General features: G+C 40.0%; 1 protein-coding gene, 1 long non-coding RNA gene and 1 pseudogene across 7 annotated transcripts; 2 read left to right on the top strand and 1 right to left on the bottom strand.

The window, feature by feature from the left end:
• The first annotated feature begins 28,700 nt into the window (after positions 1-28,700).
• On the top strand, positions 28,701-30,630 carry LOC129656585 (NADH dehydrogenase [ubiquinone] 1 alpha subcomplex assembly factor 4-like; annotated as a pseudogene).
• A 29,157-nt stretch (positions 30,631-59,787) lies between these two features.
• On the bottom strand, positions 59,788-141,639 carry LOC129621276 (uncharacterized). 5 transcript variants are annotated; one of them, XR_008699174.1, is made up of 4 exons: positions 139,758-141,639; positions 129,587-129,675; positions 77,204-78,865; positions 59,788-60,547 (listed from the first exon to the last, which is right to left on the bottom strand). It is a non-coding gene; the product is annotated as an uncharacterized LOC129621276 (long non-coding RNA). The 5 variants fall into 5 exon arrangements; XR_008699175.1 differs by lacking the exon at positions 59,788-60,547 and adding an exon at positions 66,723-67,202; XR_008699173.1 differs by lacking the exons at positions 59,788-60,547; positions 77,204-78,865 and adding an exon at positions 96,559-97,289 and having other exon boundaries at positions 139,758-141,630.
• On the top strand, positions 99,338-107,589 carry TMEM254 (transmembrane protein 254). 2 transcript variants are annotated; one of them, XM_055537487.1, is made up of 4 exons: positions 99,338-99,492; positions 100,800-100,903; positions 101,083-101,142; positions 106,521-107,589. In XM_055537487.1, the coding sequence occupies exons 1-4, from the start codon at positions 99,385-99,387 to the stop codon at positions 106,639-106,641; spliced, it is 393 nt and encodes a 130-aa protein (XP_055393462.1). In that variant the 5' UTR covers positions 99,338-99,384; the 3' UTR covers positions 106,642-107,589. The 2 variants fall into 2 exon arrangements, with proteins under 2 accessions (XP_055393462.1, XP_055393469.1); XM_055537494.1 differs by lacking the exon at positions 99,338-99,492 and adding an exon at positions 99,578-99,851.
• Positions 141,640-144,179: the final 2,540 nt, after the last annotated feature.

Below are 144,179 nucleotides of genomic sequence, written 5' to 3'. Positions count from 1 at the left end.
CAGTTTTTTCCTCCTGTCTCCCCTCTTGACTTTGAGCTTCTTCAAGTACTCCTTATTAGAAAGTATCAGTCTGTTTGCAGCTCTTTCAGCTATAATCCACTATTGTTATACTGAAGCTCTGTTGACCTGATGGTAAGATGAATGGGGGGTATCCTATTATCTAATTAAATCTTTATTTTGTGTATGTGGCCTTCACAGGCATTTCTTCATTATAGTCCTCTAGCCCTTAGGTGAGGTTGGGATGCTAGCGTCTGGAGTGAGAGACGGGATAAAGTTCTGGTAAAGTCTTTTACCCTGGGGTGTAGACCTATGTATGGAGAAGATTCTGGGTGTATATAACCTTGATTATTCTTCCTTTTCCTCTTCCAGGGCCAGGAGGGGATCTTTCTCTGGTCTTTACTCTGAAAACCTGACATGTTTCATTGAGGTAAAGCCCATGACTATGCAAGGTCTTGCCTAAGACTACATATGGCATGGAGGAGTTTCTTACTCTCATTTTAGTTCACACATGGCTCCAGAATTTCCTCAACATTACTGTGTAAATTAAACTATAAAGTGGTTCCTAACAAGTTTATAATTCCAGTAATAAATATGCCCCACAGATTGTCTTTCAAGATCCTGGGATACCCGTGTCTGTGCATACTCAGTTCTCTGATGGGTACAAGAAAAGTTGCTGATTTTCAGTCTGACCACCTTTTTTGTCCTTGTGGGTACATGCAAGTTCTTCATGTGGTGGTATTGAAATTAGCAGTCTTCTGTTTCTCCAAGTATTTTGTCTGACTTAGTATTGTTCCTCTCCTCTGTGACCCCAATGACATGAATATTAGACTTATGATAATTTCCCACATGTCTCTTAGGCTCTGTTCAAGTCTTTTTTAACTGTCAGTAAACCATCTGCAGGTTAACTTCTTTCCTCTGTCATTTCCATTCATTTCCTCCAGTGAGTATTTTATTTCTGTTATTGCATATTTTCCCCTGGATTCAAGATATTAGGTCATAAGTAATACTAGTTTACATTTCAGAAAGTTTACATCAACCTATATTCCTGAAGTGTATGAGGATTTCTATATCCACATATGTCTACCAACACAGGGTACTATAGATTTCTAGCTTTTGCAGATCTAACTATCATGTTTGTACTTTTTCTTTCTTTTTGCCCTTCTCAAATTAAGGTATAATATATATAAAATGATTATAACTGTACAGTTTGTTTTGGCAAACAGATACATTTATATAACATTTTTAATCACCTTAGAAAGTTGCCTTAACCTTTTCTAGTTAATTCCCCACTCAAGGCAACTGCTGTTATGATTTTTTTTAATTTGCATAGAGTTGATTTACAATGTTGTTAGTTTTAGGTATACAGCAAAGTGAATGAGTTATACATATATCAACTTTTTAAAAGATTCTTTTCCCATATAGGTCATTACAGAGCATTGAGTAGAGTTCCCTGTGCTATATGGTAGGTCTTTGCTGTTGCTGTTTAGTTGCTAAGTTGTGTCTGACTCTTTGCGACCCCATGGACTATAGCCTGCCAGGCTCTTCTGTCCATGACATTTTTCAGGCAAGCATACTGGAGTGGGTCGCCATTTCCTTCTCCAGGGGGGTCTTCCCAACCCAGGGATCAAACCTGCAGCTCCTTCCATGTCTCCTGTTTTGCAGACGGATTCTTTACCATTGAGCCAAATCTATGGGGTGCACAGTAGGTTTTTACTAGTTATCTATTTTACACATAGTAATGTATATATGTCAATCCCAATCTTCCAATTTATCACTCCCTCTACCTTCTCCCCTGGTAACCATAGGTTTAGTCTCTACATCTGTGACTCTATTTCTGTTTTGAAATAAGTTCATTTATACCATTTAAAATTTTTTGTACCTTTTTTTTTTTATTCCACATATCAGTGGTATCATGATATGTCTTTCTCTGACTTATTTGACTTAGAATGATAATATCTAGGTCCATCCATGTTGCTGCAAATGGCATTATTTCATTTGATTTTTATGGCCAACTAGTATTTCATTGTATTTATTACTATAACTTCATTGGACTGATGTTGAGGCTGAAACTCCAGTACTTTGGCCACCTGATGCAAAGACATGACTCATTGGAAAATACTCTGATGCTGGGAAAGATTGAGGGCAGGAGGAGAAGGGGACAACAGAGGATGAGATGGTTGGATGGAATCATTGACTCGATGGACAAGGGTTTGGGTGGACTCTGGGAGTTGGTGATGGACAGGGAGGCCTGGCATGCTGCAGTTCATGGGGTCGCAAAGAGTCAGACATGACTGAGCGGCTGAACTGATAACTTCTTTATAAACTCCCCTATCGATGGACATTTAAGTGCTTCCATTTCTTGGCTACTGTAAATAATGCTGCAATGAGCACTAGAGTGCATGTGCCTTTTTGAATTATGGTTTTCTCCAGATATATGCCCTGGGATGGGGTTGCTGGATCATAGGGTGGTTCTACACTCAGTTTTCTAAGGGTCTTCCATACTGTTATTCATAATTGTTGTACCAATTTACCTTCCCACTGACAGTGTAGGAAGGTTCCTTTTTCTCCACACCCTTTCCAATATTTATTGTTTGTGGATTTTTTTGATGATGGCCATTCTAACCAGTGTGAAGTGATATCGCATTGCATTTCTCTAATAGTGATGTTGAGCCATCTTTTCAAGTGCCTCTGGCCATCCGTATGTCTTCCTCAGAAAATTGTCTGTTTAGGTCTTTGACATAAATCTTAGCAATATGTTTTTTGATCCACATCCTAGAGCAGGGTTTCCCAACCTCTGGGATCTAATCCCTGATGATCTGAGGTAAAGCTAATGTAATAGAAATAAAGTACACAATACAGGAAGAGCACTTGAATCATCCCAAAACAATCTCTCCACTGTAGTCTGTGGCAAAATTGTTTTCCACAAAACCAGTCCCTGGTGCCAGAAAGCTTGGACATAGCTATCCTAGAGTGAGGGAAATAAAAACAACAAACATAGAGAATGAACACGTGGTTGCCAGGGTGCAGAGGGTAGGGGAGGGAAGGATTGGGAGTTTGGGATTAATAGATGCAAAGTATTATATATAGGATGGATGAACAACAAGGTCTTACTGTATAGCACAGGGAATTATATTCAATATCCTGTGATAAACTATAAAGGCAAAGAATATGAAAAAGTGTGTATATACACACACATATATATATAACTGAGAAATTTATACAACATTGTAAATCAACTATACCTCAATAAAAATTTTAAAAGAAAAAAATAAAAAAAAAATAAACAAATGGAACCTAACCAAACTCAAAAACTTTTGCATAGCAAATGAAACTATAAACAAAAGGACAACTCACAGAATGGAAAAAGTATTTGCAAATAAAGTGACCAACCAACAAGGAATTAATCTCCAAAATTTATAAACAGCTCATGCAGCTTAATATTAAAAAAATAATAACTCAATCAAAGAAATAGGCAGAAGAAGACTTAAATAGACATTTCTGCAAAGAATACATACAGACAGCCAAGAGGCACCTGAAAAAATGTTCAACATCACTAGAATGCAAATCAAAACTACACTGAGAACCAGCCAGAATGACCATCAAAAAGTCCACAAACAAATGGTGGAAAGGGTGTGGAGAAAAGAGAACCCTCCTACACTATTGGTGGGAATATAAATTGGTACAATCATTATGGAGAACAGAATGGAGGTTCCTTAAAAAAAATACAGAGCTACCATGTGATCCAGCAATCTCACTCCTGGCATATACCCAAAGGAAAACATGGTTTGAAAGGATACATGGGCCCAATGTTCATTGCAAGCACAGTTTACAATAGCCAAGAGATGGAAGCAACCCGAATGTCTATTCAGATGAATGGATAAAGAAGATGTGGTGTGTATCAGACAAAGCCAAATATCATATGATATCATTTAAGTGCAGCATCTAAAAAAAAATGATGCCAAATATTTATAAAACAGAAACAGACTAACAGAATGAACTTATGGTTACTTGGGGGAAGGATGGGAAGAGAAACAGACTGGCAGTTTGGAATGACATGTGCACATTGCCATATTTAAAATAGATAACCAACCATATAGGTTTCCCTGGTGCCTCAGTGCTAAAGAAACCACCTGCCAATGCAGGAGATGCCAGTTCAATGCCTGGGTCGGGAAGATCCCCTGGAGAAGGAAATGGCAACCCATTCCGGTATTCTTGCCCAGGAAATCCCATGGATGGAAGAGCCTGGTGGGCTATAGTTCACAGGGTCGCAAAAAGTAAGACAAGACTTAGCAACTAAACAACCACCACCACCAACTGTATAGCATAGTTTAATATTCTGTAATAACCTATGTGAAAAAAGAATAGATACATGTGTATGTATAACTGACTTAATTTTTATACCTGAAACAACAGTGTTAATCAACTCTAATATAAAATAAAAATGTTAAGAAAATCAAAATTGTAAGAATTTATGTGTATTTCTAAATTCTAACGTGGCATTTACTACATATGCTTTATTATAGAACTACTTTTATTTTCTTGCTGCATTTAAAAATTTTAGACAGTGTACTTTTCCTAAATACATCAGTGTGCATGTCATTAGCTAGACTCGTTATATTTAGTTTTTAATGAAATTTGCATAAATAAAAATGCATATCTTATAAAACTTCTCGAGTTTTTAACAAATGTCTGCTGCTGCTGCTGCTAAGTCACTTCAGTTGTGTCCGACTCTGTGCGACCGCATAGACAGCAGCCTACCAGGCTCCCCCATCCCTGGGATTCTCCAGGCAAGAACACTGGAGTGGGTTGCCATTTCCTTCTCCAATGCATGAAAGTGAAAGTGAAGTCGCTCAGTCGTGTCTGACTCTTAGCGACCCCACGGACTGCAGCCTACCAGGCTCCTCTGTCTATGGGATTTGCCAGGCAAGAGTACTGGGGTGGTTTGCCATTGCCTTCTCCTTAACAAAGTCTACACCTGTGTAAAACCACATATTACAATACACAATATAACCATTACTTAAGAATTTCAACTTGGTCCTTCTCACTTTTTCATTTTATTTATTCTACTCTGATAGAACACAACTGGTTTATCAACCATTCTATTGATGAATATCTGGTTTATATTCAAAATCCAGGTTTTGCCTACCATGAATAAAGCTACTGTGCCCAAGTATTTTTCTGACATAGGTATTCACTAAGAAAAATGAAAACCTAAGAGTGAAAACTATATACATCATATAGTATATACATGTATTATAACTTTTATAAGAACCTGCTAGACCATTTTCCAAAATGATTGAACTATCTTACCACCAAAATACATAAGGGTTGTGATCATCTCAACAGGTACAGAAAAGGCTTGATAAAAACCAATACCCTTTCATGATTAAAAAAAAAAAAAATTCAACTATTTTGAAATTGAAAGAAACTTCCTCTATCTGATAAAGAATATTTATAAAAGAAATCACATCAACTATCATACTTAATCATGAAATATGGAAAGCTTTCCCCATATCAGAAATATGATGCAGCTGATTTTAATTCCTCTATTCAACACTGTCCTGGGTGTTCTAACCAGATCATTTAGGCATGAAATAGAAATAAAAGCATTCAGACTGGAAAGAATTAAAACTGTCATCTCTACAAATGATATTCTCTAATGTACAGAAAATCCTAAGGAATAAAAAAATATAATAGATTAGTTCAGCGAGGTCTCAGGATACAAGATCACTATATAAACATCAGCTGTATTTCTGTAAGCTAGCAATAAATACTCTGAAAATAAAACCAAGCAATAATCTTATTTACAATAGGATCAAAATAATTAAAATGCTTGGGAAAATCTATCAGTAATTATGATCAGAGAAGGCAATGGCACCCCACTCCAGTACTCTTGCCTGGAAAATCCCATGGATGGAGGAGCCTGGTGGGCTGCAGTCCATGGGGTCGCGAAGAGTCGGACACGACTGAGCAACTTCACTTTCACTTTTCACTTTCATGCATTGGAGAAGGAAATGGCAACCCACTCCAGTGTTCTTGCCTGGAGAATCCCGGGACGGGGGAGCCTGGTGGGCTGCCGTCTATGGAGTCGCACAGAGTCAGACACGACTGAAGTGACTTAGCAGTAGCAACAGCATTATGATAGATATTAATAGATACTAATACATGTGTGTGCACTTATATGTCTGTCCATACATGTATTTCCAAGCTTTGTCCAATGAGAGGGCCTAGAAGAAATAGCCCTGCACTAATAAGTGTTTATCTAGCAGTAGATATTGCTTTCTAAATACATCCTCTACTAAAGGGAAACTTAATCTCTGAATAAGTAGATAGTTCCAAGGGGTAGCACAAGGAAAACATGAGGTCAACCTGAAAAATCTTACTATGTTAGGAAGGACAATTTTCAAGACTGGATTAACATCACCAGTGTTAGGATTGGTCAACACCATGTACCTAACTGATGTGATGCAGTAAGAAGAATAAAACATAATTTCTGCCTCATTATGAATATGTGGAATGGACATCCTACTGGATGAATGCCTGTAACCTTTAAAGCTGTAATGGCAATCAATGATAAAGGATGTTTTCCAGCTAGAAAGTTACTCAGGAGACATGACAACCAAATGCAATACATGATCTTGTTGTGGAACTTAGACAACGAAGTAAATACACTGTGAAACATCTGGAAAATTTTGAATAGAGCATATAGATTGGATGATAGAACATGAATGTTGATTTTTTGACTGGTTGAATTACGATTGTGTATGAATTTTTTTTTTGGAGACATACACTCGAATTTATGGGTTATGTGGTATTATGTCTGCAACTTGCTATCAAGAATCAGTAAAAATGCTAACATACACACACAATTTAAGAGAGAATAGTGATGGAATGTTTTAAAATGTTAAAACTGGAGAGTAAAACTGTCACTCTTTGCAGATATAATCCTATACTAGAAAATCCTACAGACACTACCAGGAAACTGATAGACCTCATCAATGAATTGGTAAGCTGTTGGATACAAAATGCACAGAAATCTGTTGCATTTCTATACACAAACAACGAAAAATCAGAAAGAGAAGGAAACAATTCCATTTACCACATCAAAAAAAAAAAAATACCTAGGAATAAACCTATCTAAGGTTTATTTGAGATGACCATACTCACCTAGACAGTCTACAGATTCAGTGCAATCCCTATCAAATCACCAGTGGCATTTTTCATAGAACTGGAACAAAACTTTAAAATTTGTATGGAGGGCAGTCCTAAGATGGTGGAGGAATAGGATGGGGAGACCACTTTCTCCCCCACAAATTCATCAAAAGAACATTTGAACACTGAGCAAATTCCACAAAACAACTTCTGAATGCTGGCAGAGGACATCAGATACCCAGAAAGGCAGCCCATTGTCTTCAAAAGGAGGTAGGACAAAATATAAAAGATAAAAAGAGAGACAAAAGAGATAGGGATGGAGATCCGTCCTGGGAAGGGAGTCTTTAAAAAGAGATGTTTCCAAACACCAGGAAACACTCTCCCTGGAGGGTCTGTGGTGAGCCTTGGAATCTCAGAGGGCAACATAACCAGGAGGAAAAATAATTAATTAATTAATTAAAACCCACAGATTACATGCCTAAGGGCAACTCCCAGCGGAGAAGCAGCCCAGACGCTCAAATCTGCCACTAGCAAGCGGGGACTGGACAGGGAGGTGCCGGCTGCATTGCTTAGGGTAAGGACTGGGCCTGAATGCCCCGAGGGCAATCTGAGGGAACTAACATGAGATAGCAGCCCAGACTGTGGGATAGCCAGAGAGAGAGAAAAAAAAAAAAAAAGAGAGAGAGAGAGAACTATCCGAGGAAAAGCCCTAACCTAAGACACTGCCAGGCCCACTCACAGAACAAAGGACTGAGCAGAGCTAGCCAGCTGCGGACCGGCCCATCCCGCCCAGAGACAGGCATCAAGGGCAGCCAGAGCCCGAAAGGGGGAAATCCCGGCCCCAGAGAGGCATCCTCTACCAAACTGCAAGCAGGCTTCATTGCTAACCAAGACTTGTTGGGACTCTGTAAAGTCAACATCCGCCAGGAGGGTCGCAGCCAGAGATCAGCTCCCCAGAAGAGAGACACGGCACACCTGAGAAGGCGCACCCATTATCCACCCAGAAAACCCAAGTGGCTGGGACAGGCGAGGCAATAAGACGCAGCCTCCAACTGGGGGCGACTGCACTCGCCAAGCACCTGGTCACCTGAGCTGCTCGGACCTGGGAAGGCCACAAAACGAAAGCCCAACCAAGTCTGCGCCTTTGTGGAATACCCGAGAACCTGAACCTGAGAGGCTTAGACCTGGGAAGTGCACGCAACCCAGGGCCTGCCTTAGTTCCCGGCAGAACAACCTAGAGCCTGAGCAGTGTAGACTGGGAAAGCACACACCCCATGAGCAGGGGCAAACCCAGTGTGGCCAAGACACTGCAAGCACTCCCCACACATGCCAGTGATATTTGTTTGCAGTGTTCCTCCCTCCCCACAGCACGACTAAACAAGTAAGCCTAAAAAAAGTGACCATCACCGCCCCCTAGTGTCAGGGTGGAAACTAGACACTGAAGAGACCAGCAAAGAGAAGAAGCTAAAATAAACAGGGAACCACCTTGGAAGTGACAGGTACAATATATTAAAACCCTGTAGTTAGCACCAACTACATAGGAAGGAGCCTATAGATCTTGAGAAGTATAAGCTGGATCAAGGAACTATCTGAAAACGAACTGACCCCACACTGTCCGCAACATCTCCAGAGAAAGTCCTAGATATATTTTTTACTATTATCATTTGTTTTAATTAAACATTTTTTTAAATTTTAAGTCCTCTATTACTCCTTTAATTTTAATTTTTATAACCTATTACCTTGCCAAAAAAAGACCCTATTTTTAAAGCAAATTTCATATATATTTATTTTATAATTTTTGTGACTTAGTTTTGTTTTTTTAATATTGTGTTTTTGAAAAGCTAACCTGTACTCTAGATTTTTAATCTTTGCTTGTTAGTATTTGTTATCAATTTTGTTCCTTTAAGAACCCAATCTTCAGGACCCATTTTTACTTGGGAGTGAGATTACTGGCTTGATTGCTCTCTTCCACTTTTGACTCTCCTTTTCCTCCACCAGGTCGCCTCTATCTCCTCCTTCCCCCTTCTCTACACAACTCTGTGGATCTCGTTGTGTTCCAGGCTGTGGAGAACACTTAGGGAACTGATTACTGGCTGGATCTGTATCTCTCCTTCTGATTCCCCCTTTTATCCTCCTGGCCACCTCTGTCTCCTTTGTCCCTCTTCCTTCTCTGTGTAACTCCATGAACATCTCTGAGGGATCCAGACTGTGGAGAGCACATAGGGAAGTGATTACTGGCTAGCTTGCTCTCTCCCCCTTTTTATTCCCCCTATTCTCCTCCTGGTTACCTCTATCTCCCTCCCCCCTCTTCTTTTCTCTATGTAACTCTGTGTACCTCTCCAGGTGTCCCTCACTGTGGAGAAACTTTTCATCATTAACTTAGATGTTTTATCATTGGTGCTGTATAGATGGAGAAGTCTTGAGGCTACTGTAAGAATATGACAGAAAACCAGAGGCAGGAGGATTAAGTCCAAATCCTGAGAACACCAGAGAACTCCTGACTCCAGGGAACATTAATCAATAGGAGCTCATCAAAACCTCCATACCTACACTGAAACCAAGCACCACCAAAGGACCAACAACTTCCAGAGCAAGACATACCACGCAAATTCTCCAGCAACACAGGAACATAGCCCTGAGCTTCAATATATAGGCTCCCCAAAGTCACACCAAACCCACTGACATCTCAAAACTCACTACTGGACACTTCACTGCATTCCAGAGAGAAGAAATCCAGCTCCACCCACCAGACACTGACACAAGCTTCCCTAACCAGGAAACCTTGACAAGCCACCCATCCAACCCCACCCACAGTGAGGAACCTCCACAATAAAGAGGAACCACAAACTGCCAGAATACAGAAAGGCCACCCCAAACACAGCAATATAAACAAGATGAAGAGACAGAGGAATATGCAGCAGGTAAAGAACAGGATAAATGCCCACCAAACCAAACAAAAGAGAAAGAGATAGGGAATCTACCTGATAGAGGATTCCAAATAATGATAGAGAAAATGTTCCAAAATCTTGAAAACAAAATAGAGTTACAGATATATAGCCTGGAGATAAGGATTGAGAAGATGCAAGAAATGTTTAACAAGGACCTAGAAGAAATTTTAAAAAGTCAATATATAATGAATAATGCAATAAATGATATCAAAAACACTCTGGAGGGAACCAACAGTAGAATACAGAGGTAGAAGATAGGATAACTGAGGTAGAGCATAGAATGGTAGAAATAAATGAAACAGAGAGGAAAAAAGAATTAAAAGAAATGAGGACAACCTCAGAGACCTCTGGGACAATGTTATTTGCCCCAACATTAAAATCACAGGAGTCACAGAAGAACAAGACAAAAAGAAAGACCATGAGAAAATACTTGAGGAGATAATAGTTGAAAACTTCCCTAAAATGGGGAAGGAAATAGTCACCCAAGTCCAAGAATCCCAGAGAGTACAAAACAGGATAAACCCAAGGTGAAATACCCCAGACACATATCAATCAAATTAACAAAGATCAAACACAAAGAACAAATATTAAAAGCAGCAAGGGAAAAACAACAAATATCACACAAGGGGATTCCCATAAGGATAACAGCTGATCTTTCAATAGAAACTCTTCAGGCCAGGAAGGAATGGCAGGACATACTTAAAGTGATGAAAGAAAATAACCTACAGCCCACATTACTGTACCCAGCAAGGATCTCATTCAAATATGAAGGAGAAATCAAAAGCTTTACAGACAAGCAAAAGCTGAGAGAATTCTGCACCACCAAACCAGCTCTCCAACAAATGCTAACGGATCTTCTCTAGACAGGAAACAGAGAAAGGGTGTATAAACTCGAACCCAAAACAATAAAGTAAATGGCAATGGGATCATACTGATCAATAATTACATTAAATGTAAATGGGTTGAATGCCCCAACCAAAAGACAAAGACTGGCTGAATGGATACAAAAACAAGACCCCTATATATGTTGTCTACAAGAGACCAACCTCAAAACAAGGGACACATACAGACTGAAAGGGAAGGGCTGGAAAAAGATATTCCATGCAAATAGAGACCAAAAGAAAGCAGGAGTAGCAATACTTAGATAAAATAGACTTTAAAACAAGGCTGTGAAAAGAGACAAAGAAGAACACTACATAATGATTAAAGGATCCATCCAAGAAGAAGATATAACAATTATAAATATATATGTACCCAACATAGGAGCACCGCAGTATGTAAGACAAATGCTAACAAGTATAAAAGGGGAAATTAACAATAACACAATAATCGTGGGAGACTTTAATACCCCACTCACACCTATGGATAGATCAACTAAATAGAAAATTAACACGGAAACACAGACTTTAAATGATACAATAGACCAGTTAGACCTAATTGATATCTATAGGACATTTCACCCCAAAATAATGAATTTCACCTTTTTCTCAAGTGCACACAGAACCTTCTCCAGGATAGATCACATCCTGGGCCATAATTCTAGCTTTGGTAAATTTAAAAAAATGAAATCATTTCAAGCATCTTTTCTGACCACAATGCAGTAAGATTAGATCTCAATTACAGGAGAAAAACTATTAAAAATTCCAACATATGGAGGCTGATCAACATGCTGCTGAATAACCAACAAATCACAGAAGAAATCAAAAAAGAAATCAAAATATGCATAGAAATGAATGAAAATGAAAACACAACAACCCAAAACCTATGGGACACTGTACAAGCAGTGCTAAGAGGAAGGTTCATATCAATACAGGTTTACCTCAAGAAACAAGAAACAAGTCAAATAACCTAACTGTACACCTAAAGCAACTAGAAAAGGAAGAAATGAAGAACCCTGGGGTTAATAGAAGGAAAGAAATCTTTAAAATTAGGGCAGAAATAAATGCAAAAGAAACAAAAGAGACCATAGCAAAAATCAACAATGCCAAAAGCTGGTTCTTTGAAAGAATAATTAAAATTGACAAACCATTAGCCAGACTCATCAAGAAACAAAGGGAGAAGAATCAAATCAACAAAATTAGAAATGAAAATGGAGAGATCACAATAGACAACACAGAAATACAAAGGATCATAAGAGACTACTATCAGCAATTATATGCCAATAAAATGGACAACTTGGAAGAAATGGACAAATTCTTAAAAAAGTACAACTTTCCAAAACTGAACCAGGAAGAAATAGAAAATCTTAACAGATCCATCATAAGCACGGAAATTGACTATAATCAGAAATCTTCCAGCAAACAATAGCCCAGGTCCAGACGGCTTCACAGCTGAATTCTACCAAAAATTTAGAGAAGAGCTAACACCTATCCTACTCAAACTCTTCCAGAAAATTGCAGAGGAAGGTAAACTTCCAAACTCATTCTATGAGGCCACCATCACCCTAATACCAAAACCTGACAAAGATGCCACAAAAAAAGAAAACTACAGGCCAATATCACTGATGAACATATATACAAAAGTCCTTAACAAAATTCTAGCAAACACAATCCAACAACATATTAAAAAGATCATACATCATGACCAAGTGGGCTTTATCCCAGGGATGCAAGGATTCTTCAATATCTACAAATCAATCAATGTAATACACCACACTAACAAATTGAAAGATAAAAATCATATGATTATCTCAATAGATGCAGAGAAAGCCTTTGACAAAATTCAACATCCATTTATGATAAAAAAAAAAAAAACCCTCCAGAAAGCAGGAATAGAAGGAACATACCTCAACATAATAAAAGCTATATATGACAAACCCACAGCAAACATTATCCTCAATGGTGAAAAATTGAAAGCATTTCCCCTAAAGTCAGGAACAAGACAAGGGTGCCCACTTTCACCACTACTATTCAACAGAGTTTTGGAAGTTTTGGCCACAGCAATCAGAGCAGAAAAAGAAATAAAAGGAATCCAAATTGGAAAAGAAGAAGTAAAACTCTCACTGTTTGCAGATAACGTGATCCTCTACATAGAAAACCCTAAAGACTCTACCAGAAGATTACTAGAGCTAATCAATGAATATAGTAAAGTTGCAGGATATAAAATCAACACACAGAAATCCCTTGCATTCCTATACACTAATAATGAGGAAATAGAAAGGAAATTAAGGAAACAATTCCATTCACCATTGCAACGGAAAGAATAAAATACTTAGGGATATATCTACCTAAAGAAACAAAAGACCTATATATAGAAAACTATAAATCACTGGTGAAAGAAATCAAAGAAGATACAAATAGATGGAGAAATATACCATGTCCATGGATTGGAAGAATCAATATAGTGAAAATGAGTATGCTACCCAAAGCAATCTATAGATTCAATGCAATCCCTATCAAGCTACCAATGGTATTTTTCACAGAGCTAGAACAAATAATTTCACAATTTGTATGGAAACACAAAAAACCTCAAATAGCCAAAGCAATCTTGAGAAAGAAGAATGGAACTGGAGGAATCAACCTACCTGACTTCAGGCTCTACTACAAAGCCGCAGTCATCAAGACAGTGTGGTACTGGCACAAAAACAGAAATATAGATCAATGGAACAAAACAGAAAGCCCAGACATAAATCCATCTATGAACACCTTATCTTTGACAAAGAAGGTAAGAATATACAATGGGGAAAAGACAAGCTTTTTAACAAGTGATGCTGGGAAAACTGGTCAACCACTGGTAAAAGAATGAAACTAGAACACTTTCTAACACCATACACAAAAATAAACTCAAAATGGATTAAAGATCTAAACGTAAGAACAGAAAATATAAAACTCCTAGAGGAAAACATAGGCAAAACACTCTCTGACATAAAGCACAGCAGGATCCTCTATGACCCACCTCCCAGAATATTGGAAATAAAAGCAAAAATAAACAAATGGGACCTAATTAAAATCAAAAGCTTTTTCACAACAAAGGAAACTATAAGCAAGGTGAAAAGACAGCCTTCAGATTGGGAGAAAATAATAGCAAATGAAGCAACTGACAAATGACTAATCTCAAAAATATACAAGCAACTCCTGCAGTTCAATTCCAGAAAAATAAATGACCCAATCAAAAAATGGGCCAAGAACTAAATAGACATTTCTCCAAATAAGACATACAGATGGCTAACAAACACATGAAAAGATGCTCAACATCACTCATTATCAGAGAAATGCAAATCAAAACCACAATGAGGTACCATTTCATGCCAGTCAGAATGGCTGTGATCCAAAAGTCTACAAGCAATAAATGCTGGAAAGGGTGTGGAGAAAAGGGAACCCTCTGACACTCTTGGTGGGAATGCAAACTAGTACAGCCACTATGGAGAACAGTGTGGAGATTCCTTTAAAAAATGGAAATAGGACTGCCATATGACCCAGCAATCCGCATACACACCGAGGAAACCAGAATTGAAAGACACACGTATACCCCAATGTTCATCGCAGCACTGTTTATAATAGCCAGGACATGGAAGCAACCTAGATGCCCATCAGCAGATGAATGGATAAGAAAGCAGTGGTACATATACACAATGGAATATTACTCAACCATTAAAAAGAATACATTTGAATCAGTTTTAATGAGGTGGATGAAACTTGAGCCTATGTACAGAGTGAAGTAAGAAAGAAAAACACCAATACAGTATACTAACGCATATATATGGACTTTAGAAAGATGGTAACAATAACCCTATACGCGAGACAGCAAAAGAGACACAGATGTATAGAACAGTATTTTGGACTCTGTGGGAGAGGGCGAGGGTGGGATGATTTGGGAGCATGGCATGGAAATATATATATTATCATATGTGAAACGAATTGCCAGTCCAGGTTTGATGCATGATACAGGGTGCTCAGGGCTGGTGCACTGGGATGATCCAGATGGATGGGATGAGGAAGGAGGTGGGAGGGTTTCAGGATGGGAAACACAGGTACAACCATGGCAGATTCATATCAATGTATGGCAAAACCAATACAATATTGTAAAGTAATTAGCCTCCAATTAAAATAAATAAATTTATATTAAAAAAGAAAATGTATATGGAGATGCAAAGGAAAAGCCATTGACATAAAAAAATTAATAACAAAAAATTAAAAAATTAAATTTGTGTGGAAACATAAAAGACCCTGAATAGCCAAAACAATCTTGAGGAACAAGAATAAAGTTGGAGGAATCATGCTCCCTGACTTCAGACCTAGTACAAAGTTAGAGTATAAACGACAGTATGGTACTGATTCAAAAAGACACACATAGATCAATGGAAAAGGAGAGAAATCCCAGAAATAAACCCACAAGCTTATGGTCAATTGATCTACAAAAAGAGAGGCAAGAATATATAATGGAGAAAAGACAGTCTGTTCAATAAGTAGTGCTGAGAAAACTAAACAGCTGTATGTAAAAGAATGAAAATAGAACATCCTCTAATACCATATACAAAAACAAACAAACAAACAAACAAATTCAACATGGATTAAAGACCAAAGGTAAGACCAGATGCTACAAAGCTCCTAGAGGAAACCATAGGCAGAACATTCTCTGACATAAATCGCAGCAATATTTTTTTGTTGTTGTCTGTCTCCTACAGTAATAGAAATAAAAACAAACAAACGGGACATAATTAAACTCAAAAGCTTTTGCACAGCAAAGGAAACCATAAGCAAAACAAAAAGACAATCTACAGAAAGGGAGAAAATATTTGCAAATGATTCAACTCATAAGGGATTAATTTCCAAAATATACAAAACAGCTCGTGCATATCAAAGCCCAAACAACCCAATCAAAAAATAGGCAGAAGGGGCTTCCCTGGTGGTCAAGTGGTTAAGAATCTGCCTGCCAATGCCGAGGACATGGGTTTGATTCCTGGTCCAGGAAGATTCCAAATGCCACAGAGCGACTAAGCCCCTGTGCCGCAACTACTGATCCAGCACTCTACAGCCCGCGAACTGCAACTACTAAAGCCCATTCATGTTCTGCAAGAAAAGAAGCCACCACAACGAGAAGCTTGAACTCCGCAACTAGAGAAAACCCGTGCACGGTAACACAGATCCAGTGCAACCAGGAAAAAAAAAAGGGGGGGGGGGCAGAACACCCAAACTGACATTTCTCCAAAGAAGACATACAGATAACCAAGAGGCACATGAAAAAATGCTCAACATCGCTTATTATTAGAGAAATGCAAATCAAAATGACAATGAGATATCACTTCACACCAGTCAAAAGGGCCATGATCAAAAAATCCACGAATTATAAATGCTGGTAAGGATGTGAAGAAAAAGGAACCCTTCTATACTGATGGTGGGAATGTAAATTGGTACAGCCACTATGGAGAACAGTATGAAGGTTCCTTAAAAAACTAAAAGTAGAGCTACCATATGATCCTGCAATCCTACTCCTGAGCATATTACCTGGAGAAAACTATAATTCAAAAAGATACATGCACCCCAATGCTCATTGCAGCACTATTTACAATAGCCAAGACACGGAAGTAACCTAAATATACATCAACAGATGAATGGGTAAACAGGAGGTGGTGTATTTATACAATGGAATACTATGCCCATAAAAAAAATGAAATAATGCCATTTGCAGCAACATGAATGGACCTAGAGATTATCATACTAAGCCAGACAAAGAAATATCATATGATATCACTTATATAGAATCTCTTTTTAAAATGATGCAAATGAAGCTATTTACAAAACAAAGATATACCTACTGATTTAGAAAACAAATTTATGGTTACCAGGGTGATAGTGAGGAAGGGGGATAGTAGAGGAGGTGGGATAGAGAGGGAGGAGAGAATAAATTAGCAGTTTGGGATTAACACATACATACTATGACTGAGTGAACTGAACTAATGTATAAAATAGATAAATAAGGACTTACTGTATAGTACAGGAACCATATTTAGTATCTTGTAATAACCTGTAATGGAAAAGAATTTTTAAAAGAACATATGTATGTATCATTTTGATAATATGATATGATATTATGATGTAGTTGTGACATGATACAGTTTTTGTCATAACTATCATTTTGCTGTACACCTGAAACTAACACAATATTGTAAACTATACTTCAGTTTAAAAAAAAAAGTTTTAAAAAGTTAACAGGGGACTAGGTAAAGTGGGCAAATTTAAAGTTATTCTGAAAAAAGATGTTAAGTACAATGACAAAACTAAAATATTTAGGTATAAATCCAGAACTGATATCCTCTATACTGAAAACTAGCTCACATCACTTAGTGAGATTAAGGAAGATTTAAATAAGCCATAGATATAACTCAGTATTGAAATTTTCAGTATTGGCAATAGTTGAAAGTTTATGAAAGCTATCAAACAGCCTGTTTTTATTGATATGGCCTGTACCTCTTTCTATATTTCATTATTTTCTGTTAAATTATTAATTTAACAGAAGTTAATTAAGCTGGTAATTAAATTACTTATAATATGCTATGTGGTAAGGTTAAAAAACTTTACATTTTAAATTGAACACAAAAACTAACGATTCAGCAGTTTAAGGTAGTTGTTCGTTGACATAAAATAATGCCAATTTTAATTATCTCATTTATTGGCTTCAAAGAGTCTACCCAGATAATATTGCTTATACCATTCCAAAACTTTACCTTCAATTCTGTTGGAGTGAAAAACCTCCTGAAAACATCTCTACAGTAATTATATAGAGACATTAGAGAATGAGTGTGTCTATTAATATTCTGTGTGCTGAATTTTCCCTTACCATGATTAAGAAGAATTTTGTTCCTCGTGGACTCCTTAAATGCAACATAAAGATTCTGAATATCATTCATTACTTACCTACTTTTGAAGCCACTTTCTTCTCACTGGAAGAGTGCAGAACACTGAAAATCTTACTGTCATTATTGATCAGCAAGCACCAAAGGGCAGAGCATTGAGTTAGAGGATGAGAAAAACACACTGATGTCCTGTTGATTAAAATCTTTGTGATGTGAAAAGGGAATATGCATGATGATGAATGAATTAATTAAATAAGACAAAACATGTTACCAAATAAAGGACTGTTAGAGTGACTCTGGGCAGATTTTATGCATTTTCTTGTTTTTGTGTCAAACCTGAACTTTCTTCTGGTGTTGGTGTAGAAAAGTCACCGTGTAAATATTGGCCCAAACCATAAGGAACACAAAGAGAAGGTCATTAGTAAGAATAACACTTATAAATGCAACACAAGACCCAAATATTGTACAGTATTTCAGAGGAAATCCATGCCCAATAAAAGTAACATTTTTTGATGGTGTACTACCTCTTATGATCTGGATGTTGAGCAAGAGGTTAAAAGAAGAGGAAAGAAGATAAAATTAAACTGGACGCTTTGGGTTTGAGCCATGGCAGGATGCAGACAGAGGCTGGGACTGATGGTGATAGCCTGAAAGATGCTCAGGAGACTCACAGAGCTGAGAGAAAATCCACGTGCAACTCTGTAAATGACTATTAACACTTTACATTGAATGTCATCTAGAATATGCTTAATTCCAAAATAAAACATAACTTCTGGAATGCCTCTACAAATTATGATAACCATAAAACAAAAAGTCAAATGGATGAGAGTATTATCCATGACCTTCTTTTGACTTATTTCAAAGTGAATGTAAGCATATGCCATGAGCAACAAGTTCCCTAAAACTCCAATGAAGGTTTGGGAGAGGAACAAATTTCCAAGGATCACATTGTATGAAAACATTTTTTGGTGTCTTTCTTAGGATTAAGAACAATGCTCAAATACCTGGAAGTAGAATTGAATACAGGTTATAAGTTGACAAAATCAGTTGACATACAGAAAATAAAATAGTGGAAAACTGTATAAGGGATAAAGAAAAAACTACCCTAGATCTTGAAACACTGTGTGGTACATAAGGTAACATTCCTTTATGGCATTTATGAGATTGATAGAGGAATAGATAATAAGATAATAAGAAATAACTAGATCTATAAATATTATACAATTTTATTTGCTCCCTTAAGAAAGCAGAAGAGAGAAAATGAAACATTTGTAATCAATGCATGAGTAAAAATAGTATTAAGTATGTTCTCCTTAAGAGTTATTAAAATTGCATAAATCTGAGAAAAAATAATTATGTGATACTTTAAAATATACACAATCCTACTCATATAGACATAAACACATTTAATACTTTACTAAAGCTATTTTATTGGAGAAGGAAATGGCAACCCACTCCAACATCCTTGCCTGGAAAATCTCATGGACAGAAGAGCCTGGTGGGCTGCATGCAGTCCATGGGGTCGCAAAGAGTTGGGCACGACTGGGCGACTAACACTTACTTACTTACTTAAAGCATTTTTATAATTTTTTAAAGAACTGATAACATACATAGAATGTTATATCATGTTTACAATTGATAACAAGCATTTTCTATGTAAATAGAATGCTTTGTAAACATGATTTTAAATCTATTTTTTAAAATATATTTCCCAGTTTCTAAAAACATCTTCAAATTTATTTCAAAATTTCCTCAACTAGAAATACTGCTGTATTCTTCAGCTACCAAGCTTTATGTATAACTGGCTGCTGCTGCTGCTGCTAAGTCACTTCAGTCGTGTCCGACTCTATGCAACCCCATAGACGACAACCCACCAGGCTCCCCCGTCCCTGGGGTTCTCCAGGCAAGAACACAGGAGTGGGTTGCCATTTCCTTCTCCAATGCATGAAAGTGAAAGGTGAAAGTGAAGTCGCTCAGTCATGTCCAACTCTTAGCGACCCCATGGACTGCAGCCTACCAGGCTCCACCATCCATGGGCTTTTCCACGCACAAGTACTGGAGTGGGGTGCCATTGCCTTCTCCGTATAACTGGCAATAGTTGCCAAATTATCTCCAGAAAGTTATACCCGAATAAATTCATCTTCAACAAAGTATCTAATAACCAAACTGACATAGAATTATTTTTGATAATCTTTGCCATTGTTGGAGAAAAATATGGCTTTGCTGTTGTAATTTGATTTTGTATTAGCTTGAACTATTAAAAACAAACTTGATGATTTGCCTTGCATCTTGTCAATTCAAAGTATCTGAAAGGATTTGCATATTTGTATAACCAATATTATATTTTGCGTATTTATTTTGCCATTAAATTTTATTCATATATTTTTTCTAATTTATTGAATCTGATTTACTGTACACAAAATTAGTTGTCCTTCAGCATTTGTTGATTTTAAAATAAAGTTACCAGCTAACTTCTGAGATTTATTTCTAAGATTTCTATCAAATATTTAGTAACAATTAACTTGATTTTAATCTGGAATTATTAGTGTGTATATATGTTAGTATATAAATATAGGTATACATATACACATAAATGATGCAAATATTTATGTATATATATATGTACATATGTGTGTGTGTTCATATAATATCCCCTACCAAGACCAATAGTTGTACAATGGAAAATCAAAAAGCGGGAGATATAGACAACATTTGCAATGCATCTAACCAAAAATGTCTTAATTCTTATCTCCTCCATATGCTAATTCCTTCTTAAAACCTATAAGAAAAAGACAGGGTACCCACAAGTCAATTCGACAATTTATGGAAAAATAATTCACAGAAGGGGATACCCAGTGATCAGACTTTGAAAATATACTTCAGTAGCAATTACAAAATTGCATATTAGAAGAACAAGACACTATTGTACTTCATCATGCTGACAAAAACATCAGTCTCATAATCTCAAAAGCTAGTGAGGATGTGGGAAAATAGAAACTGTCACAAGCCATTAGCAGTACTGTAAACAAGTATGCTAATTCTAAGGTACAGTTTGGAAATGTTTAGTGAATTTAATATGCTTTTAATATATTAGTGAATTTAATATGATGTACCATTTGATACATCAATTTCATGCCTGAGTATATATTCAGTATAAATAGCTTTATAAGATGATACAACTACTCACCAATTCAGATACAGATGGATATAAATGTGATGACTGCAAATGAAACAATAATATGCATAAGGTACTAAGAATGATTTAGATTTAAATCATTAAAATATAAAGATCTGAAAAGATAGAACTGAATGTTGCTGCTGCTGCTGCTGCTGAGTCACTTCAGTTGTGTCCAACTCTGTGCAACCCCATAGACGGCAGCCCACCAGGCTCCCCCATCCCTGGGATTCTCCAGGCAAGAACACTGGAGTGGGTTGCCATTTCCTTCTCCAATGCATGAAAGTGAAAAGTGAAAGTGAAGGCGCTCAGTCGTGTCTGACCCTCAGCGACCCCATGGACTGCAGCCTACCAGGATCCTCCATCCATGGGATTTTCCAGGCAAGAGTACTGGACTGGGGTGCCATTTCCTTCTCCATAGAACTGAATAAACAGTCAAAATCAGACCAAGGGATATCACACAAAATTTGTGCATATTAAATAGAAATCTTAAAGACTATATAAGAGAAAATTTTGAGGAATGAGTTTAAGGGAACTGATTATGTATTAATATGTAGATGTCTGCACAAACTTCTAGACTGATGAAAGTAGTGTCCTTAAAAGTGGGGCATATGATGGTGAACCCAATACAAAGGAGACAGATACATCGCTTTACCTACAACTGTCCAGCATGGCACTATTCAATAATATATATTTAAGTTACTCATGATAAGTCATGTCTGACTCTTTGTGACCCCATGGACTATAGCCCACCAGGCTCCCCTGTCCATGGGATTTCCCAGGCAGGAATACTGGACTGGGTTGCCACTTTCTACACCAGGGGATCTTCCTGAACCAGGGATAGAACCCACATCTCCAGCATTGGCAGGCAGATTCTTTACAACAGGGTATGGGGGGATAAATTAGAAGTTTGGGACTAATACATACACACTACCACATAAAACAGATAACAAGGGCCTACCATATAGCACAGGGAACTATAATTCAACATCTTGTAATCATCTAAAAGACAATGAACTTCTTATTGCCAAATTCAGACTTCAGTTGAAGAAAGTCAGGAAAACCACTAGGCCATTCAGGTATGACCTAAATCAACTCCCTTATGATATACAGTGAAAGTGACAAATAAAGTCAAGGGATTAGATCTGATAGACAGAGTGCCTGAAGAACTATGGATGGAGCTGTGTAACATTGTATAGGAGGCACTTATCAAAACCATACCCAAGAAAAAAAATGCAAAAATGCAAAATGGTTGTCCAAGGAGGCCTTACAAGTAGCTGAGAAAAGAAGAGAAGCAAAAGGCAAAGGAGAAAAGGAAAGATATACCCATTTGAATGCAGAGTTCCAAAGAACAGCAGAAGAGATAAGAGATATAAGAAAGCCTTCCTAAGTCAACAATACAAAGAAATAGAGGAACAAAATAGAATGAAAAAGACTATAGATCTCTTCAAGAAAATCGGAGATACCAAGGGAACATTTCATGCAAAGATGGGCACAGTAAAGGACAGAAACGGTATGGACCAAACAGAAGCAGAAGATATTAAGAAGAGGTGGCAACAATACAGAGAAGAACTATACAAACAATGATCTTAACGACACAGATAACCACAGTGGTGTGATCACACACCTAAAGCCAGATATCTTTGAGAGTGAACTCAAAGGTGATCCAAAGTGATCCTTAGGAAGGATCACAATGAACAAAGCTGCTGGAGGTGATGGAATTCCAGCTGAGTTATTTCAAATCCTAAAAAACTGATGCTGTGAAAGTGCTGCACTCAATATGCTAGCAAATTTGGAAAACTCAGCAGTGGCCACAGGATGGGAAAGGTCAGTTTTCATTCCAATCCCAAAGAAAGGCAGTGCCAAGAATGTTCAAACTACTGCACAAAACTCATTTCACATGCCAGCAAGTTCAGTTCAGTTCAGTCGCTCAGTCATGTCCGACTCTTTGTGACCCCATGAATCACAGCACGCCAGGCCTCCCTGTCCATCACTAACTCCTGTCCATCGAGTCAGTGATGCCATCCAGCCATCTCATCCTCTGTCGTCCCCTTCTCCTCCTGCCCCCAATCCCTCCCAGCATCAGAGTCTTTTCCAATGAGTCAACTTCTCACATGAGGTGGCCAAAGTACTGGAGTTTCAGCTTTAGCATCATTCCTTCCAAAGAAATCCCAGGGCTGAGCTCCTTTAGAATGGACTGGTTGGATCTCCTTGCAGTCCAGCAAAGTAATGCTCAATATTCGCCAAGCTAGGCTTCAACAGTATGTGAACTTCCAGATGTTCAAGCTGGATTTAGAAAGGTAAAAGCACCAGAGATCAAATTGCCAACATCCACTGGATCATCGAAAAAGCAAGAGAGTTCCAGAAAAATATCTACTCCTGCTTCATTCCCTATGCTAAAGCCTTTGACTGTGTGGATCACAACAAACTGTGGCAAATTCTTAAAGAGATGGGAATACCAGACCACCTTACCTGCCTCCTGAGAAAACTGTATGCAGGTCAAGAAGCAACAGTTAGAACTGGACATGGAACAACAGACTGGTTCCAAATTGGGAAAGGAATAACGTCAAGGCTGTATATTGTCACCCTGCTTATTTAACTTACATGCAGAGTTCATCACGCAAAAGCCAGGCTTAAGGAAGCACAAGCTGGAATCAAGATTGCCAGGAAAAATATCAATAACTTCAGATATGCAGATTACCCCACCCTTATGGCAGAAAGCAGAGGAACTAAAGAGCCTCTTGAAGAAAGTAAAAGGGGAGAGTGAAAAGCTGGCTTAAAATTCAACATTCAAAAAATGAAGATTGGGGCATCCGGTCCCATCACTTCATGGCAAATAGATGAGGAAACAATGGAAACAGTGACAGACCTTATTATCTTGGGCTCCAAAATCACTGCAGATGGTGACTGCAGCCTTGAAATTAAAAGGTGCTTGCTCCCTGGAAGAAAAGCTATGACCAATCTAGACAGCATATTAAAAAGCAGACATTATTTTGCTGACAAAGCTCTGTCTAATCAAAGCTATGGTTTTTCCAGTAGTCATGTATGGGTATTAGAGTTGGACCATAAAGAAGGCTGAGCACTGAAGAATTGATGATTTTGAACTGTGGTGCTGGAGAAGACTCCTGAGAGTCCCTTGGACCGCAAGGAGATCAAACCAGTCAATCCTAAAGGAAATGAATCCTGAATATTCATGGGAAGGACTGATGCCAAAACCCAATACTTTGGCCACCTGATGCGAAGGGCTGACTCATTAGAAAAAGACCCTGATGCTGGGAAAGACTGAAGGCAGAAGGAGAAGGGCAAGACAGAGGATGAGATAGTTGAATGGCATCACCAACTCAATGGACGTGAGTTTGAGCAAGCTCCAGGAGAATGTGAAGGACAGGAAAGCCTGGTGTGCTGCAGACCATGGGATCACAAAAAGTCAGACACAATTGAGTTACTGAAAAACAATAAATAACCTAAAATAGAAAAGAATGTGAAAAAGATTAGATTTTAATACACATGTATAACTGAATCACTCTGCTGTACAACTGAAAGCAACAACATTGTAAGTCAACTATCCTTCAATTTAAAAAAATAGGAAAAAGTAAATGGAAAGATAATTAAGTAATTTAACTATGTATTTTGACTCAATATATCCAAATATTTCAACATATAAAAATATTGAGATTTTTAGATTCTTTTTCAATTTCAAGTTTTCAAAATTCAGCAAGTGTTTTATATTTAAAGCACATATTGGTTTGAATTAGCCACACTTCAGGTACACATTGGCTCAGTTCAGTTGCTCAGTCGTGTCCAACTCTTTGCGACCCCATGAATCACAGCACGCCAGGCCTCCCTGTCCATCACCAACTCCCAGAGTTCACCCAAACTCATGTGCATCGACTCAGTGATGCCATCCAGCCATCTCATCCTCTGTCATCTCCTTCTCCTCTGCCCCAATCCCTCCCAGCATCAGGGTCTTTTCCAATGAGTCAACTCTTCGCATGAGGTGGACAAAGTATTGGAGTTTCAGCTTTAGCATAAGTCCTTCCAATGAACACCCAGGACTGATCTTTAGAATGGACTGGTTGGATCTCCTTGCAGTCCAAGGGACTCTCAAGAGGCTTCTCCAACACCACAGTTCAAAAGCATCAATTCTTCGGCACTCAGCTTTCTTCACAGTCCAGCTCTCACATCCATACATGACCACTTGACTAGACGGACCTTTGTTGGCAAAGAAATATCTCTGCTTTTCAATATGCTATCTAGGTTGGTCATAACTTTGCTTCCAAGGAGTAAGCGTCTTTTAATTTATGGCTGCAAATCACCATCTGCAGTGATGTTGGAGCCCCCAAAAATAAAGTCTGACACTGTTTCCACTATTTCCCCACCTATTTCCCATGAAGTGATGGGACCAGATGCCATGATCTTAGTTTTCTGAATGTTGAGCTTTAAGCCAACCTTTTCACTACCCTCTTTCACTTTCATCAAGAGGATCTTTAGTTCTTCACTTTCTGCCATAAGGGTGGTGTCATCTGCATATCTGAGGTTATTGATATTTCTCCCGGCAATCTTGATTCCAGCTTGTGCTTCTTCCAGCCCAGCATTTCTCATGATGTACTCTGCGTATAAGTTGAATAAACAGGGTGACAATATACAGCCTTGACGTACTCCTTTTCCTATTTGGAACAGTCTGTTGTTCCATGTCCAGTTCTAACTGTTGCTTCCTGACCTGCATATAGGTTTCTCAAGAGGCAGGTCAGGTGGTCTGATATTCCCATCTCTTTCAGAATTTTCCACAGTTTTTTGTGATCCACACAGTCAAAGGCTTTGGCATAGTCAATAAAGCAGAATAAAATTAAATATTATAATTTTATAATATATAATAAAAAATTAGAGATACCAAGGGAACATTTCATGCAAAGATGGGCTCGATAAAGGACAGAAATGGTATGGACCTAACAGAAGCAGAAGATACTAAGAAGAGGTGGCAAGAATACACAGAAGAACTGTACAAAAAAGATCTTCATGACTCAGATAATCACAATGGTGTGATCACTGACCTAGAGCCAGACATCCTGGAATGTAAAGTCAAGTGGGCCTTAGGAAGCATCACTACAAACAAAGCTAGTGGAGGTGATGGAATTCCAGTTGAGTTATTTCAAATCCTGAAAGATGATGCTATGAAAGTGCTGCACTCAATATGCCAGCAAATTTGGAAAACTCAGCAGTGGCCAGAGAACTGGAAAAGGTTAGTTTTCATTCCAATCCCAAAGAAAGGCAATGCCAAAGAATGCTCAAACTACCGCACAATTGCGCTCATCTCGCACGCTAGTAAAATAATGCTCAAAATTCTCCAAGCCAGACTTCAGCAATAGGCAAACCATGAATTTCCAGATGTTCAATCTGGTTTTAGAAAAGGCAGAGGAACCAGATATCAAATTGCCAACATGGACTATTACTTAACTATAAAAAGAAATGCATTTGAGTGAGCTCTAATGAGGTGGATGAACCTGGAGCCTATTATACAGAGTGAAGTAAGTCAAAGAGAAAGACAAATAGTATATATTAATGCATATATAGAGAATTTAGAAAGACAGTACCAACGATCCTACAAGCAGGGCAGCAAAGGGGACATAGATGTAAAGAACGGACTTTTGGACTCAGTGGGAGAAGGCGAGGGTGTGATGTTTTGAGAGAATAGCATTGAAACACGTACATTACCATATGTAAAACAGATAACCAGTGTGAGTTCGATGCATAAAGCAGGACAGCACCCAAAGCCAGTGCTCTGGGACAACCTAGAGGGATGGGGTGGGGAGGGAGGTGGGAGAGGGGTTCAAGATTTGGGGGACACATGTATACCTGTGGCAAATTCATGCTGATGTATGGCAAAAACTGTCACGATATTGTAAAGTAATTACCCTTCAACTGAAATAAATAAAAATTTTTTTAAAGAAAATCTATCCTAGATAGCGGGGGAAAAAAAAAAAAAAAAAAAAAAAAAACAAGAAATGCCAAAGAGAATTAAAATGAGTTATGAATAAAGGGTATAAAACAATGAGAATGTTAATAACAGACCCTTGTGGGCCAGGCACACTTCTAAATAATTTACCTGTAACAGTTTATTTAATCTTCACAACAACTTTATGGGAGAGTTAGTTTTTATTCCTATTTTACAGATGAGAACACTGAAGCACAGAGAGTACAAAAACCTTGCCCAAGGTCATACATCTAGTAAGTGAGAGAGCTGAGATTTGACCCAGAAAACCTGACTCTAGATAAGCTCTTCTAATATTGTGCTATGACACCTTAAGAAAAGAGAATGGAATACAATTAGAAAAGTTTTAAAATAATGCAAAGATATGGGCGAGAAAGGGGAGCATGAAAGAGACTAGGAAAGGATATACAATGTGGCAAAATTAAAAAAACAAAACGATGATGAGAAAAAAAGAAAAAACAGAAGACAGATCAATTATAACTGACAGAAAAAGTTGATGACATACATAGAAAAAACAGTAGGAAAACATGACAATAAGTATCAGAGGAGAAAAGAGAAAAATTTCAGAAGAATCTGTCTCTGTCATTCCCTGCAGGAGCTGAAGCAGAAGTGATTTACCTGTGTAGGTGGGACATGAATGGGGGCTAGTGTGGGGCACATCAGCCTCATGCTTATAAGGAACAAATGGTGTTCTCATTTCCCATTTGAGATGCAGTTATTATGTTATCTGCACTGGCCATGACAGGCACTAGGGTGAAACTCTGAGGTGGTGTTAAAAAAAATAGACAAATTAAATTTGATTGCCAGGTGGCTCTAGAGGTAAAGAACCCACCTGCCAATGCAGATACATAAGAGATGCAAGCACATGCCTTTTATTACTGCCCAGTTAAAAGCCTCAAATCCCAATAAACTCTCTATTTTTACTTCATAGATACTGAATACCAAGCTTATTTGGACATAGGTAGTTCTACCTACATGTATCAGAAAGGATAAAAGTTAACAATCTAGTTAGCCATACCAACAACTAATAGATAGTCCATAAAATCACATGCAATAAAATAACAATAGGAAGGAAAGACATTAATGAAAAGAAACACAAGTTTCTTAAGTGTAAAATTCGGTCTATTGAGATTAAACATATATCTTCACAAAATTAAGCATGAAATATCTGACACTCCAGTTTAATACCCCAAACTACTCTTCTCTGTACCCTAAAGTGCCAACTTTAAGCCTCTCAGGAGAGAAGCCATTTATAGGACTCATGAACTCCATCTTTCATTCCAAAGATCCAGCCTCTTTTACGGCTGACCAAATTATCACTTGAAAACAGCCTCACAGCCATTTATTCCTGCAATCGTGGCTATAACTTAAGCTCTCACAAAGCCTGGAAAATAAAAATGTTTATTTGGATTATAAAAACAAACAGAGCAAAAAGGCTGATGGAAACTCACTGCTTGAAGTGCTGGTCAAGTACATAATGGAGAAAGCCACCTGGTTTCCAGTGATCTTGGTGACTACATGGGCAATTCCTGGAAGCAAAGGACTTAGCAACAAGCAAAGCAAGCAAAGGACTTGCCCACTTAATTCTTAAATACTTTCCTATTTTAGCCCTTTATTAAATATTTAGGACTTTCAGACAATCAGATGAAGCAAGATGAAGTTGAATTTTTAGATGGAAGTATAGCTGGCTTAAAACTCAACATTCAAAAAACTAAGATTGTGGCATCTTAGTCCCATCACTTCATGGCAAATAAAAGCAGGGAAAGTAGAAGCAGTGACAGACTTTATTTTCTTGGGCTCCAAAATCACTGCGGACGGAGACTGCAGCCATGAAATTAAAAGACTTGTTCCTTGAAACAAAAGCTATGACAAGAAAGCAAAGACATTACTTTGCCAACAAAGGTCCATCTGGTCAAAGCTATGGTTTTTCCAGTAATCACGTATGGATGTGAGAGCTGGGCTATAAAGAAAGCTGAGCACTGATGAATTGAGGCTTTTGAACTGTGGTGTTGGAGAACACTCTTGAGAGTCCCAAGAGATCTCCTTGACTGGAGATCAAACCAGTCAATCCAAAAGGAGATCAATCCTGAATATTCATTGGAAGGACTGATGCTGAAGCTGAAGCTCCAATACTTTGGCTACCTGATGGGAAGAACTGACTCATTAGAAGAGACCCTGATGCTGGGAAAGAGTGAAGGCATGAAGAGAAGGGGATGACAGAGGATGAGATGGTTGAATGGCATCAACAACTCTGAAAGAACCAAGAGAAAATGATTCATCACCTCCAAGAGAGGCTCGACAAGGTTATTAGTGGATTTCTAAGCAGAAACCTTGCAGTCAGAAAGAAGTCAGTTGATATATTCAAAATTCTGAAAGTAAAAAAAGAACTACCAACCATTTGTAATAAGGGCAGAGTGTCTCATCTAGTAACAAGCTGTTTGTCAGCAGAATGATAAGTGACAGATTTAAGGGAAAGAGGATTCAGTTCAATTGGACAGAAGTTTATAATCCTTGGTGACTTAGTCAACACTAGGCACAGAAGTAGAAAACAAAATCCCTTTTCTCAAGGAACCTACAATGTTTTAGAGAAATTTAATCTTATGTAAGACAATGAAACAATATGAGGAAATAACTGTAATGCCATAACAGGCATTGTGATAACCGATTCTGTGACTTTTCATGAATAAGGAATGCTTGTGAAATTTGTGGAACTTGAAATATTGGTAGAATTGTGCCAAAAGGAATGAAGGTGACATTTCTAGATCTCAACCTTGTTACATGAAGAACGCTGTGAATAACTAAAAGTTTCCAAATCAACTTGGTTAGAAAGAGTCTAGCCTATTACCTTCATGGATCACAGCCTTGTCATAGCAAAGGAGCTTGTGTAACTCAATGAAGCTATAAGCCAAGCAGTGCAAGGTCGCTCAAAACAGATGGGTCACGTTTTCATGCTCCCTCGTGGGTCGACCCCAGACGTGCACGTGCTCCGGTATGTCCCGGAGGTCGCCTGCGCGGTGTTCAGCCACGTGTGGTATAACTTAGGGCAGCATGTTGTGAAGAAATGGGGGCTGAGTGGCTCACGCCATCAGGAATTTCAACCTAGTGAACCGAGCAGAACAGGGAGGAATGAAGCCCTCCCCCGCTTCCTGGCACCCCTCCACCGTGAACCTCCTGTGAGAGCAGATGAGCAACCACCCAGAAATTAAGGGACAAATTGACAGAAAAGATGACAAACTGCTGTCATTACTAAAAGATGTGTATGTTGATTCCCAAGATCCCTTGTCTTCTTTAGGATGCCGGCACACGTCAGAAGCCTAAGGAGTTCAGGTTGCTGAAAGAACATCAGTTTGACATGATAAACGTTAAGAACATTCCCAAAGGCAAAATTTCCATTGTTAGAGTCATTGATACTTCTCAGTAATCATAAACTTTATCCATAAACATGGACTGCTGAGAAAATAGCTGAAGAATACCATCTAGAACACTAGATGTAAATTCCCTTCTCAAATATTTTGTTTATTTTGAAGTCAAAATCTTCCCCCCTGAAGGCAAGAAAGCAATACAATTAAAATGAAGAATCTTTACAGGACTGTTCCTGTTTGCATCCCCGTTCCCTGTTTATTTTCCTCATTTGTAGCATATTAAATTATATAAATTACCAAAAAAAAAAAAAAAAAGAAAAGAAAGAAAGATGGGTCATAGTTCTGGCAAAATGTGGTGCACTAGAGTAGGAAATGGCAACTCATTCCAGTAGTTTTGCTTGGAGAACCCCATGGACAATTGTGCTCATTTCACATGCTAGCAAGGTAATGCTCAAAATCTTAAAGCTAGGCTTCAGTTCTGAACCAAGAACTTCCAGATGTACAAGCTGGGTTTTGAATAGGCAGAGGAACCAGAGATCAAACTGCCAGCATTCTATATATAACAAAGAAAGCAAGAGAATTCCAGAAAAAAAAACATCTACTTCTGCTTCATTGATTATGCTAAAGCCTTTGACTATGTGGATCACAACAAACAGAAAAATTCTTAAAGGGATGGGAATACCAGACCACCTAACCTGCCTCCTGAGAAACTTGTATGCAGGACAAGAAGCAACAGCTTGTGAAATTTGTGGGACTTGAAATATTGGTAGAATTGTGCCAAAAGAAATGAACGTAAAATTTCTAGATCTCAAATTTGCTACCTCAAGAACACTGTGAATAATTAAAGTTTCAAAATCAGCTTGGTTTAGAAAGAGTCTGGCCTATTCCCTTCATACATCACAGCCTTGTCGTGGCAGAGGGGCTTATATAACTCAATGAACCAGACATGAAATAACTGACTGCTTCCAAATTAGGAAAGGAGTACATAAGGCTGTATATTGCCACACTGCTTATTTAACTTTATGCAGAGTCTATCATGCAAAATGCTGGGCTGGATGAATCACAAAGCTGAAATCAAGACTGCCAGGAGAAATACCAACATCAGATATGCGGACAATAACCACTATAATGGAAAGAAGTGAAAAAGAACTAGCGAGACTGTGGATAAGGACGAAATAGGAGAGTGAAAAAGCTGGCTTGAAACTCAACATTAAAAAAAAACAAAGATTATAGCATCTGGTCCCATCACTTCATGGCAAATAGAGAGGAGAAAAGTGGAAGCAGTGACAGATTTTCTTTTCTTGGGCTCCAAAATCATTGCAGATGGTGACTGCAGCCATGAAATTAAAAGACACTTGCTCCCTAGAAGGAAAACTATGACAAACCTAGATAGTGTATTAAAAAGCAGAGACATCATTTCGCTGACAAAGGTCCCCAGAGTCAAAGCTATGGCTTTTCCAGTAGTCATGTACATATGTGAGAGTTGGACCATAAAGAAGGCTGAGCACCAAAGAATTGATGCTTTCTAATTATGTGCTGGAGAAGACTCTTGAGAATCCCTTGCACAGCAAGATCAAGCCAATCAACCCTAAAGGAAATCAACCCTGAATATTCATTGAAGGACTATTGCTGAAGCTCTAATACTTTGGCCACCTGATGCAAAGAGATGACTCATTGGAAAAGACCCTGATGCTGAAAAGATTAAAGCCAAAAGGAAAAGGGGTTGGCAGAGGATGAGATGGTTAGATAGCATCACCAACTCAATGAACATGAATTTGAGCAAACTCTGGGAGATAATGGAAGACAGAGGACCCTGCTGTGCTGCAGTCCACGGGGTCAAAGAGTCAGACACAGCTTAGTGACTGAAAAACAAAACAAACAAAAAAACAAACCAAGAATACCATACCCAGCCACAGTGTCCTTTAAAAATGAAGGAGAAATACTTTCACAGATAAACAAAAGCTGAGGGAGTTCACACTGCTCGGCCTTTTTATAAGAAATGCTAAAAGGAGTTCTTTCATTAAAATGAAATAATTACTAGATATAACATGAAACCCATGAAGCAATAAAGCTCAATGATAAGGGGAAATATATAGGCAAATCTAAAATACTGAAATATTTCAATGGTACTATATAAGTTACTTTTAGTTCTGGTACAGAATTTAAGAGACTAAAGCATAAAAAATGTAAAATATGTTGATGAATATACAATCCAAAAGGATGTAACTTGTGACTTCAATAACATGAGGTGTTGGAGGAAGAGGTAAAACAGAAGTTTTTGTATGAGACTGAAGTTTTTATCAGCTTAAAATAGATTATATTGCACATAAACCCCATAGTAACCATAAAAAAACTGACTATGAAAAATACTCAAAAGAAAATGAGAACTGAGTCAAAGCATGTCCGTACAAAAAAAATTACAAAACACAAAGGAAAAACAGCAAAAGGGTGGGAGGGAAGCTACAAGAAAACAGTGAATTCTTCTGTATCAATAGTTACTTTAAATGTAAGTAAATTAAACTTCTCATCAAAAGACATACTGTAATCAAACAGATTAAATTAAAAAAAAAAAAGCTCCAGTAATATAGTGTATTCAAAAGACTGGCCTAAGATGGTAACCTAAGACAGTAGCCATATGTATGCTAGACAAAATACACATAAACTGAAAAACTGTCACAAGAAACATATAAGGATATTATATAAAGACAAAGGATATATTCACTAGGAAAATATATCAATTACCAAGTATATATGCCCTGAACATCAAAGCACCCCAAATACGTGAAGTACCTAATGTGAAGAGCCAACTCATTGGAAAAGACTCTGATGCTGGGAAAGATTGAGAGCAGGAGGAGAAGGGGGTGACAGAGGATGATATGATTGGATGGCATCATCAACTCAATGGACATGAGTTTGAGCAAACTCCAGGAGCAAAGTTAATGAAGTTAGTGAAGGACAGGGAAGCTTAGCACACTGCAGTCCATGGGATTGCAGAGAGTCAGATATGACTGAGCAACTGAACAACAACAAAGGGAGAAATTTGTAGCAAAACATAATGTTTAGAGAATTTAGTACAGTGTTTTCAACAGTGGATAGAGAAATCAAACAAGATCAGTAAGGAAACAGGATTTGAACAACACTATATACCAAATAAATATAACATCACCTAACAGCAGAAAAATTGTCCTCGTCTCAAATATACAGTGAACATTCTCCAGGATACATTACATGTTAGGTTACAAAACAAATACAAATTTAAGAAGACTGAAATCATACCAAGTATTAATATCCTTTCAGACCAAAATGGAATGAAACTTGAATTCAAAAGTGAAAAGGAAAGTAGAAAATCCACAAAAGGGAGGCTAAATGACATAGTTGATACACAATGTTCTATAAGTTACAGGTATACAATATAGTGAGTGATTCACAATTTTTAAAGGTTATGCTCCATTTATAGTTATTATAAAATATTGGCTATATCCCATGTTGTACAATATATCCTTGTAATTTATTTTAGTCATAATGGTTTGTACCTCTCCTTTCTTGCCTCTCCCCATTGGTAACAACTAATTTGTTCTATATATCCATGAGTCTGTTTTTCATTATATTCACTAGCTTGCTGTATTTTCTAGATTCCATATATAAGTGATATCATGCCGAGTTTAACTTTCTCTGCCTGATTTATTTCACTTAGCATAATAGCATCCAAATCCATTCATGTTGCTGCAAATGACTAAATTTCATTCTCTTTTATGACTGAACAGTATTCCATTGCATATATATGCCACATCTCCTATATTCATTCATCTGTTCATAAACACTTAGCTTGCTTCCATATATTGGCTATTTGAAATAATGCTGCTACAAACATTGGGATGCATTTATCTTTTCAAATTAGTGTTTATTTTTCTTCTGGACATGTTCCAGAAGTGGAATTGATGGATCATATGTTAATTCAATTTTTAGTTTTTGGCTTTTTTTTTTTTTTTCCAGAAACCTCCATAATGTTTTTCACAGTGGCTGCACCAACTGACATTCCCACCAACCGTATACATTATCACCAGTATTTGTCATTTGTGTACTTTTTCATAATAGCCATTCTGACAGGTGGGCTTCCAGGTGGTGCTAGTGGTAAAGGACCCACCTGCAAATGGGAGACGTGGGTTTGATCCTTCGATCAGGAAGATCCCCTGGAGAAGGACATGGCAACCCTCTCCAGTATTCTTGCCTGGAGAATCCCATGGACAGAGGAGCCTGAAGGGCTACAGTTCATAGGGTCACACAGAGTAGGACACAACTGAAGCAACTTAGCATGCACATTCTGACAGGTGCTAATACCTCATTGTGGTTTAGACTTACATTTTCCTGATGTTTACCAATCAAGCAAGACATTTTGAACAACCAATGCATCAAAGAAGAAATCAAGAAATGGAAAACACTTTATACAAAGAAAATGAAAACACCACATACTAAAATTTATTGGATACATCATAGTTAAGAAAGAAGTTTATAATAAACACCCATATTAAAAAGGAAAAAATAACTCAAATAAGCAACCCAAGATTACATCTCAAGGAACTAGAAAAAAGAAAAAATACAAAGCCAAAAGTTGCAGAAGAAAATAACGAAGATTACATCAGAATTAAGTATAACAGAGCATAAACGTATGAAAAAAAAACCATCATAACTAAAGTTATTTTGTTTAAAGATCAACAAAATTGACAAGCTGTTAGCTATTCTAAAAAAAATACAATTCTAAAAGATTATAATTCTGAAATAACTATATATTACAGGAAAAAGTAAATGAATAAATTTATATTTGTGGAAGCAAGGCAAGGAAAGGAAATCACAAATATAAATACTAATGGTGAGAAAGAACACTATGTGGTGAATTTTAATTGTAAATAAAAAAAGCAAGAGAGTTCCAGGAAAACATCCATTTCTGCTTTATTGACTATGCCAAAACCTTGACTATGTGGATCACAACAAACAGTGGAAAAATCTTCAAGAGATGGAAATACCAGACCACCTGACCTGCCTCCTGAGAAATCTGTATGCAGGTCAAGAAGCAACAGTTAGAACTGGACATGCAACAATAGACTGGTTCCAAATCGGGGAAGGAGTACGTCAGGGCTGTATACTGTCACTCTGCTTATTTAACTGATATGTAGAGTACATCATACGAAATGCCGGGCTGGATGAAGCACAAGCTGGAATCAAGATTGCCAGGAGAAATACCAATAACCTCAGATATGCAGATGACACCACCCTTATGGCAGAAAGTGAAGAAGAACTAAAGAGCCTCTTAGTGAAAGTGAAAAAGGAGAGTGAAAAATGTGGCTTAAAACTGAACATTCAGAAAACTAGATCATGGCATCTTGTCCCATCACTTCATGGCAAATAGATGGGGAAACAATGGAAACAGTGACAGATTTTATTTTGGGGGCTCCAAAATCACTGCAGATGGTGACTGCAGCCATGAAATTAAAAGACGCTTGCTCCTTGGAAGAAAAGCTACAACCAACCTAGACAGCATATTAAAAAGCAGAGACATTACTTTACCAACAAAGGTCCGTCTAGTCAAAGCTATGGTTTTTCCAGCAGCCATGTATGGATGTGCGAGTTGGGCTATAAAGAAAGCTAAGCACCAAAGAATTGAGGCTTTTGAACTGTGGTGTTAGAGAAGGCTCTTGAGAGTCTCTTGGACAGCAAGGAGATCTAACCATTCCATCCTAAAGGAAGTCAGTCCTGAATATTCACTGGAAGGATTGATGTTGAAGCTGAAACTCCAATACTTTGGCCACCTGATGCAAAGAACTGACTCATTAGAAGAGACCCTGATGCTGGGAAAGATTGAAGGCAGGAGAAAAGGACGACAGAGGATGAGATGGTTGAATGGCATCACCGATTCAATGGACATGAGTTTGAGTAAGCTTCCGGAGTTGGTAATAGACAGGGAGGCCTGGCGTGCTGCAGTCCATGGGGTCACAAGGAGTTGGACATGACTGAGTGACTGAACTGAACTAATAATCTTCTTACTTTTATTCAGAGATAAGTTTACCAAGATGATAGACTAGGAATCTCTGGTTTCTGTTCTCTCATAGCAACATTGAAAAGAAAACCAACTAGAGTCTTGATTCAATAACTTTATAAAAGCTCTCAGAAACAAAGATCTCCAGCAAAAAAAACAAATATGCAATCAAAGAAAAAACACATTCAAAATGTTAGGAAATTTCATAGTATTTTGGCATCTACACTTAGATTGCTGAGGCATCCATTTTACACTTCAGAGAGAGTTCTCTCTAATAAACACATTGCTGGCCTTGTGACTAGCTAAAGACTAGCCCTCTTCCCTCAGGCTTCTTCTAGAGACCTTGGTTGGGTTCCATAAGTGACCATTGGAGCCCCTGGGTTTGCTTGATTTTTAATATTTCTTTCCATCCTTTGAATTCAACAAGAAATAATGAGCCTACAAAACCCTAGGCCCTCACCCTGAACCCCAATAAAAGCAGAACCTCAGGCCTAGGCTTGTGCATGTGTATTCTCTCTCTCTCTCTGTGCACCCCACTGCCCCCACCTACACCTTGCTGTTTTGGCATCATGTTAATTTTCAGGTCCTGTTGATAATAGGCTTTTCTTTTTTTCTAAGTTTCCTAATGAATATTGCTTAAAAAGCATCTTGCAATTGTAATAACGATCACAAGGACAGGTCTAAACACAACAGTGGTTACCGATAGGCTGCAACTGGCACAAAACAAAAGGCTTCTTATGAAATGGTTTTGGAAAAGCAGTGTATTTAAGGGCAAAAGAGTGAAGTTGGGTCCCTAACCATGTGTAAACATTCACTCAAAATGGATCACAGATTTAAATTTAAGAGTTAAAAGCATAAATTACTAGATGAAATATAGGGTGAAAGATTCAGGACACTGAATTGGCAATGATTTATGGATACGAAGCCAAAAGCACAGGAAACAAAAGAAAAAAATCAATACATTGGATTTTATTCAAATGAAAAACTTTTTTGCATTAACAACACTACCAACAGAGTACAAAGGCAATACATGGAATAGGAGAAAGTATTACAAAATCAAATAATTGACAAAGTATTAATATCCAGAATATATAAACAACTACAACTCAGATAGGCTCTGAGTATTAACCAGGTGAAACTTAGACCAGCCCCCTGGACTTCCCACAGATGTTTTATATCATTGAAAATGAGATCTACTCTAATCCCTCTGGTTAGAAGGAAGAAACTGGGCTGCTCTCTCCAAGGGTAGCATGCTGAGAAGGTGTGATAAGGAAAATAAAAACACCTACAACTCAACCCAAAAAACCAACCTTATTTTTAAGTGGGCAAAGAACTTTAGTAGAACTTTCTTTAAATATGTACAAATGACAAAAAGAATATGAAAAAGTGATCAACATCACTTACTCATCATTACAGAAATGCAAATAAAAACAGCAATGAGTTCTCACTTGCCATGCATTCAGATAATGAATATGGGGAAAAAACGACAAGTGTTGATGAGGATATGAAGAAATTGGAAACTTAAGCATGGTTGGTGGGAAGAGAACATGTTGGAACCTCTCTGGAAAATGCTGTAGCAGTTCATCAAAAAATAAATATAGAATTAAAATACAATCCAGCAGGTCTATTTCTGAGTATATCAAAAGGATTAAAAATAGGGACTTGAAATAATATTTGTACACCTATGACTAGAGCAGCAATATTCATAATAACCAGCAGATCAGAGCAACCCTCATTTCCACTGAAGGATGAACGCATAAATGAAATCTTGCATAAACATACAATGGAATATTATTCAAATTTTAAAATGAAGAAAATTTTTCTTCTAGGTCCTACTATCTAGCACAGAGAATTACATTCAATATCCTGTGATAAACCATAATGAAAAAGAATATATATGTACAACTGAGTCACTGCTGCACGGTAGAAATTAAACACGACGTTGTAAATCAACTATACTTCAATAATATCTTTAAAAAGAAAATTTTTCTATTGTTTTATTTATATTTATTAAGATATACTTGACAAAACTGTATACATTTATAAGTGATAATTTCACATAGGTATATATTGTGAAATGATCATCACAAAATAATTAACACATCCATTGCTGCAGTTATTTTTGTGAGTGTGTACTGTAAGGACGCTTATGATTTCTCTTAGAAAATTTCAAAAATACAATGCAGTTTTATTAGCTATAGTTACTCTGTTGTATATTACAGCAGAAATTATTTATGTATAACTGAAAATGTGTACCCTTTGACCAGCATCTCATTTCCCCTATCCTCTAAGCCCCTGGCAACCATCATTCTTCTAATTCCATAAATTTAACATTTTTTTCTTTTTAGGTTCCATATATACATGATATCACACCATATTTGCCTTCCTCTATCTGATTTAAGCATACAGCCTTGCAGCTTCATCCATGTTGTTGCAATAGAGGGATTTCCTTAAATTTTAAAGATAAATTATACACACACACACACATACACAAAAGGGAATATCACATCTTCTTTACTCATGGACACTTAGGTTGTTTCCATGTCTTTGCTATTATTGATGCTGTAATGAAAATTGGGGAGCAGATCTCTCTCTGAGATAGTGATTTCACTTCCCTTAGGATAGATACACAAAAATGTTCAGATCAAATTTTTAATTTTCTGTAGAACCTCCATACTGTTTTCTATTATGACCATACCAACCTACATTCCCACCTTCTGCATACAAAGGTCCCCTTTTCTCCACATACTCATCAAGATTTATTATCTCCTGTATGTTTTTTATACTAGCCATCCTAACACCTGTGAGGTAATATCTCATTGTGGTTTTGATTTGAATTTCCTTGATGATTCGCAATGTTGCACATCTTTTCACATACTCTTGGTTACTTCTTGTCTTCTTTGGAGAAATGTTTATTCGGGTCATTTGCTCCTTTTTTATTTAAGTTACTCTTTTCTTTCATTATTACAACTATTTATTAGGTTTTTTTTTTTTCATTCTCCACCAAATTTTTATTTGGACATGTCTATCAGCTGCCCATGAAAAAGTCATCAATGCAATTTTGTCTTTGTCTTTTAAAGTTGATGGCAGTAGCATCTTTGTTGGTTAATAATTTTTAATAAAATAAGACTTTCCAAAATAAAGTTGAAAATCTTTTTTTTTTAGTTTTTAAAATTATTTTTCTGTGTATTTGTATTTTTATTGTTTTTTATTTAAATTTATTTATTTTAATTGGAGGCTAATTACTTTACAGTATTGTATTGGTTCTGCCACACATCAACATGAATCCGCCATGGGCATACACGTGTTCCCCACCCTGAACCCCCCTCCCACCTATTTATTAGGTTTTTAACAGAATTTGTTGCATGCAGCTAAAGCTGCTCAATGCAACTAAATACAATAGGAGTTGAATAATGTACAAAAACAAATAATTTGTTTCATAAAACTTTAGCAAAATCCGTACTTTAATAATACTGTATCACATGTTAATTTCCTTTTTTTTTTTTTTTACAACATAATATTTCTTTATATTCTCAGAATTGGATTAGAAGTTTCAAACCTCAAATTTTGTATTAAAAAAAATCACTTAGATAATAAATTTTCTAGACTTTTAGCAGTAATACTAGATGCCAAAATACATGGAACTACATCAAAGTTTTGAGTGAATATAGTTTTGAGTACCACCACCATACTGTTTTGATGACTACAGTCCTCGTAGTATATGTTGAAATTAGGCACTGTGGTGCCTCCAGATTTCTTTTTCTTGTGCAAGATTGCTTTGACTATTCAGAGTATTTTATGGTTCTACATTTATTTTAGGATTTTTTCCCTATTTCTAGGAATTACATCATTGGAATTTTAATAGGAATTTCATCGACTCTGTAGATGGCTTTGGGTAGTATGAAACATTTTAGCAACATTAATTCTTCTAATTTATGAACATGGAATATCTCTGGATTTATTTGTAACTTCAATTTTTCACTATTTTTAAGTTTTCAGTGTATAGGTCTTTTACCTCTTTGGTTAAATTTATTCCTAAGTATTTTATTCTTTTTTCTGATGCTATTATAATGAGATCATTTATTTCTTTTCCAGATAATTCCTTGTTATAGAAATGCATTCAATATAATGATTTTGTATCCTGAAATTTCACTGAGATTTGAAGGGTTTTTTCCTCCTCCTAGAAAATAAGTCATTTTCTCTGTAAACGTTGATATAACGTTGCTCGTGTAACAGTGTGGGCTTTTCTCTCTTGTAAGTGATGAGAAATGTTTTTGAACACTGGAGCATCTGCAGAACCATTTTCAGTTGAGATATAATTGACATGCATACCACATGTAGATGTATAACACAATGATTTGATATGTGTATGTACTGCAAAATTATCACCACAATTAATCTAATTAACATCCACTGCCACACATATATTTTTTCCTCTTGTGAAGATAACTTTTGAGATCTACTTTTGAATGTACTGATCATTTTTTTGAGTCTTTAGGGTTTCCTATATAGAGGATCATAACATCTGCAAATAGAAAAGTTTACTTACTCCCTCCCATGTTAGATACCTTTTATTTCTTTTACTTACCTAATTTCTTTGGCTAAAATTTCCAGTACTATGTTGAATAGGGTTGGTGAGAAAGTGATCATTCTTGTCTTGTTTCTGACCTTAGAGGAAAAGTTTTCAGTCTTTCACTCTTAGGTATAATATAACCTATGGACTTGTCATATATAGCATTTATTATGTTGAGGTGCATTCCTTCTACACCTAATTTGTTGCATCTTTACATGAAATAATGTATTTTGTCAAATGCAACATTTGTCAAATTTTTGTCAATGATTTGAGATGATTTGACTTTATTCTATTAAGGAAGCATATCACCTTTATTGATATGTGCATGTTGACTCATCCTTACATCCCAAGGACAAATTCTAATTGATCATGTTGTATGATCCTTTTCATATGCTGTTGAATTTGGTTTGCTGGTATTTTGTTGTTGAGCAACACAATATTGTGACACTTACCCCCCAGGAGTGCAGTCAAGTTCCCACAATAAATATCACAGAAAAATTTCCATGTGCCTCTGCCAGGAGGATGGCAAAAGAAAACAATTCAAAATACATCAGAGCATTGTCTTATTCTTAACAAGGCCTACAATCAGAAGAAAATAGTTAATCAGATCCAGATCCTAGCCAGCTGGGTTACTATCAGAACTTAAGTGACCTGGGAGATACAAATCCCTAACTAAAGCCAGCTCTAGCCTTCCACGTGGGAGAAGGAAAATACCAACTCAAGCCCACTCTACCCATCCTCTTCTACAAAAGATGAACAAAAGAAACTGAGAAATTGTGAAACTCACAGTCCAGAGGCATAGGCTAATAACTAGAAGATTGAGACCTAATCACAGGATGACAAAACGCATCCTCTACCTCCATACCTTATTGTTGCTGCTAGTCACTCAGTCGTGTCCGACTCCTTGCGGCCCCATGTACTGTGGCCTGCCAGGCTCCTTTGTCCATGGGATTTCCCAGGCAAGAGCACTGGTGTGGATTGCCATTCCCTTTTCCAGTGATCTCCCCAACCCAGGGGTCAAACTGTATCTCCTGCATGGGCAGGCAGATTCTTTACCACTAAGCCACCTGGGAAGCCCCCCATACCTTATTACCACATTCAGTTCAGTTCAGTCACTCAGTCGTGTCCGACTCTTTGCGACCCCATGAATTGCAGCATGCCAGGCCTCCCTGTCCATCACCATCTCCCAGAGTTCACTCAAACTCACGTCCATCGAGTCAGTGATGCCACCCAGTCATCTCATCCTCTACCGTCTCCCTTTCCTCCTGCCCCCAATCCCTCCCAGCATCAGGGTCTTTTCCAATGAGTCAACTCTTCACATGAGGTGACCAAAGTACTGGAGTTTCAGCTTTAGCATCGTTCCTTCCAAAGAACACCCAGGGCTGATCTCCTTTAGAATGGACTTGTTGGATCTCCTTGCAGTCCAAGGGACTCTCAAGAGTCTTCTCCAACACCACAGTTCAAAAGCATCAATTCTTCAGCGCTCAGATTTCTTCACAGTCCAACTCTCGCATCCATACATGACCACTGGAAAAACCATAGCCTTGACTAGATGGACTTTTGTTGGCAAAGTAATATCTCTGCTTTTGAATATGCTATCTAGGTTGGTCATAGCTTTTCTTCCAAGGAGTAAGCGTCTTTTAATTTTATGACTGCAGTCACCATTTGCAGTGATTTTGGAGCCCAAAAAAATAAAGTCTGACACTGTTTCCAAGGTTTCCCCATCTATTTCCCATGTAGTGATGGGACCAGATGCCATGATCTTCATTTTCTGAATGTTGAGCTTTAAGCCAACTTTTTCACTCTCCTCTTTCACTTTCACTAAGAGGCTCTTTAGTTCTTCTTCACTTTCTGCCATAAGGGTGGTGTCATCTGCATATCTGAGGTTATTGATATGTCTCTCAACAATCTTGATTCCAGCTTGTACTTTATCCAGCCCAGCATTTCTCATGATGTACTCTGCATAGAAGTTAAATAAGCAGGGTGACAATATACAGCCTTGACATACTCCTTTTCCTATTTGGAACCAGTCTGTTGTTCCATGTCCAGTTCTAACTATTGCTTCCTGACCTGAATATAGGTTTCTCAAGAGGCAAGTCAAATGATCTGGTATTCCCATCTCTTTCGGAGTTTTCCACAGTTTATTGTGATCCACACAGTCAAAGGCTTTGGCATAGTACCAAAGGTTTATCTAGTCAAAGCTATGGTTGTTCCAGTAGTCATGTATGGTTGTAAGAGTAGGACCATAAAGAAAGCAGACCCTCAAAGAATTGATGCTTTTGAACTGTGGTGTTGGAGAAGACTATTGAGAGTCCCTTGGACTGCAAGGAGGTCCAACCAGTCCATCCTAAAGGAGATCAGTCCTGGGTATTCATTGGTAGGACTGATTTTGAAGCTGCAACTCCAGTACTTTGGCCACCTGATGCGAAGAGCTGACTCATTTGAAAAGACCCTTATGCTGGGAAAGACTGAGGGCAGGAGGAGAAGGGGATGACAGAGGATGAGATGGTTGGATGGCATCACCAACTCAATGGACATGGGTTTGGGTGGACTCCAGGAGTTGGTGATGGACAGGGAGGCCTGGCATGCTGCAGTTCATGGGGTCGCAAAGAGTCGGACACGACTGAGTGACTGAACTGAACTGATGCCTACAAAGTTGATAACCTAGATGAAATGGACAAATTTCTTTAAAGACACAATCTTCCAAAACTCACACAAGAAACAACAGATGAAAAACAGAAGAGGATGTCAGCAGAGAGGTCCTGTGTTCCTCTCTCCCAACAACAACAAGAAAAAATCAGTAACTATAGATCAAAGAAAATAGTTCAGAGAAAGTGCTAAACTACAATGTAGCAGCATCAAAATCAATGTACAGCTCAAAAATTGAGGAAGGTCATGTGGAAAAGCATAAGAATCTTATTACTTTGTCTCATTCATTTCCCAAGAGCATCATGGCACCACAAGGGATCCCCTCAGAGGAATTTCACATCAAGGAAAAGGAGATCAGAAAGTCCCCAAAGAGCACAGGGAGATACTGAATTACAAGATATTCAATATCTTATAATAACCTATAATGGAAAAGGATCTGGAATATATATATATAACTGAGTCACTTTGCTGTACACCTGAAACTAGCACAATATTGTAAATCAACTATATGTCAAAAAAAAAAAGAGCTCAGAAATAAACACAGGCACCCACCTACTGTCAATTAATCTACCACAAAGGAGGCAAGAATATATTATACAATGGGGAAATGACAGTCTCTTCAGTAAGTGATGCTGGGAAAACTGGACAGCTACATGTAAATATATGAAGATATTCTCACATTATATACAAAAATAAACTCAAAATCAAAGACCTCAGTGTAAGACATGAAACCATAAAACTCCTAGAGGAAAGCATATTTAAAAGCTTGAAGCTCCCAACACTGTTAATCAGCTAAACCCCAATACAAAATAAAAAGTTAAAAAAAAAAAAAGCTTGACACAACTGACAAAGGATTAATCTCCAAAATATACAGGCAGCTCATGCAGGCTCAATATAAAAAAAAAAAAAAAAAAACCCCAAGACATGTAAACCAACAAAACAACAAGGCAACCTACTGAATGAAAGAAGGTACTTGCAAACAATATGCCCCAGTAAGGGGTTAATATCCAAAATAGATAAAGAATTGACACAACTTAGTATCAGAATAAACAGAACCAACTTGATTTTAAAAATGGGCAGAAGGCCTGAATAGGCATTTTTCTGAAGAAAACATACAGATGGCACATGAAAAGATGTTTAAACTGAACTCTGTAACAACCCAGATGGGTGAGAGGGAGGTTTCAAGTAGAAGAAGACATACTTATACTTATGGCTGATTCATGTTGATTTTTGGAAGAAACCAAAAGAATACTGTAAAGCAATTATCCTTCAATTAAAAATAAATTTTAGTTTCTTTAGGTATATATATTCCTAAGTATTTTATTCTTTTCATTGCAATGGTGAATGGGACTGTTTCCTTAATTTCCCTTTCTATTTTCTCATTATTAGTGTGTAGGAATGCAAGGGATTTCTGTGTGTTCATTTTATATCCTGCAACTTTACTATATTCATTGATTAGCTCTAATAATTTTCTGGTGGAGTCTTTAGGGTTTTCTATGTAGAGGATCATGTTATCTGCAAACAGTGAGAGTTTTACTTCTTTTCCAATCTGGATTCCTTTTATTTCTTTTTCTGCTCTGATTGCTGTGGCCAAAACTATGTTGAATAGTAATGGTGGGAGTGGGCACCCTTGTCTTGTTCCTGACTTTAGGGGAAATGCTTTTAATTTTTCACCATCGAGTATAATGTTTGCTGTGGGTTTGTCATACATAGCTTTTATTATGTTGAGGTATGTTCCTTCTATTCCTGCTTCCTGGGGAGTTTTTATCATAAATGGATGTTGAATTTTGTCAAAGGCTTTCTCTGCACCTATTGAGATAATCATATGGCTTTCATTTTTCAATTTGTTGATGTGGTGTATTACATTGATTGATTTGTGGATATTGAAGAATCCTTGCATCCCTGGGATAAAGCCCACTTGGTCATGATGTATGATCTTTTTAATGTGTTGTTGGATTCTGATTGCTAGAATTTTATTAAGGATTTTTGCATCTATGTTCATCAGTGATATTGGCCTGTAGTTTTCTTTTTTTGTGGCATCTTTGTCAGGTTTTGGTATTAGGGTGATGGTGGCCTCATAGAATGAGTTTGGAAGTTTACCTTCCTCTGCAATTTTCTGGAAGAGTTTTAGCAGGATAGGTGTTAGCTCTTCTCTAAATTTTTGGTAGAATTCAGCTGTGAAGCCGTCTGGACCTGGGCTTTTGTTTGCTGGAAGATTTCTGATTACAGTTTCAATTTCCGTGCTTGTGATGGGTCTGTTAAGATTTTCTATTTCTTCCTGGTCTAGTTTTGGAAAGTTGTACTTTTCTAAGAATTTGTCCATTTCTTCCATGTTGTCCATTTTATTGGCATATAATTGCTGATAGTAGTCTCTTATGATCCTTTGTATTTCTGTGCTGTCTGTTGTGATCTCTCCATTTTCATTTCTAATTTTATTGATTTGATTTTTCTCCCTTTGTTTCTTGAAAAAGACCTATATATAGAAAACTATAAAACACTGGTGAAAGAAACCAAAGAGGACACTAATAGATGGAGAAATATACCAAGCTCATGGATTGGAAAAATCAATATAGTGAAAATGAGTATACTACCCAAAGCAATCTATAGTTTCAATGCAATCCCTGTCAAGCTACCAATGGTATTTTTCACAGAGCTAGAACAAATAATTTCACAATTTGTATGGAAATACAAAAAAACCTCGAATAGCCAAAGCAATCTTGAGGAAGAATGAACTGAGGAATCAACCTGCCTGACTTCAGGCTCTACTACAAAGCCACAGTTATCAAGACAGTATGGTACTGGCACAAAGACAGAAATATAGATCAATGGAACAAAATAGAAAGCCCAGAGGTAAATCCACGCACATATGGACACCTTATCTTTGACAAAGGAGGCAAGATTATATAATGGAGAAAAGACAATCACTTTAACAAGTGATATTGGGAAAACTGGTCAACCACTTGTAAAAGAATGAAACTAGAACACTTTCTAACACCATACACAAAAATAAACTCAAAATGGATTAAAGATCTAAACATAAGACCAGAAACTATAAAACTCTTAGAGGAGAACATAGGCAAAACACTCTCCGACATATATCACAGCAGGATCCTCTATGACCCAGCTCCCAGAATATTGGAAATAAAAGCAATAATAAACAAATGGGATCTAATTAAAACTAAGCTTCTGCACAGCAAAAGAAACTATCAGTTCAGTTCAGGTGCTCAGTCGTGTCCGACTCTTTGTGACCCCATGAATCGCAGCACGCCAGGCCTCCCTGTACATCATAAACTCCCAGAGTTCACTCAGACTCACGTCCATCAAGTCAGTGATGCCATCCAGGATGTCATCTCATCCTCTGTCGTCCCCTTCTCCTCCTGCCCCCAATCCCTCCCAGCATCACAGTCTTTTCCAATGAGTCAGCTCTTCGCATGAAGTGGCCAAAGTATGGAGTTTCAGCTTCAGCTTCATTCCCTCCAAAGAAATCCCAGGGCTGATCTCCTTCAGAATGGACTGGTTGGATCTCCTTGCAGTCCAAGGGACTCTCAAGAGTCTTCTCCAACACCACAGTTCAAAAGCATCAATTCTTCGGCACTCAGCCTTCTTCACAGTCCAACTCTCACATCCATACATGACCACAGGAAAAACCATAGCCTTGACTAGACGAACCTTTGTTGGCTAAGTAATGTCTCTGTTGTTGAATATGCTATCTAGGTTGGTCATAACTTTCCTTCCAAGGAGTAAGCGTCTTTTAATTTCATGGCTGCAGTCACAATCTGCAGTGATTTTGGACCCCCCAAAAAATAAAGTCTGACACTGTTTCCACTGTTTCCCCATCTATTTCCCATGAAGTGATGGGACCGGATGCCATGATCTTCATTTTCTGAATGTTGAGCTTTAAGCCAACTTTTTCACTCTCCTCTTTCACTTTCATCAAGAGGCTTTTGAGTTCCTCTTCACTTTCTGCCATAAGGGTGGTGTCATCTGCATATCTGAGGTTATTGAGATTTCTCCCAGCAATCTTGATTCCAGCTTGTGTTTCTTCCAGTCCAGCGTTTCTCATGATGTACTCTGCATATAAGTTAAATAAACAGGGTGACAATATACAGCCTTGACGAACTCCTTTTCCTATTTGGAACCAGTCTGTTGTTCCATGTCCAGTTCTAACTTTTGCTTCCTGACCTGCATACAAATTTCTCAAGAGGCAGATCAGGTGGTCTGGTATTCCCATCTCTATCACAGTAATCCAAGTCTATGCCCCAACCAGTAGCACTGAAGAAGCTGAAGTTGAACGGTTCTATGAAGACCTACAAGACCTTTTAGAACTAACACCCAAAAATGATGTCCTTTTCATTATAGGGGACTGGAATGCAAAAGTAGGAAGTCAAGAAACACCTGGAGTAACAGGCAAATTTGGCCTTGAAATACGGAATGAAGCAGGGCAAAGACTAATAGAGTTTTGCCAAGAAAATGCACTGGTCATAACAAACACCCTCTTCCAACAACACAAGAGAAGACTCTATACATGGACATCACCAGATGGTCAACACCGAAATCAGATTGATTATATTCTTTGCAGCCAAAGATGGAGAAGCTCTATACAGTCAGCAAAAACAAGACCAGGAGCTGACTGTGGCTCAGACCATGAACTCCTTATTGCCAAATTCAGACTTAAATTGAAGAAAGCAGGGAAAACCACTAGACCATTCAGGGATGACCTAAATCAAATCCCTTGTGATTATACAGTGGAAGTGAGAAATAGATTTAAGGGCCTAGATCTGATAGATAGAGTGCCTGATGAGCTATGGAATGAGGTTCGTGACATTGTACAGGAGACAGAGATCAAGACCATTCCCATGGAAAAGAAATGCAAAAAAGCAAAATGGCTGTCTGGGGAGGCCTTACAAATAGCTGTGAAAAGAAGAGAAGTGAAAAGCAAAGGAGAAAAAGAAAGATATAAACATCTGAATGCAGAGTTCCAAAGAATAGCAAGAAGAGATAAGAAAGCCTTCTTCAGCGATCAATGCAAAGAAATAGAGGAAAACACCAGAATGGGAAAGTCTAGGGATCTCTTTAAGAAAATCAGAGATACCAAAGGAACATTTCATGCAAAGATGGTCTCGATAAAGGACAGAAATGATATGGACCTAACAGAAGCAGAAGATATTAAGAGGAGATGGCAAGAATACACAGAAGAACTGTACAAAAAAGATCTTCACGACCCAGATAATCATGATGGTGTGATCACTGACCTAGAGCCAGACATCCTGGAATGTGAAGTCAAGTGGGCCTTAGAAAGCATCACTACAAACAAAGCTAGTGGAGGTGATGCGATTCCAGTTGAGCTAGTCCAAATCCTGAAAGATGATGCTGTGAAAGTGCTGCACTCAATATGCCAGCAAATTTGGAAAACTCAGCAGTGGCCACAGGACTGGAAAACGTCAGTTTTCATTCCAATCCCAAAGAAAGGCAATGCCAAAGAATGCTCAAACTACCGCACAATTGCACTCATCTCACACGCTAGTAAAGTAATGCTCAAAATTCTCCAAGCCAGGCTTCAGCAATATGTGAACCGTGAACTTCCTGATGTTCAATCTGGTTTTGGAAAAGGCAGAGGAACCAGAGATTAAATTGCCAACATCCGCTGGATCATCAAAAAAGCAAGAGAGTTCCAGAAAAGCATCTATTTCTTCTTTATTGACTATGCCAAAGCCTTTGACTGTGTGGATCACAATAAACTGTGGAAAATTCTGAAAACTATCATAAGATCCAGCAATTCCACCCCAGGGCATTTAACTGAAGAAAATAAAAACACTAATTTGAAAAGATACCTGAGCTGTAATGTTCACAGTAGCATTATTTAAAATAGCCAAGATATGGAAGTCACCTAAGTGTCCACCAACAGATGAATAAAGATGTAGTATATATTTACAATGGAATATCAGTTAGCCTAAAAATAAATGAAGTTTTCTCATTTGCAACAACATGAATGGACCCGAAGGATATAAGGCTTAATGAAATTATTTAGTCAAAGACAAATACAGTATTTTTCACTTACATGTGAATATAACAAATAAAACAAGTGAACAAATATAATAAAACAAAAAAACTCACAGATTCAGAGAACAAACTAGTGGTTACCAGAGGGGAGGGGATGGGTACAGGGGCAAAACAGTAGTAGTTTATAACCTAAGACTTACAAACTACTAGATATAAAATACAGGGATGTAATGTACAGCACAAGGAATAAGGTCAATTTTATAATAACTCTGTATGAAGTACATTCTATAAAAATACCTAGTTACTATGTTGTACACCTGAAACAAATATATCATGTCAACTATACTTCCATTTAAAAAAAAGTCAAATCTATACTTCAGAAAATACACTGAACAAATTAGAAATACATGGAATCCTTGGCAGAAATTGATAATATGTAATATAACATCCTATAGTGGATGTGAATCAGGAAATGTAGACAGTGGTACCAGTTCCCACTATTCTGATGCTGTATTACTGCTATACTCAGTCAATGTGGAAAAGTCAGAAAAAAGAATAAGGATTGTATAGAAATAAAAACACCATCACACCACCTCACACCAGTCATGACGGCCATCATTAAAAAGTTTTCAAATAATAAATGTTGAAGAGGGTGTAAAGAAAAGGGAACCCTCTTACACTGTTGGTTAGAATGTTAATTGGTGCAACCTCTATGGAAAAGACTATGGAAGTACCTCAAAAGGCAGAATTGTCATATGATCCAGCAATCCCACTCCTGGGCATGTGTACAGACAAAACCATAATTTTTAAAAGATACATGAATCCCTGCGTTCATAGCAGCACCATTTACAGCAGCCAAGACATGGAGACAACCTAAATGCCCATTGACAGATGGATGGGTTGTAGGAGACAGGAAGAATAAAAGAAAAGCAGGCCCCGGCAAGGGCCGCAGAAGAAATGTATAATTATTGATAAACTGGATGCTATAAGGCATGAGACTCTTGGAACAAGTCCAGAGGGAACAGTTCATAATCTTGAAAACAAGATACCATCCTGAGGGCAGAAAACTGACCCCAGACTGTTTCTCAGCTGGCGTCTCAAAACCACCTGTTTCATGTATCTGGTGGAAAATCTATAGATAAGAATATTAGTCTTAGTTACTGATTTGTTATTGATTACTGTTTCTTAATTACTCAATGGTTAATGATCATTTTGTTCTTTGGCCCTGAAGGCCGCATGAATTATAGTTTCACTCCCCGCATATTCTTTCACTCATGGCTGAAAGTCTAATAAAGCTGGCTTGGATTCAGTTTCAGCACCTTCACCTTGCAGCGGTGTTGGTCCCCGGATCCTCGCTTTTCTCTGGATTCTTGTGTCTCCTTTTTCATTCTCTCACAGTATCGCACTTTTGGAAACCCTGCTTTTCGAGCCGGTCTCGACACTGGATAAAGATGATATGGTACATATATACAATAGAATACTACTCGACCATAAAAAAGAATGAAATAATGCCATTTGCAGAAACACAGATTGACCTAGAGATTATCACACCAAGTGAAGTAAATCGAAAAGAGAAAGACAAAAACCACATGATATCAGTTGTGCATGGAATCTAAAACACAACACAAATGAGCGTATCTATGAAATAGAAACAAACTCACATACATAGAGGACAGACTTGTGGCTGCTAAAGGAGGGGGAAGGCCTGGGATCTGAGATAGGCAGATGCAAACTAGTATATATAGGATGGATAAACAAGGTCCTACTATACGGCACAGGGAACCATATTCAATATCCTGTGACAAACCATAAAGGAAAAGAACATGAAAAAGAAATATGCATATTATAAAAGAACATATATACACACATATATGTAACAGTCACTTTGCTGTACAGCAGAAATTAACACAACATTCTAAAATAACTATAGTTCAATGAAATTTTTTTAAAAAGAAAATATACCAATTAGATCAAAAAAAAAAAAAGAAAAATGTCATCATGGACAGATGAGGTAATTTTGTACATATGCAATCCAATAAGATGCTCGTTTATTCACATTTATATAAGCTGTTTCATAATAAAGAAGGTATTTTTTTATACCTTTGCTTTTCCTCTTGCCCAAATGCAACTGTCCAGTGAATATAAACCCAGTCTACATCTAAAAAATGGTTGTTGTGTATACATGTATTTGTACCCAAGAATAATTACTACTTTATCTTATTTTCATAATTATCATACTATGAAACTAATTAGGCAACTTGATGTTTCACTGAACGTGATTCTGTATCCTGAAGCTCAAAATTATGAAAACCATTTTAAAGTTGGAGGTTCACAGACACCAGGCCTTTCCTCAAAATCTCAGGTTAACAAGACGACATGTAGATGCTCAACTGGGCACTCTCAGATCTGGTGACATCTCCCTGCTCTACATCCACAGGTGACTTGGTCACAATGCTCTGGAGTCCCAGGCAGCAGCTCTCAGTGAAGAGGGGATGCTGTGGGTTGCAAAGCTGATCCAGCATCCTCCTGGAGCTCTTTTTATAGAGGATAAGAGCTGGGCCTACAGCTCCACTGGAAGTTTCTGCATTAATTGGGGAAATCTCAGCGAGGGGGTGCTACCTTCTAGATGTATGCAGACTAACTGAGGTTGCTGGTTTTTCAGTCAGGGCTGCAGTGAAACCGGCTGCAGGGAAATGTACGGCTGCTGCCCTGGCCCCACGGAGTCAGTTTTGCAACAGCAGCCTCACAGGCCTCTGATCCAAAGGCTACTGCAGTTCTGACCTTCACGTTGCTTTTGTTTGTTTGGGCTTCAGCAGCTACTATATGAGGCTTGTCCTGCTGCTACTGTGTTTGTTGATTTTTTGTTCCACTCTCCAGCCCAGCTTTCTATGCTTTGCTATAAGCTGCCTGTTCTTGTTTAGTTGCTAAGTCAGGTCTGACTCTTGTAACCCCCATGGACTGTAGCCTGCCAGGCTCCTCTGTCCATGGGATTTTCCAGGCAAGAATGCTGGAGCAGGTTGCCATTTTCTACTCCAGGGATCTTCAGCTCTTGGAGCTTTCCTGAAGACAGTATTTGTAGGCTCTGGAGAGGTCTGTGCCTTTAGCTGCTGTATACATAACTATCAGATGATCTACAGCTTTTATTTTGGAATCTTAGGATCATTTCTTGGTGCTATATTCTGTGAAGCTTCATGTCTGTTGTTTTCTAGTTGCTCTATATAGAGGGAGACATGGCCATCTGCTGAAAGTGAGGGTATAGGAGGTGGGGTTGAGATGGGTTGAAGACAAGGTTGAATGAAGTCTGTTAGATAAGGATGGAGATCATGGATTTTAGTAGCAGTTCAGAAGTGGGATTCATCTCCTGTCATCGGAGAGTTCAGTTGTTCCAAATTTTCACTGTCATAAACAGAAGAGAAGAAATGAATTCACTAAAAATGAACTTGAGTTCTTTTGTATGTGATTTCTTTTTCTTAAATTTTTATTTCATATTGGAGTTGTTCAGTCACTCAGTCACGTCTGACTCTTTGTGACCCTATGGACTGCAGCACGCCAGGTTTCCCTATCCCTCACCATCTCCCAGAGCTTGCTCAGACTCATACCTATTGAGTTTGTGATGCCATTCAACCATCTCATCCTCTGTCGTCCCCTTTACCTGCCTTCAATCTTTCCCAGCATCAGTTCAGTTCAATTCAGTTCAGTCACTCAGTTGTGTCTGACTCTTTGCAAGCCCATGAACCACAGCACGCCAGGCCTCCCTGTCCATTAACAATTCCCAGAGCTTACCCAAACTCATGTCCATTTAGTCGGTGATGCCATCCAACCATCTCATCCTCTGTCGTCCCCTTCTCCTCCTGCCCTCAATCTTTCCCAGCATCAGGGTCTTTTCTTTTTCTTTTCTTTTTTTTTTTTTTTTTTGGGGGGGGCAAGGTCTTCGCATTTTTTTTTATTTTATTTTTAAACTTTACATAATTGTATTAGTTTTGCCAAATATCAAAATGAATCCGCCACAGGCATACATGTGTTTCCCCACCCTGAACCCTCCTCCATCCTCCCTCCCCATACCATCCCTCTGGGTCGTCCCAGTGCACCAGCCCCAAGCATCCAGTATCGTGCATCGAACCTGGACTGGCAACTCGTTTCATACATGATATTATACTTATTTCAATGCCATTGTCCCAAATCTTCCCACTCTCTCCCTCTCCCACAGAGTCCATAAGACTGTTCTATACATCTGTGTCTCTTTTGCTGTCTCGTACACAGGGTTATTGTTACCATCTTCCTAAATTCCATATATATGCGTTAGTATACTGTATTGGTGTTTTTCTTTCTGGCTTACTTCACTCTGTATAATAGGCTCCAGTTTCATCCACCTCATTAGAACTGATTCAAATGTATTCTTTTTAATGGCTGAGTAATACTCCATTGTGTATATGTACCACTGCTTTCTTATCCATTCATCTGCTGATGGACATCTAGGTTGCTTCCATGTCCTGGCTATTATAAACAGTGCTGCGATGAACATTGGGGTACACGTGTCTCTTTCCCTTCTGGTTTCCTCAGTGTGTATGCCCAGCAGTGGGATTGCTGGATCATAAGGCGGTTCTATTTCCAGTTTTTTAAGAAATCTCCACACTGTTCTCCATAGTGGCTGTACTAGTTTGCATTCCCACCAACAGTGTCAGAGGGTTCCCTTTTCTCCACACCCTCTCCAGCATTTATTACTTGTAGACTTTTGGATCGCAGCCATTCTGACTGGTGTGAAATGGTACCTCATAGTGGTTTTGATTTGCATTTCTCTGATAATGAGTGATGTTGAGCATCTTTTCATGTGTTTGTTAGCCATCTGTATGTCTTCTTTGGAGAAATGTCTATTTAGTTCTTTGGCCCATTTTTTGATTGGGTCATTTATTTTTCTGGAGTTGAGCTGTAGGAGTTGCTTGTATATTTTTGAGATTAGTTGTTTGTCAGTTGCTTCATTTCCTATTATTTTCTCCCATTCTGAAGGCTGTCTTTTCACCTTGCTAATAGTTTCCTTTGATGTGCAGAAGCTTTTAAGGTTTATTAGGTCCCATTTGTTTATTTTTGCTTTTATTTCCAATATTCTGGGAGGTGGGTCATAGAGGATCCTGCTGTGATGTATGTCAGAGAGTGTTTTGCCTATGTTCTCCTCTAGGGTCTTTTCAAATGGGTCAGCTCTTCGCATCAGGTGGCCAAAGTACTGGAGTTTCAGCTTCAACATCAGTCCTTCCAATGAATGTTCAGGACTGATTTCCTTTAGAATGGACTAGTTTGATCTCCTTGCAGTTCAAGGGACTCTCAAGAGTCTCCTCCAACACCACAGTTTAAAAGCATCAATTCTTCGGCGCTCAGCTTTCTTTATAGTCCAACTCTCACATCCATACATGACCACTGGAAAAACCATAGCCTTGACTAGACAGACCTTTGTTGGCAAAGTACTGTCTCTGCTTTTTGATATGCTGTCTAGGTTGGTCATAACTTGCCTTCCAAAGAGCAAGCATTTTTTAATTTCATGGCTGCAGTCACCATCTGCAGTGATTTCGAAGTCCAAGAAAACAAAATTTGTCACTGCTTCCATTGTTTCCCCACCTATTTGTCATGCCAATTAATAATGTGATAGTTTCAGGTGAACAGCAAAAGGACTGAGCCATATATTTACACGTATCCATTCTCCCCCAAACTCCCCTGCCATCCAGGCTGCCACATAACATTGAATAGAGTTCCCTGTGCTATACAAGTAGGTCCTTGTTGGTTATCCATTTTAAATATAACTGTGTACAGGTCAATTCCAAACTCCCCAACCATCCTTTTCCCTCATCCTTCCCCACTGACAAACATAAATTTGTTCTTAGTCTGTGAGTTTGTTTCTGTTTGGTAATAAGTTCATGTGTATCTTTTTTTTTTTTAGATTCCACATACAAGGGATGTCATATGATATCGCTCCTCCTCTGACTTACTTCACTCAGTACGACACTCTCTGGGTCCACTGGAACCACATTCTTGGTCCCAGCAGTGGACCTTTGTAAACCCTTCATCGCGAACCTACTGCATTTGGGAATTTGGTTGTTCTGAAGCTTCTTGCTGTATATCTTGCCCAAGAGGCACTGGCAGTGACCTGACCACTATTTGCTGAGGTACATGCTTAAGTTGAGAACAGACAGGCTCTCCATTAGTTTGAGAACACCCATCCAGCCAGTGTGACTGAAGAGTGGGCATCTGCCAGCCTAAATCCCCATGATTCAGATGCATTAGAAGCTGATCCTGGAACTGCAGTTTCTCTTGGTAACTGAGGCTACTATAGAGAACATAAGCAACCATTCTGCTGCTGTCCTTGAGATACTGAGTAATGACAACAGGCCTTCTGTTCCTGTTGCTGCTGCCTCTCCCTGAACGCCACAAACATGGTGTAGAATGAAGGGCCTTGTATGCTGGCTTTCCCCTCTCTCAGGCCAGCCCCTCTCAAAACATGCTCGGAAGACTTAGGGGGATGGAGATAACTAATGAGAAACTACTGCACAGCACAGGGAAGTCTACTCAGTGCTCTGCAGTGACCTAAATTGGAAGGAAATCCAAAAACAAGGGGACGTATATGTGGCTGATTCACTTTGCTGTACAGCAGAAATTGACACAGTAGTGTAAAGCAACGATACTCTAATAAAAAATCTTTAAAAAAAGAAAGATACTGATTTGTAGCTGGCAACTAGCTAGGCAGAACCAAGTTTACTTCCCATGTCACCTTGATACTCCAAAGCACAGCGTGGCTCCTTTTCAGTGCCTGGGACCAGGGTCACCTAAGCCATTCTGTTGACTGGGAACTCCCTGTGTCTCCAGAGAAGGACAGCCAGTTCTACCCAGCAGAGCCTCCTGGGTGGAACAGAAGGTCTGTTAAGTGATGTAGTTGGGAGATTCTACCTGGGGATCCTGGAGGCTTAAATGTGAATGACCTTGGACAAGGAACTCACACAGTTTAATTGCAGCAAACATTCTGTGACTCTTTAGGTGGTAGCTGGGCATTTGTGTTCTGGAACCAGTTCGGAAGAGAATAGTATTTTACCAAATTTACTTATCTGGCTAAATTCTACAATGTATTTCCTTAATGTAGAAGATGATTTTGCAGTTAAGGTTAAGCATTATCACTGACTTTCCTCCTGGCCTTGAGTAAGACAAAAAATAAAAGTCATCTTTCCCGAGGCTGCACATGTGATCATGGAAGTCATGCCTTACACAGTTCCAAAATCCCACCCCCTCCACAGTCATGTATAAAGCAGTCCTTTCATACATGCAAATATAGGCCTTTCAAAATCTCCCTTCAACCTATCTGCAATCCTCTGTATTTAGATAGAACTGACTCCCAGCTGTTCTCCAAACTCAGTAAAATTTCCCCACAACTTCATTTTACTCAGGTTGCCACACCAGAATGAATCCACGACTCATTGTATTCTAAATTATGTTCTTAAATCCATTGCTTTCAAAGGCTACATACAAACAAGCAAGAAATTGAGTCATAATTTTACTGTTTATTTTAGCTGTGAGCCTATTTCATTTAACACCCCAGGTCTCCATTCTTTATGCTCTCTGCTCTCTAAAATGAGGATAATCATACAAGCCAACCATAATCACTAGGACTTTGTGGGAGGTGGAAAGATAAAATTCTCTTTTGGACGATCCATCCCAACCAGCCGTGGTTGTCATAAGGCAGGAAGAGTCATGCAGTACAGACCATATTGTCGGGGGGCCTTTTGTCATTTGCTAACTCCTGGAACTGCACCCCGTTCCCACTGTCTCCAGGTCAGAACTGCTTTAGGCTACTAGCAGCACTGAAACTGCAAGGATTTCTCATACACTCATGATGAGTGCTCAAAACTCTGTGCACAATGAACCTGACACTTCCAAACACACTCAATTTTCTCCTTACAACTCCACAACATTGGTAATTTTACAAAAAACCAAATCGCAGGAGTCAATTTATCAAATGTTACACAGCCAATCAGAAAGTCAATCTCATGAGGACCCAACTGAAAACCCAAGTGCTTACCTTCTCTAGTCTTCTGTGATCCTCCCCCAATCATGCTTGTTTTCTGCTTACATCTGCGCATTTTCTCTAAACACATGCAGCTCAATTCAACAGCCACATCTGTGAACATCCTGTAATAGCCTATCCCTCTAATAAGTATGGAGGATTAAAAAAAAATGATTAACAAAGCAGTTTTACCTTGAGAAATCCAAATGGTCATACAGCTTCCCTGGTAGGTCAGATGGTAAAGAATCTGCCTGCAATGCAGGAGACCCAGGTTCAATCCCTGGGTCAGGAAGATCCCCTGGAGAAGGGAATGGCTACCCACTCCAGTATTCTTGCCTGGAGAATTCCATGGACAGATTATGGGCTCGCAAAGGGTCAGACACAATTGAGTGACTAACACTTTCACTTCATTTTCAAGAATAATTAAGTATTGGACCATTCTCAGTTATTTCCTGATCATTATCTTACTCAGATTTCCTACTTATTTGTATAAATTATAGAAAATACACTGAGAAAAATGAAAATTAAAAATACAATACTAAATCTTGTTTTCCTTGAAATGTTTCCAGTTCATAAAACGTTTATAATATGATTATATCATTACATACATAGTATGGTTATACTTTTATCCTCCAAAGCTACTCTCTCATTCTTTTTAATTTTTTATTTTTTAAAGTATGAAAGTATAAAGTACACATTTACAGGAGAGTTGGAAAATACAGAACAAAGTTACATATAGTTCTACTATATATTACAATTATTTTTAAGTAGATAAATTAAAATTTTTACACGGAGTTTCAACATCAAACTCTCAAAAATAAGCAGAATGAATAGACAGAAAAGTGGAAGGAGAATAGACCTGAAAACCATTGCATTTCTTATTTCCACTGACAACTTCTCCCTGTTGTCAAGAAACCAGTCCAATGACCTACAAACAAAGAAATATGGAAATTCTTCACTGTATACAAAAAGTTCAACTCTAGTGAAATTACATGTGGCTATTGCCAATCATTTCAAAAAACAATCACATCAGAGTTCTCCAAATAAATGGTTATGAAGCACCTACTAAAGCTGTGAAGCATTGTGCCAAATGGTGAGACATTATCAAACCTAGTCCTTTCTCTTGCACTTCAGACTTCTGTACCCAGCTGTTTACTTTCAATATCCTCTGGGAGGTCTAATTGGCATACTAAACTTAATACTGTCAAAGTAAAACTCCTAATGTCTGGTATAAAATGACTCCATTCCCAGGTCTCCCTATCTTAACAGCAAGTCCAATCTTCCACTTGCTTAAGCCAAAACCTCAGAACACTTTTTGTTGGATATGCAGTGAGGGGATGCACAGGTCTCTCAGCAAACTATCAGCTCCACCTTTAAAATGACAGACTTTCAGTTCTCTATACTTCCACACCCAGCACCCTAGTCTAAACCATGAGTGTTCCTATCCCAGATAATTATAATAGATTCTTAACTGATTTCTGCTTCCAGACTTGCCTCATAATAGTCTATTCTCCCATAAAATTCACACATATTTCTACCAAGATTAAGATGAACAAGGAAAGTAATCAGATATCAACACTTTGTTCTACCTGATAAAATATTCAGTTCAGTTCAGTTCAGTTCAGTCACTCAGTCGTGTCCGACTCTTTGTGACCCCAAGAATCGCAGCACGCCAGGCCTCCCTATCCATCACCAACTCCCGGAGTTCACTCAAACTCACGTCCATCTAGTCGGTGATGCCATCCAGCCGTCTCATCCTCTGCCGTCCCCCTTTCCTCCTGCCCCCAATCCCTCCCAGCATCAGGGTCTTTTCCAATGAGTCAACTCTTCGCATGAGGTGGCCAAAGTACTGGAGTTTCAGCTTTAGCATCATTTCTTCCAAAGAACTCCCAGGACTGATCTCCTTTAGAATGGACTGGTTGGATCTCCTTGCAGTCCAAGGGACTCTCAAGAGTCTTCTCCAACACCACAGTTCAAAAGCATCAATTCTTTGGCACCCAGCTTTCTTCACGGTCCAACTCTCACATCCATACATGACCACAGGAAAAACTGTAGCCTTGACTAGATTGACCTTTGTTGGCAAAGTAATGTCTCTGTTTTTGAATATGCTATCTAGGTTGGTCATAACTTTCCTTCCAAGGAGCAAGCGTCTTTTAATTTCATGGCTGCAGTCACCATCTGCAGTGATTTTGGAGCCCCCAAAAATAAAATCTGATACTGTTTCCACTGTTTCCCCATCTATTTCCCATGAAGTGATGGGACCAGATGCCATGATCTTAGTTTTCTGAATGTTGAGCTTTAAGCCAACTTTTTCACTCTCCTTTTTCACTTTCATCTAGAGGCTTTTTAGTTCCTCTTCACTTTCTGCTATAAGGGTGGTGTCATCTGCATATCTGAGGTTATTGATATTTCTCCGTGCAATCTTGATTCCAGCTTGTGCTTCTTCCAGTCCAGCGTTTCTCATGATGTACTCTGCATATAAGTACGTAAGCAGGGTGACAATACACAGCCTTGATGAACTCCTTTTCCTATTTGGAAGCAGTCTGTTGTTCCATGTCCAGTTCTAACTGTTGCTCCCTGACCTGCATATAGGTTTCTCAAGAGGCAGGTCAGGTGGTCTGGTATTCCCATCTCTTTCAGAATTTTCCACAGTTTATTGTGATCCACACAGTCAAAGGCTTTGGCATAGTTAATAAAGCAGAAATAGATGTTTTTTTGGAACTCTCTTGCTTTTTCGATGATCCAGCAGACGTTGGCAATTTGATCTCTGGTTCCTCTGCCTTTTCTGCCTTTTCTAAAATATTAAGCTTCCATAATTCTTTAAATTTTCCATACTGTCTATAAAAAAAATACATCCAGATGCATCAAGAAAGAGGACCCAAATTAATAAAATTAGAAATAAAGGAGAACTTAACAATCAACACCAGAGAAGTACAAAAGATCATAAAACACTACTTGCTCTTGTTGTTTAGTCACTAAGTCATGTCTTACTCTTTTGTGACCCCCATGGACTGTGGCCCATCAGGGTCCTTTGTCCATGGGATTTCCCAGACAAGAATAATGGAGTATGTTGTCATTTCCTTCTCTGAGTGATCTTCCCAACCTAGGGATGGAACCCATGTCGCCTACATTGCAGGCAGATTCTTTACTACTGATCCACCAGGGAAGCCAAAGAGACTACTACAAATAAATATATCAACAAGATGGACAATCTAGAAGAAATAAACAAATTCGTAGAAAAGTACAAATTCACAAGACAAATTCTTAGAAAGGTACAACCTCTCAAGAATGAATCAGGAAGAAATAGAAAATATGAACAGATCAATTACTAGTATGAAATTGAATCAGTAGCTTTACAACTCCCAACAAACAAAAGTCCAGGACCAAGGGGTGGGATGGGGAGGAGGATGGGGAGGGGGATGGGGAGGGAGATGGGAGGGAGGTTAAGAGGGAGGGGACATATGTACACCTATGGCTGATTCGTGTTGATGTTTGGCAGAAAGCAACAAAATTTGTAAGCAATTATCCTTCAATTAAAAAATACATTAAAAAAATTTTTTTAAGTCCAAGACCAGATGACTTCACATGTGACTCCTACTTACCAACCATTTAGAGAAGAGTTAAGATATACCCTTCTGAAACTATTCCAAAAAATTACAGAGGAAAGAACACTTCTGAACTTATTCTATGAGGGCAACTTATCATTGCCCTGATATCAAAACCAGACAAAGATATCACAAAATAGAAAATTACAGGCCAGTATCACTGATGAACATAGATGCAAAAAGCCTCAAGAAAATACTAGCAAACCAAATCCAACAATACTTTAAAAGGATCAAACACCATGATCAAGTGGGATTTATCCTAGGGATGCAAGGATTTTTCAATATATGCAAATCAATTGCTAATATGCTGTTTCACATTGAAGAATAAAAACCATATGATCATCTCAACAGATTCAGAGAAAGCTTATGATAAAATTGAGCATCCATTTATGATAAACTCTTCAGAAACCAGGAATAGAGGGATAGAGGTAACATACTCAGCATAATAAAGATCGTATATGATGAACAAACAACTGATATCATATTCAAATGTGAAAAGCTGAAAGCATTTCCTCTAAGATCAGAAACAAGACAAGGAGCCCATTCTCACCACTTTGTTTGACAATTAGTAAGGTCCATTTATTTTTATAATCTGTAAAACTGAATAATGTTTTTATTATGTTCAGGAAATATCTCAGAGTCCAGGGAAAATAACAGAGCTTGCAGAATTGAAACAAGTGAAATAGAAAGAGATACACTTACAAAGGCATTGCCAGAAGTGGGAAAGGTTTTTTTAATAAAATAACAATAATAAAATGGTCTAATCAATGGAAAATTTGAAGATTATTGTCAGTAGGAAACAACGGATGAAGTTAGGGGCATATCAGTTAAAAGTAGTCAGAGGCAATTAACACAGTCTTAAATACAGCAAGTTGTAACAGTCTAATTTTCACAGACAGAGAATTTTGAAGGAGTTAACTGCTTGCAAAAAATGTCAACTAATGTGAGAGTTGAATAATAAAAAACGTACAGTTTACTCATCATTGAGGAAAATAAGTCAATAGGATAATATATTCTTTTCTCCTTTGTTGTTAGAGGATCTTAATGAAAAATGCATGATGAAAATAGACAAAATCAATGTCTAATACCTTTGTAAGGGCTCTATCTTGGGTATGTTTCTCAATGAGGACTAGACTTGCATCAGAAATAACCTGAGAAATCTGACCTCTGACCATCAAATCAAGCTCTTTGAAATCACAAGGGAGTCTGCATTTTCAGTAATCACCCATGGTAATTTCAAGGTTCACTGAAGTCTGAGAACATTGAATGTCAACTGTGGGTTAAAATCCAAAGATAAACAAAGGTTTCACACTCCTCTTTAAAAGAAAAGGGCTTCTTTCTTTAACTGAAAATTGTTTTAATAGTAAACTTTAAATTTACTATAGAGATGGGCTAATGCCACTCTCACCACTTTATTCAACATAGTTCTGGCAGTCCTTCCTAGCCACAGCAATCAGGGAAGTAAAGGAAAGAAAAGAAATCCAAATGGGAAAAGGAAAACTAGAACCATCACTTTTTGCAGATGACACGATACTATGCATAGAAAATCCTAAAGCTGCTATCAGCAAACTACTAGAGCTCAAGGGATTTGGTAAAGTTGCAGGATGTAAAGTTAATATACAGGAATCTGTTGTATTTCTATACACTGACAATGAAATATCAGAAAGAAATTAAGGAAACAATCCCATTTACCATTGCATCAAAAAGTAATACCTAGGAGTAAACCTACCTAAGGAGGCAAAACCTGTACTCCTAAAACTATAAGATGCTGATGAAAGGAAGACCACACAAACAGATGGAAAAATATATCGTGCTGTAGGATTAGAAGAATCAATATTGCTAAAAATGTACCGTACTACCAATGCAATCTACAGATTCAATACAATCTTTATCAAAATTTACTAAGACTTTTTTCAAAGAACTATATTAGTTTTTAATTTGTGTATGCTAAGTCGCTTCAGTCATGTCCAACTCTGTGCAACCCCAGACTCCTCTGTCCCTGAGATTTCCCAGGCAAGAATACTGGAGTGGGTTGCCATGCCCTTCTCCAGGGGATCTTCCCGACCCAGGGATTGAACCTGCATTTCTTACATCTCCTGCATTGGCATGTGGTGGCAGGTGGGTTCTTTACCACTAGTGCCACCAAGGAAGCCCAGTTTTTAATCTGTATGGAAACAAAAGACCCTGAATAGTCAAAACAATCTTGAAAAAGAAGAATAGACCTAGAGGAATCAGAATCCCTGACTTCAGACTATACGACAAAGCTACAGTAATCAGAACAGTATGATACTGGTACAAAAACAGACACATGGATCAATGGAACAGGATAGGTAGCCCAGAAATAAACCCATGCACTTATGGTCAATTAATCTATAACAAAGGAGGCAAAAATATACAATGGAGAAAAGGCAGTCTTCAATAAGTGGTGCGGGGAAAACTGAATAGCTGTAAAAGATGCAATTAGCACATTCTCTAACACCATTTACAAAAATAAACTCAAAATAGATGAAAGACCTACATGTAGGACCAGATACTCTTAGAGGAAAATGTGGGTACAACACTCTAACATAAATTGCAGCAATATCTTTTGTCTCTGTCTTTTAAAGGCGATAAAAGCAAAAATAAATGAGACCTAATTAAATTTTAAAACTTTTGCACAGCAACGGAAACAATCAACAAAACAGATTGAAAGTACAACTTACTGAATGGAAGAATATATCTGCAAATGGTCTGACTGATAAGGGATTAATATCTCACTCACATTTGCAAACAGCTCAAGGCAATGGCAACCCACTCCAGTACTCTAGCCTGGAAAAATCCCATGGATGGAGGAGCCTGGTAGGCTGCAGTCCATGGGGTCGCTAAGAGTCGGGCACGACTGAGCGACTTCACTTTCACTTTCCACTTTCATGCATTGGAGAAGGAAATAGCAACCCACTCCAGTATTCTTGCCTGGAGAATCCCAGGGACAGAGGAGCCTAGTGGGCTGCCGTCTATGGGGTTGCACAGAGTTGGACATGACTGAAGCGACTTATCAGCAACAGCAGCAGCAAGCAAATTAACATTTAAAAACTCAGTTTAAAAAAATAGCCGGACAAACTGCATAGACATTTTTCCAAAGAAGAAATGCAGATGGCCAACAGACATATGAAAAATGCTCAACATCACTATCAGGTAAATGCTAATCAAAACAATAATAAAATATCACCTCATACCTGTCAGAATGGCTAGCATCAAAAAGAACACAACAAATACCGGGTAAAGATGTGGAGAAAAGAGAACCCTCAAATACCATTGGTGGGAATGTAAACTGATGCAGCCACTGTGGAAAACAACAGAAGTTTCTTAAAATGAAAACTAGAACTACCATGTGATTCAACAATTCTACTCCTGGGTATATATCTAAAAAACCCAAAGCACTCATTTGAAATTTGGAAAACTCAGCAGTGGCCACAGGACTGGAAAAGGTCAGTTTTCATTCCAATCCCAAAGAAAGGCAATGCCAAAGAATGCTCAAACTACCACGCAATTGCACTTATCTAACGACTGAGTGACTTCACTTTCACTTTTCACTTTCATGCATTGGAGAAGGAAATGGCAACCCACTCCAGTGTTCTTGCCTGGAGAATCCCTGGGATGGGGGAGCCTGGTGGGCTGCCATCTATGGGGTTGCACAGAGTCGTACACGACTGAAGCAACTTAGCAGCAGCAGCAACAGCAGTTAGTAAAACAAAGAATGAGATGCACAGATACAGAGAACAAACTTGTTGTTATTGGTTGGGGGAGGAGGAGCAATATAGGAATAGAGGAGTGGAAGGTATAAACTACTGGGTATAAAATAGGACCAAGGATGTATTGTACAACATAAGGAATATAGTCAATATTTTGCAATAACTGTAAATGAGAGTAACCTTTTAAAATTATATAATAGGCTTTTAAAAATAATTGCACAACAGCAACAAACACATGAATGCATAGCTTTCACTCTTTCACTTATACCAATTACATATACTTTGCAATAGTAATAGTAGTTGTTCTGCCAGTTATTTTTGAGATGTAAAGCCAGGGTAAGAATTGTCTTCAAATATCTGATGGGGATGTATAATTAATCCTTAATAAATTTAATTTTTTCCTTCTCTTATTTTGTTTCATTTCATTATAACCACCTTCTTTAATTGGAGGTCATGAAAAATGTATTAATGGAAAGAAAAAAGCAATAGGAAATATTGGTAATATCTAGAAAAAGATGTTTCGGTTTGGTTCAGTTGCTCAGTCATGTCCGACTCTTCCCAACCCCATGGACTGCAACACATCAGGCTTCCCTGTCCATTACCAACTCCTGGAGTTTACTCAAACTCATGTCCATTGAGTCAGTGATGCCATCCAACCATCTCATCCACTGTCATCCCCTTCTCCTCCCACCTTCAATTTTTCCCAGCATCAGGGTCTTCCCAAATGAGTCAGCTCTTTGCATAAGGTGGCCAAAGTATTGGAGTTCTAGCTTCAATATCAGTTCTTCCAATGAATATTCAGGATTCATGTCTTTAGGATGGACTGGTTAGATCTCCTTTCTGTCCATGGGACTCTCAAGAGTCTTCTCCAGCACCACAGTTCAAAAGCATCAATTCTTCGGCACTCAGCTTTCTTTGTAGTCCAACTCTCACATCCATATATGACTACTGGAAAAACCATAGCTTTTACTAGCCGTACCTTTGTTGGCAAAGTAACATCTCTGCTTTTTAATATGCTATCTAGGTTGGTCATAGCATTTCTTTCAAGGAGCAAGTGTCTTTTAATTTCACAGCTGCAGTCACCATCTGCAGTGATTTTGGAGCCCCAAAAAATAAAGTCTGTCACTGTTTCTATTGTTTCCCCACCTATTTGCCATGAAGTGATGGGACCAGATGCCATGATCTTAGTTTTCTGAATGTTGAGCTTTAAGCCAACTTTTTCACTTTTTTTTTTATCAAAAAGCTCTTTAGTTCTTCTTCACTTTCTGCCATAAGGGTGGTATCATCTGCATATCTGAGGTTACTGATATTTCTCCCAGCAATCTTGATTCCAGCTTGTGCTTTATCCAGCCCAGCATTTCGCATGATGTACTCTGCATATAAGTTAAATAAGCAGGGTGACAAAATACAGTCTCGACATACTCCTTTTCCTATTTGGAACCAGTCTGTTGTTCCATGTTGCTTCTTGACCTGCATACAGGTTTCTCAAGAGGCAGGTCAGGTGGTCTGGTATTCCCATCTCTTTCAGAATTTTCCACAGTTTGTTGTGATCCACACAGTCAAAGGCTTTGGCATAGTCAATAAAACAAAAATAGATGTTCTTCTGGAACTCTCTTGCTTTTTCAATGATCCAACAGATGTTGGCAATTCGATCTCTGGTTCCTCTGCCTTTTCTAAATCCAGCTTGTACATCTGTAAGTTCACAGTTCACGTACTGTTGAAGCCTGGCTTGGGGAATTTTGAGCATTACTTTGCTAGCATATGACACCTAGTAGTAGTAGGCCAATATAATGGGGGAGGTGGAGGGAAATATCTTACTTTTGCTTTACTTTCCACCTCCCAAATTGCCATTAAGATTGAAAATCTTTTAATATTCCTTGGCCATTCAAGTTTTCTTTTGAATAATTTCCATTTCTTATCTTTTACTCATTTGCCTATTATATATATTGAAGAATTCCTTCTTTCAGGTCTTTCAACTTTATTTATTGTGCCTTTCATAAGAAGGAAGTTGTTTTTTTTTTCCTAAGAGTGGAGTTTTAAATTGAAATGCAGTTATTAAATTTTTTATCTTTCTCTCTGTGGCATACAATTTTAATATCTTGCTAGGAAGTCTCTTTTCCCATCTTTATCATTATCTCTTTCATCCTTATCGTTCCTCTTATAAAAAGAAAAAGATGGTTAACCACTCATAAAAGATTTTTTAAAGTGGAGCCCTATCTCATACCTATCTACAATAAGACTAACAATGAGTTAAAGGCCTATCTTTTTTTTTTTAATTTTTTTAATTTTATTTTATTTTTAAACTTTACAAGATTGTATTAGTTTTGCCAAATATCAAAATGAATCCACCACAGGTATACATGTGTTCCCCATCCTGAACCCTTCTCCCTCCTCCCTCACCATACCATCCCTCTGGGTCGTCCCAGTGCACTCGCCCCAAGCATCCAGTATCGTGCATCGAACCTGGACTGGCAACTCATTTCATACATGATAATTTACATGTTTCAATGCCATTCTCCCAAATCTTCCCACCCTCTCCCTCTCCCACAGAGTCCATAAGACTGTTCTACAAAAAATGAGATTTATGACCTTCAGGGCAGGAAGTGATTTCATAAGTCTAAAAAAGGCACCACTATATAAGACAAATACTGATGAAAAGTTGCTTAACCTCAAATACCAGTTCAATATCCATCTGATAATCAACGATTTAAATGTATGGGGGTAAAATAGAGGAATGATAAAGATGAAAGGAAATAGGAAACTAGCATCCAGGTTGATGTTAATTGTTAGAACCTCTTTGGAAGTAACTTTCCTGGGCTTCCCAGATGGTGCTAGAGGTAAAGAATCTGGCTGCCAATGCTAGAGACACAAGAGACTTGGGTTCAGTCCCTGGGTCAGGAAGATCCCCTGGAAAAGGAAATGGCAATCCACTCCAGTATTCTTGCCTGGAAAATGCCATGGACAGAGGAGCCTGGTGGGCTACAGTCATGGGGCCGCAAAGAGTCAGATACAGACTGAGTGGCTGAACACAATGGTGAATCACAAGCAGGCTGTCACAATGACACCATCGTGTAGGTTCAAGGAACAAAGTTTGGGGACTTCCCAGGTGATGCAGTGGTAAAGAGTCTGCCTACCAATGCAGGAGATGCAAGAGATGTATGTTCAATTCCTGGGTCAGGAAAATCCCCTTGAGAAGGAAATGGCAAGCCACTCCAGCTTTCTTGCCTGGAGAATCCCATGAACAGAGGAGCCTGGTGGACTGCAGTTCATGAGGTTGCAAAGGGGACATGACTGAGCACATTGAATATTTGAGCAATTTTATTATACACAATCAAATTCAAAATGTAGCATACCCTTTACAGCAATTAAAGGGATATGAAAGCAGTAGAAAAGTTTTATAATGAGTTTATATGGATGATATATACAATAAAATAGAACAGGATTCATCTGTATGCTGTCTTCAAGAGACATATTTTAGATTTAAGGACACACATAGGCTGAAAGTGAAATGACAGAAAAAGATGTTTCATGGTAAATGGTAAGCAAAAGAGAGCAAATGTGGCTATACTAGTCAAATAAAATATACTTTAAGTCAAAAACTGTTGTAAGAGAAAAAGAAGGATACTATACAATGATAAAAGGGTTATAAAGGAATTATGATATATGCGGATTTCCCTGGTGGCTCAGATGGTAAAGCGTCTGCCTACAATGCGGGAGACCCAGGTGCGATCCCTGGGTCAGGAAGATCCTCTAGAGAAGGAAATGGCTTCCACTCCAATACTCTTGCCTGGAAAATCCCATGGATGGAGGAGCCTGGTAGGCTACAGTCCATGGGGCCACAAAGAATCACAAAGAACTAATCAAGGAGATAATACTTTTAAATATTTACACACCAACCATCAGAGTTCCCAACTATATGAAGCAAATATTGACAGAACTGAAAGGAAAAGAGGTAACAACATAATAGTAGTAGATTTCAGTGCCCCACTTTCAATAATGGATTAAAAAAAAACCACAAGATCAGTTAGGAAATACAGGACCTGAATAACACTATAGACTAACTGAAGAGACATATACAAAATATTCGGCCTAATAGTAGAACATACACTCAAGTGTACATGAATAGATCACATGTTAGGCCACAAGTCTTAAACTCAAGAATCCTGAAATTATACAAACCGTATTTTCCAATCACAATGGAATAAAACAAGAAATCAAAAGCAGAAAGAAAACTGGAAAGTCCACAGTCTGTGGAAATCCATCAACACACTCTTAAACCAATGGGTCAAAGAAGTTACAAGGGAAATTAGAAAATACCTTAAGATAAATTAAAATGAAAAATGTTAACACAAAAATTATGAGATGCAGTGAAAACGGTGCTAAAGAAAGGTCTGTAGGTATAAATGAGCATATATTTTAAAATCTTAAATCAACAATCTAACTTTATACTTCAAAAGACTAGAAGAAGTAAACCCAAACTTAGAAGATGAAAGGATATAACAAAGATTACAGCAGAGACATAAACAAAATAGAGAATTTTTAAAAATTGAAAAGATCAACAAATACAGTATAACTCAATACCCACAGGGGATTAGTTCCAGGACCCACACGTGTATCAAAATCCAAGGAGGCTCAAGGATTTTGTATAAAATGGCATAATACAGTTGACCCTACATATCCATGGGTTTCACATGATATAAAACCCATGAATATGCAGGGCCAACTGTATATTTACTGAAAAAAAGCTGCATATAAGTGGACCCACACAGTTCAAAAATATATTATTCAAGGGTTAACTGCTGTTGTTTTTTTTTAAAGGAATAAAAATCAACAAATCCTTGACAAGATTAAAAAAAGATTCAAATAAAAATCAGAAATGAAAACCTTACAACTAAGGCCATAGAAATAAAAATGATTACAAGTAAATTCAATGAACAACTGTACATTGAATTGTTGGATCCAATTTGTATCCAACAAATTGGATAACCTAGAAGAATGGACACATTTCTGGAAACATATAACCAACTAAGACTGAATTATGAAGAAAATCTGAACAGACCAATAACAAGTAAGGAAATTGAACCAGTAATCAAAAATCTCCCAATAAAAGTCCAGTATCAGATGGCTTCGTTGGAGAATTCTACCAAATATTTTGAAAATTAATAGCAATTCTTTTCAAACTCTTCCTCAAAAAAAATAAATAAATAAAAATAAAAAAGAAAGAACATTTCTAAACTTACTTTAGAGGCTAGATTATCCTGAAACCAAAACCAGCCCAGCCCCCACCCTAAAAAAACCCATTAAGAAAACTACACAACATCCCTTATGAATATGGATGTAACATCCTTAACAAAATACTAGCAAACCAAATTCAATGGTATATTAAACAGTTTTACATCATGACCAAGTGGGATTTATAGTTGGAAGACAAGACAGTTGTATACACCACCACCTCCCATCAATGTAATCACATTAACAGAAAGAACAAAAACCATACCATCATCTAAACTGATTAAGAAAAAGCATTTGACAAATTTCAACATCCATTCATCATAAAAGCACTCAAACTATGAATAGAAGGAAACTACCTCCACATAATAAAAAGCAATATATGAAAAACCCACAACAAACATAATACTCAATAAAGACTGAAAGCTTTTCTTCTAAGATTAGGAACAAGGCAAGGATGACTGACTGCTTTCGCCATTTCTATTCAGCATACTTCCAGCCAGAGCAATTAAGTTAGAAAAATATATTTTAAAGGCATCCACATCAGAAAGGAAGAAGTAGAATTATCTCTGTTTATAGATGGCATGATATTTCATGTAGAATACATTAAGTCCTCAACATACAAATACATACCCACACACAGTGTTAGAACTAATTAACTAATTCAAATTTATAAAAATGAACACACACAAAATATCAATGCACAAAAATCAGCTGTATTTTTACACACTAACAATGAACAGCCCAAAAAGGAAATCTTTTAAAATCTCATTTCCAATAGCATCAAAAGAATAACTTTTGATGAATATTGAAATAAATTATGAATAACTAAGGAGGTATACATTGAAAATTACAAAACATTGCTGAAGGAAATCAAAGAAGGCACAAGTAGAAAGATACATGTGTTTGTGGGTTAGAAGACCAAATACTGGTAGGATGCCCATACAACCCAAAGTGATCTACAGAGTCAACACAATCCCTACTAAAATCCCAATGGCATTTTTTTTACAGATAAAGAAAAATTCACTTGGAATCTCAAAAAACCCTAAGTAGCCAAAACAGCCTTGAAAAAGAAGAACTTGGATATATCTTACACTTTCTGATTTCAAAATTACAAAGCTACAGTATCAAACATTATGGTGTTGGCATAAAAATAGACAGACACTGGAACAGAATAGAGAAGCGCAGAAATAAACCCTCCATATATGTTCACATAATTTTTGGCAAGGGAACCAAGACCATTCAATGGAGAAAGATTCGTCTTCTCAGTAAATGGTGCTGGGAAAGCTGGATATCCCCATACAAATGACAGAAGTTAGACACTTACATCATACACAAAAACCAACTCAGAAAACAGATCCAAGAAGTAAATGTAAGAACTATAAAATTTCCAGGAGAAAAATGACAAAATCCTCATGACATCAGATTTGGCAAGACATAACACCAAAACCACCGGCAACAGGAGAAAAAATAAGTTGAACTATATCAAAATTTAAAACTGTGCATCAAAAAACAATCAGATTGAAAAGAAAATCTAAGGAATAGGAGAAAATATCTGCATATCTGATAAGCAATTAATATTCAGAATATATAAAGCTCCTACAACTCAACATTAAAACAACCTGATTTTTTAAATGGGCAAAGGACTTGAATAAATATTTCTCCAAAGAAGACAGACATGTTTGTTAAGCACATGAAACAATGTTTAATATTAGTAAGCATTAGGGAAATGCAAATCAAAATCATCTTGAGATATCACCTTGCACTTTTAGGATGACTACTATCAAAAAAGAAAGAATATAACTGTAGTGTTGGCAAGGAGATGGATAAACCAGAAACTGTGTGAACTATCATTGGAACGCTAAAAAAGTTGCAGCCACTATGAAAAACAATACGGCAGTTTCTCAAAAATTAAAAACAGAATTACAGTACAACTTTGCAATCCCATTTTGGGATCTGCACGCCTATGTGCATAGCTGCATTATTCACAACAGCCGACATATGGAAGCAAACCAAGAATCCATTCACAGATGAATGGACAATGTGGTATACACATAAAATGAAATATTATCCAGCCTTAAAAAGAAAATATTCTAACATATGCTACAACATGGCTGAACCTTGAGGACATTATGCTAAGTGAAATAAGCTAGTCACAGAAATAAAATATGTTTTGATTCAACTTGAACGGGGTATCTAGAGTGGTCAGATTTTTAGAGACAAAGTAGAATGCCGATTGCCAGGAACTGAGGGGAGAGAAGAATACGGAATTATTGTTTACTGAATAATATAAAGTTCAGTTTTTCAAGAGAAGGGTTCTATAGGTGGATGGTGATAATGGTAACACATCACTGTGAACATACTTAATGCCACTGAACTGCACATTTAATGGTTATGATGGTAAATTCTGTTATGTATTTTACCACAAAAAAGGAATCCAAGAAAACATTCCAGAAATAGAAGGCCTGAATCAAGACTCTGAAGGGTACTGGAAAAAATTAACTCCGGATGATTAACACCAAGACATATCCTACTAAAACTATTAGACTGTAAAGATAAAAATTCCTCAGTACCCCCAGGAAAAAAGAAATAATTTATAAGAACAAAGGAATTATATAGAATATTGGATTTGTCAAAAACATACAAATGAAGACAATGTTAGTGCAGGATTCTCAAGCAACTTAAGAATATATGAACTAAAGATATTATATTGAACCAAGGGGGAACTGGCCTCCTTCCTTAGCTCAGGCTCTGGGAGGTACAGCACAGAGCACTGCCCATCTGGCCTGAAGCTTAGATTTGAACTCCAGGCTCTGTCTCTTTCTGCTCATGTCCTTGGGCAGGGCACTTACTGTCTTCCAACTTCTGTTACACGTCCCAGGATTAAAGAGGTAAATTATAACTACCACCCTACACAGGACTTACGACATTTGGAGCAAATAATTTATGGCATCTGTCTCCCGGGGATGAAAGGACATTCTCATGGTCACAAGAAGACAGACAAGTTTTGTCCCAGGGAAGCAGATTTTAGAAAACTGGGCCTTCTTTCCCTAATTATCTTTTCACCCTTTCTGTTGATTGTGGGATTGGGCTCAACCCAGATGAGATTAAAAACATTTCCTGCAACATCTCTTTACAAACCCGAGGGTTAATTAACCTCGGGTTTGCGCAGAGATCACTCCACACTATCCTCATTTCCTAAATCTTCATTGAGGAAACATTTATGGGGAATGGGAAGGAAATTACCATTATTTGTGTTCAAGAAATTCTTTGACCACTGTCTGGATTTTTTTTTTTTTCCATATAGTAACTAATCTTCATACTGCAGCAAGATGAGGTGTCTGAGTATAATTAGAGACTATTAGCTCTTCTCAGTCCTGAACATTCATTGGAAGGACTGATGCCGAAGCTGAAACTCCAATACTTTGGCCACCTGATGGGAAGAACTGACTCATTGGAAAAGACCCTGATGCTGGGAAAGATTGAAGGCAGGAGGAGAAGAGGTCGACAGAGGATGAGCTGGTTGGATGGCATCACCAACTTGATGGACATGAGTTTGAGCAAGCTCCAGGAGTTGGTGATGAACAGGGAAGCCTGGCATGATACAGTCCATGGGGTCACAAAGTTGGCCATCACTGAGCAACTGTACTGAAGCTATTCTCACTGGGCAATCCCCTCACTGCAGACTGAGACTCCAAATCTGAAAGACAGAGACTCCAAATCTCTGTTTGCTCTTCATGAAGAAGTCTGAATTCCAGGGAATTCCAGGCTGATTTTTCCCATTAAGCAATCTTTAGTCTTTGTCAATTACTCTAGGATTGTTTCAGAGCAAGTCAGGGAAGCCTGGGCCTTTTTCTACTTTACTAAGTTGATATGGAGAGATCCAGCAGGATCAAGTCTCTGCCATCTCCCAGGTTTGAAAAGCTCCAAATTATTTCTAAACTTCACAGAATATCAAATCATTTGTGAACTGAGGAAAAAAAAAATCCAAGTCACTTCAATTCTTCCATGATAGCTCTTTCGGTTCTGGGAAGTTTTAAACAAACAAACCAAAAAAAAAAAAAACAAAAAACACCTTTTTATTCTGTTAAATTTTAAACTACACGAAAGAGACAAGATGAAAATAATTAACCTGATGACCCTATCACTCAAACCTGATATACAACAACACTTGGCAATTTCTCATCATCCACCCATTCCATTCCATTCATTTCAACAACTGCCCAACCCATTATTCTGAAGTGAATCTCAGACATATTTCACTCAAAAATACTTCCATGCATCTCTAAAATATAGAAATATTTTTAACCAGTTCCATATTGTTAAATATTTAGGTTTATTCTACTTTTTCTTTTTTCCAGTTTTACTGAGCTATAGTTGACAAGAAACCCCTTTCAACTCTAACCAAAAGTTCATCTTTAAATCCCCGAGCCTCTCAGAAAGTCCACCTGCCAAACTCCACTGAACAAAACCACAGTTACACCAGTGACACGAGCTGTCTCCATCTTTTTAAAAATCTACATTTTTAAAAGATGAAAGCTCAGACTGCTGCAAAACACTAGCACACTGGGTAGGCTGCCTCCCATCAAAGGAACTCACCACTGGAACTCATATTGAATCTCCAATCCAGGATCTTTGGGGGTGAAAAAGTGTGAGCAGCACCAACGGACTCCTGAGGTGCGCAGCATTGGTGAACCTGAGACGCAGCCCCAGATGTGGCTCCACCCCAGATACGCTTCTCAATCTCTTTAGGGAAAACTCCGTTTCTAATCATTAAGAACCAACTGAATCTAATTTTCTTATTTAATCCCCATAATACCTTTTAAAAGTAGGCACTATTTTATCCTCATTTAGATTTGAGAACACTGGAGGCAGAGACGTTTAAGCCAAAGTGAGCCTCTGACCAAGTTAGTGTGACCTCTGACCTCATACTTGTCTCTAGCACCCTATTATGTTATAGACTACAGACCATGTGAGAACAGTTTTGTCAGGCTCACAGATGATCCATATTGCTTGATATATCATTGTCTAAGCGATACTCACGTAGAAGGCAATGGCAACCCACTCCAGTACTCTTGCCTGGAAAATCCCATGGACGGGGGAGCCTGGTGGGCTGCATGCAGTCCATGGGGTCGCTAAGAGTTGGACATGACTGAGCGACTTCACTTTCACGCATTGGAGAAGGAAATGGCAACCCACTCCAATGTTCTTACCTGGAGAATCCCAGGGATGGCAGAGCCCAGTGGGCTGCCGTCTATGGGGTCACACCCAGTCGGACATGACTGAAGCGACTTAGCAGCAGCAGCAAGCAATACTCAGATTGGAAGCCCAAAAGGCCAGAAACAAATATTGAATAAGGTTTATAGACACTTCCCTTGTGGCTCAGCTGGTAAAGAATCTGCCTGCAACGCAGGAGACCTGGGTTCGATCCCTGGGTCGGGAAGATCCCCTGGAGAAGGGAAAGGCTACCCACTCCAGTATTCTGGCCTGGAGAATTCCATATAGTCCATGGGGTCGCAAAGAGTCAGACACCACTGAGCGACCTTTACTTTCATTTCACTATAGACACTACACTTACTAATTCATCTTATTCTTAAAACAATGCTTTGAGATAACCAAACCCTTCATTTTACAGATGAGGAAACTTCAGACCTTTGGGTTTTCTTTCCAAATGTGTGGGAGAAGGTTATTTTATACCCTACACATGTAAAACAAACATGCTCATAGCTATATCAGATTAATTCATCTGAATTGAGAAGGGTTCCCATGTTCCCCTTTCTATTTAAATAAATGGTTACAAATTTATGTGGCAAACCCAAAGAATAGATCTTTCACACATTACCTTACTTAAAATTTTGTAGTGGTCCTATGCAGATATATAGCATTTCTACCCATCAACTCTGAGAAGAGGAAAATTCCTAGAGGAATGCAAGGCCGATAAAAGTAAGGTTTTGTTTGTTTTTTTAAGTAAGCAAGTTAACACCTAAGATGCAGGTGGAGGGAGAGCCTATGTTTCTGATTTGATTCCAAAATAATTCATGTCTCACCAACCAAAATGAAAAAGCAGCACAAGGAACAGACTTGATGGGCAGATGAAATCCTGGGAGGTCAGATTAGTGACTTAGGACTATAGTGGGGTCCTATGCTGTTTGCTTGGGGTCAGAGGCTTTGATAGCCCACCCAACCAGTCCGTTTGGGTGGTACCAGGGGCTTTGAGGTAGTTGACGAGAAGATTTGGGGAACCGAAAGTACTGGAGAAGTTTGGAGACCCAAAGAGCCGAGCAAACCAAAATAAGGTCGGACCTAACTGGATTTCTCTTTTTCCCCCCAATAATTTAAAGTTCAGATCAAAAATTTTTTGTTGTTGTTTTATTTTTCTCTCAGTACCTGGAATTCACACTCAGTGGCAACGTTTCCTGTGCCTCCTCCATAAACCTGCTTCCAAAAACCAGTTTTACCAGACGCCTTCACTTCCTTGCTTTACATTTTTTTTCCCCTCAACTCCAGTCAGTCCTGCCTCTCTTCTCACTCCATTTTTCAGAAGTTGCCGGCAAAAACCAACACATTAGCCCCTCGAATACCCAAGCTGATGGTTAATCTCCCCGCCTAAGTGGAGAGAGGATCCTGGCAGGCTCCAGTCCACGGGGTCCCAAGAGTTGTTCACGACTCAGAGACTGAACCACCACTACCATCTAAGTCATCAAACACTGTTGGCCAATTTTTTTCATTATTCTTAACTTCTCTTACTTCAAATCCTCTAATTTAACTTTGGCTTCAAGGATTCCTACTGAAACCTTTGTAGTTCTTAAAAAAGGCCTCATAACAGTAAGAGCTCAACACATAGCAGGTTGTGTAAAAGCTGTGCCCAGCACGAGTAGTCTCTGCTCTCAGAAAACCAACATTTAGGTTGAACTTTTAAGAGTGCTTACCTGATCACGTTCAAGGAAAAGTCAGAACATTCTAGAATGTCTAACAGGAGGTTTCATGACCTGTCCATGACTCCGTGGCATCCTGCAAACTCTCAGCTCCAACCAGGCTGAGCCATTTCCAGGCACTGAGATACCCACTGCCCTCCTTGCCTATATATGTGCCTCAGGTGCTATGAGGAAGAGTTCCAGGTGACTTCAGAAGAAAATCACCAAAGGCAAATTGATCAACATGCCAATTTGACTAAAATGATCATCTGGTGAAGAAGAAAAGGAGAAAGGCAGCATTAACAACAGTTTAAGATGTTTAAACTCTTAAACAATGAGTTTAAGAATGTGGTGCTCTGTAGTTTTGTTTCCCTAAAGTGTTTTTTTCCAGGGTGCACACCTCACCCCCCACCACACTCCAAATTTGGGGATTTCCTCTACTTTGGGGAGCTAAAGAATTGTTTTACTCATTTTCTCCATTGTTTTTGAGATGTGAAAGGTTAAAATTAAATGCCCAAAATATGGTTAGTCCCCGGTTTGCCTACTTCAAAAACTTAACATTTTTCCTTCTACATGGAGTTTTCAAACAGAACACTGCATTCATTAATTTATTCAATAAATACTACTGAGATCTGACTATTGTGTTTGTTATATCCAAATCTGGGTCTCTTTTTTCTTTTATTTTTACAGAGATGTTGCATTTGCCTCTAGATGATACTTTTTTTTTCTCTTTCTCAGTGTATGTATTCAAAGGGAAATTTTTCAGCAATTTCAATTTCTCTCATCCCTTATCCTATTTGAAATATTGGTTATTCATGATGAAAGTTGACCTCTATCAAACTGTATACCATGTGCAGCAATATTCCACAGAAAGGAGTAAAATTTTTCACACAGACATGAGGCTGCCTGGGAGGGTTAACCACAAGGTCACAAGCCTATTGGAGTCAACTGAGAACAGGCTAAAGGCCCCAAGGGAGCCTCCAAACCAGCCCTGGAAGTCTACATCTGAATTTGTGAGGGCCATATCTAATCCTAACAGATACAATGTACTATCTGAGAAACTGACTTTAAAACCCTTAAAAATTCTAAAAGTCAACAAACAAGAAATGCAATATTAAAAGACTCACAGAATAGTATAAACAGAAAAGTTACTCTTTGACCAAAAGTAAACAAACTCTGACAGAGCTATCTAATATCCCTATTGAAGCATTAAAGCATCATATATTTGGTGTATTTGGCAAACTGATGATTCACAAGGTTGGCTTTGAGCACACTGGGTTTTGTTGAGATGATTTCAAGTAAACTGCCCATTGAATGTGGAGAAGGTGATGGCACCCCACTCCGGTACTCTTGCCTGGAAAATCCCATGGATGGAGGAGCCCAGTAGGCTGCAGTCCATGGGGTCGCTCAGAGTCAGACAGGACTGAGCGGCTTCACTTTCACTTTTCACCTTCATGCATTGGAGAAGGAAATGGCAACCCACTCCAGTATTCTTGCCTGGAGAATCCCAGGGACAGGGGAGCCTGGTGGGCTGCCGTCTATGGGGTCGCAAAGAGTCGGACACAACTGAAGCGACTTAGCAGCAGCAGCAGCAGCCCATTGAATGAACTGTATTTTCTCAAACTGAATTCTAGCCATTTTCTTGCTTCTTCCTCTCATATAGGAGCACTTGGTTCACTGAATAAAAGAAAAACAATAGCTAACATTTATTGAATTTTTGCCTTATGCTACCTCTAAATTGGGCTTCCCAGGTGGCACTAGTGGTAAAGAACCTGCAGGCCAATGCAGGCACGTATAAGAGACATGTGTTTGATCCGTGGGTCAGGAGGATCCCCTGGAGGAGGGCATGGCAACCCACTCCAGTACTCTTGCATGGAGAATCCCATGGACAGAGGAGCCTTGTGGGCTACAGTCCACAGGAGCAAGGAGTTGGACACACCTAAAGCAACTTAATTGGAGAAGGAAATGGCAACCCACTCCAGTGTTCTTGCCTGGAGAATCCCATGGATGGAGAAGCCTGGTAGGCTGCAGTCCATGGGGTCACCCAGAGTCGGACATGACTGAAGCGACTTAGCAGCAGCAGCTAGCAAAGCAACTTAACATGTATAGAACTGTAAATTAACCACTTAAAAAATCAGTGTCCTATAGGCCCCAAATCCCACAAAGATCTAATCATCATAATCCCCACCATCGTTACTCCAATCAATCTTCACCATTATTTGAATTTGAAAATTTTTTTGGGAGAGGATAAACACATCCAGTTCCCCCAGAGTTTCACCATGCCCTACTAGATACTTCTGCCTCCTTCATGCATTTAATTTGATGTCATGAGGACATTTCTTTCTTTTTTTTTTTAATATAAATTTATTTATTTATTTATTTTTAAAATTTATTTATTTTATTAGAGGCTAATTACTTTACAATATTGTATTGGTTTTGCCATACATCAACATGAATCTGCCATGGTATACACGTGTTCCCCATCCTGAACCCCCCTCCCACCTCCCTCCCCATACCATCCTCTGGTCATCCCAGTGCACCAGCCCCAAGCATCCTGTATCCTGCATCGAACCTGGACTGGCGATTCGTTACACATATGATATTATACATGTTTCAATGCCATTCTCCCAAATCATCCCACCCTCACCTTCTCCTACAGAGACCAAAAGACTGTTCTATATATCTGTGTCTCTTTTGCTGTCTCACATGCAGGGTTATCGTTACCATCTTTCTAAATTCCATATATATGCCTTAGTATACTGTATTGGTGTTTTTCTTTCTGGCTTACTTCACTCTGTATAATAGGCTCCAGTTTCATCCACCTCATTAGAACTGATTCAAATGTATTCTTTTTAATGGCTGAGTAATACTCCATTGTGTATATGTACCACAGCTTTCTTATCCATTCATCTGCTGATGGACATCAAGGTTGCTTCCATGTCCTGGCTTATGCAAACAATGCTGTGATGAACATTGGGGTACACATGTCTCTTTCAATTCTGGTTTCCTCGGTGTGTATGCCCAGCAGTGGGATTGCTGGGTCGTATGGCATTTCTCCACACTGTTCTCCATAATGGCTGTACTAGTTTGCATTCCCACCAACAGTGGAAGAGGGTTCCCTTTTCTCCACACCCTCTCCAGCATTTATTGCTTGTAGACTTTTGGATAGCAGCCATTCTGACTGGTGTGAAATGGTACCTCATTGTGGTTTTGATTTGCATTTCTCTGATAATGAGTAATGTTGAGCATCTTTTCATGTGTTTGTTAGCCATCTGTATATCTTCCTTGGAGAAATGTCTGTTTAGTTCTTGGCCCATTTTTTTTATTGGGTCATTTATTTTTCTGGAATTGAACTGCAGGGGTTGCTTGTATATTGTTGAGATTAATTCCTTGTCAGTTGCTTCATTTGCTATTATTTTCTCCCACTCTGAAGGCTGTCTTTTCACCTTGCTTATAGTTTCCTTTGTTGTGCAGAGGCTTTTAAGTTTAATTAGGTCTCATTTGTTTATTTTTGCTTTTATTTCCAATATTCTGGGAGGTGGGTCATAGAGGATCCTGCTGTGCTGTATGTCAGAGAGTGTTTTGCCTATGTTCTCCTCTAGGAGTTTTATGGTTTCTGGTCTTATGTTTAGATCTTTAATCCATTTTTAATTTATTTTTGTGTATGATGTTAGAAAGTGTTCTAGTTTCATTCTTTTAAATGTGGTTGACCAGATTTCCCAGCACCACTTGTTAAAGAAATTGTCTTTTCTCTATTGCATATTCTTGCCTCCTTTGTCAAAAAGAAAGTGTCCATAGGTGTGTGGATTTATCTCTGGGCTTTCTATTTTGTTCCATTGATCTATATTTCTGTCTTTGTGCCAGTACCATACTGTCTTGATGACTGTGGCTTTGTAGTAGAGCCTGAAGTCAGGCAGATTGATTCCTCCAGTTCATTCTTCTCTCTCAAGGTTGCTTTGGCTACTCAAGGTTTTTTTGTATTTCCATACAAATTGTGAAATTATTTGTTCTAGCTCTGTGAAAAATACCATTGGTAGCTTGATAGGGATTGCATTGAATCTATAGATTGCTTTGGGTAGTATACTCATTTTCACTATATTGATTCTTCCGATCCATGAACCACGGCATATTTCTCCATCTATTAATGTCCTCTTTGATTTCCTTCACCAGTGTCTTATACTTTTCTGTATATAGGTCTTTTGTTTCTTTAGGTAGATATATTCCTGAGTATTTTATTCTTTTAGTTGCAATGGTGAATGGAATTGTTTCTTAATTTCTCTATTTTCTAATTATTAGTGTACAGGAATGCAAGGGATTTCTGTGTGTTGATTTTATATCCTGCAACTTTACTATATTCATTGATTAGCTCTCGTAATTTTCTGGTAGAGTCTTTAGGGTTTTCAATGTAGAGGATCATGTCATCTGCAAACAGTGAGAGTTTTACTTCTTCTTTTCCAATCTGGATTCCTTTTATTTCTTTTTCTCCTCTGATTGCTGTGGCCAAAACTTCCAAAACTATGTTGAATAGTAGTGGTGAGAATGGGCACCCTTGTCTTGTTCCTGACTTTAGGGGAAATCCTTTCAATTTTTCACCATTGAGGATAATGTTTGCTGTGGGTTTGTTATATATAGCTTATGTTGAGGTATGTTCCTTCTATTCCTGCTTTCTGGAGAGTTTTTATCATAAATGGATGTTGAATTTTATCAAAGGCTTTCTCTGCATCTATTTAGATAATCATATGGTTTTTGTTTTTTAATTTGTTACTGTGGTGTATTACATTGATTGATTTGTGGATATTGAAGAATCCTTGCATCCCTGGGATAAAACCCACTTGGTCATGATGTATGATCTTTTTAATGTGTTGTTGGATTCTGATTGCTAGAATTTTGTTAAGGATTTTTGCATCTATGTTCATCAGTGATATTGGCCTGTAGTTTTCTTTTTTTGTGGGATCTTTGTCAGGTTTTGGTATTAGGGTGATGGTGGCCTCATAGAATGAGCTTGAAAGTTTACCTTCCTCTGTAATTTTCTGGAAGAGTTTGAGTAGGATAGGTGTTAGCTCTTCTCTAAATTTTTGGTAGAATTCAGCTGTGAAGCCGTCTGGACCTGGGCTTTTGTTTGCTGGAAGATTTCTGATTATAGTCAATTTCCATGCTTGTGATGGATCTGTTAAGATTTTCTATTTCTTCCTGGTCCAGTTTTGGAAAGTTGTACTTTTCTAAGAATTTGTCCATTTCTTCCAAGTTGTCCATTTCATTAGCATATAAGTGCTGATTGTAGTCTCATGATCCTTTGCATTTGTGTTGTCTGTTGTGATCTCTCCATTTTCATTTCTAATTTTATTGATTTGATTTTTCTCCCTTTGTTTTTTGATGAGTCTGGCTAATGGTTTGTCAATTTTATTTATCCTCACAAAGAACCAGATTTTGGCTTTGTTAATTTTTGCTATGGTCTCTTTTGTTTCTTTTGCATTTATTTCTGCCCTAATTTTTAAGATTTCTTTCCTTCTATTAACCCTGGGGTTCTTCATTTCTTCCTTTTCTAGTTGCTTTAGGTGTAAAGTTAGGTTATTTATTTGACTTTTTTCTTGTTTCTTGAGGTATGCCTGTATTGCTATGAACTTTCTGCTTAGCACTGCTTTTACACTGTCCCATAGGTTTTGGGTTGTTGTGTTTTCATTTTCATTCATTTCTATGAATATTTTGATTTCTTCTGTGATTTGTTGGTTATTCAGTAGCGTGTTGTTCAGCCTCCATATGTTGGAATTTTTAATAGTTTTTCTCCTGTAATTGAGATCTAATGTACTGTATTGTGGTCAAAAAAGATGCTTGGAATGATTTCTATTTTTTGAATTTACCAAGGCTAGATTTATGGCCCAGGATGTGACCTATCCTGGAGAAGGTTCCGTGCGTGCTTGAGAAAAAGGTGAAATTCATTGTTTTGGGATGAAATGTCCTATAAATATCAATTAGGTCTAACTGGTCTATTGTATCATTTAAAGTCTGTGTTTCCTTGTTAATTTTCTGTTTAGTTGATCTATCCATAGGTGTGAGTGGGGTATTAAAAGTCTCCCACGATTATTGTGTTATTGTTAATTTCCCCTTTCATACGTGTTAGCATTTGTCTTACATATTGCGGTGCTCCTATGTTGGGTGCATATATATTTATAATTGTTATATCTTCTTCTTGGATTGATCCTTTAATCATTATGTAGTGTCCTTCTTTGTCTCTTTTCACAGCCTTTGTTTTCAAGTCTATTTTATCTGATATGAGTATTGCTACTCCTGCTTTCTTTTGGTCTCTATTTGCATGGAATATCTTTTCCCAGCCCTTCCCTTTCAGTCTGTATGTGTCCCTTGTTTTGAGGTTGGTCTCTTGTAGACAACATATATAGGGGTCTTGTTTTTTCATCCATTCAGCCAGTCTTTGTCTTTTGGTTGGGGCATTCAACCCATTTACGTTTAAGGTAATTACTGATAAGTATGATCCCGTTGCCATTTACTTTATTGTTTGGGGTTCGAGTTTATACACCTTTTTTGTGTTTCCTGTCTAGAGAATATCCTTTAGTATTTGTTGGAGAGCTGGTTTGGTGGTGCAGAATTCTCTCAGCTTTTGCTTGTCTGTAAAGCTTTTGATTTCTCCTTCAGATTTGAATGAGATCCTTGCTGGGTACAGTAATGTGGGCTGTAGGTTATTTTCTTTCATCAATTTAAGTATGTCCTGCCATTCCCTCCTGGCCTGAAGAGTTTCTATTGAAAGATCAGCTGTTATCCTTATGGGAATCCCATTGTGTGTTATTTGTTCTTTTTCCCTTGCTGCTTTTAATATTTGTTCTTTGTGTTTAATCTTTGTTAATTTGATTAATATGTGTCTTGGGGTGTTTCGCCTTGGGTTTATCCTGTTTGGGATTCTCTGGGTTTCTTGGACTTGGGTGATTATTTCCTTCCCCATTTTACAGAAGTTTTCAACTATTATCTCCTCAAGTATTTTCTCATGGTCTTTCTTTTTGTCTTCTTCTTCTGGGACTTCTATGATTCTAATGTTGGGGCTTTTAACATTGTCCCAGTGGTCTCTGAGATTGTCCTCATTTCTTTTAATTCATTTTTCCTTTTTCCTCTCTGATTCATTTATTTCTACCATTCTATCTTCTACCTCACTAATTCTATCTTCTGCCTCCGTTATTCTACTATTTGTTCCCTCCAGAGTGTTTTTGATCTCAATTTATTGCATTATTCATTATATATTGACTCTTTTATTTCTTCTAGGTCCTTGTTAAACCTTTCTTGCATCTTCTCAATCCTTGTCTCCAGGCTATTTATCTGTGATTCCATTTTGTTTTCAAGATTTTGGATCATTTTCACTATCATTATTTGGAATTCTTTAACAGGTAGATTCCCTATCTCTTCCTCTTTTGTTTGGTTTGGTGGGCATTTATCCTGTTCCTTTACCTGTTGGGTATTCCTCTGTCTCTTCATCTTGTTTATATTGCTGTGTTTGGGGTGGCCTTTCTGTATTCTGGCAGTTTGTGGAGTTCTCTTTATTGTAGAGTTTCTTCACTGTGGGTGGGGTTGTATGGGTGGCTTGTCAAGGTTTCCTAGTTAGGAAAGCTTGTGTCAGCGTTCTGGTGGGTGGAGCTGGATTTTTTCTCTCTGGAGTGCAATGAAGTGTCCAGTAATGAGTTATGAGATGTCAGTGGGTTTGGAGTGACTTTGGGCAGCCTGTATATTGAAGTTCAGGGCTATGTTCCTGTGTTGCTGGAGAATTTGTGTGGTATGTCTTGCTCTGGACCTTGTTGGTCCTTGGGTGGTGCTTGGTTTCAATGTAGGTATGGAGGCATTTGATGAGTTCCTATCACTTAATGTTCCCTGGAGTCAGTTCTCTGGTGTTCTCAGGGTTTGGACTTAAGCTTCCTGCCTCTGGTTTTCAGTCTTATTTTTACAGTAGCCTCAAGACTTCTCCATCTATACAGCACTGTTGATAAAACATCTAGGTGAAAGATGAAAAAGTTTCTCCACAGTGACGGACACTCAGAGAGGTTCACAGAGTTACATGGAGAAGAGGGAGAAGGGAGATAGAGGTGACCAGGATGAGACAAGGGGGAAACAAAAGAGGAGAGAGCAAGCTAGCCAGTAATCCCTTCCCTATGTGCGCTCCACAGTCTGGACTGCTCAGAGATGTTCACGGGGTTATACAGAGAAGAGAAGAGGGAGGAAGAGACAGAAGTGGCCAGGAGGATAACAGGGGGAATCAGAAGGAGAGAGACAGATCCAGCCAGCAATCAGTTCCCTAAGTGTTCTCCACAGCCCAGAACACACAAAGAGATTCATAGAGTTGGGTAGAGAAGAGAAGGGGGAGAGAGGAGATAGAGGCAACCTGGTGGAGAAAAAGGAGGGTCCAAAGGGGGAGACAGAAGTCAAGCCAGTAATCTTGCTCCCAAGTCAAAATGGGTACTGAAGGTTGGATTCTTAAAGGTACAAAATTGATAACAAATACCAAAAAGCAAAGATTAAAAATCTAGAGTAGAGGTTGGATTTTCAAAAATACAATATTAAAGGAAAAAAGTCACAAAAATCATAAAATATGTGTATATATATATATATGAAGTTTGCTTTAAAAAATAGGGTCTCTTTTTTTTTCAAAGTAATAGGTTATAAAAATGAAAATTAAAGGAGTAATAGAGGACTTAAAATAAGAAAAAAAATTTTTTTAATTAAAGAATGATAGTAAAAATATATCTAGGTCTTTCTCTGGTGGTGTTGTGGGCAGTGTGGGGTCAGTTCATTTTCAGATAGTTCTTTGATCCAGCTTATATTTTTCAAGATCTATAGGCCCCTTCCTATGTAGTCAGTACCAACTACAGGATTTTAATCTATTGCACCTGTCACTTCCAAGGAGGTTCCCTCTGTTTTAGCTTCTTCTGTTTGCTTGTCTTTTCAGTGTCTAATTTCCACCATGACACAAGGGGGCGGTGGTGGACACTTTTTAGGCTTACTTGTTCAGTCGTGGAAAATTCTGAAAGAGAAGGGAATACCAGATCATCTGACCTGCCTCTTGAGAAACCTATATACAGGTCAGGAAGCAACAGTTAGAACTGGACATGGAACAAAAGACTGGTTCCAAATAGGAAAAGGAGTATGTCAAGGCTGTATATTGTCACCCTGCTTATTTAACTTATATGCAGTGTACATCATGAGAAATGCTGGGCTGGAAGAAGCACAAGCTGGAATCAAGATTGCCAGGAGAAATATCAATAACCTCAGATATGCAGATGACACCACCCTTATGGCAGAAAGTGAAGAGGAACTAAAAAGCCTCTTGATGAAAGTGAAAGAGGAGAGTGAAAAAGTTGGCTTAAAACTCAGCATTCAGAAAACTAAGATCATGGCATCTGGTCCCATCACTCCATGGCAAATAGATGGTGAAACAATGGAAACAGTGACAGACTTTATTTTCTTGGGCTCCCAAATCACTGCAGATGGTGACTGCAGCCAGGAAATTAAAAGATGCTTGCTCCTTGGAAGAAAAGCTATAACCAACCTAGACAGCATATTAAAAAGTAGAGACATTATTTTGCCAACAAAGGTGCTCTAGTCAAAGCTATGGTTTTTCCAGTAGTCGTGTATGGATGTGAGAGTAGGACTATAAAGAAAGCTGAGTGCCGAAGAATTGATGCGTTTGAACTGTAGTGTTGGAGAAGACTCTTGAGAGTCCCTTGGACAGCAAAGAAATCCAACCAGTCCATCCTAAAGGAAATGAGTCCTGAATATTCATTGGAAGGACTGATGTTGAAGTTGGAACTCCAATACTTTGGCGACCTGATGCAAAGGGCTGACTCATTTGAAAAGACTCTGATGCTGGGAAGATAGAAGGCAGGAAGATGGAAGGAGGAGAAGGGGACAACAAAGGATGAGATGGTTGGATGACATCACCAATTCAATGGACATTAGTTTATGGAAACTCCGGGAGTTGGTGATGGACAGGGAGGCCTGATGTGCTCCAGTCCATGGGGTCACAAAGAGTCGGACAAGACAGTGATTGAAGTGAACTGAACTTACTTTGCCAACAAAGGTCTGTCTAGTCAAAGCTATGGTTTTTCCAGTAGTCATGTATGGATGTGAGCGTTGAACTATAAAGAAAGCTGAGTGCCGAAGAATTGATGCTTTTGAACTGTAGTGTTGGAGAAGACTCTTGAGAGTCCCTTGGACAGCAAAGAGATCCAACCAGTCCATCCTAAGGGAAGTCAGTCCTGAATATTCACTGGAAGGACTGATGCTGAGGCTGAAACTCCAATACTTTGGCCACTTGATGCAAAGAACTGATTCATTAGAAAAGACCCTGATGCTGGGAAAGACTGAAGCTGGGAGGAGAAGGGTTCTACAGAGGGTGAGATGGTTGAATGGTATCACCAACTCAATGGACATGAGTTTGAGTAAGCTTCGGGTGTTTGTAATGGACAGGGAAGCCTGGCGTGCTGCAGTCCATGGGGTTGCAAAGAGTCGGACATGATTGAGCGACTGAATTGAATTGAGAACTGCACTGTGGGGACTTCCCTAATAGTCTGGTGATTAAGACTTCGCTTTCCAAACAAGGGCATGCAGGTTTGATCCCTGGTGGGGGAGCTAAGATCCCACATGCTCCAAGGCCAAAAAAAAAAAAAAAAAAAAAAACATAAAACAGAAGCAATATGGTAATAAATTCAATAAAGGCTTCAAAAATAAATAAGAAATGTATTAGAATTATTAAAAAACAAAACAAAAGGACTCTATTGTGCCCAACCTGAAGCCTGGACCGCATTTGTCTTATTCACACGTGTATCTCCAGGGCCTAGCAAATATCTATTGAATATTTGAGTGAGTGATGCAACCTTTTCTCCATTTACTTTATATTTCTCCATCAATCTTTCATTTTCCCTGCTTTCCCTACTTCCAACTTTACCTCCAATGCACACCAGACATTTTCACTCCAAAAAAAAAAAAAAAAAAAGTCCATCTCTGACTCACTATGGCTAAGGGATCAAATAAAAACTCCTCAGTTTGACACTTGATGCCATTCATGATCAGACCCTACCTGCCCTTCCAGCCTCACCTTCCTTTATTCAGTTTCACACTGTTCTTTCTTGCAACAATAAATTGCTAATTCTCTGGACACACACTGCTCTATTCATATTTCCATACATTTGCTTTTATTGCTCTCCTCTGTTTTCCACAACCCTGGAAAGTGTGAGGGGTTTGCCATATCAGCATATGTTCATTCTATCCTGCAGAGTCATCAGAACTTGCCTAAGGGCTCTTGTGATACTGCATTATTTGTAAATTTGTATTTGGAGTGGGTGGAGAGTTTAAAATAGTTTTTCCCAAAGAGATAGCCAATCAATAGTTCCCTTGTTCCTCTTTAATCTGAAACGGTGCTGAAGGGGAGCAGAATTTCTCACCTCAAAAAACCCCCACCTTGACTTGAGGATTATTTTCTGCTAAAGGCAATCAGATCCTTAAAGCTTCAAGAAGAGTTCCTCTCCCTCAACTGCCTAAATTTACATTGGCAGGGCTATCTGTAGCAGGAAGAGAGCTATTACCACAAATGGCATTCCACCAAGAGACTTATTTGTTTAACAGGGCAACCTTGGTTTTCCATGAATGGCCTTCCTCACCTTTGTATCCCCAAACCCCTGCTCCCTTTCTCTGCTCAGGATATTACATGAGCTTCAGTTACATAACTGCCCTTTCAGTTTTTTATATCTTTATGGGAATTCGTGTAATTTTGTTTATTTATTTATCCTGTTGATCTTGTCACCAATCCCCAACAGGTCAATGACCCCTCTTTCTTTGCCAGTCACAAATGCCTATCAAACAAAACCAGTTTCTATATAGCAGAGGAGAAACTTTATTTGTTAATCAAGGAATGGAGAAAGGAGAGCTCATGCTCTGAAAATACCTCTCTCTTAAGGGAGGGCAGTGAGGGAATTCGAAGGTGTAGGAGGTAGTCATGTCATCAGGGCTGCAGAAAAGGGACGGATTTCCAGGGGCAGCTGAGGGGCAGCTGGAGTATGCAGTCTTCCATGTTTCTCTGCACACTGCATGACTTGTGCCTAGCAGAGTATAAATCTCCCCCTTGGGTCAGAGTCTTAGCATGGTAATGAACTAAAGGTCATTTTCTGGACACCTCCAGGTCTTGTATGTGCAGATTTCTGCGGTCAAGTCAGAGCCAGTTTGGGGTGCTTGACCACTATCTGTCTCTTAAAGCACAGCTGCAAATATCTCTGTCAAATACCAGATGCTTTTAAAACACACAGATAAATTAAGACAAGGATCCTTTAGGTTTCAGGGCCTGATGTGGGTGACAATCTATTTTATATAAATTTAATTATTAGATCAGCCAAAGAACCTAAAAGGGAAGAAGAGAATATTTTTCTGCCTGCACATTATCTTTATCACAAATGTTTGGGTACATGTCAGATCTATCTCTCTAGTATTCTTTTCCATCAATGTATTTGATTCACATGTCAAATACCAAATGTTTGGGATTTATTTATTTATTTTGGCTGCATTGGGTATTGCTGAGTCCAGGCTTTCTCTAGTTGCAGCGATGGTGGGGGAGCTACTCTTCACTGTGGCACATGTGCTTCTCATTGCAGTAACTTCTCTTCTTGTGGAGCCGAGGCTCTCAAGTCTATGGCCTTCAGTAGTTGCATCACACAGGCTCAGTTGTTGTGGTGCATGGGCTTAGTTGCTCTGTTGTTGTTCAATCGTAAATTGTGTCTGACTGTTTGCAACTCCATGGACTGCAGCACACCAGGCTTTCCTGTCCTTCACTGTCTCCCAGAGTTTGTGCAAACTCATGTCCATTGAGTCGGTGATGCCATCCCATTCTCTGTCATCCCCTTCTCCTCCTGCCTTCAGTCTTTCCCAGCAACAGGGTCTTTTCCAATGAGTCAGTTCTTCACATCAGGTGGCCAAAGTATTGGCACTTCAGCCTCAGCATCAGTCCTTCCAATGAATATTCAGGACTGATTTCCTTTAGGATTGACTGGTTTGATTTCTTTACGGTCCAAAGGACTCTCAAAAGTCTTCTCCAGGACCACAGTCTGAAAGTTACCTGGATAGTGTTACTTTTCTACCATTCACCAGCAACTGGCTCTGTCAGATGGAAGCCAAGCTTGAAACTATCCTAAGATCTGTCTCCAAAGTGAGCAGCCTCTCCTCTTTGATGTTAAATGAATCAGTGTGTCCATCCTCCTGTGTGTTCCTCCCCATACTTCCTGTAGTGGTTTTCTAGGGCTGAGTTTTGGAGGCTGGAAGTCAAAGATTGAGATGCCAAAATTGCTGGGTTCTAGGGAAAGCCCTCTTCCTGGTTTGCAGACAGCAATTTTCTGTCTGCAGGGACTGGGTATTGAAATTCAGTTGCTGCCAAGAGAGAATCCCATTCCATGTAGTCAGGTAGGGACCCAGAGGGACAAAGGTACCAGCATCTTTTACACAAGGCTTGCATTGCTTCCATGGTTACCCTGGATGTTATCTTCTAGTTGCCCTGAGGCATATGGAATCTTCCCAGACCAGGGGTCAAACCAGAGTCCCCTGCTTTGGCAGGCAGATTCTTATCCACTGTACCACCAGGGAAGTCCCCAATTGTTTTTAATTATTGTTGTTGTTTTATTCACTCACCAAGTCATTTCCAACTCTTTGCAACCCCGCGGACTGCAGCACACCAGCCTTCCCTGTCCTTTACTATCTCTCGGAGTTTGCTTAAACCCATGTCCATCGAGTCATTGATGCCATCCAACCATCTCATTCTCTGTGTCCCCTTCTCCTCCTGCTCTCAATCTTTCCCAGCAGCAGAGTCTTTTCCAATGAGTTGGCTCTTTGAATCAGGTGGCCAAAGTATTGGAACTTCAGCTTCAGCATCAGTCCTTTCAATGAACATTGACTGACTGATTTCCTTTAGGACTAACTGGTTTGATTTCCTCACTGTCCAAGGGACTCTTGGACAAGAGTCTTGTTCAGCACAATTAGAAAGCATCCGTTTTTCAACACTCAACCTTCTTTACGATCCAACTCTCACATCCATACATGGCTACTAGAAAAACCATAACTTTGACTATATGGACCTTTGTTGGCAGAGTGACGTCTCTGCTTTTTAATATGCTGTCTAGGTTTGCCATAGCTGTTCCTCCAAGGAGCAAGTGTGTTTTAATTTCATGGCTGCAGTCACTGTCTGTGAAATGGAGCAGGACCCCTATGATCTTTCCCCCTGCCCCACCATGTCCTCTGCCTGCCTTTTGTCTATGGAAAACTTTAATCAAATAATAAGCTTAATCAGATAAATAAGAATACGTGAAAACAAAGGAAAACAGTCAAAGGAGACCAAACAATAATAATGTAGTCATTAAGCATAGTCAAGGACCTTTAGTTCCTTCTCAAGGACTATAGATAATATTCGGAGCCATATCCTGTGAGCTGTCTTACAGATACTGAACCCCAGGGGGAAAATTAACTACATGATGACCAGACTGTACCCAGGACATGAGCTACCACAATTCGGAAAACTGACCACAAAAAAATGGGAACAAATGGACCCTAGAACTGAAAATAAACTGTACCTAAAACAACCAAGATGATGCTGTTAAGACCACTGATGATCAATTTGAAGATGACTGTTGGAGATGACTGCACTGTTTCTGCTCATAGCCCCCCAATCCCTGAATCTGTCCATAAAAGCTCTCACTCCCTGCTTGTTGGGGTGGGGGTGGGGGGTCTGGCCTTTGGACAGATGTTCACCACCCTCCTCACCATATTGCCAGCATCTGAAGTAAAACAAACTTTCCTTTCCACCAACTTGGCTGTTTATTGGCTTCTGAGCAGTAAGCAGCTGGATCCCACCATTCACCTTTTGGTAACAGATTTTGGTTCCCAGCATGGAGCTGGCCACTGCTGCCTCCAGTGCTTTCATGGCACCTGGCTCTCCTGACTCTTCCAGGGGAGAGCTGTGGCCATGACATGTATTAGCTTGCTTCTCATGGCTAGCTAGCCCTGAGTAGGGGATTTGGGGGCCGTTCCATGCAGCTGCCAAAACCATTTGTTTTGAGGATCTTCCCTGTTTCTCCCCTGCTCGGCACTGGCTGACAACTTACGCTTTTCCTTGGTAGAATAGAAACTTGCACTTGGAACAAGCTGACGAGCTCCAAGACCGGGTAAGTCCACTGGTGTGCACATAGGCAACCTTCCCATTTCTGAGTATTGACTGCTATTTGGGTGTTTTTGCCAATTGGTTCTCATGTCTGTCTGCCATTGAGGACCATCTATAAGCATGAAGTGCTCTTTGGGCATTCTTGCCAATTGGTTATGACATCTGCCTACCCTTGAGGACCATTTGTGAGAACTGAGTGTCATTTGAACATTTTGTCAATTGGTTCTGATGTCTGACTACCATTGAGGACCGTTTGTTTTGGGGGGAGTGTTTGCTTGGGACTTTGTACCAGTCACCCTAGGAGAGGGTTTGTGACAGATCTGTTTGGTGTGTGAATGGATATTCCATTTGTATGACTGGTACTCTTGTTGCCTTATGTAAAATGGGAAATTCAGGTTCAAGTCATTAAAAAAAAATTTAGCTATGAAATCATAACTAATGAAAAAGACACAAATGCTATACATTTGCTAGACAATGTATAGCAACAATATTCTTTAGACTCTGGAGAAAATTGGTTAAGATGAAACTTAATTGGTTAAGTTTGGAATTAAGTTTGAAAATTGGTTAACATGAAATTTAAAAAAACAGTTCCTTTTGCATATGCAGTTAGAGAAAGCTAGCTTGATGAAACACTTTTTCAGATCCTGGAAAAACAAAAATATGCCTAGAAAAAAGCTTAAAGTTAACTTTTATCAAGTACTTGAAATACAAACACATTCCACTTTGCCTGGAACTCCAGCCTTGGGTTAATTGTAAAACTTCAAGCTAAGGGAGAAAAAAAAAATGAGTGTTTGCAAATCAAATAAACCTAAATTTACCTACTTTTGTCCTCTTGTAAGACCAAGAGGGAAACTAAAGATGTTTGGGTTTATTAAAAATACATGTTGTACCACTAAAAAAAATATGCTATTAAAAAATGTATGTTTTTAGAGGTTGTAAAATATGTTCTTTAACTTGCCAATCAAAAAATACTACTGGCATACCATTTCAATCACTTGTGTCTTAATTTCGTTTCAAAGGTTAAAACTTGTAATATTTAAAAATGATGAGGAAAACATCTCCGTGTGTAAAATAAGTAAGATATGTGTTGTTGACAAAGAGAAGATAGAAAAAAAAATGGAGATATTTTTGTTAAAGAAAAATAATAATAAATTTGCCCTGTAGTTGTTTGTTTCTGGATAGGGAAATACAGGATAAATTTGTTTGGATCCAGAAAATGATAAAAAGTTTATAAAAAAGAAACTTTAAGAAAAGAATTTTGTATGTTGTCAAGATTAAAATTGGACTAAATTTAATTAGGTATATATGTATATTTGTTATTAAGAACAAACTGACACAAGACTAAATTTTTCCCTCTGTTAAGAAAACAAAGTCCTCCTGGAATAATGATCTGATTTTGGTAATAGAGACTTCTAGTAGTAGTAGTTGCTCAGTCGTGTCCGACTCTTTGCGACCCCACGGACCCCGCCAGTCTCTTCTGTCCATGGGATTTTCCAGGCAAGAATACTGGAGTGGATTGCCATTCCCTTCTCCAGAGGATCTTCCTGATCCAGGAATCGAACCGTAGTCTCCTGCATTCCAGGAGAACTCTTAACCCTTTGAGCTACAGGGAAGACCTCTAATGGAAAGTAATTGCTTTGTTTCTAATCATATTTTTGACCCTAATGTTCTGAATGGAAAAACCGTCCAGTAAAGTTCTCACACAGCATAACTATTCATGATGTGTAGCACTACTGGCTTTAAGTTTACTGCTTAAAGCACATGTACAATGTTTGGGTGACAATTAGATATAAATGATAAAATGTATGGCCTATAAAGCATTTCTCTATTAACATACCTCTGAGCCTGTTCATGATATCTGGTAAAGAAAAAGGAAACCGAGCACCAAGAGACATCAATGGACTCAAGGCAGACAAAACAGCCACTCTGGCGACGTTGAAAAATATATCGATTATCAATACTTCCTATGAAAGGAGTTACAATTAAACGGAGAAAATGATGTCCATCTCCCTCCCCACCCTAGCTGCCAGCATCTGAAATAAACTCTCCCTTCCATCAACCTGGCCTGTCTATTGGCTTTTGAGTGGCAAGCAGCTGGACCCACACAACTCTTTCGGTAACATCTGCAGTGATTTTGGAGCCCAAGAAAATAAAATCTGTCACTGTTTCCACTTTCCCTCATCTATTTGCCATGAAGTGATGGGACCAGATCCCATGATGTTAGTTTTTCGAATGTTGAGTTTTAATCCAGCTTTTTCACTGTCTTCTTTCACCCTGATCAAGAGGCTCTTTAGTCCCTCCTCACTTTCTGTCATTAGAGTGGTATCATCTGCATATCTGAGGTTGTTGATACCCTCCAGGCAATTTTGATTCCAGCTTGCAATTCATCCAGCCCAGCACTTCACATGATGTACTCTGCATGCAAGTTAAATAAGCAGGGTAACAATACACAGCCCTGACATACTCCTTTCCCAGTCTTCAATCAGTCCTTTGTTCCATGTCCAGTTCTAACTATTGCTTCTTGACCTGCATACAGGTGTCTCAAGAGGCAGATAAGGTAGTCTGATATTCCCATCTCTTGAATTTTCCACAGTCTGTTGTAATCCACATAGTCAAAGGCTTTCAGTTCAGTTCAGTTCAGTCATTCAGTCGTGTCCAACTCTTTGTGACCCCATGAATCGCAGCACACCAGGCTTCCCTGTCCATCACCAACTCCCGGAGTTTACTAAAACTCATGTCCATCGAGTCGGTGATGCCATCCAGCCATCTCATCCTCTGTCGTCCCCTTCTCCTCCTGTCCCCAATCCCTCCCAGCATAAGGGTCTTTTCAAATGAGTCAACTTTTCGCATGAGGTGGCCAAAGTATTGGAGTTTCAGCCTCAGCATCAGTCCTTCCAATGAACACCCAGGACTGATCTCCTTTAGGATGGACTGGTTGGATCTCCTTGCAGTCCAAGGGACTCTCAAGATTCTTCTCCAACACCACAGTTCAAAAGCATCAATTCTTCGGTGCTCAGCTTTCTTCACAGTCTAACTGTCACACCATACATGACCACTGGAAAAACCATAGCCTTGACTAGACGAACTTTTCTTGGCAAAGTAATGTCTCTGCGTTTGAATACGCTATCTAGGTTGGTCATAACTTTACTTCCAAGGGGTAAGCGTCTTTTAATTTCATGGCTGCAATCACCATCTGCAGTGATTTTGGAGCCCCCAAAAATAAAGTCAGCCACTGTTTCCACTGTTTCCCCATCTATTTCCCATGAAGTGATGGGACCAGATGCCATGATCTTCATTTTCTGAATGTTGAGCTTTAAGCCAACTTTTTCACTCTCCTCTTTCACTTTCATCAAGAGGATCTTTAGTTCCTCTTCACTTTCTGCCATAAGGGTGGTGTCATCTGCATATCTGAGGTTACTGATATTTCTCCCAACAGTCTTGATTTCAGCTTGTACTTTATCCAGCCCAGCGTTTCTCATGATGTACTCTGCATATAAGTTAAATAAGCAGGATGACAATATACAGCCTTGACGTATTCCTTTTCCTATTTTGAACCAATCTGTTGTTCCATGACCAGTTCTAACTGTTGCTTCATGACCTGCATACAGGTTTCTCAAGAGGCAGGTCAGGTGGTCTGGTATTCCCATCTCTTTCAGAATTTTCCACAGTTTATTGTGATCCACACAGTCAAAGGCTTTTTCCCAGAAATATATCTAATTATCTAATGGCCTGTTTTGCCTGTTTCCTCAAAGCACTAAGTGGATCATCCTGTTCTTCATTCTCAATTCCTTTTAGGTCAGCAACTGCAGTGATCCTTATACAGCTGGATGATGGGCAACATTTTGTTTTACAGCGCTTTTATTACAAGTTCTGACATTTAATTCATCCACATCTCTGAAGTAGGAACCAATATGTCCCTACTTTACAGATAAAGAAACTAAGGCACAAATGGGTTAGATAATAGTCTCAGCTTGGAAAAGACCCTGATGCTGGGAATGACTGAGAGCAGGAGGAGAAGGGGGCAACAGAGAATGAAACTGTTGGATGGCATCGCCACCTCAACGGACATGAGTTTGAGCAAATTCCAGGAGATAGTGAAGGACAGGGAAGCCTGGAGTGCTGCTCTTGTAGCCACGCATTTCAGGAAACAAACTCACTCAGAAGGACAATGCAGATAGTGGAGTGCAGTTTATTACACTGGCAGGCCCAAGGCAGAGTCTCCTCTTGGCCAAGGACCCTAAGCAGGTTTTGTGAAAACCTTATATACCCTAAGTGTACGTGCCCAAACCCACCTCCCCACATTCCCTGAAACTAGCCTGAACAAAGGAAAAGAAAGATACAATCAAAGTTAACCCATGATTCATATGCCTTAAGCCTAGGTAGGTAACAGTGGACAATTATCAATAGGCCTATGGTCATACCCCAATAATAATAATAGAATTTATTATTCTATTCAGTTACACAGATAATTAGGGTATTCCTTTAGGCAATGGAGAGTCTAGGTACGAGCTCTGGGGCTGTTCCATCAGCTGGGGGGGTGGAGGGGGGGTCTGTTTTTCCAGTTGGTATGCCATTTCCATAGATCTGGGCATATAGCTCAAAGTCCATAGTCCAGCCCAAGATGGAGTCCTGCTTTCCAGATGGAGCCTGTTCTGTCTGTTTCCCCCTTCACTGCAGTCCATGGGGTCGTAAAGAGTTGTACACGACTTAGTGACTGAACAACAAGCTTACACAAAATGTTAATGGCAGAGCCAGGACTTAAACTCAGTTTCCCTGGTAGCCCAGGTAGTAAAGAATTCACCTGCAATGCAGGAGACCCCAGTTCAATTCAGGGGTCAGGAAGATCCACTGGAAAAGGGATAGGCTACCCACTCCAATAGTCTTGGGCTTCCATGGTGACTCAGCTGGTGAAGTATCCGCCTGCAACGCAGGAGACCTGGGTTCAGTCCCTGGTTTGGGAAGATCCCCTGGAGAAGGAAACAGCTATCCACTCCAGGATTCTAGGGAACAGCTACCCATTCCAGGATTCTGGCCTAGAGAATTCCATGAACTGATAGTCCATGGGGTTGCAAAGAGTTGGACACAACTAAGCTACCTTTTCACTTTCACTTTCTATCTGTCCACCAACATTGCTCATAAGTGCTGTGCCATATGGATCCATACATTTTTAGTAATGAAGAGGAAGGGCATTATTTCTGTTGACCCAAAACAAATTAGACTGCCATATATTTCTCCAGGAAAGAGATTTATTCCAGAATCAGCAGAGAATTACAATTTAGGGTCTGCAATCATGTGAACAACAACACAAGCTCCCGCCGCCCCACCAAAGGGAAGAACACTTTGAAGAAGAAAAGGACATTGGGAAGGCTGTAGAAAACAGAATCCATGGGTTTTCTTTGGCTGAGTCCTTGCCAGGAAAGAAGATTGGTCTTCCTATCAGCCTCTGCTAGCCTCACAAGGTGTGAGAGTGCCCCCTGTCAGTATCCCAAGTCTATTTAATTGTGGTTTCCATTTATTATTAACTTTCTACATTTCCCACAGAGTATAGTAGAGCTTAAGTTCAAAAATTAGCCCCATAGTGAATAGGATACAGAGCCTAGAAATAAACCCATGCACCTATGGTAACAAAAGAGGCAAGACCACGCAACGTTGGAAAGACAGTCTCTTCAACAAATGGTGCTGAGAAAACTGGACAGTTACATGGAAAAAAATATATATATATATATATTAGATCATTCTTGAACACCATACACAAAAATAAGCTCAAAATGGATTAAAGACCTAAATGTGAGACCAGACATTATAAAACTTCTACAGGAAAACAAAGGCAGAACACTCTGACACAAACTGCAGCAGTATCTTTCTCAATCCATCTCCTAGAATAATGGAAATAAAAACAAACAAATGCGACCTACTGAAAAACTTCGGCGTAACAAAGGAAACAATAAACAAAATGAAAAGACAACCTACGGATTGGGAGAAAATATTTGCAAATGATGTGACCAACAGGGGATTAGTATCCAAAATTTATGACCTAAATAGACATTTCTCCAAATAAGAGATACAGTTGGCCAAGGGTGAATAAATGTTCAACATGGCTAATTATTAGAGAAATGAAAATCAAAACTACAATGAGAGATCACCTCACACCAGCCAGAATGGCAATCATCAAAAATCCACAAACAATAAATGTTGGTGAGGGTGTGGAGAGAAGGCAATCTTCCCACAATGTTGGAGGGGATGTAAATTGGTACAGCCACTATGAAGAACAGCATGGAGGTTCCTTAAAAAACCTACAACTAGAGCTACCATATGATTCGGTCCCACTCCGGCATGTATCTGGAGAAAAACATGATCCAAAAGGATACACACACCCCAGTGTTCACTGCAGCAGCATTTGCAACACCCAAGATGTGGAAGCAATCTAAATGCCCATCGACAGAGGAAGGATGAAGATGTACATGTATACAGTGGAATGTCACTCAGTCATTAAAAAGAATGAAATAATGCCATTTGCAGCAACATGGATGGACCTACAGATTGTCATACTGAGTGAAGTAAGTCAAAGAGGGAGAAATATCACTGGACATCACTTATATGTGGAATCTAAAAAGAAATGATACAAATGAACTTACAAAACAGAATGAGACTCACAGACTTAGAGAACACTTGAAAGTATCACAACATTGTTACTCAGCTATATACACCCCAATACAAAATAAAAAGTATAAAAAAAAAAAACACAAAACCCAGACCTATAGTTATCAGAAACATAAGGCACCATTCTATTCCAAAACCATTATCTTAAGCTCCGGAAACCCAGAGAAGGGGGGGGGGGGGGTCTCCCCTGCAAGATGATGACCAGCCCACCAGGCCAGAGTGGGTGGGGACTCTTTCCAAGTTTCAAGCCCACAGACTCTTCTCCCTTAGGGGAGAGAAGGGAGGAGCTTTTGCCGTGGTCCCGCCCCAGCCTTGCCATTCTCCCACGCACTGCCGGTGGCCTGCCAGGCATCCCATGATGTGCGCTGCAGCGATGGGGAAGGCAAGAGGAGATGAGGTTTACTTCCAGAGGAGCAGTCTGTTCTGGGTTACTATCATCATTCTCTCTTTTGGCTATTACACGGTAAGGACAGCGGGCCCCGAGGAAGGCGAGGCGAGAGGCTGGAGTGCTGCCTGGAGATGCAAGATCCCACCTGGAGCCGTGGAGTGGTCGCAGGCGCAGTCGCGGCTCGCGCGCGCTCTGAGCCAGGGGACTAGACCCGGGAAGAAAACGCAGGCGCACTCGTCTGTCTGCGCCTTTCGCCTGTGTTGAGATCTTGAGAAACCAGCTGCCCACGCTTTCCCTCCCTACCCCATGACTAAGTGATTAGATCTTTCAAAATGGTGGCGAAGTCGGAGGCTGGCGGGGCTGCTGCCTCCTACTTCCGTGTAGCCAGACCCCTGCCCTCGCTGGTCACGGTCCTGGTGCTGGGATATTTCGGGGTAAGGTGTGTAGTACGGCGCGGCGCTTCTGTTTTGGCCCGCTAGGCTTCCGTAGAGCCAGGGGCACTGGTGAGGGGGAAGGAGGGAGGTCTTGCGCTTGCGCGGCTGGCGGTTGCCTAGGTAATTGGCGTAAACGGAAGTTCGGTGGGCTGGTCAGGTTTTCGCTTGGAAATGCTCCTGCCTTTGCGTCTCCTGGGTTAGTAGGACTTGTTCAGGTCTGAGTAGAACTAGAGGAGAAAGAGGCCAAGTTGACAGTTCTAAGCCTGCCAAGACAAGATAGGGCTTCCAAAGCAGAATGTCTGAGGCAGTTGGAATTGCTTGGAAAATGGGGATAAACCTAAAGGTTGGGTAGAATTTAAGTGGTAAGAAGGGATAAAGAGGATGTGCATATTATGACATAGATGTAAAATCAAGAAGACAATCTCTACTGAGATAAGCAGCAACTTTTTTTTGAGAGACAGAATTCATTTAAAGAATACGGTGAAAGTGAAAGTTGCTCAGTCGTGTCTGAGTCTTTGCGACCCCATGGACTATACAGTCCATGGAATTCTCCAGGCCAGAATACTGGAGTGGGTAGCCTTTCCCTTCTCCAGGGGATCTTCCCAACCCAGGGATTGAACCCAGGTCTCCCGCATTGCAGGCGGATTCTTTACCAGCTGAGCCACAAGAAGATACCCAAAACAATGGGTTGCGGAGTACTACATTGTGGAATTCAGTAAGAACAGAAGTCAGCTAATCTGGGCACTAAATCTGATAACCACATAGTTTCCTTAGCAGAAGTCTTCCACTGAAATGGCTTTTAGAAAATAGAATTCAAGAATTGAAGCCCGTATGGCTTGGTTCAGAGTTGCTTTGGTCTGTTATTTGTTCTTGCAGAATCAGGATTATTTCATAGCCTTGGTTAAAAATACATTGAAGTGATCTAAAAGCACTCTGGTTCTCTTTCAGTGGGTGATCTTCTGGCCTGAGAGTATTCCTTATCAGAGCCTGGGACCCCTGGGCCCCTTCACTCAGTACTTGCTGAAGCATCATCACACCCTCGTGCATGCTTGGTAAGTAGAGCTCCAGAAATGGGATGTGGACCCCACAGCTTCAGTCTCCCTGGAAGGCTCATGGTTGCCTTCTAAAAGTGGTGCTCGTTCATATCAAAGCACTTTTCTTTTGGAGGTTTTTCTGTTAGAGCTCATCAGCAGAGGACCATCACCTTAAACGAGGCTGACTTTTGTTTCAGGTATTGGCTTGCCTGGATGATTCACGTGGGAGAGTCCTTGTATGCCATTGTATTGTGCAAGTAAGTGTTTTTAACAGATCTCTGTTGCTTTTCTCTTGGTATCTCACATAAGTGAAGAGTAGCCACATTTGAATAATTCATGCGCTTGTAGGCTGAGAACACTCTCAGGATACAGTTGAAGTCCCACACCTAATACTGAGCCTCACTCAGTACTCAGAGGGAGTACTCAGTAAATAGTTAATGAATGAATTCATTTCATTTGTATTAATGAGTCAATTATTTAGTCATTTAATTTAGATAATTTTTTTTCTTTTTTTTTCTTTTTTCAAAAATCTCCCTGTAGCCCCAACTAGAAGGAAAGATTAGCAGGTTGCCTTCTAGTTTGAAAAAGAGCTGTACTGACCTAGCCCAATGATTCTCAACCCCTAGTTTTGCAACTGAATCACCTGGGGAGCTTTCTTAAAATTCACTTGTTTGGTTTCCAGACCCAGAGATCCTAATCTGGTAGGCCTTGCTTCAGACACAGGAATGTGTTATTTTTTTTCAAGTTCTGTAGATGATTCTGGGGTGCAATGAAAACTAAAAGTCCTATGACTAGGCCCTACTCAGCAAATGCCAGTGTAAATAATAAACGTGAGAAAGCTACAAAAAGCTTCTCTTTACATTTAGACTTTATGTAAGCATACACAGAAAGTAAATGGTTATAGTAATGCCAGACTGCTTTACAATTGAGTTTTTTTCTTTGGCTCAAGATTAATTACCACCTCTGTTTTTGTGTACTACTTCTAAAAGTGGAAAATAAGATACTTTATTATGTTTTAATAATAAATATAATTAATATTTCTTGGGTGCACACTATGCCAGACAACTGCTAACTGACTTAAATATATTATGTTACTCCACCTTCTGTTTTATTAAATGAGCTGGACTTTCTAGGAGAGGAGCATAAAGCAGCTTTATTTTTTTACCTCTCTCCAGTCCCCCGTGGATTATTGTCTGCCTCCCACCCTAGCCCTGGATCAAATCTAAAGTAGGTCCAAGGTTGTCCAGTCAAGTTATAAAGTTATTAAAAGTATGAACTTTCATCAGATTCAGTACAGCTGTTCTTCAGCCAAGGCTCAGCAGGCCGCTATGGGGAAGAGGGTGTAATCGATGTCTTCACTCTCATTCTAACTTTGTTCCCTGCTCAATAGCAGTGGTTGCTTGTGGCCCCTTGGGGTACCGGAAGTATATGTAAAGGAAGCAGGGCATGATCTGCCTTGTGATCAGGCAACTGGGTGATGTGGCAGTTACACACCCATTGTTGATTCTTTCTCTCCAAAGGGTCCCTAGTGGGTTTTTGAGAAACTGCTCATCACCAGGGATCTCCCTTCCACAGTTCCCTTGATGGTTCCTTCAACCTTAGTCAGCATGTCATTTGCAGTTTCCCCTTTGGGTTGATGATGTTTTCCTCTTTATTTAGGTTTCTTCTGCCCTTTAGTTAGGCCTCTGGGGCCGGGTTGCTTTTAAGCCCATGCACACCAGTGCCCTTCCACAAGACCTGTAAGGCTCAGAATGACAGCTTCCTTATCCCTCCATTGGGATAAATCTGTAGGTGTGTGCCGTTTCCTGCACAGCCATGTATCCTATCAGGCAGCTCTACTGGTATTTAAACTTGTGAGTCAGATGTTAACCCTCCCACAAATCACAGGGGACTCTGGTCAGGCTCTCTGAATGGTTCTTTTGAAGCTGCTTGTCAGGCTGACTCGTGATAGGAGGTGCCACAGCACCAGTACCTCTTTCTGAAAGCCTCTTCGCTTCTCAGTGACAGCTCAGCTTGGAGGTGTGCAGTCCAGCCCTCCAAATTACAGTGTTGGAGGACATGATACCTATTTTGCAATTGGCATATGAAGCCTCTAATGAAAACAAAAAGACTCAAATTGAACATCCAGCTCCCCAGTTCTTTTAGAGGAAGTGGGAGAACAGGCATAGAGAGGTTAGAGCATTGTTCTTATGCTCCTGGAATCATTTGTTTATGGAGTAACATGTTGCAGTGTATCATGGGTCACTGTAAATCAGAATGAACATTCCTTTTATGAATGAATGAATACATTTAAATGAAAGAATCACTAAATGTGTTGTTGTAAGGCAGAATAAAGCAGTTTTCCTCCAATTAAAAAAAAATCATGAAGACATGCAGAACATTTGTGGCCCTCGACCCCAAATTCCACTGTCCAACAATAGAAAGGAATTGATGAATTCCATTTAACTAGACATAAGATTGGACTGGATGTTTGACTTTATAGCTTCCATATATATATACGTATAGACACAAACTCTTCTATAATTTTTCTATTGTCATATATGCCTATTTTCCCATGTCTCTGCCTGTAAATTGAACTCATTCATTTCATTAGTGCATAATATTATATAGATGTGTCCTAATGTATTTAACTAATCTTCCTTCTGATGGACTTTTAAACCTCGAGCTTTTCTAAACTATTATAAATAATTCTGTGTGAATGAATTTCTTGTATGTCCTGGCCCACTGTGATATATATTTCACCTTTTTATTGTTTGGTGGTAGAATCTATGAATATAGTTGATGCTTATCTACTGACCTCATACACAGTGACCTTGGTAAATTCATTTTTTAGTTCTAATAGTTTATCTGTTCATCTAATTATTCATCATTAATGATTTAAAAGATTCCTTTACATTTTCTAGGTACCTGGTTGCCTATAGAAATAGACAGTTTTATTTCTTCCTTTCAACTCCATATACCTTTTATTTAAGTTTCCTTCACTGCACTAGCTAGTAATGAAAGGTTGTTGCTGAGCAGTGAAGAGATGCCGGGATTCTTGGCTTCCAGAGGAGAGAAATTCAATCTGGGGCCAGTGATAAGGCTTGCTCGCTCAGAGGCTTTATTTTTGTGTAATAAAGTTTTGTTAAAATATAAAAGAGAGAAAGCTTCTGATGTAGACATCAGAAGGAGGCAGAAAGAGTGCCCCCCTGCTAGCCTTTAGCAGTAAGTTATATACCTATTAGCAAACTGTTAATTAGAGAAAGGAGATGTCTCAAAATTCAGAGTGGCACTAGGCCCTCACACACAACATGCATTTTGATATAACATTGGCACCAGGTGAGTCATCCCAGGCCATAAAACGATTGACATGAATCTTGAAGAAAGACAGGTTTCCAAGTAAATATATAGATAGTTTCATTAATATAGATTAGGAGAACAATATATGAGTAAAACATACAGGTTTGTTGAACCCTTATCTGTTACGGAACCGGATGCCATAATCTTAGGTTTCTGAATGTTGAGTTTTAAGGTAACTTTTTCATCTGGTCCCATCACTTCATGGCAAATAGATGGGGAACCAGTGGAAACAGTGACAGACTTTATTTTGGGGGGCTCCAAAATCACTGCAGATGGTGATTGCAGCCATGAAATTAAAAGATGCTTGCTCCTTGGAAGAAAAGCTATGACCAACCTAGACAGCATATTAAAAAGCAGAGACATTACTTTGCCAACAAAGGTCCATCTAGTCAAAACTATGGTTTTTCCAGTAGTCATGTATAAATGTGAGACTATAAAGAAAGCTGAATGCTGAAGAATTGATGCTTTTGAACTGTGGTGTTGGAGAAGACTCTTGAGAGTCCCTTCTACAGCAAGGAGATCCATCCAGTCCATCTAAAGGAAATCAGTCCTGAATACATTAGAAGGACTGATGTTGAACCTGAAACTCCAATACTTTGGCCACCTGATGCAAAGAACTGACTCATTTGAAAAGACCCTGATGCTGGGAAAGATTGAAGGCAGGAGGAGAAGGGACGACCGAGGATGAGATAGTTGGATGGCATCACTGACTCAACGGACATGAGTTTGAATAAACTCTGGGAGTTGGTGATGGACAGGGAAGCCTGGCGTGCAGCAGTCCATGGAGTCGCAAAGAATCGGTACATGACTGAATGAACTATCAATTCTGAGTCTTAAGCAGAACCGACTTAAAGAAAGACAGAGTCTAGGGTAAATACATAGTTCATTAACATACCTTAAGACAAACATTTCCATCAGAAAAACGCATTGGTTAGCTCAAAGTTTGAGAAAAGTTAAGTTTAGGTGGAACCAGGTGTGGTCATGGCAACACAGAATTTTAAGAGAAACCTCTTTTTAAATTTGTATAGAGAAGGGGGAAAAATATAACACTAGTAGTTTGTTTCTTGGCCGTTTAAGAGAGAGATAAAAAATGTCTGACACTTGTAGCCTATTTCCTCTGTTTGGAGACCCCTGGCCTTCCTGCCTATAACCCTCTCAGTAACCCAGCTCATTGTCAACTTGAAGTGGTAATAGTAGGCATCCTGGCCTTGTAAACTTTCAACACTCTGCCTCATGTTTTTTCTAGAGTTGTATATTGTATAGATCTTCTCTATCAGATTAAAGTTCTGTTCTCTAAGTTTTCTAAGAACTTGTATTAAGAGTAGATGTTGAAATTTAATGCTTTTTCTGCATTTTTTATGATCATACAATTTTTTTCCTTTAATCTTTTTTTAATTTTATTTTATTTTTAAACTTTACATAATTGTATTAGTTTTGCCAAATATCAAAATCTTTTAGTATAGAAAATTATATTGTTTTTACATTTAAAAAATATATATATATGAGACTTATTTATATAAAGATGAAACTGTCACAAGTCAGTCACTTGAACTGGGCCATTTTCTTTTGACCTTGGTGTTAAGCAGTTTAGTTTGAATGGGTGTATAAACAGTATTTATTATTTCCATGTGCCAGGCCCTTTACTAACCACTTTGTGTAACTTATCTCAAGGTGAGATAAACACTATTATTCCTGTTTTTTCAGATGAGGAAACTGAGAGTGAGTGAGTGTCTTGCCCAAGGTCATGCTGGTAGTTGGCCAAGCTAGGATTTGTTTTTTGTTGTCTAGTTGCTAAATCATATCCGGCTCTTTTTGCGACTGCACAGATGGTAGCCCACTAGGCTCCTCTGTCCAGGGGATTTTCCAGGCAAGAATACTGGAGTGGGTTTCCATTTCCTTCTTCAGGGGATCCTCTCCCTGGGTCTCCTGCACTGGCAGCACTGAGCCACCAGGGAAGCCCAAGCTAGGATTTACATCTAATCTGTCTTCAGAACACTTGCTTTGAAGCCATCCCAGTGATTTTTAACCCTATATGCTCATCAAATCATGTGAGAAATAGTTTCATAATATCATCCCCTAGGCAGTAGCCAGCCTTTCTCAGGGAGGAGTGTATCCTCCTAAATGCATAAGAAAAACTAAAGTAAATGAACTAACAATTCAAGTTAAGAAGTGGGAGGAAAGTGCAAAATAAACCCAATGAAAGTAGGTAGAAGTAATACATTTTTTTAAAAATGACTCCTGTGAAACCATAACACTAAGATTCTGGTGGATAGATTTTTCTCTTTTCTCTTTTTAGGTCTAAAGGCATCACAAATACTTGGACCCAACTGCTCTGGTTCCTACAGACGTTCCTTTTTGGGATGGCATCTCTCTATTACTTGATTGCTTTTAGGCCAAAACGCCAAAAACAAACTTAAAGAAGATATCCAAAAAAAAACTTATCACTTTATTGTACACTTGAAACTAATATAATATTTTTAACCAACTATACTTCAGTTTAAAAAAAAATTTTTTTAATTAAGTAATGAATTAAAAAGAGAGAGAAAATATAGCATATAAAGTTCCTAGGGGGAGAAAAGAAGACATTCAAAAGCCTTCTCTATACTTTGATAGTCAGCCTCATCTTTTTTGAGGGGTGCTATGTTTACTTGATCTTCCTACTTTCTAGAAGGTTAAGGCCCTCTAGTTATTCACGATTCCCTCATCAGCTCTAGTTAAAGTTAAGTAGATAGTAGAAAAAGACTTTAGCTTTCTAATTACACAGACTAAGGTATTAGGCAAACCCAGCTACCTTCCTGTGGTCCTTGGCGGCACTGACATTCTCCCTGTCACCTGCTTTAAGCCACATACTAAGTTTGAGATACCCTTGCTCACACCTTCTGATTAAAACACCTTACCCTTACCACCACCATCTTAGCAGCTCTCCTTTCCTCCAATTTTTTTCTCCCCACCTGGTCCAAAATAGAGTGAGGCCTCCACAGCGCATCAATTCCACCCACAGTTATTAGACACCTGTGAGGCAGGATCTTCCCCTCTCAGGCCTCCATTTCACATTACAGAGAAAGATAAGGAAGACAAACAAGTGCCTGGAATGGGGTGGGCTGAGCAGTGACACAGAGGACATGCTACGAATCCAGAAGAAAGGATTGGAGAATGCCTTTCCTGCCCTCCCAGCCGGAAGTGGTGTCTCCTTTCACTCGGGGCCTCCGACACGGTGCTCTGTAGTGTGTGGGTCTGATGGCCACTTTCAGGTCAGGACGGCAGCTGAGACAGCTTCGTTTTTAACCCTAACACCTATCCCATCGCCTCACACAGTGTTTACTCTGATTTCACATTGCAGTAGTTCAGCAGCATTCCAGTTTTTATCTGAAAACTGCAGGGCCCGTACAGTGTACACCTGTCTCAGAGAAAAGCACAGGACTGCCCTTGACTCCCATCTTTCTATGGGTCTCCTACAGTGTGGGAAACCTGTATCTTTTCCACACTTTCCTATTCTTAATTACTTTCCTCCAGACTGTAGATGTGTCCCTCCCATTCTGACTCACTCAGCCGTTCCTGTTCTAGAGAGTCTAGCTCATGGTGCTCCAGCTAATGACTACCTCTCTCATTCACCTGGCTATCTCTTATGACTGCTAACTGGCTGGGGCAGAAGGGTTATTGGCTGTGGCCTCTAGGAGATCATAGGTTCCTTTCCTGAAGGCCCCCCTGCTTGTCGGCTCACTAGGAACTAGACCTTGGTTTTTTCCCATGACACAGTACATCATGTTATTTGTTTTAAACTAATATTTGTGAGAAACAGATCCCTCTCCCTGCTCCCCACAAAAAAGAGGCTCCTGGTAAAACCACAACCATGAAAGATGGTAGACTATGAGTTGCTTTTGGTGGAGAGTGACTTCTGCACAAAAATCCAGGTCTTTCCTACTGCTTCTTTTGTGATTGAGGTGTTAGTAATGGTTTCAAAGATAATATAGCAGATTACTGAATAAAATGTGAATTGTATCTCCAATTAAATGCTTTTCTGGTATGTTAGTTTTTTATACACTCCCACACATTTGATACTTCTCTTTCTCCAGCTGACTCTATTCTGGAACTATTGGTAACAGGGTTTTGTTTGTTTTTCCACTGAAAACAAAATGCAGGGGACTTCCCTGGCCATCCAGTGGCTAAGACTCTACACTCTCAATGGGCCTCCTCTATGCAGGGGGCCCAGGTTCGATCCCTGGTCAGGGAACTAGATCCTACATGACACAACTAGGATCTTTGCTTATGTTTCAAGAGCTGCCTATAGTCCACATAACTCCTCCACATCTACCAAGTCGTGGGTGGATATGAGCATCTCCTTTCACTGCAGGATTGGCCTCCTTTTGTTTCTATTACATTTCATTCCATTTGATACAGTCTATGCAGCAAGTAAACGGAGTACTGTTTTTAAAGGCAGAAAGTATAAAACATGTAATCTTATTTGGGGTATTATCGTGGCTTAGAGCAAAACACATCATAGCAAACAGTGTGGGTCATTGATATTTTGGACCCATAAGCTGCATCCTATGGGGTGAAGTAACACACAGAGGCCAGACTAACTGGATCTCATGTTCCTCCCCTCCCTCTCCCACAGCCCAGGAGTTTAGAAGTCTGTGAAGCAAACAATAAACATAGAGACATCTTGGACTTGTGTTGCAGTCACGGTGGTTATATGGGAGAAACACCTACGTGCAGTTTGGATGAGAAAAGGCCAAGCATGTTGGAAGCAACCATGGAGGGCAAATAGACTAAAACCCCAGAAATACCAACAGCAAGTAGAGTTTGGAAGAACAAGAAAGGACCAATAGAAGGAACAAAAACAAAACTAATGACCTTGTTACCAAAATCATGGCTCCCTGTCCACTGATGCCAAAAAGAAATACGGAGAAAGAGTTTGGAGGAAATAGAAAAGAGCAGCTTTATTATTTTTGCCAGGCCAAAGGGAAGCACAGCAGGCTAGCACCTCAAGAACTGTGTCCTATCCTTCTCAGGAAGAGGGAGAGGTTTTATATCCCCTAGAAGGTCTTGCTTTTTTTTTTTCTCTTGCGAAGTTTCAGAATGGCCACAGCTGGCATCAAACAATTCAACAACCAGGACTTGTCTCCCTGAAGTTATCGGCCCATGACCTTTTTTATTAAATGCAGAATGCTACAAGAGAGTGTTGGAGAAGGAAATGGCAACCCACTCCAGTATCGTTGCCTGGAGAATCCCAGGGACATAGGAGCCTGGTGGGCTGCTGTCTGTGGGGTTGCACAGAGTCGGACACGACTGAAGCAACTTAGGAGCAGCTGGTTTACATTTGGAGAAGGGAATGGCAATCCATTCCAGTATCCTTGCCTGGAGAATTCCATGGACAAAGAAGCCTGGGCGGGGGGCAGGGAGCTACAGTCCATGGGATTGCAAAGAGTCGGACACGACTGATCGACTAACAGACACACACACACACACAGGAGAGTGTAGGGGGGAAAGCATGCTAGGTGCAGAGTGTAATCTGTATGGAGTCAGAGTAAATAAGCTCTGTGAAGGACAAGTCCAGTTACAATCATTTGTTGCTGCTGCTGCTGCTGTTGCTAAGTCACTTGAGTCGTGTCCAACTCTTTGTGACCCCATAGACGGCAGCCCACCAGGCTCACCCGTCCCTGGGACTCTCCAAGCAAGAACACTGGAGTGGGTTGCCATTTCCTTCTCCAATGCATGAAAGTGAAAAGTGAAAGTGAAGTCGCTCAGTCATGTCCGACTCTTCGCAACCCCATGCACTGCAGCCCACCAGACTCCTTCGTCCATGGGATTTTCCAGGCAAGAGTACTGGAGTGGGATGCCATCGCCTTCTCCTAGTAACAGCCAAAGAATAATGAAGATTGTTTAACTCTTGTAGGCTTGTTTGGCTGGTATGTGCCAAAGGCTGTTCACTCATTTCTGTTTTTGCTGCAACAACCTCACAACTTAAAAACAGGCCACATTTATAAACTAACACTGTTCCCTATATTCAACGTGTTTATGACTCCATGCAATCCAAGTCCAAACATATTTTATAAGCCATGATTTTAAAACAAATCTCGAGGTTATATTCCAAATGTGTAAAGAAGTTCTTTAGCAAAACAACTTACCATCTGGGGCCTGTATGTATTTACATGAAGGGCATGAAAGCACCAAAGAGACACTGGAGAACTTGCCTTTGAGGTTAGAGTACAGAATGCAATCACATCATGAGAATTGCCAGGGCCCTTTACTGGAACCTTGTTAATTAAAGCTCTTAGTTGAACAATTTGGCTTATAAAATATATATAAATATTTTTCCTTCCCTTCTTTACAAACAAAAAAATCTAATGCAGTCAATTAATATATGAATCTATGAGACCCTTGTCTCTGAAAGGCTCCTTGTCCACACTGAATTGGAAATTATAGTTCCTTTTTCTGTCAGGGTTAGACAACGAGAGTGTGTACTTATCATTTTACATTTATCTTTATTCATGATGATTTACACAATGGACACTTAAAAATCTTATCCAAAATACTGCATTTGTAATTCTATCAACAAACATTTTAAGATGGCTCTTAAGCTTTCTGAATAGGTTTGAGTTATACTGGTTACGCCTCCTCCCTGGTGGCTCAGATGGTAAGGCGTCTGCCTGCAATGCGGGAGACCAGAGTTCAATTCCAGGGTCAGGAAGATCCCCTGGAGAAGGAAATGGCAACCCACTCCAGTATTCTTGCCTGGAGAATCCCATGGACAGAGGAGCCTGGTGGGCTACAGTCCATGGGGTCGCAAAGAGTCGGACACGACTGAGTGATTTCATTCATTCATTCATACTGGTTACCTCATTTCTGTTTATAGTAAGGCGTAAGGTTGGATTAGGGAAAATACTTTTGCATGCTAAAACTATTCAGAGAAATATTCATGAAGAATTTTTACTTTTTCCTTGTACCAACGCAAAGGAATTAAAAAGAGAAGATGTTAGCAATATGGTATGTGAACAAGAAATCATTTTAAAAGAACTAAGTAAAACTATTAGGCATGAAAAATAGAATAGTTGAAATAAAGAATTGCCGGGAGCCGGCGAGAGACATTCCACTCGTGACAAAGGTCATGAGGAAGGAGGCTCGGCATACGCAAAGGCGGGATCGAGCCTCGGGAGTCCCCCTGGATATTCTCGAGCATCTACCCCCAAAAACCAGAGTCTGCCTACTTTATTGCTTTGTACTCTCACCTCTGACTTTACTGGGGGCTGTCCCCCACCACCACCACCATCTCGCTCTCTCTGACAAAGAGTTAACTTACAGCTCCAATTAATAAAGTTCCTGGGCAATTAGGAGTGTTTAAATCCAAACCCCTCAGATGGCTCTCTAACTCGCCTGACAAGTTTAGCCGGACTCCTACAGCTATGCATACGATTGTTTACAGTCTCCCAACCTCAAGAGGCACGGGAAGCTTAAGATATTCAAATAGCTTAGAGCCTCTCAGAGTTAGAAACTGTCAGAATAAAACTAGTAAAAGATTTCATTGATGAGCCAATGCTTGCTGCCAAGTTTTCACATCCCCTGAATTGTATCCTTGAATGTGTATTAATTAATATAGTTGGTATGTAGAAAAAATAAGCAGTGGCCTTGGTGTTAGTAACTTTAGACCCTTAAGGTAATAAATTCTTTCCTTTGTAAACCCATTACACATCTGCCCTATAGGAATGCAATTTTATCTTCGGAAGATGGCACCAAACTTTAAAATAATTACTCTTAGAGAAAATAAGTCTTTGTTGATAAGTCTTTGTCAAGAGTCATAAAATGTTAATAGGCCTTCTGGCCAGAAGATGATGTAAACCACCTAAACCATTTGTATACGATAAATTTACAGGAAAGAAACCGTGGTTTTTGATAAGGATCAAAGACTGCTGACTTTGCATCCCCTATTATCCTCTATGTGTAACTTAGGGTATATAAGCCCCTGTTGAAAATAAAGCTATGGACCTTGCTCACCAACGCTTGGTCTCCCCATGTCATTCTTCCCCTCAATTTTCAGCTGAGTCTCCATCTGGAGCGTGGATATCCTCTGCGACCATTTATTTGCCTGGGCTTCTAAGACCCACTCGAGAAGGTGTCTAAGGTGGGGCACCTTCCGCTATTCAAGAGGGCGCCTATGGCCTCCGTGGTCAGAGCTAACCTGGTGTCACGGGTTATATTGATTTTCCGCAAAAACCAAGCTACTCAGCTTCTTTTCTCCACTGAATTTTCCTACTGAGTTATCCTCTTTCTATTACTCTTTATATCTCTAATTAACATTTGAATAGGTCGCCTACGCCGTCTCTCCTTTGAATACCCTGGATCAGCCGGGGCTGGACCTCGGCAAAGAATCTATTAAATGAAAATAGAACACATGAAATAAAATGGATATAGTTGAAGAATGAATTAGTAGACACAGGTCTATGAGTGTCTCTCAGTGGGAAAATATAAAACAAAATACAAAAGAAGCTTGGAAATGTGGATGATAAAGAAATGCTAACACCTAGGGGCATAAGTTCCAGATAGAAACATAAAAATGGAGTAGAAAAAATATTTGAATAAAAAATGGAGAGAAATTTCCCACAAACAACTGTATTTGGAAGGTCTTAAAAGGGCTTCCTGGTGGCTCAGAATCCCATCTGCCAATGCATGAGACACAGATTTGATCCCTGATCCAGGAAGATCACATGCCGTGGAGCAACAAAGCCCATGTGCCTGTGCTCTAGAGCCTGGGAACCATAGCAAGAGAAGCCACCTCAATGAGAAGTCGTGCACCACAACTAGAGAGTTGCCCCTGATTGCCACAGAGAAAAGCCTGCATAGCAACAAAGATCCAGCACAGCCAAAAGTAAATAAATAAAAATTTTAAAAAAGAAAGGACTTATAAAGGGCCAAAAGAAATAAAGCATACGAATCTCTAGACATAACAATAAAAATTGACAATAATCAAGAGAAAAACTATAAGTTTCCAGAGGGAAAGAACAGATCACCTCCAGAGGAATGACAATGAACAGATATCAAACAGCTACACTGGGTGCTAGAAGACAGTGAATAATAGTTTAAAAATACTGGGGAAAGGTACTTTGAATGTAGAATTTTATCTTCGGTCAAATTATTCAAATGAGAGACAGTGATGGGGGAAAAAAAAAGTTCCCTGCATTCAAGAGCTCAGAATGTTTGCCCTACAAAGACACACATTGAAAACACCTGGGGGAAAAGCCCTTAATAAAAGGGACACAAGTGAGACAATACTGCAAGAAATATAGGGGAGGGAGAGGGACAGACATCAAAATAATAAATAAAAGGAGATAAGCCCAAATTTAAATGATATGCAGTATAGTCAGTTTCCATGATGGGTAGGTGTATGTGTGTATGGAGGCAGGGGGATGAGGGGAGCAGCACTAGGATAAGTTAACTGGGCATAGGAGTAAGTTGAAACACAGAACTTCTTTGGTTATGTCCCAATAAACCCACTGTATATGCATGCTATGTTGCTTCAGTCCTGTCCGATTCTCTATGACCCTTATGGACCAGGCTCCTCTGTCCATGAGATTCTCCAGGCAAGAATACCAGAGTGGGTTGCCATGCCCTCCTTCAGGGGATCTTCCTGACCCAGGGATTGAACCTGTGTCTCTTTATGTCTCCAGCACCAGCAGGTGGGTTCTTTACCACTAACGCCACCTGGGAAGCCCAAACCCATCCGTACACTGAATAGTAAATAAAAAATTCATTTAATACAACCAACCTACCAGCATCATAGCTTTGCCTAGACTAATATAAACATGCTCAGAACACTTTCATTAGCCTACAGTTGGGCAAAATCATCTAGTACAAAGCCTATTTTATAATATGGTGTTGAATATATCATGTAATTTGTTGAACACTGTACTGAATGGTTGTGTGAATACTTATAAGTGTGCCCATTGTTTACCCTAGTGATGGTGTGGCTGACTGGGAGCTGCAGCTGCTGCCATTGCCCAGCAAAACCAGCACACGAGGGGTTACCAGAGAGGAGAGGGTTGGGAAGAAGGGCAAAATAGACGAAGAGGCTTAAGAGGTACACACTTCTAGGGACAAAATAGATGCTAACAAGGTTGTAATGTACAGCACAGGGAATGTAGTCAATATTTCATAATAACTTTATATGGAGTAAATCTGTAAAAATATTGAATGACTGTTGTACACCTGAAACTAATAAAATATTGTAAGTCAATCATACTTAAGTATGTTTTAAAAAGAACTAAATTTTGAAAAACTTTCCACTTTTTAACCCTCTGCTGCTGCTGCTGCTAAGTCGCTTCAGTCGTGCACTACTCTCTGCGACCCCATAGACGGCAGCCCACCAGGTTCCCTCGTCCCTGGGATTCTCCAGGCAAGACCACTGGAGTGGGTTCCCATTTCCTTCTCCAATGCAGGAAAGTGAAAAGTGAAAGGGAAGTTGCTCAGTCGTGTCCGACTCTTAGTGACCCCATGGACTGCAGCCCACCAGGCTCCTCTATCCATGGGATTTCCAGGCAAGAGTACTGGAGTGGGGTGCCATTGCCTTCTCCGTTTAATGCTCTAGAGTCATCTAAATCTCAATGAACTAGAATTACTCACACTGATACAACCTCAGAAAACCCAAGTTGCATTAACCTTAACTTTCCTACTACTAAGAAATGAAATCACCCAAAAAGATAAATCTGATAAAGAGAAAAAGACAAAAATAAAGCTTCCTAAGAGGGAATCTTGCAGGTATTCTACTTTCCAAGGGAAAGGTAACAACATAGCAACCCTCTGAGAGAACTGATAGATTATTGTTGTTCAGTCACTCAGTCATGTCCGACCCTTTGGGACCCCATGGACCGCAGCACTCCAGGCTTCCCTGCCTTCACCATATCCCAGAGTTTGCTCAAACTCCCGTCCATTGAGTTGGTGATGCCGTCCAACCATCTTGTCCTCTGTCATCCCCTTCTCCTCCTGCCTTCAATCTTTCCCAGCATCAGGGTCCTTCCCAGTGAGTCGGCTCTTTGCATCAGGTGGCTAAAGTATTGGAGCTTCAACATCACTAATTCCAATGAATATTCAGGGTTGATTTCCTTTAGGGTTGGCTGCTTTGATCTCCCTGCAGTCCAAGGGACTCTCAAGAGTCTTCTCAAACCACCACAATTCAGAAGCATCAATTCTTCAGCGCTCAGCCTTCTGTATGGTTCAACTCTCACATCCATACATTACTACTATGGATAGCCATAGACTACTATGGTTTATCCATACAAAAAACCACAGCTTTGACTATACAGACCTTGGTCAGTAACGTAAGGTCTCTGCTTTTTGATACACTGTCTATGTTTGTCATAGGTTTTCTTCCAAGGAGCAAGCATCTTTTAATTTCATGGCTACAATCTCTGTCTGCAGTGATTTTAGAGCCCAAGAAACAAATCTTTCACTGTTTCCATTATTTCCCCATCTATTTGCCATGAAGTGATGGGACCAGAAAACATTTGTTTTCTGAATGTTGAGTTTTCAGCCAGCTGTTTCACTCTCCTCTTTCACTTTCATAAAGAGGTATTTTAGTTCTTCTTCTCTTTCTGCCATAAGGGTAGTGTCATCTGCATATGAGTCTACTGGTATTTCTCCTGGCAATCTTGATTCCAGGTTGTGCTTTATCCAGCGTGGCATTTCACATGATGTACTCTGCTTAGGAGTTAAATAAGCAGGGTGACAATATACAGCCTTGACGTACTCCTTTCCCAAGTTGGAACCTGTCCGTTACTCCATGTCTGGTTATAACTGTTGCTTCTTTTCCTGCATACATGCTTCTCAGGAGGCAGGTCAGGTGGTCTGGTATTCCCATCTCTTTAAGAATTTTCCATAGTTCACTGTGATCCACAGTCAAAGGCTTTGGCATAGTCAGTAAAGCCGAGGCAGATGTTTTTCTGAAATTCTCTTGCTTTTTCTATGATCCAACAGATGTTGGCAATTTGACCTCTGGTTCCTCTGCCTTTTCTAAATCCAGCTTGTACATCTGGAATTTCTTAGTTCACATATTGTTGAAGCCTAGCTTAGAGGATCTTGAGCATGATCTTGCTAGCATGTGAAATGAGTGCAGTAGTTTGAACATCCTTTGGCATTGCCCTTCTTTGAGATTAGAATGAAAGTTGACCTTTTCCAGTCCTGTGGCCACTGCTGAGTTTTCCAAACTTGCTGGCATGCTGAGTGCAGCACTTTTACAGCATCATCTTTTAGGAACTGAAATAGCTCAGCTGGAATTCTATCACTTCTACTAGCTTTGTCTGTAGTGATGCTTCCCAGGGAGCCACTTGACTTCACACTCCAGGATGTCTGGCTTTAGGTGACTAGTCGCACCTTTATGGTTATCTGAGTCATTAAGATCTTTTTTGTATAGTTCTTCTGTGTATTCTTGTCACCTCTGCTCAGTATCTTCTGGTTCTGTTAGGTCCATACCATTCCTTTATTGTGCCCATCTTTACATGAAATGTTCTCTTGGTGTCTCATTTTCTTGAAGAGATCTCTAGTCTTGCCCATTCTATTGCCTTCCTCCACTTCTTTGCAGTGTTCACTTAAGGAGGCTTTCTTATCTCTCCTTGCTATTCTTTGGAACTCTGCATTCAGATGGGTATATCTTTCCTTTTCTCCTTTGCTTTTTGCTTCTCTTCTTCTCTCAGTTATTTGTAAGTCCTCCTCAGACAACCATTTTTACCTTTTTTTTTAATTATTTTTTATTTAAATTTATTTATTTTAATTGGAGGCTAATTACTTTACAATATTGTATTGGCTTTGCCATACATCAACACAAATCCACCACAGGTGTACACGTGTTCCCCATCCTGAACCCCCCTCCCACCTCCCTCCTCATACCACCCCTCTGGGTCATCCCAGTGGTATTTCTGTTTCTTGGGGATGGTTTTGATCATTGCCTCTCATACAATGTTACAAACCTCTGTCCATGGTTCTTCAGGCACTCTTAGATTTAATCCCCTGAATCTATTTGTCACTTCCACTGTATAATCATAAGGGATTTGATTTAGGTCACCAATAGATAGCAAGTCACATTTCAATCTATCTGTAATTGTTATTCATGTTTCCACTTAAGAGCAAAAGTCAGCAGGGTGTAATGTCACTCTGTTGGCCTTTGAGTGACACCTCTCTTCAAACTGTCACCTAGTACTTACCAGCTATATTAGTGATACCTTGGATAAATGTCATGTCTTTGAATCCCAGTGTCTAATCCCTTCTTATTTCCTTTTATCCCCAACACCCCTACTGCCCCCACTTCCAGGCAACATTCCCAACTTGTTTGCTGTGCCTGTTCTTCAAAATGTACATTGTTGTTTTGTGAGCAAGTATTTCTGATTTAAATGAAAAGTTGTATATACGTATACACACACACACACACACACAGGACTTAAATACCCAGTCATGTTGCTATATGTCAATTGCTACTAAACTCAGGCATCTTGAGAAGAACTCCCAGAATGGTGAGCTTGGTAACTTAATCTAATTTTCATTTGGTTCTTGACTATTTGTCACAAGATTGCTGAGTTGCCCACATTCCTGTTGCTCCCTTGGAAGGGGGAAAAAAAAAAAAAAACCATCCCCAAAACAGTGTGGAAGCCAACTGGAACCTGCAAGATTTGTGAGCAAGACGGGAAACGATAGAAAAAGGCTGGCCAGCTAGGACAGCTTATCTTGGATGCCTCCAAAAAGCTGTCTTAACTTTGTTTAGCTTTGCTAGAAGCGTTTAACTACACAGGGAATGAGATAAAATGATGTTTGTGACCCACTCCTAATCAGAATCTCTTGATGAATCACAGTCTTGTCGTGGTGAAGGGGCTTATGTAACTCAGTGAAGCCATGAGCCACGCTGAGCAGGGCCACCCAAGACGGAAAGGTCAGAGTGAAGAGTTCTGACAAAATGTGGTCCACTGGAGGAGGAAATAGCAACCCACTCCACTGTTCTTGCCAGGAGAACCCTATGAACTGTATGAAAAAGCAAAAAGATATGACACTGGAAGATAAGATACCCTTCGACCCCACCCCCACCAGGTCGTAAGGTATCCAATATACTACTGGGGAAGAGCAGAGGGCAATTACAAATAGTTCCAGAAAGAATGAAGTGGCTGGGCCAAAGCGGAAATGACGCTCAGTTGTGGACGTGTCTGGTGGTGGTTAAAGTAAAGTCAAATGCTATAAAGAACAATACTGCATAGGAACCTGGAATGTTAGGTACAGAGGAGCCTAGCATGCTGCAGTCCATGGGGTTGCAAAGAGTCAAACACAACTTAGTGACTGAACAACAGAATCAGAATGTTTTAAGGGATCGCAGAAATTTTCAGAAGGACACCCCCCGCACATACACACACCCCCTCATTTTACACTGGGAGAAATCAAGTGCCTACAAAGGCAGGTAACCACCAATGCCACACGATCAATCTGGTGGCAGACCTAGGTCTCTGGCTCCTTGATATTTCACCAGGCTGCCTGTCAGCAGTGCTGGATGAACCGCCAAAGTAATGCTCTCAACAGCATGGCTCACCTCCCAAATATTTTACAAACATTATCCAAGACAGATGCATTAAGAGTGAGAATATTTTCCATCACTGTTGTTAGAGGCCCTAAACCCCTACATCCTGTTCATGTTACTGGCGCCTGCCTTTGATATTGTATCCATAGCAATGTACAAATACTGTAAACATCTGCAGACCCAGGGGATGTTCTTGCCATTGGTTAAAGGTACAGCAATAATACGTTGCACATGTACACTGAAAAGGGGTATTTATAGCATTTATGAAGCTTTAACATCTGCACAGCTTAAGAATTGGCTGGGCTTATGTTCTGAATATTACAGAACATTTCCTAGGAAACTGAAAATAAATATATTACAAAATTTCCATTTTGAAATACATTTTGTATTGTCCTGGCATCCTGTAATGCTTGTTGCAAAACACACTGCAGATATTATTAACTAAAGTACAGATTTTGTTCAAATTTCACAAAACTTTATGCTCATGTCCATTATTTGCTTTTATATTTTATTCGAGATTCCACATTGTATTTAGTCGCATTGAGCAGCTTCAGCTGCATGCAACAAGTTCTGATAAATTGTCTTTTCATTTTTAATCTGTTACAAATATTTTCTAATTTTCCTTGTTATGGCTTCTTAGATGCACCCTCATTTAAAGTGGACACTTAATTCCCAATACGTGGGGCTTTTAAAGTACTTTTAATATTAATTTCTCATTTAAATGCTTTCTTCTCTGTAATCACTCTTTGTGTTTTTGCAGTCTTTTAATTTTATTGAGGTTTTCAATGGCTAAGTCAAAGATCTCTCTTGGTAACTATGACATTGCACTTGAAAATATGTGGGATATTTACAAATATCTTTTGATATTTATTTTTAACATAATTTCACAGTGACAAGAGAACAGACTCTGTATGATTTCAATACCTTTAGACTATGAAATTTTTGCACCTTGCACCTGGATATGTTGCAGTGTCTCCTGGTTTATAGTCTATGGGAGCTTGAATAGAATTTGCATCCTCCTATTGTGTGAAAATTATATAAATCTTAATGATGTTGAATTGGTTCATAATGCTTTTCAGGTCCACTAGATCCTTCTACTTTTCTATTTATTCTATTAATTTATGAAAGTTTGACATTGAAATTCCAACTAAAAATCTTAATTTATCTACTAAAAAATAACTATAATAAGTAGTGGAACTATATGTAACTTGTTTTGCATTTTCAAAGTCTCCTGTAAATGTGTTATCATGCTTTCATAATTTAAAAATAAAGAAGGAAAAGTTTTTTAAAAAGGAAGAATGTTGCCTCCTCAGGAGTTCTGGTTAATGCATCATACAACACACACTAAAGAGGAGGGAGGAGACCCCGACAGGTAAAGAAAATGTTTATGTTTGTGTTTCTCGTCTTGTCATAAAGTATGGATTTCATGTCATCATATCTATACAGTGGAAACACTATGTAATAGTATGCTGTGTGTCTCTTCTCTGCTTGGTGGTTGGTAATGTCATGTTGGTAGCCTAAAACTGTCCACAACAGGAATATGTATGAAGAAGGAATTCATATGGTCTGGACTCCATCTTTTAGGCCTGTTCATGCTGATCATCAAAAAATTTTCTGTATCTATTGGAGTGTAACCTCGGGTGGGCCAGAAGAGCATGAGAGAGAGCTAACTCAATTATTCCCTGAGGTCTGGGTGGAAGACAAACCCCTCTCTCCCCCAGGCTGGCTAAACATCAAGCCCCAGTGATAACTGAACTCAAACCAGGCACCATCCCGGTTAGAAAGCGCCAGTACCCGCTACCGATAGAGGCCTGGGCCACCATACTGCCCCACATCAATAGATTGAAACAAGCGGGCATTCTAGTAGAGTGCCAGTTGGCTTGGAATACGCCGATCCTGCCAGTCAAAAAGGAAGGAGGACAGGACTATAAGCCTGTACAGGATCTCAGGCTAGTCAACCAGGCTACTGTGACTTTACACCCCACTGTTCCAAACCCCTATACCTTACTTAGCCTCCTCCCAACAAGGACTTAAGTTTATACGCGCCTAGATCTCAAGGATGCCTTCTTCTGCTTATGCCTTGCCCCAGCACCACAGCCCATCTTTGCCTTTGAATGGGAAGATCCAGCCGGGGGCACCAAACAACAGCTCATCTGGACTCCCCGACAAGGGTTTAAGAACTCTCCAGCCATCCCCGGGTCTGGTGGCTCAGAGGTTAAAGCATCTGCCTGAAATGCGGGAGATTTGATCCCTGGGTGGGGAAGATCCCCTGGAGAAGGAAATGGCAACCCACTCCAGTATTCTTGCCTGGAGAATCCCATGGAGGGAGGAGCCTGGTAGGCTACAGTCCATGGGGTCGCAAAGAGTCGGACACAACTGAGCGACTTCACTTTCACTTTCAGCCATCTTTGGGGAAGCCTTGGCTTCTGACCTGAACTCATTCCATCCAGAAGAGTATGGATGTTGGCTCCTACAATATTGGGATGACCTGCTGCTGGCTGCCGAGACCAAGGAAAAATGCTGGAAAGGGACAAAAGCACTGCTCCAGCTGCTGATGGAAGCAGGTTACCGAGTGTCGAAGAAGAAGGCACAGATCTGCAAGGAGGAGGTAAGGTATCTGGGGTTTGTCTTAAAGGACACAAGGTTCCAGACCCTAGTTGGGTCCTATATACTTATGGCACTAGCCTGATAAAACAAGGACAATGGCTGTCAGGTTAGCCAAAGCGGAAGGGGCCATCAGGACTGAAAAGGGATGGTGGGAATTGCCAAGTGGTAAATTATCAGAACCGGAGGAGCTGGCACACAATCTGGTAAGCCAAACACACCAAGTGACGCACCTAGGCCATGCTGCCCGCTCACAGGTTAACGCTGCCTCTCGGGTATTCAGACAAAAACCTCCGGTATTCAGCTGAAAGGCACGCTGCCCTTTGAACACCTGGGAATGGACTTCACTGAAATGAAACCTCACCAACACTACTGTTACCTGCTGGTCATGGTATATGCGTTCTCAGGATGGGTAGAAGCTTTTCCTACCTGGACTGAAGGAGCATCACAAGTAGCCTGGTGCCTGCTTAGGGAAATAGTTCCCAGATTTGGACTTCCTACCAGCATTGGTTCAGACAATGACCCGGCTTTTGTAGCTGATTTAGTACAACAAGTAAGCAAAACTTTAAACATCAAATGGAAACTGCACACTGCATATAGGCCCCAGGTTCTGAGATGGTGGAATGAACCAACTGGACATTAAAGAGACTCTCCAAGTGGATCTTAGAGACTGAGTGCTCCTGGGTGGACTTGCTTCCAACGGCTCTGCTCAGACTCAGGATGACCCCCATGGTCCCAAGGCTATTCTCCATATTAAATTGTGTGTGGGAGGCCCCCTCCCATAATAAAACAGGTGTTAACAAATTTGCCTCAGGAAGGCAATGGCACCCCACTCCAGTACTCTTGCCTGAAAAATCCCATGGGTGGAGGAGCCTGGTAGGCTGCAGTCCATGGGGTCGCGAAGAGTCAGACACGACTGAGCGACTTCACTTTCACTTTTCACTTTCATGCATTGGAGAAGGAAATGGCAACCCACTCCAGTGTTCTTGCCTGGAGAATTCCAGGGATGGGGGAGCCTGATTGGCTACTGTCTCTGGGGTCGCACAGAGTCGGACACGACTGAAGTGACTTAGCAGCAGCAGTAGCTTCTCCCCTGGAGAAGGAAATGGCAACCCACTCCAGTATCCTTACCTGGAGAATCCCATGGACGGTGGAGCCTGATAGGCTATAGTCCACGGGGTCGCAAAGAGTCGGACATGACTGAGTGACTTTTACTTTACTTTACTAAGGGGGGATAGGATTTCACAGCAGATGGAACTGGGTAAGGTAATAAATCGGCTAAGTTTGTACAAGAAAGGGTACCGTTCCCCCTTGGGGAACAGATTCATGAGTTTACGCTTGGTGACCAAGTATGGGTCAAAGATTGGAAACATGATTTGCCAGCCCCTTGGTGAAAGGGCCCTTATGTTATTCTAACTACCCCTACTGCAGTCAAAGTTGCAGGTATTGTCCCTTGGATCCATCATACATGGGTGAAGAAAACGTACCACACAGACCCAAAAAACGCTGAGTGGACTGCACAGAGGGACCCCACTGACCCTCGAGAGACTAAGACCATCCTTATGAAGAAGGAAAAGAAGATCCTGGATGAGCCCCTTCAGGATGAAGCCGCACAATCAACTCCTGCTGCTTGGCTTCATCAACGTGATTTTGAATTTAACTTCCGTTTCAACTCAGGACAATGTTTTTATCTCATGGGCACATTTCTAGCAGACTTCCCCAACACTTCCAACTGCTGGGTATGTAGGGCTATGCCTCTGTCAGTGATGGAGGGACTTCCTTGGTGGGAGTCACCACTCTGTCAAGGAGATTTTAAACTACTCTGCTCTTTTCTGGGATGACAAAAAGAGACTTTCCTCTCTCTTGTGAATCATAACCTCTCCTTGCTCTCTTGGTGTAAGACCTACAGTCAATAGACTTGGTTCATGGGGTTACATTTGATATAAATGCCAGTGTAATAAAAGCCTAACCTACAACAAGCCCCGGTAAATCTACCTTATTTACATGCTAGGTGGACAAGATCAGTGTTTCAATGATATGAGTATGTTGCTGCCTTATTCATATCCTCTATAGAGACAACAGATATCATGATTAAAGTAGAGGCCTTGACTAATTTCACAAAACAGGCCCTCCTAGATAGAACAAAAGCCATCCAAGCCTTAAAAGAAGAGCAAATCCAAATGAGAAAAGCAGTAATTCATAATAGAATGGCTTTGGACATACTCACAGCTGCTCAAGGAGGGACCTGTGCTATAATTAAGGTTGAATGTTGTGTATACATTCCTGACTTACCTGGTAATGTATCGACTGCTTTAGATGACAAGAAAAACCAGGTAAAAGCAATGTCAAATGAAAACATTCCTTTCTGGACTTCGATCTTATCTTGGGTGAAGGGCGATTGGTGGAAAACTATATTTACCACTGTTATAGTTGCCTTGATAGTTCTGCTTTGTGGACCCTGAATTTTACAATGTATTATGAACTTTGTAACCCGAAGGTTGATGTCATTCTCCCAAATTGGCAGTCAGAGAGCCAGGGTGCAATATATCCCTATGAATGATGCTCATAATATGAGTTAAGAGCATCAGGAGGGGGGAATGAAGAAGGAATTCATAGGGCCTGGACTCCATCTTAGGCCTGTTCATGCTGATCATGCTCAGCCACCTTTCCAATGGACTCTGAATTCTGTGTTTAGTGCCTATGAAAACAACAACAGAAGGATAAGACCCCCTCCAGACCGGGGAACCTTGAAGATTGTATCTAGGTTACTCGTCGCCTAAGAGAAAACATACACTAATCACCCCTTCCTCCAGACAGGCCATAAATTTTTCTGTATCTATCAGAGTGTAACCTTGGGTTTATTTACTATTGGCTAATTGTTTGTTTGGGCACATGAGCACATAGCATGTGAATGATGAGGTTATTGGGATTGTATTTTCCTTGGTTGATGTAAGTCTCAAGGAATTTGGGGTGGTGGGTTCGGACATGTACACATGGAGTATAAAAGATTTTCACAAATGCTGGTCGAGGTCCTTGGCTAAGAGGAGACTCTGCCTTGGGCCCCCCGGTGTAATAAACTGCGCTCCACAATCTGCATTGTCCTTCTGAGTTTGTTTCCCGGAACGCGTGGCTACATGTACACTAAGGAAATTGACGAATGCTATATTGGTTGATTTATTATTTTGTTGCTTATCTAGATTTAAGAAAGTCAAGGAAAAAATATTAATAATGCAGATTAAACTTCAAAGTCTGAATGACTAGAGCCCAGGATGAAAGCAGATTTAGTTCAATAAACATAGTTTGTACAAGAGTGAATTTATCAGTAGATCTTATCATATGTAAGACAATCCATTTATCGGGAAAAGAGCAGACTGAGATGCAACTTCATTTGTCAAATCAAGGTTGAAATGCACCCATAGTTTGACTATGGATTCAAGAGCATCCTGGGAGGAAAATCAACTATATTGGATTTGTAGGAAAGACAACTGTGTATTTTATACTATCTGTAAATTTATTTTGTAAATATACATGATTAATATCAGTAAAACTTACAATAATGTATGTATTAAACACACACACACACACACACACACGGTAGGCCAGAGACAGGCATTCCTTGTGTAATCCCATTATATCCTTTGAATTGGCAGGAATCCCACAGAATGACTTCTATGTTAATAACAATAAGAGAAACATTCATTGAACAGTCACTGGTGGCCAGGCATTATGCTTAGAGCCTTGTTGGCATTCTTTCACTTAATCCTCACTTTAACCCCTAAGAGGTTTGTCCTGCCAGCCCATATTTCCAGTTACAAAACTGAGGCCTAATGAAATTCAGTGGCTTGTTAACAATCAGAGCTAGTGAGTGGCAGAACCAGGAATCAAACCAAGATCCCCGTGACTCCGAAACCTATGTTTGTTACATGTGTGTTTGTAGCCTACTGGTTACAAACCAATTGGTTTGTAATTGGTAAATTATAGATGCAACGATAGTGTATTCATGGTGAAATACATTGCTCTGTGAAATACTTATTTAAAATGGACTCCATCATCTAAATCCTTGTGTAGAAATTACTTGCTTTCTACCTCAAGCAAGCAATCCATATTGCCTTTTAAAACAGAAGAGAGTATTTATAAGGATATTAGGGGATTCTTGGTTCTTGGTGTTTAACAGAATACATAATTCTACAATCCTTCCACTAAATATCCAGACAAACTGTAACAAGAATCTTTTAAATGCATGGATGAGCTTTCAATGAAGTAACTGACTTCCAGAGGCAAAAAACAAAGTAAGCTTAAGTGACAAAACAAGACTAAACATCTGAGCTGATACTCTGCTAGGCCCCAAGGTGATGTGGTAGGATTGGCCTAAATAATCAGAAAGTGTGAGTTTGAATTATCATGAAAGAATAATGCAAATGGAAATTTGTAAAATATTCACTCAATAACAAAACCCATCTCGATCAGCCTAGGCTCAAACAGGGAAGATATCTCTCCTCCCAAAATCCTAACCACACAGTTCAGGAAATCACAATTCAGAAAACTGCAAATGACCCTGATTGAGTGATATATCCCTGGGATCTCTGGCACAAGCAAATACAAACTCTCTTTGCAACCCACTTCTGGCAAAGCTACTACAGATAAAAGCTATACTGCAGATTAGATCACAGCCCAAATGAAAAACATTGAAGGAAACAATCTACCACATATGTGTGTGTGCTAGTCGCTCAGTTGTGTCCAACTCTTTGCAACACTATGGACTATAACCCACCAGGCTCCTCTGTCCATTGGATTTTCCAGGCAAGAATACTGGAGTGGGTTGCCATTCCCTTTGCCAGGGGATCTTCCTGACCCAGGGATCAAACCCAGATGTCCTGCATTGCAGGCAGATTCCTTACCCTCTGAGCTACCACAGAAGCTAGTCTACCATTAAATCCTTTTAATAGTTTTGTTTTCATATACAAAACTATTAACAGGATTAGAGTCTCTGGCTTCCCTCATAGTCCAGTGTTTAAAAATCTGCCTTGCAATACAGGAGACACAGGTTCGATCCCTGAGCCAGCAAGATCCTACATGCCACAGGGCAACTAAGCCCGTGTGCCAGGACTACTGAGCCTGCATGCTGGAGCCCAAGAGCAGCAACTACTGAGCCCATGTACCCAAGAGCCCATTCTCCACAACAAGAGAAGCCCCTGCAATAAGAAGGCCACGCACCACAACTAGAAAGGAGCCCTCGCTCTCCACAACTAGAGAAAAAGTCCACGTGCAGCAATTAAGACCCAGCACAGCCAAAAATAAATAAAAAGGATTAGAGACTCAAAGAACTTTTTAGGGGATCAATCTCTGCTGTCTTCAGATGTACAAGTGCTCCAGGGAGAAAAGGGGGACATCACCCCTGCCTCAGAGGCAAGTTTTGCATGAAATCTGGTCTTGCTGGCTAACCACCAGATATGTTAGAATTGCCATATCACTCTCTGCTGCTTCAAAACGTCCCTTTGAATTGGCATCTAGAAGGAAAATACGTTTTCCATCTGAACATGAGTCTAACCAGGAACTGGTTCGAGAGGCCTTCTCTGAAACCACTGAAGCTTGGGCCTTGTAAAGATTGCAATGATGCTTTCTGATTTCTCATCATAAGAAGTTAATTCAAGAGGTGGAGGGGGAAGGCCAGCTCAGGAGCACAGAGCCAGTGAGCTGGGCGGAAGGGTTGATGTGGCTACGGAGCAACATCCAAGGTCAAGTCAGTGGCACTGAGGGCTTCTGGGGGTGGCCCAACCGCTCGCCTGAGCAGGTACACATGCTATTTTTCTATAACCACCGTGGCAAAAATAGATCCAAATCCTTGTCAACTGTAACTATCCCCAGAAGTACCACGTCTGGTGTGAAGATACTGCCAGACTAGGTGGAGCAGGTAGGGAAATGGACATTGGCCTTCAGGGCCTGTGAAACCAGGCGTTTTTTAAATAGCATCAGGATGGAGGTTAAGAGGCCAGGGGAACTAGTGAGAGCTGGGCAGCGGAAAGGGCTGTGTCTAGGAATGGGGTGAAGCTGAATCATCCCTGTGACACTTGAGTGGAGGGAGGGGATTGCCTCCTAAAAAGTAGCAAGGAAAACTCAGCCTTCTTCATTTAGAAGTTCTAAAATAGAGGTTTTCATCCCTGGGTCCAGGGATGAGTTAGTGAATCATTATCTGGGATCCAAAAAGACTCAGCAGACAGCCTGGGGCCTCCAGGAATTGTTCTCTGGGGAGAGTGGGGGGCACAGGTGGATACAGTACCAAAGAGCTCAAATGCACTAAGGAAAATGGACATAGTAAATAAGACTGGAAGAAAGGAGCCTCTGCCACCTAACTAGCCACACAGCCTTGAGCAAACCTTTTACCTCTTGAACTTGGGTTTCTTCATGAGGCAGTTAAACCTGAGATTTACATAAGCGTTCAGCTTTAAAATTCCATGAAATCCCAGAAGCACTATTGGTTAGTGAAATGATTTACTGGGAATAGTGAGTTTCCTTTCACTGGAAGTATTCAAGAAGAGTGAGGATAGCCACTTGTCCAGCATGCCAAGCCAAGAATTTCTATATTAGTTAAGAAGTTAAGATTTGATTTTGAGTAGTAAAAACAACAGAAATAGGGACTTCCTTGGTGGCCCAATGGTTAAGAATCTGCCTCACAATGCAGGGGACATAGGTTAGATCCCTGGTTAGGGAACTAAGATCCCACATGCCACAGAGCGACACATGCCACAGCTACTGAGCCCATGCATTCTGGAGTGCAAGCAACACAACCAGAGAGCCCGAGGGCTGCAACTGCATATCACAACTAGAGAGTCTGTGTGCCACAACTGAGACCTGACATGGCCAAATATATATAGATTTTTAAAAATTATTTTAAAAATCAAATAATAGTTACCATTGATTGTATATATAATATGTGCCCAGCACTATTCTAGGCATTTATACACATCTCATCTGATTCTCTCAACAACTTCCAAGAGGACATAGTTACTATTAACATCCGCATTTGACACTCAGGTCAGAGACAGCAAGTTACCAGAGATCTCTCACCTAGAAAGAGACAGAACTAAGACTGGAAACCATGTTACTCTGACTCCCCCAGCTCTTAACCATCACCCAGTTCTGCCTCCAGCCCCTGATGCAGCCAGGATGGGCATGCCTTCCTCTGGCCTGGGCTCTTGAGTACAAGGCGATGTGACTGCCTCCAGCTACATCTTCCTCCAAAGTGAACAACTGAGCATGGGATACAGCCAGCCAGCCTGCCGACAAGGTTGCTTTCCTAAGTCTTGTGATGCAAGCAGGAAGGGGCTGCCACCACTGGAGTTCCTTTCACCTTCACTGCATTTTGCAAAAGCGGACCCTAACACCCAGAAGGGGTGAGCTAACCACCCAAGCACACACAGCAAAGAGCAGCAGAGCTGAGAAATAGCTACCTTGTCCTAACTTCCAGGCCAGTTCTCAACGGTGTTTTGTTTTGTTTTTCAGCTTAACTAATATCCATATACAACATAAGACCGGTAAACTGAGATTATTCAGTGTCTTAATGAGAACTACAACCCAGGAGACAGCCCCTCAGACTGCCTTGAAGAACTGCTCTGAAGAGGTATGTGATTTTGGAGGAGTATGTGCAATCAGGCACACATCTCTGCAGAAGGTTGCTACCAGTCACAAGGATCAGATATCTCAGCTAATTATTTCAGTGCTTTTCTAACCATGGGCTGATGCAAGAATCTGGGTTCATAAAAATTTCTCCTGAAAATATCTAACTATCTGAGGGCCTGTTCTGCCAGTTTTCCCAGACCACAGAGTGCCTCATTCTTGACCTTCACCCTGAATTCTTTCCAGAGTGTCCTATCCGTCAATAACTGAAGTGGCATTTAGTGACTTGAGTCTTGTAGAAACGGGTGACAAGCAACATTCCTTAATTGGTGAGTTAATTCCTATGACCATGGTAGCTCACATATGTCCCTTGGTTTTCAGATACAACATATACACATTTTTTCTGATAAACCACAACAAATTAGAGATCCACAAGAGTAGCAATTATTTAAAATTAAATTCTCTGCCTCTTTTAAAAATTCGAATGTAACCTTGCCCCACACAATGGAATTTACCTCTTATCGATCCTGAATCAGTATTTCTGCCCCTTCAAGCAAATTTCTTCACTAATATTGACCCAAAAGTACATATTCCCACCTACTAACCTTTGTCCAGGCCATCAGCCCAAGAATTCCCTCCAGGATCCTCTCTTCTTTATCAGGGCAAACTGGAAATTCAGGTTCAAGTAGTCACCCTTAGGAGAAACCAATCATTGGAACATCTGTTTTCAAACTAAATTTATATCTCAGTCAGAAACATGAAACTTTAGCACCCCATTTAAGCTTCAGCACAACACACAAAAATTTCAATATATTTTAGATTTACAAAGAATAAAATTTGCAGACTGGTTGGAACAGTTTAGAATTCTCCACTCATCTATTCGTTGGTCCTAGGGAACAGAGTTAAAGCAGAATTATTCCAGAGATAAAATATCAACACGTGTATATACCTTATTTTTTCTCTTCCTTCCTCTTTTTTCGTTTCTGTTCTGTTTTTGTTCCTTCTTGGTCAAGTTCAGTGATGTTCAAATTTTGGTTGCAAAAATTCTCAATTTAAGTGTGATTTTTTTAAAGGATGTTCAAGGCCTAGGTAAGTGTAGGTAAGTGTCACACGCTAGTTTGGGGATCAACTCTTAGTAAAATGCACTTTTCATATCCAGAGGCACATCCACAGTGAGGAACGGGCTTTGGAGTCCAGTGTGACCTTGGGTAGGTTTCTTATCTGTTCTCAGCCCCATTCATAAAATAAGGGCAATGAAGGTGGAATCAGTGGGTCCTGGGCTGTTCCAGCCTGCTCTCTGGCACTCACTCCCTGTGTCTCTTCACCCTCAGCTGCAGTTAGACTGTCCTCAGCAGCATTTCCTCAGTCAGCATTGTGGCCACCTCCACCATACTCAGGATCTGTGTCCTGTGCTGGGGCGCAGAACTCTGCTCTCCACTTTCTCAAGGACCACAGAGCTTTCAGAGTTTGCGGAGGCAGAGCCCAGCCCCTTTTCTCCCTTAACAGTACATTTTCTACATGGTCTCCCCAACTGGCTGTCGTCTACTCACTTCTGGTCCCTCCAGCCTTGCTTTCTCATCTACTTCTCACCGCTCTGCTAACCTCCCAGCTAGACTTGGGCAAGGCCCTTTCTCTGGGCCTCAGTTTCCTTTCCTGGACAAGGAGGAATGGGGCTGCAACAGGAGTTGTTACTGCCATTCCAAAGATATCCCACGCTTGCTGTGACACATCAGATCATTCAACAATGAGAAATGTCTAACACAAAGTTGCCAGTTAATCAGTACCCTCACTGTCGTCCTAATTCCTGTGTGTAACAGTGATTGCACCTTTAGCAGCTGACTGAGCATTTTTTCTAAATATCAGTTATATAGAGAGAGACATGTATAAAACAGTGTATAATATACATGCATACAGATTCACAGATGTACTTTGGTTCGTGATGGGATTGTATTGTGCACATTTTTCTGCAACTTGCTTTCTTTATTCAACAGTAAATCTTGCAGGTAATTCCATGCTGGCATACATAGAATCCATTTAATTTATTTACTTACAGATTTACTGACATACAGCACTGTGTAAGTTTAAGGTGCCCAGCATAATGATTTAACTTATATATACATCATGAAATGATGATTGCAATAAGTTTAGTGAACATCCATAATCTCATATAGATTCAAAATTAATAGAGAAAAATTCTTCCTTAATGAGAACTCATAGAATTTACCCTCTGAACAACTTTCATACAATATATAACATACAGCAGTGTTAATGTGTTAACTATATTTATCATTTTGTACCTTACAACCTTATTACTTATTTATCTTATAATTGGGAGTTTGTGCATTTTGACGGCCTTCATCCAGTTCCCCATCTGACCACCCACACATCTGATCTCTTTTTTTATGAGTTTATGTGATTTGGATTTTTCAAAGTATCATTGATCTACACTGTCTTAGCTCCTGTTACTCAGTGATTTGATGTGTCTATACATTTCAAAATGATCACCATGATAAGACTAGTTGTCATCTGTCACCATGCAAAGATATTACCTAATTGACTCTAATTCCCTACTCTATTCATTTCATATCTGTCACTCATTTATTTTCCAACTGGAAGTTTGTACTTAATCTCTCTCACCTACTTTTTTCCTCTCCCAACCTCCATCCCCTCTGGTAACCATCTTTTTGCTCTCTGTTTCTATAATTCTGCTTCTGTTTTGCTATGTTTGTTCATTTGTTTTTAGATTCCACATATATGTGAAATTATACAGTATTTGTCTTTCTCTAACTTCTTTCACAAAGCATAATACCATCCAGGTGGACTATGTTGTCACAAATGGTAAGATTTCATTCTTATTATGACTAATATTCCATTTTGTTGGAATACAAACATACACACATCATCATCTATTAGTGGACACTAAGGTTGCTTTCTGGGCTCCCCTCATGGCTCAGCTGGTAAAGAATCGCCTGCAATGTAGGAGACTTGGGTTCGATCCCTGAGTTGGGAAGATCCCCTGGAGAAGGGAACAGCTACCCACTCCAGTATTCTGGCCTGGAGAATTCCATGGACTGTATAGTCCATGTGGTCACAAAGAGTCAGACATGACTGAGTGACTTTCATTTAGAATTAGGTTGCTTTCATATCTTGGCCATTGTAAATAATGCTGTAATGAATGCAGGGATAGATATGTTTTTGTTTTCTTTGGATAACTACCCAGGAGTGGAATTGCTGGATCATATGGTAATTATATTTTTAATATTTTGAGGAATCTCTATACTGTTTTCCATAGTGGCTACAGATTCAATGCAATCCTTATCAAAATGCCAAGAACATTTTTCACAAAACTAGAACAAATCTAAAATTTGTACAGAAGCACAGAAGACCCTGAATAGCCAAAATAACCTTGAGAAAGAAGAACAAAGCTGAAGGTAATATGCTCCATGATTTCAAATTATACTACAAAGCTATAGTAATCAAAACAGTGTGGTACTGGAACAAAAACAAACACACAGATCAAGGGAACTGAATAGAGCCTAGAAACTAATCCAAACAATCTATGCTGAAGGAGGCAAGAATATATAATGGGGGAAGAAAACCTCATTAATATGATGTTAGGAAAACCGAACAGCCACATGCAAAAGAATCAAACTGGACTACTCTCTCAAACTATGCACAAAAATGAATTCAAAGTGGATTAAAGAATTAAATGTAAGACCTAAAACTATAAAACTTGTAGAAGAAAACAGGCAATAAGCTCTTTGACATCCGTATTGGTAATATCATTTTTCAATATGTCTCAGGCAAAATAAGCAAAAATAAACAAATGGGACTATATCAAACTAAAAAGGTTTTGCACAGTGAAGGAAAAGGCCATCTACCAACTGTGCAGTGCTTAGTCTCTCAGTCATGTCCAACTCTTTGTGACCCCATGGACTGTAGCCTGCCAGGCTCCTCTGGCCATGGGGATTCTCCAGGCAAGAATACTGGAGTGGGTTGCCATGACCTCCTCCAGGGGATCTTCCCAACCCAGGGATTGAACCCAGGTCTCCTGAATTGCAAGTGGATTCTTTACTGTCTGAGCCACCAGGGAAGCCCATACCAACTGGGAGTAGATATTTGCAAATGATATATCTGAGATATATATATATATATATATATATATATATATATATATTTTTTTTTTTTTATTTGTGTGTGTGTATACAATGCCTTTTTAAAAAATTATTATTGATTTAGTTTTGGCTGCACTGGGTCTTCACTGCTTTAGGCAGACTTTCTCTAGTTTGGCAAGTGGGGCTATTCTTTGTTGTGGTACTCAGGTTTCTCATTGTGGTGGCTTTTCTTGTTGCAGAGCACAGGCTACAGGTGCATGGGCTTCGGTAGTTGCAGCATGCGGCACAGTAGTTGTGGCTCACAGGTTCTAGAGCACAGGCTCAGCAGCTGTGGTTCATGGGCTTCGTTGCTCCACCACATGTGGAATCTTCCCAGACCAGGGATTGAACCTGTGTCTCCTGCACTGGCAGGCAGATTCCTATCCACTGTGCCACCAAGAAGGTCCCTGATAAGATGCTAATATCCAAAATATATAAAGAACTCATACAACTCAACTCATACAAACAAACAATCTGATTTTAAAATGGGCATATCTAGACAGACATTTTTCCAAAGAAGACATACAGACAGTCAATAGACACATGAAAAGATGTTTAACATTATTAATCATCAGGGAAATGTAAATCAAATTGTTGGGGGGTGGGGAATGCTGCACCATGTGGTAAAGATCCACCTGCAATGCAGGAGCTGCAGGAGATATGGATTAGATCCCTGGGTCAGGAAGATCCCCTGGAGGAGGGCACAGCAACCCACTCCAGTGTTCTTAGCTGGAGAATCCCATGGACAGAGGAGCCTGGTGGGCTACAGTCCATATGATTGCAAAGAGTGAACACACCTCATGACTGAAGCAACTTAGTGCACATGCATGTACCATGCTAACTTCTGTGACCAAGGATCAAAACTATGCCCCCTACAATGGAAGTGTGGAGTCTAAACCACTGGATCAGCAGGGAAGTCCAAGAGAAATGCAAATCAAACCACATTGAGATACCATCCCACACATGTCAGAATGAGTGAAAGTCACTTAGTCGTCTCCAACTCTTTGCAACCCCATGGACTGTATAGTCGATGGAATTCTCCAGGCCAGAACACTGGAGTGGGTAGCCTTTCCCTTCTCCAGGAGATCTTCCAAACCCAGGAATTGAACCCAAGACTCCCACGTTGCAGGCGGATTCTTTACCAGGTGAGCCACAAGGGAAGTCCAAGAATACTGGAGTGGGTAGCCTATCCCTTCTCCAGAGGCTCTTCTTGACCCAGGAATCGAACCGGGGTCTCCAGCATTGCAGGTGGATTCTTTACCATGTGAGCTATCAGGGAAGCCCACGTGTCAGAAAGGCTATCATCAAAAATGGAGAAAAGGGAAATTTGTTAACTTTAACTTCTCCTTAGTACACCATATGCCTTCTGTGTACATGTGTTTCATTATCTAAGTGAAATTGTAAAGTTAAAGAGTATACACATTTAAAATTTTTGTGGAAACTGGAAAATGGGCCTCCACGAAAGCTGTACAAATTTACATTCCCACCAACCATCTATGAGGCTTATATCATGTAAACGGAGATCCATAAGTAGAACCAAATTTGAGGAGATAGGTCAGTTTTAGGCCCATCAGAGCCTGAAAAGATAATCCTCAGCCCAGAGGGACTGGGAGAAAGGCTCCCTCCACCAGGTTGAGGATGGGTATAATAGTGACTGCCCCACAAGATACTCATTTATTACAAAAGGGAAAGCAGAAATTTTGCAATGGAGGAACCTGGCAGACATCACCTTTACCATATCATCTTTCAAAGTTAACATCACCAGTAATGAGACAGAGCAATATCCCATGTGACTTCTGATGTGATAGAAAGAAAATGAAAGTCACTCAGTCGTGTCCGACTCTTTGTGACCCCATGGACTATACATTCCATGGAATTCTCCAGGCCAGAATACTGGAGTGGGTAGCCTTTCCCTTCTCCAGGGGATCCTCCCAACCAAGGGATCGAACCCAGGTCTCCCACATTGCAGACAGATTCTTTACCAGTTGAGCCACAAGGGAAGCCCAAGAATGCTGGAGTGGGTAGCCTATCCCTTCTCCAGCAGAACGCCTGACCCAGGAATCAAACCAGGGTCTCCTGCATTGCAGGCAGATTCTTTACCAGCTGAGGCACAAGGGAAGCCCAACACAGCATCACTCGTATGAGATTCTCACCTAAAATGTGTGACCTCAAAGTCTTCATGAAAAACTCAAGTTGAGGGACATTCTAAAGATTAATTAGCCAATATTCTTCATAAGTATCAAGGTTATGAAGGACAAAAATAACTAGCCAAAACTCTTAAAAACTGTCAAAGTTATGAGAGATTTAAAAGAAAAAAGACTGAGGAGCTGTTGTTCTAAATTAAAGGAGCCCTTTGTAGAAGGAAATGGCAACCCACTCCAGTGTTCTTGCCTGAAGAATCCCAGGGATGGCGGAGCCTGGTAGGCTGCCATCTATAGGGTCGCACAGAGTCGGACACGACTGAAGCAACTTAGCAGCAGCAGCAGCAAAGAGATATGACAACTGAGTCAATGTGGGATCCTGGATTGCATCCTGTGCCAGAAAAAGAACATTAGTGAGACAACCAGCAACATCTGAATAAAGTCTGTAGCTTATGTTGCATCCCACCCCACCAGGCCACAGGTGTGAGGCCTTGCACCAAGGCCACAGAAGTGGAGTCCAGAATCAAGGTCACCTCCGAAGCTGAGTCCTTTGTAACCATTGCCAAAAGTCCCTGATCATCACTAACAGGCTTCCTGACTCTCAATTAGGCAAAGATGCCCACTCCAGTAAACACTCTATATGTGCTACCAACTCTATAGCACCCCAACCAATCACCTAACACCAACTTTCCAGCTGGAATTTTCTTTGGGGCTATGCTGCTGCTAAGTCGCTTCAGTCATGTCCGACTCTGTGTGACCCCAGAGATGACAGCCCACCAGGCTCCCCCTGGGAGTCCCTGGGATTCTCCAGGCAAGAACTCTGGAGTGGGTTGCCATTTCCTCCTCCAATGCATGAAAGTGAAAAGTGAAAGTGAAGTCGCTCAGTCGTGTCTGACTCTTAGCGACCCCATGGACTGCAACCTACCAGGCTCCTCCATCCATGGGATTTTCCAGGCAAGAGTACTGGAGTGGGGTGCCATTGAGGCTATAAACATTAGCTATTAACCCACAAAAACTGTCAATTCTCCCTGGTCTGTCAGGAGGTCAGCCCGCTGTGCTCACAGTGCCCATATTATCTCAGCTCTTTGTTCTTAATAAACTCATTCCCTTCTGAAACACTCTGTCTCTGGAAATTCTTTTCCAACCTGTGCTCTGACTGCCCCAATAGCTTATTTAATAGTATTGTGTTAATGTTAACTTCCTGACTTTGATAATTCTACTGTAGTTTGTAAGATGTTAATATTTGGGGAAGCTGGTGATGAATATTCGAGAACTCACTGTATAATTTTTGTAAGTTTACACTTATTTCAAAAGAAAAAGATTTTTAAAAAAGAAGGGGGTTGGCATGACTGAGTCATCCTTCAGCCAAAATCCCTGCCAGCACCTCTGCCTACAGCATAAAGGGTGACTCTCCTAGAGTGGCATTCAAGGCCCTCAATAACCTGGCGAAACATTCCCCAGATTTATGGCTCCTCTCCTCCTGTCACCTATCTACACCCCACCAATTTCCATGGCACATAATACATACTGCTTAGAAAAACCTTATTTGGGGGGTGGAGTGGGGGAGGGAGGTTTAGAAGTGAGGGAATATATGTATACATATAGCTGATTCACTTTGTGGTACAGCAGAAACACAATGCTGTATAGCAATTGTCCAGTTAAAAAGAAAGAGAAAAGAAGAACCCTACTCATCTTCAAAGACCTCCTTGATGAGGCCTTAAACTCTGCACCTACTTCAGGAAGCAGAGTCAGCTGCTTGGTCAGAGTGGTCAGAGTCAGCCCTTGCTTGGTCTGCAGTTGATTTTCCTGACTCCCTGTGTAATAGGGAAGAGCGAATCTGACTCCATATTGGATTTGTTTCTTTTACTTTTACCTCTGTATTCCATTGCTTTTTCTACAAGTTAATCACTAAAGGGATGTTGTCTATACCTTAAAGTAGGGGTCCCCAACCCCTGTTAAGAACAGGGCTGCATCATGGATTGGAAGAATCAATACAGTGAAAATAAGTATACTACCCAAAGCAATCTATAGATTCAATGCAATCCCTATCAAGCTACCAACGGTATTTTTCACAGAGCTAGAACAAATAATTTCACAATTTGTATGGAAATACAAAAAACCTCAAATAGCCAAAGCAATATTGAGAAAGAAGAATGGAACTGGAGGAATCAACCTGCCTGACTTCAGGCTCTACTACAAAGCCACAGTCATCAAGACAGTATGGTACTGGAACAAAGACAGAAATATAGATCAATGGAACAAAATAAAAAGCCCAGAGATAAATCCACACACCTATGGACACCTTATCTTTGACAAAGGAGGCAAGAATACACAATGGAGAAAAGACAATCTCTTTAACAAGTGGTGCTGGGAAAACTCGGAGAAGGCAATGGCACCCCACTCCAGTACTCTTGCCTGGAAAATCCCATGGATGGAGGAGCCTGGAAGGCTGCAGTCCATGGGGTTGCTGAGGGTTGGACATGACTGAGCGACTTCACTTTCACTTTTCACTTTCATCCATTGGAGAAGGAAATGGCAACCGACTCCAGTGTTCTTGCCTGGAGAATCCCAGGGATGGGGCATCCTGGTGGGCTGCCGTCTATGGGGTCACACAGAGTCAGACACTACTGAAGTGACTCAGCAGCAGCAGCTGGGAAAACTGGTCAACCACTTGTAAACAAATGAATCTAGAACACTTTCTAACACCATACACAAAAATAAACTCAACCTGGATTAAAGATGTAAATGTAAGACCAGAAACTATAAAACTCTTAGAGGAGAACATAGGGAAAACACTCTCCAACATAAATCACAGCAGGATCCTCTATGACCCACCTCCCAGAATATTGGAAATAAAAGCAAAAATAAACAAATGGGACCTAATTAAAATTAAAAGCTTCTGCACAACAAAGGAAACTATAAGCAAGGTGAAAAGACAGCCTTCAGAAAGGGAGAAAATAGCAAATGAAGCAACTGACAAAGACTAATCTTAAAAATATACAAGCAACTCCTGCAGCTCAATTCCAGAAAAATAAATGACCCAATCAAAAAATGGGCCAAAGAACTAAACAGACATTTCTCCAAAGAAGACATACGATGGCTAACAAACACATGAGAAGATGCTCAACATCACTCATTATCAGAGAAATGCAAATCAAAACCACAATGAGGTACCATTTCACACCAGTCAGAATGGCTGCTATCCAAAAGTCTACAAGCAATAAATGCTGGAGAGGGTGTGGAGAAAAGGGAACCCTCTTACACTGTTGGTGGGAATGCAAACTAGTACAGCCACTATGGAGAACAGTGTGGAGATTCCTTTAAAAACTGGAAATAGAACTGCCTTATGACCCAGCAATCCCACTGCTGGGCATACACACCAAGGAAACCAGAATTGAAAGAGACACATGTACCCCAATGTTCATCGCAGCACTGTTTATAATAGCCAGGACATGGAAGCAACCTAGATGTCCATCAGCAGATGAGTGAGTAAGAAAGCAGTAGTACATATACACAATGGAATATTACTCAGCCATTAAAAAGAATACATTTGAATCAGTTCTAATGAGGTGGATGAAACTGGAGCCTATTATACAGAGTGAAGTAAGCCAGAAAGAAAAACACCAATACAGTATACTAACACATATATATGGAATTTAGAAAGATGGTAATGATAACCCTGTATGCGAGACAGCAAAAGAGACACAGATGTATAGAACAGTCTTTTGGACTCTGTGGGAGAGGGCGAGGGTGGGATAATTTGGGGGAATGGCATGGAAACATGTATAATATCATATAAGAAAAGAATCGCCAGTCCAGGTTTGATACAGGATCCTTGTGGCTGGTGCACTGGGATGACCCAGAGGGATGGTACGGGGAGGGAGGTGGAAGGGGGGTTCAGGATGGGGAACACGTGTACACCCATGGCGGATTCATGTTGATGTGTGGCAGAACCAATACAATATTGTAAAGTAATTAGCCTCCAATTAAAAAAAAAAAAAAAAGAACTGGGCTGCATGGCAGGAGCTAAGGGGCAGGCGAATTAGCCAAGCGTCTGCTGCTCCCCACTGATCCCCATTGCTGGCTCAAGTTACTGCCTGAATCACCCCATTCATTGCTCACATTTCGGTCTGCCCCAAGCATCTCCCCCCACCCCCCACCACCAATGTCCATGGAAAAACTGTCTTCCACGAAACTGGTCCCTAATGCCAAAAAGGTTCAGGACCACCATCTTAAAGTATACATAATAGCCCATCTCTGAGAACCCTGCCTCACATGCCTGAACACTAAGCTAAAATATTTTTGTTTAAACTCACAGGAAACATCCTGACCAGGCCCATCTGTGAATGGCTTCAGGAAAGTAGAAATTAACACATTGGCCAGAAAATATCTGGCGAATATTTTGCAACAATTTATCTCCTTTTTCACTTGACACCCTGGCCTCCCCCTCTTTGTTCCATAAAAGAAACTAGCATCCAAACCTGGGCAAGATGGCTCTTTGGGAAACTAATCCACCATCTTCTCAGCCTGCAGCTTCCCAAATACAGTCAATATTCCTTGCCCCAACAACTCTACTCTCAATTTACTGGCTTGGCCTGCCCTGCTGCGAGCTGTTCGAGCTCAGGCTTGGTAACACCTGAAAACCCTGAAGTTCATCTGAGGGCCTCTGCCAGCCTGTGCATTGCCCACACCTTTTCCACCCTCAGCAAACTCCCAACCTGCAGACAAATAAGGTGAGGAAACTACAGTGACCAGCCCAGGAAAGCTTCTCAGAAGCAGGCGAGGGAATTCTCATTTCTTACTGTTACTCCCTCTTTGCTGGTGAGGCTGTTGCGACTAACCTAAGGCTACGCAACCAGTAAGGGCAGAGTCAGTGGCTGAACTGCTCTTTTGATGGATTCTAACTCCAAAATGCTTTGAATAGTCAGCCAACTGACTTGACCTTGGACCTTTATTGCGGTGTTTGCACCTGGACAACTGTCTCCTGGAGCAGTGGAATACAAATAAAACTATGAAAATGACTGCATCTTGTGGTTGGGACGAATCAAAAACAAGATACAAAAAGACTATAAACCCAACAGCCTTTTAGGAGGTGTCAGAAACAAAAGCAGGATACTGTGCATGAGCCCTGCCTGCAGCACCACCAAGGGGGTGGGCACAGCACCCAAGCCACGCTTCTAATTCAACTTGCGATCCGCCCCTCCCCTTCCATTTAAAGGACCAGCTCCCCCTCCCTCAGGGAGCAAGCAAGGACACCTGTTACTTGTTTTCACTTCCTGCTGCAGCACAAGTCCGAGTCCAAGTGAAGCTTTGCCTGCATTTCTCATCTGGCCTCTTATCACTTTCTGCTGATTAAAGTGTCCAAGAACCCACATCACTACACAGAGTGTCCTTAGTTTATATTTTATCCCAGCGCCAGCCTTGAGCAAAATGAGATCATCGCCCCCAGAGAACACTGATAAGGTTCTCACAGAGCTAGGGGAAATGCCAGACGACTCCCTACCCGCCAAGTCCACAGGACCCCGGAGTCATAAATGAACACATTGTTGGGAAATGTCTATGGCTTTGACAATGGACTGAATTGATGCTGAGCAATGTGAATCTGTGTAAAAAATATTTCAAAACTAAGCAGGTAGGATACCTTCAAGCTGGTTTCCTCCACTTTTAAATGTGGATTCATCACACTTCAAAAAACACTGGGTGGGAAACTGCCCTTACCAACCTCTGGATAACCACAGAATGCTGCTCATACAGTTCCAGCCAGGATGACCTGAGAAACAAGAGCACAGTGCTTGGAACGGTACTTGACATAAAGTCGGAATCAACAAATGTCAGCATCAGTGAATGTCGGCATCTAGGATGACAATTACTGACGGGATACTGGTTAACATTAGGCCGTACACAGCAGATTTCCCTACCTTCCTACATCTTCCCCTACCTGGGAGGATTTGGGACTGCTTGCCAGAAAGGGGATAGAGTTTTAAACAAAAAAAAAAAACACAAAAGACTTCTGAAATCTCACCTTGTTAGGTCCCTTGCACCTTCTATCCTCTACAGTTCAGTTCAGTCACTCAGTCGTGTCCGACTCTTGGTGACCCCATGAATCGCAGCATGCCAGGCCCCCCGTCAATCACCAATGCCTGGAATTCACTCAGACTCACATCCATTGAGTCAGTGATGCCATCCAGCCATCTCATCCTCTGTTGTCCCCTTCTCCTCCTGCCCCCAATCCCTCCCAGCATCAAACTCTTTTCCAGTGACTCAGCTCTTCACATGAGGTGGCCAAAGTACTGGAGTTTCAGCTTTAGTATCATTCCTTCCAAAGAAATCCCAGGGCTGATCTCCTTCAGAATGGACTGGTTGGATCTCCTTGCAGTCCAAGGGACTTGCAAGAGTCTTCTCCAACACCACAGTTCAAAAATATCAATTCTTCGGTGCTCAGCCTTCTTCACAGTCCAACTCTCACATCCATACATGACCACAGGAAAAACCATAGCCTTGACTAGATGGACCTTTGTTGGCAAAGTAATGTCTGAGGCATCTATACCCACACTCCACTGGTTCATTCTCTCCGCCTGTAACTTGTGTGGCCATGGGCTAGCAGCCCTACTCCAAGTGTGTGGAGGGGGGTTGGCCTGGCCCCTGCGGGGCTAAGACCTTTCTGGAACCAGTCTTGTCTGCCCAGAGACAAGAAGACAAGGAGGCTTTTGTGGACTCTGACCCTCCCAGCCACTGAGCCCCTTCCAGCTTGGCAGTCCCTCTCCTCCGCTCCACCTCCAGAGAGATGGCCAGCTCCCACTAACCGTTTGCCTTGGCCCCTTGCCTTTGGGTGTGGGCCGGGGGAGCAAGCCCTGCCAGATGCCCCCTACCCCCTTTTAGCGCCACAACAGGCCAGCGTGGGAGGCCACACACATCCTGCAGCATTGCCAATGGGTATCCTGGGAGCAAGTCTCCACATTTCTGTGTGACCTTAGGCCACCCCCTGACTTCTCCAAGCATCATACTCCAAGTGAGGGTTCAACTGTGGATCTTGGTGGTACCTGCCAGAGCAGAAGCATGAGAGGAAAGGATGACTTCACACATTACAGCACTTTAACTACGCAGGCAGTTATGGGTTGTCTTTCCTTAACTTAAGAACTTGCCACTCTGAGCCTCCTAAGACCCAATTTGCCCTCTTCTACCTCCACCTCCCTCCAGATTTCCTCAGTACCTAGTTACTCACCTGGGGCCTGATGATGCTTCAGAGCATGAATTTTAGAATCTGGTCCACCTGCCTTCCAACTTGGGATCTGCAGTTTTCTGATCTAATCAAATATATCTTCTCTGAAAATATATGGTTTTCACTGGGTCAATGATGCCATCCAACCATCTCATCCTCTGCCGCCCCCTTCTCCTCTTGTCCTCAGTCTTTCCCAGCATCAGGGTCTTTCCCAATGAGTCGGCTCTTCACATCAGGTGGCCAAAGTACTGGAGCTTCATCTTCGGCATCAGTCCTTCCATTGAATATTCAGGGTGATTTCCTTTAGGATTGACTGGTTTGATCTTGCTGATATTCATATATCAGATTAATAATCAGAATACATAAAGGAAAGAGGGAAAATAGGCAAAAAAAGTATTTGAATAGGCAAATAAAACTCAACTTCACTCATAAAAAATTACATGTAAATAAAAATAACAAGGTAATCTTTTTCATCATCAACCTGTCAAAATATTAAAAGATAAATATCCAGTGTGCAAAAATGTACAGGGCTGCCAGTACTACAACTTGAGGTCTCCCCACTGCAGAAGTATTTTATGTAAAGGGCGCCACCTGCAGCACAATTCCAATATAGACTGCAGTGCGACTGGCTGTGCCTTGGAGCCCTGCTCTCAGTGGCTGGCCCCTCCTTTGGGCTTAGTAAGAATCTTTGGCATATCCAGCAAGAGGCCAGCCTGGCTAGATTCAAGTCCAGTTCCCTCAGCTTGGTAAACTCTCCTAATTCCTTGTCTGCTGCTAAGTCACTTTAGTCATGTCCGACTCTGTGCGACCCCAGAGACGGCAGCCCACCAGGCTCCCCCGTCCCTGGGATTCTCCAGGAAAGAACACTGGAGTGGGTTGCCATTTCCTTCTCCAATGCATGAAAGTGAAAACTGAAAGTGAAGTCGCTCAGTCGTGTCCGACTCCTAGGGACCCCAGGGACTGCAGCCTACCAGGCTCCTCCGTCCATGGGATTTGCCAGGCAAGAGTACTGGAGTGGGTTGCCATTGCGTCTATGCAGTTCCTAATATAAATTCAGACAAAATGTGTATATATGGAACTGAATAATATATGGAAAGTGAAAGTCACTCAGTCCTCTACAACTCTTTGCAATCCCATGGACTATACAGTCCATGGAATTCTCCAGGCCAGAATACTGCAAAGGATAGATGTTGCCTTCTCCAGGAGATCTTCCCAACCCAGGGATCGAATCCAGGTCTCCCACATTGCACGCGGATTTTTTACCAGCTGAGCCATCAGGGAAGCCTACATTTGGGGATTTTTACTTTCATGCTTTTATTTTCATGTTCATCTCATCAAATTTTAGAGATCATTCCAGCTTAGTACACCTAAATCTGAGACAGGCTGGGACTTGGGACCCTTTGCTGCAGTGCTTGCTCCTGGATAAACTGTTTTCTCCAGCAACAAAATACAAAGAAACTATAGGGGACTAAAAGTAACTGTGTGGCTGTACAAACTAGAAACAAGAAGATACAAAAAGACCAAAAACCCAACTGCCACTTCTGAAGGGTCAGAAACAAAAGCAGGGTACTATTCATCACACCAAGAGGGTGGGCAGACCTCCTAAACATACCCCTCCAGCCCAGGCACGGATCCACCCCAACCCTGGAGTCATTTAGGGACCAGCTCACCCCCTCCCCCAGGA

The sequence above is a fragment of the Bubalus kerabau genome, chromosome 1 (assembly GCF_029407905.1).
Source record: "Bubalus kerabau isolate K-KA32 ecotype Philippines breed swamp buffalo chromosome 1, PCC_UOA_SB_1v2, whole genome shotgun sequence".
Taxonomy (NCBI): domain Eukaryota; kingdom Metazoa; phylum Chordata; class Mammalia; order Artiodactyla; family Bovidae; genus Bubalus; species Bubalus kerabau.
This window is presented reverse-complemented; position numbering and strand designations above follow the sequence as displayed.

Coding starts and splice junctions, on each gene's coding strand:
- TMEM254 (XM_055537487.1), top strand. CDS start 99,385: ATGATGTGCGCTGCAGCGATGGGGAAGGCAAGAGGAGATGAGGTTTAC. Junction 99,493..100,799: donor TCTCTTTTGGCTATTACACG/GTAAGGACAGCG, acceptor GTTCTCTTTCAG/TGGGTGATCTTCTGGCCTGA. Junction 100,904..101,082: donor CACACCCTCGTGCATGCTTG/GTAAGTAGAGCT, acceptor CTTTTGTTTCAG/GTATTGGCTTGCCTGGATGA.